Here is a 144,179-nt window from a genome sequence, read left to right on the forward strand (position 1 = left end):
TCAATAGCTCAGGCTTATTACTAACTAGCTCTGATAAGTTAAATTAATCCACTTCTATGTGCTTCCCTGAGGCTCATAGCTTTTACCTCTCCTGCAAGTCCTGCTTCTGGCTGTGACTGCTGGAAGAAGTTTCTATCCCACCAGAACCTCCCAAATAAACACACTGAGGCTTGTATTAATTACAAATACTCAGCCAATAGCTCAGGCTTGGTTTCAGCTAGCTCTTATAACTGAAATTAGCCCATTTCCATTAGTCTGTGTGCTGCCACGTGGCTTATGGCTTGTTACCTCATTTTGTACACATCCTGCTCCCTGTGTGTCTGGCTTGTGACTCCTCTGACTACACCCTTCCTCCTCCCACCATTCTCAGTTTGGCTCTCCCACCTAACTCTATCCTGGTCAGCTATTGGCCAGTCAGCTTCTTTATTAAACCAATCACAGTGACAAATCTTCACAGAGTACCAAAGGATTATTCCTCAGCACATGCCTATGGTCTGCACATACCTGTAAAAATAAAACAACATTAAAAAGAAAGAAATGGAAGAAACTACTATTTCCTTTTGTTTACAAGGGTTAAATAGGAAATAACCACCCACAGACTCACATGTTAATATTTGATTCCCAGAGGCAGATCCCAGTGCAGGGAAGTAAGTCCCGGGAAGCAACACATTTTTTAAGGTTGGAACTGTTCTCAGCCCCTCCCCTTCTGTCTATTTCTTGTCCACCATGAGTTAAACAGCTCCTACTCCACACTTCCCAGCCACCATGATGCTTTACCTCATCACAAGCCCAGAAATGGAGCCAAGTGGTCACGGGCTGAACCTTTGAAACCATGAGTTAAAATAAAAGTGACTCCCTTAAATAGCTTCTGTAAGATCATGGAGACAGGGGTTACCAATCCATAGCAATCAGAAGAGACTGAGGAAAATCCATGAACCATGAAAAAGCCAGATCTTCCCTCCTCTAAAGAAGCAGGATAAAATAAGGGAGCAGGTGAAGAGATGGGCAGTTTGCAGAGCAGCTGAGGAAAGAGCAGGAGAGGGAGGGAGCCAAACTCACTGCTGGTGTCTCAGAGAAACCAGAGCTCACCCTTCCTCATACCCTCAGCACATGCCCATACCCTGTACTACCCATCATCTCTTCCAGAAGATAAGAATCCAAGTTAAATGTGAAGAAATCCTAATGATGGGTCCTAGTTTGGAGTTTACATCTTTGAGAGAAACATTCACATACACCCACCTACAGGTACACAGATGCACACGCATACACCCACCCACAGGCATGCATGCCTGCATGCATTCATATGCACAGGCTCACACACAATTGCACTAACACATATGCATATATGCACATTCCACTTACTTTGAAGGCCCCTACAGGCTGTCATAGTAGGGTAGGATAGAGGTCACAGATTGTTGTCTGGTATTCCCCACCATCTCTCCCCTCTCTACCCTTTGAGACAACGTCACCAAACCTGGAGTTCACCAGTTGGCTAGACTGGCTGTCTAGTGATCCTCCATTATTCTTATGTCTCTGACTCCCAACCCTGGGATTACAGGCACATGTTACCATATTAGGCCCTCTACATGTGTGCTGGATAATCATACTCAGGTCCCTATGCTCACACAGCAAGCACCTTAAACATCCCCCAGCCTTGGTAGTCTATTTTCATGTTCATCATTTCCTCCCTTTCCCCAGTCTACCATGACTGCCAGTTTCCTTGCTCTAGGCACCAAATGAGAAATTTATCCTTTGCTTTGTTTTTTATTAGACAAATAATTCAGATACATTGAAAAATTAGAAAATATAAACAAAAGGAATACTTGAAATCCAGAGAGAGCTACAACTAATATTTGTCATGTATATATGTACAAATATATATATATATATATCTATAGATATAAATAAAGGATCTATGTATTTCCAGTAATAGTGGTTTGAGTCAGTTTTAAAATCAGCTAGGGAAGAGCATGAGGTATAAATTATATGATCCAACAACAGCTACAGGATATCCCTTACTTCAGGAATCTCTGTATAGTGTTAGAAAGCTAAATAGCAGGCATTTCATGGAGGGGGAAATGTATCTCTAGCAATAAAGTGACAGGGGTAGGTCAGACCCTGCACATCACCCCCTGGGGGGGCCGGCATCATGCCAAATGGCTGAAATGTCATTTTTCTTCTGCAGTGAACAGAAGAGGGATACAATTCATGTCCAAGAGTATTTGGTGCCTTCTTGCGGCATGTTCTGAATTTGGAACTGTATTCTCAGGATCAGGTAGCCTTTTATTGAGAAGTAAGGGGACAGATTAACCCACATGAAAGTGAGAACCATGATGCTTTGCACCTTGAAAATTTGGAATCGATCTCCAAACCACAGTCTTAGATAGCAGTGTGAAACAATTGAAAAAGCCAGACACACAGGAACCATGTGCTCCCCATAATGGTTCAAATGAAATTATATAGTCCAGAACATTTCAAACGCAAAAGCTTATTTCAAACAGGGGCACATCCAGACTACCAATGTACACTGTGAAAACTCAATAAAAGAGAACATCTAATGAAAACAGATAAAACGTACAACCGCAATCACAGGTCATGCATGAATTATTAACCTCAGGGAGTTTTCTATCAGTTCTTGGAACTGTGGATCGCATCTCTGCTATATAATTTGGGAGATATTGGTTCTCCATTTCATAAGAGAGAGCTGGAAGCAGGAATGTAGTTATTTCTTCTTTAAATATACACTGTAATTACCAGCTGCCGACGACTAAATGTTTTTCTCCATCTGTTGGCTGCTGGGAACCTGCAGCGAGTAAACCTGAATAGGGCCAGACCATCATCTACAGCATACGTGGCTGTGGCCTGCACATGCCTGTAAAGTGTTAGAAATTTATTACTGAAAATCTTTGCAGACAGAAACCAAGAAATGAATACACCCTTGAACAAGTCTATTAACCACAGATTTGAACCACAGTCATGATAGACTCTAAGGTCTTTGTTTGATGTCTAATACCTGATACGATCTGGTCCGGCTCTTCTCTGCAGCTGGGACATATGCTTCCTGCTATCCTCCTAGCAGTGCTACGGTGAGACTTTTCCCAGAATCTTCAAAAGTCCCAAATCCTTTCCCAGCACAATGACTTTACACATGCTTTCCCCTCTCTGAGCCATTGCTTCCTCTCTGTGAAACATTCTCATTTTTTTTTCAGGTCCTGGTTTAAGCATCACCTAGACAAGGCATCCCCTGAACACATTTTCTTTAGTAGCTTCTGCTTGCTTCACAATCATCTCAGCATCCTGCTAATCTCCCCCAGGGCACTGATTATCATGTAGAGCTGTTTGGTTGTACATCTGCATGCTAGGCTGTGGTGTCTCCCATGGGACAGGATGACAGTGGCTGTCTGCTTTACTTACCAGGGCAGTCTTAGCTATGAAAACACTGCTCCTTGCCCTCTACTGGTTGAATGCATGGATGATTTGTGTTTTCTGTTATTTCTTGGCTGTGGTTTGTGGAAGGCAGGTTTGAATCTGTACTCATTTTGTGGAGATAGATCTCAGTAAGGTTTTTATTTGGGGGGGGGTTGTTTTGTTTGTTCAAAATCCATATTAAATCTTGCATTTTCCTTGCAAAGATCTCAGACTGCCAGGGCAAAAACTCAAGTACCTCCTTTCAGACATTCCTTGTTTTAAGGAACCTTTCTGCTCTCACATTGTCACTCCATTGTGTTCTGTCTCTACCACAGGTTTTGATTTTGATATTTATTTTCCTTTCCTGACAGTTGTTAAGTACTTTGGAATCTCTAAGTCTGGTATAACTCAGAAGTGGGCTGTAATTCTCTGTCCTAAGAGAAGTAGATTGAGTGGACAGAGGCCATGGTGATGAAGCTTAGGCTTGCCTATTGGCTTATGGCTCTATGAATATCATATCTCAAATTCACAGCCTGCTATTGCATCCCTCTGTAGAGACCCCCTGCTGAAGATCAGTCCCTAAAGAGAACACTTGTACAGTCAGCAACACTTTCTGAAACACTTAAAGTCACAAAAGAAATCATATGTCAAACCAAAGAGCAATCAATCCCAGAATGCACCTTTCTGCATTAACTTCTTCTTAACCCCTTCACATTACTTCATTATCATCCATTTTCATGAGTCCCCCTTCTTCTTGTTCCCATCTTTTCTCTGCTCTTTCTGATGATAAAACAACCCTCCTTAGCTCTGATAAGGAAATGTCATCATGGAGAGCAGTTGAAGGACACACTAGAAGTGTCATCCTCTTCCACAGCTTCTTAGCTACACTTTTAAACACTATTTATCCCAGACCTTGACTTTGCATTTCCCCACAGTCCTGCCACAAAGCTTAAAACACAGTTGATGACCAGGAAACATTTTCAAACCATTAGCAAAAGACCTAGTTGGCCTGGAACCCTAGGGGTGTGTTAAATGCTGCAAGCACTTGACAGAGGAAAACCATGCCCCTGATCTTTCTACTGTACCAGAGAACAATATTTTTCTTCAAAACTCTCAGGGTAGAGCTAACCATAGTCAGGAAATGCATAGCTCAAATTAAAATAAGACGGCAATAAAGTGACACACAAATGTGTGGCTGTAAACGCTGAAGGGACTTTACTTAATCAAGCAAAAGGGCACAGCTTTCCTATTGCAGCATAAAGCAAAGGCATTTTATTACTCTGGCAATTGCCCCCCCCAAAAAAAAAAAAGAAAAGAAAAAAGAAAAAGCCACATGACTTTATGTAGTCTTCTTCTAAATTACCTTTATTAATGCATGTAATATTATTGAAAATTATACTATAGAGTAAATGTTCCATTGAGCTACAAGTTGCCCGGAGGAATGTGTTGTAAATATATGTTGGTGAATATGTTACTATCTTTACAACCCACTTTGTACTTACTATAGCCTTCTAAAACCAAACTAGCACTGACCACGAGGAAGGGTGTGGAGATTTTGCAGTGACTGTCCACCATGGGTAAATCCACAGTGCCTGGAGACAGACACATTGTCTTTTAGCAAGATAACCTACTTGGGAATTGTTTCCGGACATTTTCCCAGACTTCTTGGATTTTTCTGATATGTTGGCATTTGCTTTAGAAACATGTTCTGCCTGATTTGAATAAATATGGTCTGGGGCAGTTGACAGGACTCTTCATATTTATTGCAGTTTAATGCTTGGAAACAGAATGACTAATGGCTGAGGCCAGCCAAGGTGATGTGAGCAAAAGCTTCCTCCCCTTCCCTCTTGTCACTCTGTGTGCATCTGTGTCCATGGAAAAATGCATTTTGTTGTGGTTTGAGGATTCTTGAATACTTTCTTCTTACCTCTTGAGTTAGCTCTAAAAAACATGCTCTCACTCTCAATGTCCATTGATCAACTGAATGTAACTTTATAGCCTTGGGTACCACAATAGGTGTTTGAACCCACCTCTCCTTGATCCATCTTCCATCTTCAGCACCTCCTCAGCTATGACCCCAGGCCTCCCCATTCTATCTCACACTCCTCTTGTGTTTGTTTGTTTGTTTTTTGTTTTTGTTTTTGTTTTTGCTGAAGTCTCCAACCACTTTATATGGACTCCCAGTCCCACTAATGGGAGTCATCTTGTCCTAATTTATGAGGCTATTTTACATGTCCTGCTGGCTTTTTTTTTTTTTTTTTTTTTTTTTTTTTTTTTTTTTTTTTTTTAATAGCAGTGCCTACAAATTGTTTGAAAATGGATACAGGAGAATGGGGGTGGGGCAGAAGACAAGAGAAAACAATATGTCAAAGAAGAAGTGAAGCAAACCTAGATGGACCATCTGCTTACTTGCACCGTACCTTAGAACTCCCCCAACTCAGGAGACAAGCATGCAGCTGTGGTACAATGAAGCCACAGCCCAGAAAAACCTACTGACAGATGCTTTCCCTGCCCTCTAAGTCCCCACTGCAGCTAGATTCTGACTGGGAAGACTTCCAAATGCAAAATGCACCATGCAGGTACCTCACCCTACAGTTCTGTTTCGTAATTCACACTCCTCTTCTCTGCTTATTGAATCCCCAGTGCCTCAGTTTTTGATTTTTTTTTTAAAGCCTTACCTTGTATTTTATCTAAGCAATGTGATAGAGTATTATAGGAGAATAGAGGTTGAGTTCCTAAGAAAGGAAGAACGGCATGGCTATACCTGGACAATCTTAGGACTAGATCGAGGTGGCAGGGTTTTCCCTAAATAGCTAGAGAGGAAACCTAGAGTCACCCTCTGCACCAACCACTCCAGACCTTCCACAGTTCTTCCACAAACCTGAATCCCCACAATGTTTAAATTGGTGTAATTTTTAAACTGCACAAAGTGTGCAAATACCGTGTGTGTGTGTGTGTGTGTGTGTGTGTGTGTGTGTGTGTGTGTGTGTAGGGCATGTGTGTACTGAAGAATCCTAATGAGGACTGAGAACTAGCCATTAGATTGGGTAATATAAAAGTCCTTAGTGACTTCCAAACAGAAGAACATAAATGCTATAGAGCTGAGAGGATATACCTTCATTCAAGGCCAGACCTAGAATAGTTCACAAACAGTTCAAAATAAAAAGGAGGTTATATTTCCCAGAAAATATGAGGATAAATAACCCTAATGCCAAGTTACTACTCAGAGCCTCAGTTCACTCACCAGTCATATGCTCAGGCACAATGCTAATTGCTGGAGACACAAGGACACCAGAGATGAATGAACTATATGTGATTGTTAATATTCATTTGGGGATAGGGGTGTGACTAAGTTGATAGGGTGCTAGTTTTAGTATATGTGAAGCCCTAGGTTTGAACTCTAGTACCCTATAAACCAGGCATAGTGGCCTATGGCACTTGTGATTCTAATACTCTGGGGGTTAAGGCAGAGAGATCATAAGTTCGAGATTACCCTTGGCCACCTAGCAAATTCAGAGTCAGTATGGGATACATGAACCCTGGTGTGTGTGTGTGTGTGTGTGTGTGTGTGTGTGAGAGAGAGAGAGAGAGAGAGAGAGAGAGAGAGAGAGAGAAACCCATTACCCATTGTCCACTTGACAGGATTTAAATTGCCCAGAAGGCACACAGCACATACACCTCTGAAGATCTCTCTAGGAGAGTCCCAGAGATACCTAACTCAGAATAGAAACCCCACACTGAATATGGACAACACCGTTCAGGTGCCTCAAACTCTTGCCATCATAGCTCTTGGCCTCATGCCTTCCTCACCTCAAACTACGAGTCAAAAATAAATCCTTCATTATTAAGTTGCTTTTGTCAGGTATTGTATCATGGCAGTAAGAAAAGTAATTAATACAACAAATGCAGTCACCTTCATCCTCCCCTGGCCACCTGGCCTCCTTTAAGAAATAAAGAAAATCACAAGAGTGAGTCTGCCCTTCCCACTAACTAATCTACCTGCCAGCTTGCTTTAACAACTCTAGCGCCTCCCTTTCCTCCATAGACTTGGCTTTTCTTGGGAAGCAGACCCGTTTACCTGAATACTAGGCCCACCCCACCAAGCCTACTCACTCAGGCCCTCAGTCCACTGAATAAAATATCCTATCTACATCTATTTCCCTCTGCTCTGATGTCCCTTATGCCTTCCACACTGCCAAACCCAGGGATCAGTTCTCAGCAGTTCATCCTACTGGATCTGTTTACAGTTGAAGCAAGTAGATTCTCCATCCTCTTTGTGTTGTCATTTACTTGACACTAGGGTCTACTCTCCAGATTCTACTCTCACCTCAGCAGGTGCCTCATCTCAGTCTTCTGTACTGGTTCCTCCTCACCTATCAAATCGCTAAATGCCAGTATGCCAAGGAACTTGCCCTCAATTCTAAAGTAAGCAAAGTAAGCGTAGGCAATGTGCTAACTGCTAGGGAAATGGCAGAGAGGTTACAGTTTTGGAGTTCAGTAGAGGATGTCAGGAAGCATCCTCCGTGTAGGAGGACTGGAGTTTGATGTTGGTCAGGTCCCCTCCATGGCACTGTGGAGGTTGGCTAGGAGGTGTATGGTGTGTACAAGATTCGCCGGAGGTAATCAATTACTTAGTCCAATAAAAGAACCAGAGTGTCCAGGGGCAGTTGTGACCCCACATGTTGTCATCATAAAAGGTGGAGCTTATCTGGGGCCTCTGCTTCTAGAAGGTACCCTGCCTCATACCTGTTGCCTAGAAATAGATTCACCTTACCTTATTAGCGGCCAGAACCTTCTTGGGAAACCAACACGTTGATGGATTTTTGAAAATGTGATCTGGCTACATCCTGAGAGCTTCACATGCTGGTTCCCTGGGACCACACACTGAGACGCTTTGCAAGCAAATTTAACAGAAGACAGATGGCAAATGCCATGGAGCCTCATGCAACTGAAAAGACAAAGGAAAAAAAAAAAAAAACTAAAAAAGCAATCCATTGAGGACCAGAGCTCTTAGAACAGGCAGAGAAGTGGTCACTTCCCCCTGCCCTTTTAGTGGCCTCCTAATGGAACAGCTATGGTCTTGGTGACCCAACAGATGAGCTTGAGGTTTATAGATTAAATTGCCCTACATTTCTTCATTCTGAATATTCTTTGGGCTTATTACATTGGCTCAGAATGAACACTCTAAATTTAGACCCAAACTCTTCTGTGTTTCCAAGGGAACTGTAAATTACTTTGTGAACGTACATACAACACAGCTAGCAAAATCTGTTTGATGAAGCCTTCCCTTACACTCAGTGTCAAAGGCATCTCATAAATTGTTGCCTTGCCTAGACTCCTGGACAGTAGCTGACAGCCCAGACAGATTGCCTTTGCTTCTCTATACACTGTAGGAGACAGACTGGGGCTCTGAGCTGCTACAGTCCACAAGCCCCCAACATCCCACTCTGAGTTGGACATGGAAGAGAGTCAGAAATGCTTCACTGCTTATGATACGCAATCTCACATGGCAGAGCTCAAGCAGCCCTCAAAGTTTCACATTCCCCTTGATAGAAAAGATGGAAAAGTAAATGGAAAAAGTAAGAGGGAATAATGAAGTCTGTGGAGTATTTACAGAAACTGGAAATACCAATGGCCTATACAATATTGAAATTTACTTATTTCTCATGAAAGGGAGTATAGACATATCCAGGCCAGGGTTAATATTGTGATCTCAGGCTCTTCCTATCTCCTTTCCAGTCTTATTAGTGTGTGATTTCCACTTGTAAGTCCTCTGAGAGTCCAAGATGGCTCCTAGCTCCAGACATCATGCTCATGACACCAGTCAACAACAAGAAGGAAAGCAGAAAGGCAAAGTGGATGTAAATCTCAGCTGGTCAGCTTCCTGTATATGCAACTCACATTCTCACATACCGTTATATATCACTGTGCATATCTTGATCACCTGGACACTCTGGATAAGAAATAGTGCATGGAGTGAATAGCCCCAACTATTATGTGGGATGACCACAGGGAAAGATAAGGAGTCTAGCAGCCTTCGCTTCAATTATACTGCAATCAGGTGAGGATCAGAGGACATGAGTGAGGCTCATAATATAACTATATGATATAACATATTATAAAATCTGATGGTAGCAAATACTGTAAATGCGAGGCCTAAAAAGGTAGAAAAGAAACAAAAGCTTAGGAGAAAGTGAAAAGAGAATGAAGACAAGGATAAAAGGATGAAAGGAGAGTAGAAAAAACATGGAATAAGAAACGAGTTGGTGAGTGTTATTAGAAGCTATGTTTGCTTCCTATTTTCTAAGATGAAGAATAATTGTTTCTCTAAGGAAACTATATGAATCTAAACTTCATTGATTTGAAGGAAAAGTATTCTATTTTTTATGGGAATTTGAGGTTTTGAGGGGTATTTTTGTTTGTTTGTTTTGTTTTGTTTTGTTTTGTTTGTCTTGAGATAATCTTGCTGTGAAGCCCAGGCTTCTGTCTCAGTTTCTTGAACAGCAGGACTATTGGTATACAACAACATACCCAGTATAGGGTTTCAAATCTTAATGATGACTTTAAAAAATACTTTTTCCATTCTGTGATCCCATAAGCTTTTACTTCATAAAATAGAAACTTTTTTAGAATACATACTTTTGTCTACTTTTATAGTTAGCTGTTTTCATAGTTAATATCTCTCTTGTTAGTGGCATATATGCTTGATTTCTGTCTTTGAAATACCTTATCAAATTTATGGTTATCTGGCACTGATGGAGCTTTACAAGTTATTTACATTATTCTAAAGTTGTTTCCAGTGTATCAAATTTACTGTTTCAATGGGTTTCATATCAGTTGACCTTACTGTTAGGTTTCTAATTTACCTGTGCTGTATTTTATGTAATTTGTGCCTTTTGCTATTAAGCATGTACTACCTTGATACATATGACCTTTAAATATATTTGATATGATGTCTGTGTAGATACTGTGATGTCAACACAATTATATTAAATCTCTCCCAGTGGAGCTGTGATAGGGGACAAATGGATGGGCAAAGACTAGTTTCAACATAATCATAGTTAATGATTTTTTAAATTCTTTTTAGTTAAGATCACACAACATGTATGGTGTAATTTTTGTACCAAAGAGATGCTTATTCCCATATAAGAGAAATATGTATACTTGAGAATTGCAATTTTAAAATGTATAAGAATAAATGTATTTCAAATTAAGAAAGAAAAAAATGAGTAAATAAGAAAGTTACAGGAAAGAGAGAAAGGAAAGTGTAACTCGGATGTTTTAGAATACCTGAGATGCCAGACACTTCCTTTCTTTATGAGTGATGTTTGCTATCTGGGTAAATTTTTGCTTTCTTTTTGTAGGGCTATTTGTTCTGTTCTGTTCTATTTTTCCATGTGTTTTCCCAGTTGTGGGGATCTGTCCTCCTTACAGATTAAAAGCATTCTAACTCCTCCTATAATGCCCAGAAAATGAGATCCATGTTCCTCTATCTTTGGGCCATCTTGACCATCAGTTTTCACCAGATCAATATTCAGAGACCTTTACCATAAGTAAGGTCAGGTATATCACAAATGTTGACAGTGCTGCCAAGTTAGGTGACTCCTTCCAGACCAGCCTCTTCAATAGTATTCCCTGTGTAATATCTTCTACCTATGACATACAGGACAAACACACATGGGTTGTCACCTCCATCTATATCCTGAAGAAAGAGCAAGAGGGTAGTGGACTCCCCTGCGAGAGCTTGGACTAGCTAGTCACTTCACTAGCTACCTATGGAGTAATCACCTGTAATAGGGGCGAGTATTTGGTTTCCTCAGCTTTGTGTCCCAGAGTTTAGGAAGCAGAAAATCACCACCACAGCCACCACTGGCTTGGAGGACTCTGCCAGACACACTGCATCTTCCTCTTCTGCCTAGGATCTAGCCCTACTACAAGAGAAATTACCACCAGCGGGCACTTCCCTGGCTGTGTGGAAGGAAAGATGTTGTACTGGGTGTTTTTGTCAAGTTGACACAAACCTAGACATATCTTGAAAGAAGAAATCTTAATTGAGAAAATGCCTCAATAAGATCAGCTGTAGGCAAGGCTGTAGGGTATTTTCTTCATTAATGATTAATGTAGGAGGGCCAAATATACTCTTTCTTCCCCAAGTTGCTTCTGTTTATGCTGTTTTATTGCAGTAAAAAGAAACCTAACCAAGACAGGTACCCACTCCATTAAGATGGTTTTTATTCTGGACCTTCCTAGAACCTATACTACTGAGACAATGCTAGTTCAACTCGCCACAGGAGGAAGAGAAGAGGGAATAAAAAGATTGTGCTGTCCACAGTTAGCAGCATGGAATTTAAGCTCATATAGAGCAGACTGTGTTCTCAAATCTGTTTTACATTATCATCAACACCAAATGCATTTCTCTCTACACATGGTAGGCAATTGATAATTCTTGCTAAACACGGAAGAAAATGACTATTATTTCTCAGAACCACACAGTTGAGATACAAACCTAAGTATCATTTAAAACAACATATCTGTGCAAAAAGAAGAGTTTGAAATTCTGATGTTTCTCTTGGTTGTCTTACCCCTCCCTAAAGGTCCATTTGCTATAGTCACTAAATGAAAATCAGTTTGGAGAATTCCCGTGCCAAATGCCATGAAAATGAATATACAGGATGCAGGCCTTATGGGAGCTTCACTTTTGGAATAGATACTCTGACAAGAAAAGGGTAGATGATGAGGTCAAGCACCTCCATCAGCCCAGATATATACCTGCAAAATAAGGATTCTCAAATTGGACCCCAGAGAGACTTCAAAATGCTAAGTAGAATTAAAAAGAAATTCCTCTTCTCTTATAAAATGGTATTCTTTTGTGACAAAATATGAAAGAAACCTTTATTCTGGTATTCATTCTTCTCTAACAGCTTTTCAGTGAGCTCTCTTCACTACAATAGTTACAAATAAACTTTATCCAAAGACAATGAAAAGAATGCAGAGAAGATACTTGAAGGATTTGAGGGATGACAAACACAACATTCTTCAAACACAAAGGGAAAGTACCACCATCCAGCACAGGAAGACAGTTATGTTCTGTGAGAGAGCAAATACGGGGTCATGAGACTGCATTACTCTCAGCTCTTCAACAGTTTCCTCACCTCGTAAAGTAATCCCCACATACTGCTCTCTAATTCCATGATTTGAAGTCTGTGTCCACTGTACAACCCCATCCTTACGTTCATTTAATAGATGAAACTAAGAGAAGTCACCCAACCAGCACCTGCTGTGGTTAGGGTTCCTGGTAATCTAAATCTTGAATTTGCTCACTAAACTATTATGTGATGGCCACCTCCCATTTCTCTGCCTGTATTTATAAAGTGTACCTTCATCTACAATATGCCTTTACATCTTTATCTTGCTGATTCCACAGATCACGTTTGTGTATTAGGGCCCCTGAAAATTTCTATAAAGAATCTATCAAACTCTGCTGAATTATTAGATTCCTAAATTTATTGCATCCAAGGAACATGCTTCAGGTACTTCTTTTACTTTGTTTTCTTAGCTTCGGGTAAGAACCAGTGCTACAGAAGGTTCTAGAGCATCAGAAAAAATAACTTGTGAGGACTCAACTTTGAAAACTGAAGCTTGGGACTCATAAAGCCCAAGTTCAGTTTTCTGTTTTATTTCTACCAGTATAAATAGTAATCACTCAAAAACTAGAAGAAAGTTGCTCACTTTCAGGTACTAAAGTGGCTTTAAAGTAAGTTGGTAAATATGAAAAACAATGCATTCTGTCTTTGGATATCCAATTAGTTGCCTAAATAACTAATGGTGGATAATAGAAGAGTTAAATCAAGAATAAACTAAGAATGCAGTGAGCATTTTCATGTACATGAAATGATAGAAGAAAAGGCTTGAAATTCTGACAGAAGAGACTTGCATTTGAATTAAACGTTAAACAACAGTGTTAAATTTCTCTCCTGTTATATGACCGCATGGTGACTGATAAGTCTTCAAAAACTATTTGCTGATTTAAACCAATGTAGAATCTTGAGCAATTTACTTAACCACCTGGAGCCTTAGTTTCCTCAATATTAAATGAACATGATAGTAACAACGTCAACTTCCAGGGCTGCTCAGAAAATTAAACCAGATGATGTATTTGTAAGCAAGTTTTAATTTTAAAGGCTGGTGTAAATATCAGCTGCTAGTCTTGTCATCATCAACGATAATAATTTTAACAGCATTTGAAACACAGCCACACTAGTCCCATCAATTCTTAGTCATGTCTCTAGTACATATACAGAGAATTGGGGATGTTGGCCAGCATGGGCCTGCAGGAATACATGAGCTACTCCACAATACATATAAAGAGGTCAAAGAAATCCTAATAAGGGAGAGGCAACCCTGACCAAATTAAGCTTCTGGCAGTGAGAAAAAAATGGCCTCAAAAGCCAGTGAGAGGGACCATTGAGTAAAGGCAATTGACACCAAGACTGAAGACCTGAGTTTGATCCCTCCAATCAACATAGTAGGAGAGAACTGACTTCTGCAGCTTGCCCTCTAACATTCACAAGCATACTGTGGCATGAACACCCACACCCCTCCACACACACTCCCACACACAATTTTTTAAAACCTCAGATACCACCTCACTGATTCACTATTAGGACACTGTTAGCAACATTCCTCTAAAATAAGATTTAAGATTGTTAAGTCCAAGAATTACAAAGTTGATTTAGTAGATGACAATTTAAGGACAGAATAAATAGATGGGAATTGAATAATGACATTTAGTTAAGGTAAGACTTGCTCTATGAAACTTTTGTTTCAATTAATAATATATATGTATTTACACACATATAATATTTATATTCCAGGAAGTACAGATGTGTCAGTATATTACAAAGATAGTATATTTTTACAACCAGTAGAGTGAAGGTGTTTGAACATCCTTTTTCTAAATTATCCATGATAGGGCAAGGCTTTCTTACAACAGTATGTTCTCACAGAAACCAAAAGGCTGTGATTTGTGTCTAACGATGGAGATGGAAAGAAAAGCCAGGTTAATGTTGTAGGCTTTCAATTCAGCCCACAGAAAATATGCAGCTTCTCCCGGGGTTGCACTAAATAGCAGCAGAGCTGCTCTTTTCTATCTTTTAATCCCTCTATGAGTCGTAAACGTACAGAGGCCAGCTCAGGAAGCAGCTACAGCACCAGTGCCCAACCTAACCAAGCACCTACTGGAGCCCTGGTTGATTCAGCCAGCCAACACCACAGCCCAGGATCAAGTTGCTCAGCAAGTATCTCACAAGCAAATTATACAGCGGGTTGCTGATTTTATCCCCTGATATGTTGTTCTTCCTTCAGCTCATCCCTGCATGGCAGGAAACATTCCTCTGCAGATTACTCATGATTGTATAGTCCCTTGAGGTAATTATATTAGAAAAATGAGATGGCTGCACCTTTCTGGGGGCTGTCTCTTTATCACTGATCACAACAGGCTCTCGGGGTAGCTTCCTTTGGAGAGTCAAAGGCCCTGTTCCTCATTGACACAAGACCCAGCAGCACTGTGCGGATCCATGATTAAATAACCCCTGCCTTACAGGGGCAGGGACTGAGGCCATCTCAGATAGTTGATGCAACCTTCCCCTGTTGATGCAAGATCAGAAGTCATGGCCGCCTGCATCGTGACAACCTCCTTGCCCTCAACATTGCCTTGGAATATTTAATAGTGGAGCTCTCTTTTCTAGGCATAAGTCTATAATAATGCTGAATAAATGCCAGACTTTTCAAATTTAAGTGTGGAGGCAATAGGCAATGCATCGAGAAAAGGAAGGCAAATGCAACATATTGCTCTACCTGCCATCATTGCCACTAGGGGAAAGTTTTCATAGTTAAAGAACTCTTCTCCAGGACCTGACATTATGGGTTTTGGCCAAAGCCAACTCTGTTCCCATGACCTGAGATGTTTATATTGAGCATGACTGGTAGCAAAAACTCATTTACCTTGAATCTTACAGAGTGCATGAAAGGACCATGCTGGGCTCCAGTTGTTTTAAGAAAGTATATTTTATGGTAGACCCTTTGTTAAATGCTTAATTTCCCCCATATATTAAATGCTTCAAATAACCACACGAGATGAATGCTATGATTACTTCCATGTTGGAGATGAGGAAACTGAGGGTGCAGAAACACATCATTTGTAATAAAAAATAAATTAAAAATATTTAAAAAGAAAAAACAAAGCAATACATCATTTGCACACAACTATGCAGCCACCGTGATTGGAGTAGACTTCGGGCCTGTACAATCCCCAGGCCTCTCAACTATGGCAGTATCCTGTCCCTCACTTCAAGTATTTTTTATAAAAATTTTCAAATATTTTTATTTTAAATTAAAATATAATTACATTTTCCCCCTTCTCTTTCCTCTCCAACTCCTCCCATTTTCCCACAGTCACTCCCCCTCTCAAGTTCATGACTGCTTTTTTCTTTGACTGTTTTTGTTATATATGTGTGTATTTGTGTGTGTGTCTCTTAATATACAAATACAACCTTCTCAATCTGTTTAGTGTTTTTGTACATATACGATTTCTGGGCTGATTATTTGTTGTTGGATAGCCAGTTAGGGGGCTCATCTCTGGGAAAACCATTTCTCCCTCTCTCTGTAGTCATTAGTTGTTTGTAGTTCTTTGGGGCTAGGGCCCTGTAAGGGTTCTCTCTTCCATGTTAGCAGGAGTTGGTTGTAGACATATTTGTGGACAGGCTTCCATTAATCACTTGTTCTCTGCCTTTTGACCAGTTGTGGTTTTCAGTAATGATCTTCCATGATGCAGGGTGAGAACTACAATTGTCTGTGGGTATAATGATAAATATTTATGTATCTAGGTTCTCTTCTAAGATCCACGGGCCATACCCTAACCCTAACCCGGCGTGATTCCCTATCTGTTGAGCAGGCCTTAAGAGTAGTTAGATATTGGCACTATTGCACCTATAGGGTTATTGTAACATTCTGGTTGTTATTGTGGTCCATAGGTATCATAGCTAGGTAATACTATTGGTCGCTTCCCTTCCTTGGCAGTTTGCACAGCACCTTCTGCCACTTTGGAAACTAATCCTCAGAGAGGAGATGTTCAGATTCTAGCTCAGACCCTCCAGGTCCTATGTCCAAAGTGAATTGTTTCTTTAGCAATAGAAGCTTACCTTCAACCTCTGTGAGACAATCACGGGCAACAGCAATAGTCCATATCGTTGGTGAGTCTCTTGGACTCTCTTGAACAATAACTCAAAGTGGGGATTCTCATGCCTGGTGTTAAGTTTTATTAGTCTATCACTCTTATAGGGGAACATTATCAGCCCAAGTGGGATGAGTATTCTTTAAATCAAGCCTTAGAAAATACTTTAATATGCCCAAAATGATGCTGGGGTGTGTTTGTAGCACATAGGGTGAGAAGGCTCTCAGAATTTTTCTAGATCAGAATCCATCCTGTTCTGGACACAGGGAGGCTGGGAGATGGATGCATCACTCCCAGAGTTCTTGGGTTTGACTCCCCCTCCAGGGGTCTATGAAATGGCATTTGTCATTTGGTCTCTAAGTACTTGAATCTGTTTCTGGGCACAACTTGCATCCTAGTGAGCAGTTCATGTCTCCCTTAGACATAGCCATATTTCTTTCTAACTCCCTTCAAACCATATCTTCTCTGTGAAAACTAATGGCCTAGAGCAGATATTGGGAGCCTAAGGACGTTCCTGCTGGTCTCTAGCTGCAGTTGTTTCCATTGCTGCTGAATGTCTCATCTGTAGACCCTGAGGTCAACTGGCCTGATCTCACAGCTGGTGAGATTGATCAAAAAAAGACAGAATCCTAAATAGAAATATACCTTATCTTCTATAAGGCTTTCTCGAACATGCCCAGTGCATCATTTCAATTGGAACACACATATAAATGTATGTATTATGTATATATAATTAATATATTATGTATATATGTATATGTATGTACATACATACATGTATGTATATATATATGTGTGTGTGTGTGTGTATATATATATATATATACACACACACACATATATATATAGTTACATAGCACACCTATGGGTTTGACATAATATTTCATATGTATTTATCTCAATGAAGAGAAATGTAAAATAGCTTATTACTCTACCAATACATGCCAAGCTTTACAACTGGCACAGATGTACATGTGCTACCAAACAGGGAGAATGGAAAAACCAATCACTTTTAGAGATCTGTACAGCTCTCTGCTCTGCCTGTGCAGGCCTAGCATCTGTCTTGTTTGCTGAGCTCTTGGCTCAGCTTGGCTACTGATGTAAACCCAAGCCTGCCTAATCCGAGAGTCACTGGGCAAAGCTTCCCAAAAGATTGCAAGCACCCAAAACTTGCTACTTTAAAGTATCAACTGCCAAAAGGGCACAGCTTCAATTATGGAAATAAACACAGTAAAAAAACAGAAGGAAATACACCAAATTCAATGACTTTGACTGGGCCAAGGTACTAAAAATACAACCTTGTCTATATGCTACTGTTATTCTACAATGAATGTATATTTTTTGTTTTGGTCTTCTTCCTTTTTATTCTTTGTGTATTTTGCATAATGCATCTCCAACCCCAATCATTTCCTTATCCCTTTGTATCTGTCCTCTGCCCTTGCAAACTCTCCTGCCCAAATAAAATAAAATAAAATTTTATGGGAAAAATATCAATCTCATCATGGAAGTTGTAGTGTGACACAGTGAGTCATGCAGGAAACCATGTATCTTTATTTGAGGCCTCTGGTTTCTGCTACACTATCCAGGCTGGGCCCTCACTGAGCCCTCTCTTGAACATCCTGTTGTCCTGTGTGAAGGAGATCCTACAGCTTTGTGTCTGCATGACTGCCCCTTCATGTGCTCCAGAAGCTCATAGATAGGGTGGATGTTGGGGTGGGCCCAATCATAACCCCAGTTCTGGATCTGGGTAGTTGCAGGTTGGTCAGCCCACTAGCTCTCCCCTGCTTTACCACCAGGGTGAGTTCTCTGGCATTGCCCTGGCCAGTTCACCTTTTCAGCAATGAGCAAGGGGTGGGGGCAGTTCTCCTGTTTCCACATCCTCAAAGACGATTTTCCCACATCTACTCTATCAAGGCCAGCTCTACTGTGTTGCCCAGGTGTGGGGATGAGCCACTCTCCCAAGTGCTGCCACTGATGAGGGGCAGGGACAACTCTCCTGCTCTTCTGACCTCAGGGTCATTTCTCCCTCCTGCTTCAGGCTACTGACTGGTGGTGGGGAGGGTGGGGTGAGGAACATCCCTCTGTCACCCAAGCTAACCACATGACAGAAGAGTAATATAGACCGCTCTCCCACGCTCACCCACACCTCTGCCAACAGGGTTCACTCTATTACACTGCCCAGGTGAGGTGTAGAACCTGCTTTCCTGGGTGTGCAGCTGGTGAAGGACACTCCTACTCCTATAACCTCAGGGCCAGCTCTCTCACCTGTCTCAGATGTGGTGGGAAGGGTGGGTATTGTTTTTCTAATCAGATTTTTTTCCTTTAACAATATATGTACACTGATTCTACTTTATGCCATTAGTGCCTTGATCTGACTTCCAGGGCCTACAGTGTTTGCCTGGCATGCACATGCCTTGAACCCCTTGATTTGTGGGGATTCCCACACTGGTTCTCTTGGTTTGCTGCCCCTTCTTTTAGTTCTGGTCCTCCAGGATCTAATCCAGCCCCCTGAATATTAATTGGCTTCACCTTTGATTTGCTACCTTGTTGTCTCATGCCATTTTCTGTTGACATAAAAACATTCAAGATAAGAAATTTATATAGCATAAAAGTTTATTTGGCTAACAGTGATGGTGGCTAGGAAGTCCAAGAGCAGGGATCAGGCATCTGCTGGCCTTTGCTGCAAGTCTCTTACTGCATCATCACATAGGTATTTCGGGAAATAAGTTAGTGTTATCTCTCTTCCTACTCTTAAAAGTCACCGCTGCCATCATGGGAACCCCATCCCCATGAGCCCATCTAATATTAAACCTCCCAAACCCTACTTTCATGCTAATGTGGGGATTGAGTTTTCATATTGTGAACTGTAGGTGATCAAACTATCATCCAGCTCGGGGCAAATTCACAACACTGAACCCTGATGCTTCCCTCTAAGGCCTTACATGCAATAGCTAGAGCTGAGTGAGTAGCTGGAACTCCTGCTACTTCGTGGCTTCCCTCTTCAGGGATCACAGAGCCCAAGAACCAGTACATAATTTAAAGATCCTTGGAACTCCTAAGGGATTGTGGTCTTGATCTATACTCTCATCAGTCCCACTTGGAAAGGAGAGTTGACTGTCCCCTGAGGGTTGTCGATCATCTGAGTGAAACAGCGTTCCTTCACTTGTGGGTCAGGAAGCATCACCACAAGCTCCACCAAGGGATTTGTCACATAAAGTTACCCAAGTATCCTCAGTTCTGCTCAGTGCTATGATTAATTTAGCAGACAGTGATGACTCACTCGTCTCCTTGCACAGTCTCCAATGCTGGTGCTGAGAGGAGGAGGAGGAAAGATGACTCCACAGCTGGATGTCCCAGAATGAACCTCTGATGTGCAGCTCAATGGAGAACATGTGCTCTTTTATTTTTATCTGTTAACAGCAGGTCTCACCTTCTAATCAATGACATGCCACACCATAGTTCATGTAATAAAGTACTTTCCTATGCATTTGACTCCCTGTAGAAGTAATTCCTATTTCACAGGTATGGAAATTGAGATCCAAAGTAGTCACACAACTGACTGCCCAAGCTCATGAGGCCAATGAAGGGGCATGACAGAAGACACAGACACTGAGTCTCCAAAGCCAGAGTGTCCTCCCCACTAGACAATGTGTCTCCAAAACCTCCCCTTGGAGGGAACCATCTGCAACCATCCAGCAGACAACAGCCTCCATCAAATCCAAGAACAAAAACGACAGAGCTCACTCCTTAATTTCTGAGAGGCAGCAAGTCAATCTATGGAAGACTGACAGGGTTGGGTAATCAGAGAAAATAGCCTTTCTGTGAAGATGGACATCTGATGGGTAAAGACAATTACAAGGTGTGGACAGTCTGGTGGTTACCAAGATCAATAATAAGCCACAATGTGGCTGGCAGCAGCAATCAAAACAAAAGTAAAGGAGGAAGACCTGTAATTCCGGAGCTGTCAGTGAGAGAGGCTGGATCAAGGTCTGTAGGACTCATCTTACCCTAAGAGACAACAGTACCAATGGCTATCAGGAGCATCCCCCAACCATACCCACACTTGTGTAGAGAGGAGCATGTTAGAAAGTTTAGAAATAGGAGAGACAAACTGGTGAGATCAGGTAGGATATCCCATTAGGTAAGTCTGACTGAAAATATATCATGTGCATTGTATATGGGGAGGGGTACTACACACCCGACTTCAGTCTATGTGCCAGATGCTAGATAAAAGATACCTTGTTTATAACCTGCCCTCTAGGGAGCTTTTCTTCAGGGGAAACAAACAACTGCAGATAGCTGCCATGATAAGTGTGGTAACAAGTTCCTCCCAAGTCCAGAAAAGGGAATGGTTGTCACAATTACTTTTTTCTTAAAAGACCATGTCCTAGTCCACTAGAGCATCACTAGAGAGAGATTCAAAGATTTTGGAGGAACGTGTCGAAATCTTGGCACCCACATCTGAGGGCTTTGTGATATTTGTAGAGAAATCATTTAACTTCCAGTGCCTCAGTTTTTTCCAGCTGTTAAATTAGGACAGTAAAATGGTTTGTACAATTGCTTTGAGAATTAAATGAGCAAATACATAAACCCTTGAAGACAGCCTGTTACATGCCTAGACTAAGAGTATGTCAATCAAAGAAAGCCCCACCCCACCCCTGCCCCGCATAGCATAGTTCTGGAGGGCCAAATGCACAGGCTTTGAATTCAGCAATTCTGTCTGATAGGTTTTCCTGGAAGGTGAGGATTTTCCCTTTCTAAATCAAATGCAATGCCAGTAACTATTCCGAGGGCTTTGGTCTTCTAGGAGAATCTCAGTGATTTTATTATTTTAGAGAGAAAGCAATAAATATTTATTACTAACTTAATACTGTAGATGTATCTTGCAAATAAAAAGTTTGGATTATTCTAGGTACATTTGTAGATATAAGCAAATGGTGGTATATTCCAGAATAATCTAAGGATGTATCATTGCCTATTTCATAATTATCTTCAAAAAGATCCCTGATAAATGAGGCATGGAAAATTGTCAAAGCCATATTGGGAAACAGCTCACCTACTCCAAGCTTTCCATTTAGTGAATGAAGTGGAAGCCTTGCTCAGCAGAGGGAATACTATTCTAATGATTTCCCAGCAGGAATCCTGTTTGACAATGCAAACAAGGATGGAAAGATAGCTTTCCCCATTGCAAACTCCCAAGAAGGAGCCATGCTTTGAGTTGTTGCTAGGGAAATGTGAAAGCCTCAGGACACAACTCTCCAATCCCAGTCCAGAACAGGAGTGTTGTTGAATACATTCCTGAGAGAGAGAAAAGGCTGCCCTTTGCTCTGACAGATGTGCATGGGCCTAGCCACTGCCCAGCCACTACTGCACTATCAGTTCTGGCATTTAGAGTCCATGTTAATAAGCCTCCTTCCCACTTCTACATGAGCCAGCTGTTCAAGTTCCTTAAGTGTCCTGAAGGTGGAGAAAGCCAGGTCTGAAGTTGTTGTTGTGTGTGTGTGTGTGTGTGTGTGTGTGTGTGTGTGTCTGTCTGTGTGTGTGTGTATGTATGTACATACACACACATACATACACTTTCTTGCGTGTTTGTGTTTACATACACACACATACATATACTTTCTTGCAGAGACAAAAACAAGTAAGATTGTGTTTTTATTTATTTTAATGTCACTATATTTTTCTAGTCTCCCTGGCAGGTAAACAACTTTATAACAGAAATAGTGGAGATTGTCCTCAGAAAACTAGATTTCCTCAGCAGTAATTCTGTGGCTTATCATTCACAGGAATGAGCCTCTCTTACTCTCTGATAAGGAACAGTGCACTCACGCAGCATCCTACACAGAATTGGTAGAAGGGCCAATCACCTTGACATGTATGGAAACATCTTGAGAACCCTAACGAGCTCTACAAATGCCAGGTGTTCTCCTACTCTGATTCATTTTAATGGTTTTCAAAGGGGGGGCAGAAAGATCAGTGTGAGAGAAATGTTGGGACCTTTTACAGCCCATGAATCTTGCTCTGTGTTACAATATGAAGCTACACTGAACCATGTCCACTGTTAGGTTAGTTGAAGGCTGTTGTTAAAATGAAAATGTCATGGTTATTTATGGTTTAAGGCTTACCTGTTTCCAAATAGATTTTCAGAAGGCATTAATTTATTGCCAGTGCTATGTCTGGTATTACTTTGGCATTTGACTAACAGAGAAAGGGGGGAAACATGGAGGAAATGAGTTTTTAGCAGAGCCCAGCTAGTAAAAAGAAACATCTGGATTTAAAAGTCCTTCCCAGCAAGCCATGTCCCTACATGGATGTGCAGAGACGAGCTCTGGACAGCCATGGGATGCTGAGGGCATTGCACATAGGTCTATGGCAGATAGAAGCTAAGCTGTTACCACCTGTAAGCCCACAAAGGGACAAGGGAACTAAGCAAGAAATGAGAGGGATAGTCACATGAAGAAAAGAAAGCACTGTACTCCTCATCTTAGGGGCACAACCAGCACTAGGTACCCTTCCTGAAGAAGGGACAGGGACTTTACCACACTCCTCACTGAGTTCCTGTTGGGCAGGATAGGAAGCTCTGGGGAAAGGAGACAGGATAAAGGTGAAGAGAAGCCATGGATGGGTAATGGATGGGTAATGGCAGATTTCCAGGATTATAGGAAGGAGTTGGGTATAGCAGCAGAGACTGCAGGGATGGAGAATGCTGGGTGAAGATAATTGGGTATCTAATTGTTAATGACTTATTTCAGGTAAAAGCCTGAGTCTACTTGAAGTACTCTGCATTCTTGTAGTGATCAGTGTTTGGACCCTACCCCATCACACGCAAACTCTGAACCTCTGAACATACCTCACTCACCAAGGCCTCAGTGGCCCAGTTACACTCAGACAGAACTCACTCCATGCCATCTGTTTTTAATTTGTCAGCAAGGCACTTCCTCATAGTTAATGGTCAATTCTTGTTTTTGTTTGGATTGAACACATTTAAAATCCCAATATTGTACAATATGTACCCTGGATTTAACTGTTAATAAAAATGGCATTTGAATTCCTCAGGGCCCCCCTTTTAACAGTAATGAACAAAAATGATGTGTTGTCCCTTAATGGAGACCAAAATGCTTTTTATCAGAAAAAGAGTGGGAGAAAGGAATTAAAAGAATTGTGTACCTTGAAAAACCACTCCCTAAAATAATGAGGAAGCCTAATCTGAACCTTACAAATTGAATAACTGCAATTTTAAAAATTCTTGTTCAATTTGGGATTTATCTTTGGGGCCAATTATAAGTACAAATGTTACATGATTTCTTAACCATGTCAGGCTCTAAAAAAATGCTAGTGATTCATCAGGCCCACAGACACAGAGAGAATTCTTTATTTATTACCTATTTTAAATTTAGTTTATTTCTGTTAGCATATATAAGTTACAAAAAGGTGCTTCATCTCATGCATACATTTAACTTTATTATGTCCATCCCATTACTCTTTCTTATCTCCATCACCCCCTTTTCCTTCCCCTTCCATGTTCCCAGTAGTGCCCCCATTGGTGTCAGGCTCTGTTCTCCCATCGGCTAGGAGAGAGCACAATAGTTGTTTTTGAGACTGACTTATTTCACTAAACATGATGATCTCTGCTTCCATCCATTTTCCTACAAATGGCCTAATTTCCTTCTTTTTATGGCTGAGTAAGCCTCCAGGCGATTTTCTGAAGATACCACCCAAGGTGATCATACTTCTTAGTACCTTTCACCTCTGAAAACAGACTCCCCATATACCCCACCACCCCAGCAACCATGACTATTGTGTTCCTCACTCTCTGCCCCTCTCATTTCACCTACCTTTCATTGCCCCCTCCTCTCAAAATCTTCAGTATTCAAGCCTCAGTTCAAAGGTCACCTTTCCCATTGACCTTTCTATAGCTAGTCTTATAGTGAGAAGCTGTCTTCTGCTCAACTCCTAGAAGAATTCCCATGTCTCTTACATGGTACACACCCTTGTCTGCCTTTTATCCTTGCTGTGTGAATACCTTTCTTCCAGGTACACAAGGAGCTGCCTGATGCTTCTCTAGCTGGCCCTTGGCACCTCAGATGGATCCTAGCCCAGTTCCTGGCATGCAATCAGCATGTAACTAAATTTAATTAAGCAAGTTGTGCTCTATATACCACTACTCTCAGAGCTTCTTCAAATTTCAAGTAGAAAATGATTATGTCATTTCATGCACTAGAAGATATACTTCACCTGCTTGCAGTCTCTGAGTCAGGATGGTGCTATTTCATGCTCTAAAAGGCATAATTTACACAATGAAGTCAAATACATCCATAGACCACTACAGCCAAACTTTAATAAGTTGCCACCACCAACATTCAAGTCATCCGAAGAAATTAATAGCTAGCCAAAGTGAGTATAATTATTTGGTTCCTGCTAGAAGCATCAACTCCAATACAGCCATGCTATATAATTGGAAACAGCATGAACTTGATATGTGAGCTTGTCATTAGGTAGCTTTGGAGCAGGCAAATTCCTGTGGTATACGGGTAGATAACATTTTTAAAAGTAACTTCTTCTGGGGATTGTTTTTCTGAAGAGGTTTTGTGGTCTTAAAAAATCAAGCAATAACCTATAGTTATAATTATTAAAAGTTATGGTCCCAGTTTGGCCCCTAAGACGCCTAGTCCATGCACAAGAGGCTTTGGAAACACCTGATAGGTGACACACACAGGATTTTAAACCTTCATGAAGACAGAGCCGGTCCCTTTGGAGGCTGGACTTCTTTACATTGAGTCTTAGGGCTCTAATTATTTCTGCTACACTATCATTTTGTCCCACATACGTTACCTCTCCTACCCACAGCCTTTACATCTACCTGAGATACCACTGTTTCTGAAAGCCTTCTCCCACGCTGATCTCTATTTGCTATGGTATGCTTACTAAACTTAAAATAAGTGATCTTCAGTTTAATACGCTAAAATATAATGCTTAATCTTGTTCTTTAGGCTCATATGTATCTTGTCATCCCAATTAGATTATAAGTTTCATGTGGGCAGAGACCACTTCTTATATTTTAAATCAACTGCTCAATCTGTTTTAAGAGAATTTTTGGGCAGGAAACCCGTACATTTGGACTCCAAGCTGGCTGGCAATGTTTCTTGCAAAAGAAGTTCCTTTACAGTTTATTAAATGGAGAGAAGAGGAAGATGAAAGGTAATGTGAGTCTTCAAGAAGAATAATTGAACAGCAAATGGTGACATGCTGTTCTCCAAGCTGAAGAAGTACAGATGAAAACTAGTCATTAATGATAGAGAAAGGTCAGGCTCCTGAAAGAACTTTTGACCAAAATGGTTAAGATTAATTAGCAATCCATTATTTATGCCCTACCTATTTCTAAGGGATGAGGCAACTAATACCGGGGAGAGGCTGTACCTCTCTTATTAAATTAAGAACCAGAAATATGGCCCAGCACTTCGGTTGGCCCTAACTTACTGTGGGTAACTGTGCTAAGCACCCCCAGACTTTAGCTTCATCTATAAAGCAAGAGCAATCATATCAGGCGCTGTGAGCATCAAATTGAACCATATATAATATAGAATTGTCAGTTGCTTGACAGATACTGAGAATTCTCCAGAGTCTACAAAATTGGATAAATTCCCACCTAAATAGGATCTATGTAGCAAAAATCACAAAAACCCCAAGATCATACATCATAAAATTTTGAAGCTGAAATTACCAGGCAAGATTTTCTGTCTGCCACAGTAGCCAAAAAGAAATGTGTCCCCAGAAATAGCTTTTGCCCAGCTCTGTCATTTGTGTTGTGAAGCAAACCTGGATGACCTTCCCCCTCACTTGTGCTTCCAGTCTAGAGATTTTGATCTCTCTCTTTATCATTCCCTTGAATGCTAGTCAAGACCCCATTTTTCAGATGAATTAGTAGCTCCTCTGGGAGGTCAGGGCAATTAGAGTTCTTCTAGATAGTATAAGGTGGGACCAGAGGACAAGAGCAGCAGCCAGATTCCCCTCCAGTATTCCAGAACCTACTGGACTCTAGACATGTGCCAACGAATGAAGGTGGATTCATTAGGTACTGAACCAAAGACTCTTTCTACAGATGCCCGCGTGGGGACACATCAAAGTGCACATTATTAGGGGCATTGGGCAGCCAGGTCTGGTGGTGGTAACACCCTAGCCAGGTCCAGTATATTGTCTTACCCCACCACTAGTCCTTCTATCAACTCCTGGCCAGCCACAGAGTCTTGTCTGCTGGGAGTTTTCTGCCTTCAGGTTCTTTTCAGAAATCTGACAGGCCCAATAAAGGCCCAGTGCTGATGGAGACAGCCAGTTCTGCCTTTCCCAGCAGCCCAGCACTGCCTCCACTGACACATTGGGGCCGGCTGTAGTCACATTACACCCTCGTCTTTCATAATTACCCTCTTTCTCTGAGTGACAGAGCTTCCCAATGGCAGAGAGGGGACTATTTTTAAACTAATTCTAACTTACAGGGGGAAAAAGAAGCACAGAAGGTGTCATTTTCCCACAGACACACTTCTGATTTATAAATCACCCTTAGGGACTGAGTGGAGGCTAAGGTTAGCTGATGCTAGATAATCTAAGCAGAGCCCTGGCTACCCACCCCAGGGCAATGTTCTAGCCTGGCCCACCCAACAACCTATACACTCATTCTCTCCTGTTTCTATCCTGAGGTCGCTCAGCCTAACCATCACCTATGAGCAAGGAAAAAGAAGGGGGAAGATCAGAGGGAGGCCACATGCCCCCTGGCTGTCACTCTTCCCCTTTGCCTCTCTCTCCATTTTTCCTCCATTCCTGTGACCAGTTCTTTGCTTCCTTCACAGTGTCTGTGAAAGCTGATGACCCATAGGCTATTTTTCTGTAACCTTCAAAGATCTCTTCAGTGTGAAGAAATAAAGTCAGGGAAGGGTGTTGAGGGAGGGGCTGGAAAAGGTAAGCCATATCAGAAGGGCTTTAAGTAGCTGAAGAGGCTTCAACCCAGCTAGGGCAACCTGGCTTCCCCACAGACTTCCCTGGAGACAAGTGAGCACCTCATTAATTCAGCATTAAATCAGCCTTAAGGAAGATCCTGTTATCCACCTCTTACAAATTGCCCACAGACACCTCTGGTACTGGCCATGATAATTATATTGATAAGGAAGCTGGAGCAAAGGAGATGAAATCAATAGAAGCACAGGATTTCTTGAGTATCAATCTATCGACTTACCACAGCTCCTTTGCACTCTGATTTGTAGGGTCATTGGCTATCTATTTTGTTCACAACTGTGAGCATGCCATTGAACCTGGGGTGTATTATCTACCCCTCAGGGTTATGTTTTCTCACCCTACCTGTAGAATTCCTGCCTTTCTCTCTTGCTAACTAGTTGCTTCCTAATTCTTTCTCTGTCTTCCCTTCTGTGCCTTCCCCCGCTGATTTTTTTTTTCCTTCCTTTTCCATTGCTTGAGGCTACTAGGTAGCTGCAGTGAAATAAAATCACAGACTGAGTAGTTTAGAAATAACAGAAATTTATTTCTTACCATACTTGGGGCTAGGGAGCAGAGATCAAGGTATTGACAAATCCTGTATCTAAGGGCCTGGTCTCTGGCTCTTCTGGGGCATCTTCCAGCCATGTTTTTACATCGTGGAAGGACTTAGGGGGTCTCCCTAGAGGGGCTTTCATAAGATCACTGATCCTACTTATGGGGGCTATGCCTCATGACTATGAATGCCATCACTTTGGAAGTAAGGATTTCAAAATTAAATTTGTTGCACAGGGAGGGATATGCAAACATTCAGACCACAGTGCCCCTGACTTCCACCACTAGTCCATATCATTAACAGACCCTCTGGGTTCCGGTGTTTTACTCTTGCAAGTTTGTCTGATATTCAGGAAGAAATAATGAAGACGGGAGCTACCAAGTCACCTTTAGAGAGGTGCATCTGGCTTTGGTGGATGCCACCACTTTACACCAAAGACAGGACATGGTTTTCCAAGCAGGTGAGATGCCTCAAAAGAAGACAAAGATGGCCCATGCACCATTCTCAGGTGTGCTGCAGTAGGCTGGGTCTTCTTGGAAAAATCTGCCAAACTCTGCCCACTGCCATTTTTTAAAAATGTGGACAAAAGCAACTTCTTGCGTAATGGCCAGCATTCTTGGTAACAATGAAGGGTAGGAAACAGAAGTGCAGGGAAGGGGAGCTTTGGGGGACACAGGAAGAAAAGTTACTTTGAAATAATTACTGACATGAGTTTGGCAAAAGCCAAGGACATATTTGGTGAGCAGGGACTTCATACACCTTAGTTTCTGCCCTCTTCTGTTATAGACTTTGCCTAGAAGCCTTTATCTCCCTCCCCCCCTCCTTTCTGCCTCATTCTAGAAAAACAGATTAAGAGGGAATCAGCCCCCACAAGTGGTTTGGTCCATGGTGGCTTGCGACTTGTGAGCTTCAGAGGAAGTTCAGAGTACAGATGGAGCCAAGCAACCAGGGTCTGGGTCTCTGTAATGGCTGTCTGAGCCAGGCTTTCCCTGAGAAGAGGCAGGTCTCAAAGCTGCCTCCCTATCTATCCTTCCCCTAATAGCAAAGTTTACTGGTGGAAATATTTTCCCTGATGCTTGGGACAAAGTGGAAGCTGGGTGCTTATAAATCAAAAGCCAACAGAAAAGCTTTCCCCCAAGGAGGAGAGACTGAAGCAATTTCTAGGGAAACTGCCTAGATTTGTGGAGAAAACATTAAACTAAAAGTCACAGCTGTCAAGAAGCCCTAAATCTGAACCCAGGAGAGGAGAGTGTTGATAAGGTAAGAGCCCCTAATCTTTTCTTTTCATGAGAAACAGTATGTGGCCACTAATTAAGCTGGTTGTAGAACAGCAAAAGACCCAGGCTCTGGTCAGCAAGATCTAGGTCCAGCACCAGCTCTTCTATTCATTAGCCATTCAGTCCTGGTCAAGTTACTTGGCTTTTTCTGATGCTCATTTTGTCCATTTTAAAAAATAGGAATGAAAAGAGGACTTAACATCATAGAAAATCACTAGAGGAGTTCACCTGTCCATAATGAACTAGAGTGATTAATGTCTCATAACTACACATAACCCCATTCTGATTGGTTATTTTCCCAAGTCATACTCATGCCATAAATATCTTGAATATCCTAAATATCACTCTTTTCTAGCTTACATGTGTTATTGCAAAAATAAAGTAGCACAGGGCAAATGCATAGCTTATTCCAATTACTATTGTTATTTGTTGTAGGTTGAGTCTTGTCCTCTTGTTTTGTCTAGGTTGAAGCCCATTAGGCACCTCAGTCCGTACAATGTGGCCCTACTTGGAAGTGAGCCCATTATAGATCTGATTAGTTATGTTAAAATGAGGTCAAGCTGGAATAGGCTGGTGGAGGGGGTAATCTAGCACAGAAGCAAAGGTCTTAGAAGATGGCCATGTGAAGATTCAGATCACAATATGCAGGCAAACAGGTGCCGATATCTACTATGCAAAAAATGCCAAGGCATGCAGCTCATCAGCTAAAGCTTAGGAAGAGGAATGAATAGTGTCCCACAGAACCTAGGGGAAGAGACAACTTTGAAGATAACTTGGTGCTGAAATGTTGCTCCTATTATGGAAACCTAAAGAAACCAGCACAACATGATAGTGGGTATATTCCTAAAATCCCACTATGACCATGAACTTGGAAAATACCAGGGAGATGTTTAGCATTGATGTCACTCCTGTTTTTTCTCCCCTGGTGAATGAAACCCTTCTTCAGCATTCTCACAAAGGAATGTTTTGGCCTGTCCTGGGTACCCCCAGTGGCCAGAAATTCACTATCTGCCATCAGAGGCACTAGTTCACCCCACTAGGAAAATTATCACTTATATATGGAAACTGCCTCTCCAGGCTCTTATGCCATATAAAGGTCTGGTTGGATAGCACCAGGCATCCCTTTAAACACACTCATTGAACAAACCATGTTCTGAATATCAGTTTCAGCAAATGCAGTTCTAGAATGAACAACTTATCTTCTCCCCCACCTCCTCCTTTTCCTTCTAACCTAGAGTATAATCTATTAAGATCCAGGACCATGATATTTATGGCTAGACTAAGTTATGTGAAAAATCAGTCTCAAAGCTGTGCTTCAAAAACCAGAAGATGTGCTGCAATTAGACTAGAATGGCGCAAGGGTCTCTGTTTCGTGCAGTCACTTGGGGACCCAGAGTGACAACAAGAAGGGAAGATCTTCTGAACAACTGGATGCCTCAGCCTGAAGGAGACACTTAGCATGTCAACTCATGATTCACTCAACTGAACTAGAGAGATGGTTTCACAGACCCAAAGGACCCGATATTCTCTGGGTCACTTTGCCTGCCTCAGAACTGTCCTGTAACCTTCTTCTCTGGACATCTGGCATGTTCCTTAGTCATGATCATTACCAAGCATTGGCAGACTTCTGCTTTTCTCCTCTCAGAGATTGGGAGTTTCTTAGGGAGCGGGAGCAGGTGAGATACGAAGCCTCTCTTCGGTGAAACACCAAGTCCTGTCCATGTTTGGCAGGGCCTTCCCACATCTACTCCCTCATCCCATCCCAGATACCCTGTTACTCAGACTTCCCAGAATCCCTGCATTTGCTGTTCCCAGGGGTTGTACATTCCCTCCTTTACCCTACTTTTGTCAAGATCTCAGCTGTGATCTGATCGGACAAACCTTTGAGGATGTTATTCCATAAATATGGCCATGAACCCTCACCTTCTTAACACAAAAAACTCTGTTCATTGATTTTTTTTCCTCCACAACAGCTATCTATCCCTGACTGAAAATAACACAGACCTGTATATCATATGATATCATCACATGACAAATATCAAGTAATTTATTTATATACATAATATTACTATACATAATATTAAGTTTTATATTAATTTACTCTGTTTCTTTATATTCCACGCTTCCAAATCCATACATATGGAAGTAATTTCCATAAACACAGGTCGGGGATCTTAATAGCTACTCAGTAAATATCTGTCAGATGAATTAGTGATAAAATAGCTAAGTGTCTCTTCCTCATGACAAAATTTGAATTCTTTCAACATGCTGGTCACTTAGAAATGATCAATTATTGGTGCTGTAAGGGCAGACGAGCTCCTTGTTGGTTTTTCACTCTGTAGTTCAATTAATAAAGTCTAAGTTTAAAAAAGAATTTGGGCTTACATGGTTGAGTTAGTAATATACGTTTAGTTATTGACTAAAATATTGACCATGCTTCTCATATAAAACTCCCAACTTTCCCTTTCTATACATTTTTTGGTGGTTGTTTTGGACCTACACATAGAATCTAACATCTTTCTCCCTCATAATTTCCCTGCCATTCATCCTCCTTTTTATTTACATTATCATTTATTTTTTATTTATTTTCTATCTACAATTGGTCAAAAAAACTATTAAGTGCCTTAGATTATTATGTAACAATTTCACACTTTCTATGAGAAAATATTATTCAGCAATATCAATATGACCAGATTAATGAAGTTTAGTTTAAGAAAGAAGGCAAGGCCGTGTGTGTGTGTGTGTGTGTGTGTGTGTGTGTGTGTGTGTGTGTGTACTGATCAGAGTCACTGTGAGGTTGTTGTGATCAAAATCCACGAGTGTTACGATTGGAGCAATTCAAAGTGAGAATGCAAGTACAGCCTCAGATGAGAGGAGCATGGAAAGAGCTTGCAGCTATGGGGTCCATTTAGTTTAGACTCGTCAGTACTTCTGTTCCCAAGATGGATTTACCTTATCTAGATGTGGCCAGTGAGCTGTCATCTCCCACAGTGTTTCTGGAACCCCATCATCATTGTTCAAGGATAAACTATGAGCTGGGCTTTCCTGATGCCAACTGGGAAGACATTTTACATGCCTCTGCAAATTCAGGGTAGTCTTTAAATAGAAGAACCAAATGGTCCGAAGACTTCATTCATTCATTCATTCATTCATTCATTCATTCATTTATCTATTTCACTCAATGATAGCACCTTAATAAGTATTATATGGATAATGGTAGACTCATCACTCCAAGCATATAAAGGTGGTACCATTATTTTTCTCCAGTCTACAGATAGCAAAGCTGACAGAGAGGTTAACTGGTCTTCCCACAGATAAACATTTATGGGGACTAAGTTTGATCCCAGGCAGTCTGGCACACTCAGCAGCTCTGGTCTGCCATGCTTCCTCTCAATATTAGAAACAGGGACAGAAAAATAATAAATATATAACATAAGAGCTGAGTATAAAGATATGATTTTTATGCTGGTCACTAATAGCAGTTATTCCTAATTCAATAAAATCTTAGACATTGTCCAGAGCTGAAATTGAAGAGAACAGTAAGCAACTTAGGGTTAATGGAGAGAGATTAAATGAATTGGAGAATGATTCAACCTTTTGCTCACTGAGCATTTAGTCATTAAGTCATCAGCTTATTCATTCTTTCATGTATCTGCCCATCCATTCATTCAACAACAAAATACTGAGTGCTTTCATGTCCTAAACACACAGCCATATGCTGCAGATAAGACATTGTCTGTCTCAAAACAACTTAGGAAGCCAAGTGGAAAAATTCAGGCATAGGGAGCCCATGGTCTAGCATGGTCAGCACTTTAAGAGGGGTGCTCTTAGAAGAATGTGGGTCCAGGCAGTCCAACATGAATTTGGGGAATGTATGTGGGTACAGGAAGGAAATATGAGAGAATGGTTCATGTAAGAAAAAAAAAATCAACCACTCCCAAACAAATTTTCTAACTTTAGTATTCCAGAGAAAGTTCTAAAATGTACAGTCTGCATCAATGAGAAGGAAAAAAAATTGAATATTTTCTTAAAAAAAAATAAAATAAAGCAATAAAACAGAACCTCCTATATTCAAGGCTGATCTTAAGCTTGCTATGTGGGGAAGTCTGGTCATGAACTCCTAATCTTCCAGTCTCTACTTCTCATATACTAGCATTAAAAATGTGTGCTGCCATGCCCAAGTTTGAACCCTTGTTTTTAAAAAAGACCTTGAAGCATAGTTGTTAAGAACACAGGTTTGGGGGCATTCTGGCCAGCTTTCCTATCTCAACCTCTCTACACAGAAATCAATCTGTTGTAAGATGAGTGTTATCTAAGACACTCCTAGGGGTGGGATAAGATCATGTGTGACTGCTCAGCACCATCTGTGCCCAGTGCACAGCCAGTGAGTATTAACTGACATTTGTCACCTTCTTCTCAGGCACAGAGTTACAGCTACTTGGTTCCTTAGTCCTTAATCTTCTTAGTAGCTCTGACTTTACTTGAGAACCGAAGGGTCTAAGTCTCCTTTTTCCTTTACACAGGGAATAAAAAGGAACTATAATTTTTGTAAAACTGTAAAACTGATTTTTATTACTGTGAATTTATTATACTGCATGGTTCTTGGTGACTAGGTAACCAACAGAGGAGCTAATTCATTATTTTAGCTATTTAAACAGGACCTCAGAAGAAAGGCACCCTGTGGTCACAGAGCACGGGGACTATATTAATGAGAAGATTAAAACAAAGCTCGGCTCACATCATCCCAGATAAATCACAAATGTACCCAAGGATAATTAACAATCACAAACTGTCTGAAACTACATTATTTGGCTGGTTGGTTATTGTAAAGTCAACCTCTATTGAATAGGGGAGCTTAAAGAGCTGATGAATAAGTTATTTGACATGCCCAGTGAGGCCCCTTCATAATAAATATCCGAGGCAACATGGGAGTGCCCCTAAATTTCTGTGGTCTGCTTCGTCCCAACTTTCATTTAGAAGTGGAGAGAAGCTTCAAGCTCTCCTTAATGGGAAGAGGCTGTCCATAGAGCTTCCATTATTGGCATATGTTCTAGAAGTTCCTTTTGCACTGTGGTGAATGACTATTGAATTGTGCCTAAATAGAGACATTAGTCTGACATGTCAGTGCTGTAACAAAAAGCCTGAGGGGGGGGACAAACTTGAGGGAAGAGGGACATTTTTTGTCTTGTGATTTCAAAGGTTTCAGTCCATTGTGGCAGTAGAGGAAAGCTGCTTGCCTCATGGTGGCTGGGAAGCAGAGAAGACAAATGGCTGGTGATAAGATGTACCCCTGTCTTAGTCACTGTTTTATTGCTGTGAAGAGACACATTGTCTAAGGAAACTCTTACAAAAGAAAGCATTTAGTTGGCGGCTTGCTTGCAGTTTCAGAGGTTTAGTTTATTATCACCATGGTGGGGAACATGGTGGCATGTAGGCAGGTGCTGTGAGCAGTAGCTGAGAGCTACATCCTGATCCATAGGCAGAGACAGAGAAGAGATTCTGGGCCTGACATAGGCTTTTGAAACCTCAAAGCCTACCCCCAAGGACACTTCCTCCAACAAGGCCACCCTTCCCTAATCCTTTCAAATAGCCCTATTCCCTGGTGACTAAGCATTCAAATATATAAGCCTATGGGGGACATTCTGATTTAAATCACAACAATGCTTCAAGTGTATGCCCATAGTGACCTGCTCCTTTCAGTATGCAATGATGTGAAAATATGAATCCATCAATGGGTTAATCTACTGATGAAGTCAAAACCCCCATAATCCAAACACTTCTCAACCCTTCATCTGTCAACAAGCTTTAAGAGGGGTCATTTGAAATTAAAGCCATAACAGTATCCTTATATAGAAGTGCTATCCGTTATCAAGAATCCAATTTTTGAGAGAACAAAGGCCCAGCTTTCTGACTAAGAACCCATTTTCCCCACAGCCCCAGAGAACTTCTATCTACATATGTTCTAGCTTTACAGAGTGAGAGCTGTGGTGCTCAGGTAAAGGTTTCAGAGGCCATTTGAACCTTTGTCCTTTGTCCCTTCCTTCTCTTGCAGATTCCTGTAACTTCATGCTGGCTACTACAGGGAGCTCTTGAACCGAGCTCTGGCTGGGAGGATGGGGATAGACGGGGAAACAGTGGTCTTGAAAAATATGCTCATTGGTGTAAACCTGATCCTGCTGGGATCCATGCTCAAGCCATCTGAGTGTCGACTGGAAGTAACCACAGAACGGGGCCAGAGACAAACTATGGAAGAGGAAGGAGGGACTTCCAGCTATAACATATCCGGCAAGGAACAGCCTATGGTCTTTAACCATGTGTATAACATCAACGTCCCACTGGAGAATCTCTGCTCCTCAGGGCTGGAGACTTCAACGGAACAGGAAGCAAGCACTGAAGATGATACTCTGGCAGAATACATAGGCCAAACCTCAGATCACGAAAGCCAGGTCACCTTCACCCACAGGATCAACCTCCCCAAAAAAGCCTGCCCATGTGCCAACTCTGCCCAGGTTCTGCAGGAGCTGCTAAGCCGGATCGAGATGCTGGAGAGGGAGGTGTCTTTGCTGCGAGACCAGTGCAACACAAACTGCTGTCAAGAAAGTGCGGCCACAGGTAGAGTCTAATGCGCTTGCGGCCTGGTCCCCAGTGGGAAAGGACAGAGCTGAGTGGAAAGGGAGGTGGGGTGAGAGGAAAGAGAAGCCCAGCATCTCTTTACAGGGTCAAGGAAAAAAGTGCCTAGTATGCAGCTCCCGGTTAATGTGTCATCTGTAAGATCTAAATGTAGCTGTTCCCTGGGGATTCGGTTCAGGGATTCTCAACACTGCTTACCCAGTTTGAAATATATTAACCTGATTTTGGAGGGATGAGTCAGGTAATGGTACATCGGCTCGGCATGGCAACTTTGATGGCAGGTAGGGAATTTGATGTCTGTCTTCATTCATCTTTGGTTTTCACAGGCTGTTGAGTTGATATCCGTTCATGTTAACCTGACTGACTAGAGCGTGTGGTGCTCTGTCCATTCACTCAGGAGCAAATGCAAGTCATTAAGGTCACAGAGAACTCCTCCAGCAAGATGGGAGTTTTATCCTGATCCACTCCATAAATATAGAACTGTGCTTACACACACACACACACACACACACACACACACACATACACACACACACACACCTTATCCTGTTCTCCAAAAGCCTGAATGTTCAGTAGATTTGCTTCTGCTTTGTCCATCTGTTTCTTACTGTAAGATGTGATCAAGACTTCAAAGTTAGACTTTGACTTCAGATCTGCTCTGTCACCTCTGGCTTATGATCTAAGGAAGTCACATAGCCTGTAGCTTTCTTTCCTTGTCTGCAAATTGTGACAGTCTAGAGCAATAAGGGGCTGTTAACTACAAGAGTGTGGCTCCTCGTAAGCATCATATGAGCAATGGCTACCATTAGCTGCCCCCAGTTAGCCTTGTGCCCAGCTTTCTCCACCCAAAGGATCCCCCAGACTCGTGTAGCTCTGGCCTTGGAAGACAAGAAACAAGCATCATATCAATCTTGGGTACAAGTGTTCACCTCTGTAAGATCTGGCAGTTCAAGATTGAAGTGGAAGTTAGTTTTATCACACTTTGGGGCCTACAGCTTCAGAAATGAAACCCATTCTCCCCAAGTCATAGTAAGATGAGGGCCAATCTGGCATTTCCTAAGACTGTTGACAAGCAATATGATAACTAGACAATGAAGTCAAGATGTCCACATTCCTGTTCTTCAGTGAGTCCTGACAGGTTAGTCCATCTTTTTGGTGGAGTTTAAAAACAAGAGAAAACCATAGGTTCCCATGGGTATGGTCTTTCCTGCTCTAGAATCCACTAGCCTGCCACTTAGGTCATTGGCTGATTAGAAAACATCTGTTAGGATGAGCTATGTTAAGCAATGTCAGTGTAGTGTATTTTTCAGGTAATGTGGACCACTACACTGAACTTGAACTTTATTATTTGTAGCCATAAAACTTTATGCCAAAAGGCTGGAACAGATACATGCATGAAATCATGAAGATACTGTATCACACAACAACTGAAAGTGTGTATTAGGAAGCCTTTGAAGAAACCTTGGTGTTGACACACATGCCAGTGACAGGAAAGGAGATGGGTCGTGTTTATAACATATGACTTCCATCTGCATAGTGGCTCTTGGGCTCTGCCTACATCCCCTGCAGTTTCTCTCATACCTACACCTGGACTTCTTTGTCAGAGAAGTGTCCTTAGCCTATCATAACACTTGATGTGCTCAAAGAAGGCCCTAGAACTTGCATGTGCCCAGAGAAGGACCTCAGCTCATGAGAAAGTGTGGCTTGCACTGTTTCTAGAACACTACAGGAATCTGAATTACTCTTCCCTGGACTTTGCATAATCACACTCTGGCTCAACCACATTCCTTCCTGATTTCCCTATCCAACCCATTACAGGAAGCATCTTCTGGGAACACTTATTTTTAATAAGTTCTTATTAGAGTCTAGGGAACCTAACCTAAGATGATCAGAAGGTTATCTGAAAGAGGACAATGGCCCAGATCTTACCCATCTTCACCTTCGGTGAAAACATGTATTAAGTTGAATTTGTACCAAACTATGTTGTAGTTAACTCTCAGCAGCACCAATGTGATCAAGAGACAAGTATATGTCTCTGCTCAACCTTCCCCAGCGAGATTTATGAGAGGCCACTGTTGCCCTTTGACCTTCTCCTTGGTCATTCTAGGACAATTGGACTATGTTCCTCACTGCAGTGGCCATGGCAACTTTAGCTTTGAGTCCTGTGGCTGCATCTGCAATGAAGGCTGGTTTGGCAAGAACTGCTCAGAGCCCTACTGCCCACTGGGCTGCTCCAGTCGGGGTGTGTGTGTCGATGGCCAGTGCATTTGCGACAGTGAATACAGTGGTGATGACTGCTCTGAGCTTCGGTGTCCAACAGACTGCAGTTCCCGAGGGCTCTGTGTGGATGGGGAATGTGTCTGTGAAGAACCCTACACAGGCGAGGACTGCAGGGAGCTGCGGTGCCCCGAGGACTGTTCAGGGAAGGGGCAATGTGCCAATGGTACCTGCCTATGCCAAGAAGGCTATGCTGGTGAGGACTGCAGCCAGCGACGGTGTCTGAATGCCTGCAGTGGGCAAGGACACTGCCAGGAGGGCCTCTGCATCTGCGAGGAGGGCTACCAGGGCCTGGATTGCTCAGCAGGTAGGAAGGGGAACACTCTGGGGCTAGCTCTAGTTGATTGGGGAGGAAGAACAGAGTGGCAGGGACAAAACAATCCCCAGTTTGGTTGTACTCATTTGCTTTCTGTGGCAACTGTTTTTGAGCCCATAACAATTGGGTGAGATAACATTCAGGATGAGATCTGGGCCTCTACTACAACGAGAACAAAGACAACGATAGTAGAGAGGACAATACCTTAGCATCCCTAAGGTAGGAGTGGCTGGTTTATTAGCTCATTCTCTGTTGCCAAATAACAAAAAACAAAAAAACAAAACAAAACAAACAAAAAAAAAAAACAAAAAAACAAAAAAACAATGTGGGTACATTATTAAGAGGTTCATTTGGGATCTCAGTTCTAGAAGTTCAAGATTAAGCAGCTACATCTAGGGATAGCCTTCTTGCTGGTAGAGTAGCAAAACAGCACAAGGAATCACATGACAAGAGATATGGAATATGAGTGTATATCTTCCTGTCTCTGGCCTTATTAAGCTGCTAGGACCTGGCCACAGGGATCCACTGTGATGATCCTGCTAGTTTGAATCACTTCCAATGACTCTATCTCTATATCCCATTGTCAGATTAAGTTTGTACTCTTTTTAATAACTCAGAATGAGGATTAAATTTCAACTCCTGAAGCCTAGAGGATACACACAAATGATATTCAAATCACAGCAAGCCCCAAAAGGTTAGGGAACCATGCTAGGTAAGGCTGGTCTTGAACTCTTGGGAGTTTGAGTTGTACCCTCTCATCCATTACTATATCTCAATATCTTAGATCACTGATTGAGGAAGGGTGGCTCTAGTTCTCTATTTATCTGGTTATCATACCGATTGCAGGATGAGATTACATTTATGAAATTACCAAGGAGCTGACATTTTAGCAATTAGTATAAAATATTAAACAGATATGACTTATTTTGTTGCAGATGACTATAGCACAGACAGGAACCAACTCCATGTGTAGCCTACATTGTAAGAAATGATAGGACAGTCGTGTCCTGCCATGGTGCTCTAAAACCTAAATCCAGCTGTGAGGGAAATGGCAGTATTTCACAGGGTTGGTGATGATTTTCATGTTTTTTTTTTTTTTCATAGATGATATTGTTTTCATCGTTTCTCTATTGTTCATCCTCCTCCGACTAAATCAGGAACTATTGCCGATACATTTGTGCTCTTACAAGTATAGATTGAGTAATTGATCCTTTCTGTTTGAGCTTAGAATGCCTCCTGGGAAATTTTTAAATAACTAAAAACAAACAACATTTTTAAACTTTCTAATTGAGCAATTCTAGTAATTCCTAAAGCACAAATGGTGGGAAGCCAGCTTCCACAGCTTTCTGTTATTCAGCATCTGCATATGTGTCTTCAAACTGAACCCTTCTAAAGGATTAATGGCAACAAAGTAAGGACAATAACTCACTGCTTACATTTTTTCCCTCTTTGTTACATTTCTTCTATATTCAATTACTTCATCTAGCCTTTCAATTCTGTTTACTGAATTGAACTTTCTTTCTAAAAGTCTGGTCATTATACCAATTATTCCAAAGTAAAACTGAAGCAGATATCAGCCCTCAGCACTTATGAATCTGAAGACTAGTACAATTTCTGCAAACCGGAGTTTTGCACCAAGAGTATGAGGCTACTGGACATCCCATCCAGAGGATGCCAAGGGTCAGCCTGAGTCATTGCTGTTTTAATATTATTCTATAGCACACATGCTTCTTAATACAATCAGTGTTTGTGAACCTGCGCATAAGTCGTGATCAATAATACATGCTTTTCTTCAGGGTCAGATCTATTTGAAAACCAAAATAAAAGCAGCAAACCAACTTAATCTGATCTAGTGTTCCAGCTGAACTCGAGGTATGATGCCTCGATCATATCAGGGAAGATTCACCAGCTGTTAATATAGCAACAACTGGGTCAAGTCCAAGCCTGGCATACATACTACTTCTGGCATGTCATGTCTGTGAAGCTTGAGGAAGACTTCTGCAAACCCAGATAAATTTTCTTTACAGGTTCAAAGCCCAAGGACAGTTGCTTAATCTCCATCTGTTTCTATAGCAACCCTGGAGAGCCATCTCTCATTGCAAGAGGTACTCCTCTTGATGCCTGCCTTTAAAACCAAATGCCACAGGTCTCTTCCAGAAAGGATATGTGTCATTATCTAAAGAGCTATTTGAATAGCTCTTTGAGAAGAGGATGCAGGAGTGGGGCCTGCACTGTTTGACATTTTGGCCAGGTGCACACAAGACAGATCCCAGGAGTGTAGTAAGAGAGGACAGAAGAGTCAGAAGGGAGAAAACATGGACAGCCACAAAGTAGTCTTCCTTGTAGGACACCATTTTTTCTTTGGTAGGACATGGAGAATAGCTGCCCACCATATGAATTTCATCGTGAGGCCCCCTATATCCTAGCATCAGTACAATCATACAGTTGACTCCTAGCCTTGACCTTTGCTCATCGTATATCTTTCTTCCTCATGCTCTGCCTGTGTAAAGATAATATAACAAAGCCTTCTGAGTCTGAGCACTTAAATCAAGCCTTAGAAAAAAGCTGCTTTGGGCTTCTCCTACAGATTTGAAAAGCAGCACTCAGAGATGAGTTCTTCCCAGAACCAACAGCTCATTAAGAAGGGAGTAAGAATGGGAACTCTGGTCACCCACCAACTTCTAGCATTCTCTAAACCTCTTTGAGATGTTAAGCCAAGCAGAAAAAAAAAAGAATAAAATCTTTGACATCAAATACACAAGGAGCAGTCTTTTTGACATAAATAAATACTGAGGCTGACAAATATGTTTTGTTTCTAATGAGAAGCGCCTAGGGTCATGTGTGCATATCCATCCCACGATGGTGGTTAGGGCAGGATCTGGTGAATGAGCTGTTGGAAGCTCCTTCAGTGTGAGCAGGACAAGGTTCCCTAGAATTCAGTGAGATGTGTGCAGATCCATCAACATCATTGTTCAGCTGTCCCCACATCTGGCTCCTGGAACTACTTTCTCTATGGAGCAAAACACAGCCTGGAACTGCCTCCCTGTGTGCACACTAAGTTCAAAGGTGATCTGAAAAGTAAATGGCAAGGCTGCTTTGGAAATAAACAGTCCTGGATCCTCCAGCCAGCCTCTTCCTTTCTGGACCCTTGCTTTTCCACGAAACTCAAGATGGAATAGCCAATAGAGTGAGACTGCAAATGCTTTACACCCACCCCATACTCACTGCATGCATCTCTTTTGCAGTTTGCTTTATAGTTCAGTATTGCTTTGTCTAATAGTGAGTGCTGACACCTTCATTGGCCTATATCACTCACCAGATACTTCTACCACTGGAAACAGCAGATGCCATTCTCTCAGGCAGATGTAAAGGCAGTATTAACAAGTCTAAGACGGCAAGATGAAAATGGCCTCTGCATCTTATTTGCTTTAACATTCTAAATACTGAGCTTCGATAACCCACTGCTGTTATCATTGGCTCCATTTTTCTGGAAGAGAGGAGTCAAAAAAGGAATACACTGCCTAGTCCCACAGGCCCCAAGATTTGCCAGTGATGCGAAATTCAGAGTGACCACTTCTACCACTGACAGGAGCAGTCCTGCCCATGAGTCTCGGAGTAAAGGTGTTGATTCACACGAGGCGGCATAAGAAAAACGTTCTGTTGAACAAGCGTAGGTCTTCTGGACTATTTCTTGTAGGGCTTCTACACGCTCCTTGAAGGGCTGCATGTACATGAAAGAAGATATCAGGTACAATGGTAGCCCACTCCACAAAAGATCTGAGTTTGAGTCAGTTCTGCTCTGAGTAAGTTCCCTGAAGTTTGACACATCCCTCCGCTCAGTCCCCTTTTATGATGTTAAGATTACCCAACCTTACTGAACTACCTCCCAGGACTGCTATAAAAGGAATTTTTAACTACTTGAATGGCATGTCTGACATGCTTTATCATTGAAATGTTTTATAACTGTAATGTAGAATTATGTGTTTTCTGACAGCTTCTCTAGAATTATGCCCAGGTGCCTCAGTTTCCTTGAGTATAAATTAGGAGTAATAATAAAACCAATTCTGCTGTGCTAGTAGGAGGTTGACTTGGGATGATAACCTAGGATAAAGTAGCTAGTGTTTTTGCCTGGTTTGTAACAAATTCCCACAAAAACCACCATGACAAATAACAGCAGGCTTTCTATTAATGCACTTCAGTGTTTATAATGTCAGAGCCATAAACTAGACATCTAAGGGTTTAATTAAGTTTTATTTATACTTCTTTTAGTTTTAAAGTTTGTTTGGAGTAAATTTTGAGACATGTATGGGAATAATGGCCCAGAGCTATATAATTCCAGCAATTGGGGAAATGGGATGAGCCAGGAAGATTTTAAGTTCTAGTACATCCTGGGCTACATTGTGAGAACAAAGACAAACCACTTGATTAAATAAGAAGAAAGTATAGACTTTCTGCTTCAGATAATGTTTTCCCTCTTCACTCAGAAGAAAGTTTGTTTTCTCAGCTGTTTGGTTCAGAGAATGGTTAGGGGCAATAGCGAATAGCCAGTAGAACTGTGATATTATTCTTACCCGTGAATCAGAAAAGGGTTCCTAGGAGGCAGGCATGCTCCTCTCACACTCTCATGTTTCTGTGAAAAGCACCTGGCCTGGCTGTGCTTGTTTGTAAAGGGTGAGGTTACCCGGAAGAAAAATTCAAAAACCAACGGGAACCTCTACTACCTACAAACATGAAAGTTAATTATAATCATTTAAATCTTGGCCTGATTTTTGCTGTAATCTATGAGTGGGTCCAATTATAGACACTAGAGTTAGCCTTCTAATTAGCCTTAAAGGTTCAGTGATTTGATGCCCATCCTACAGTGAAGCTTGGCTTCCCAAGGGAGCTATACAGGAAAGGCTATCTCAATATGGTTTAACCTTTGGCAACTCTGCATAGCTTTTGCAAAGCTGGACAAGTGAGGAAAGCAAAGCTCTCAAGAATGTTCCTTGATCGTCATCTGTAAGGTCAAGCCTAATGAAAATTAGTTTGAAACTAGTTCCATTTGCTTCAGAACTTAAATGTTGTTCTTTTAAGGGAGGGGAGACTATAATAAAGGACTTCTGAGCATCTTCATTAGGCCATGAGATGCAGGACATGTTGTTTTGGCTTCTTATAATTTGTAAGAAAAACAGGAATTAGTCTTAATTTCCACTTGCTAAATAAGACCCCAACTGTCAGGACAGTTTGACGACAGTAATTTATTAAACTACCAAACTGTTTAGCTGGACACAGTGTGCTGTGAAAAAAAAAAAAAAAAAAAATCTAACAACTGGCTCTCTGAAGAAAAACAAACTAGTAGCTCTTATTTGTAGCTTTTGCACATTTCCATAGTGTAAACACCTCCATGGCGGGGTTCAAGCTGCTTGTGTGGCACGAATAAGCATGGGGAACAGATATGCAGCTGAACAAAACTATGTAGTATTTCTACCACAGATGCAACACACAAAAATCACCTTAAAGGCACCGTTACTTGTAAAATGCAGTGAAATGGTTTGAAAGTGGCAGATCTTAAATAATTACCTTTTAGATGCAATTTGCTTAATTACCATTTCATAGCATGTTATCTTTAACAATGGCAATACCTGTGAATGGTCAGGCAGAACTCCTGATAATTTAACAGTCAGCCTTCACAAGGCAATAAGAGGCCAGCTCCAGCACCACATTAATTTAAGGCCTTGTAGAGCTTGGCATCTTCCAGTAGAGAACCAAGCCATGGAACCCAACAGAACACCAGAGTTTTAACTAGGGGGTGAGATACGAGAAAGTAAGTTGAGTTCAGGCTGGGAAAGGCAATCCTCTGAGCTCATGCTGTCTGTGTATTGCCTCCTGGTAGTTGCCCCTCCAGAGGACTTGCGAGTGGCTGGTATCAGCGACAGGTCCATTGAGCTGGAATGGGACGGGCCGATGGCAGTGACGGAATATGTGATCTCTTACCAGCCGATGGCCCTGGGGGGCCTCCAGCTCCAGCAGCGGGTGCCTGGAGATTGGAGTGGTGTCACCATCACGGAGCTGGAGCCAGGTCTCACCTACAACATCAGCGTCTATGCTGTCATTAGCAACATCCTCAGCCTTCCCATCACTGCCAAGGTGGCCACTCGTACGTACCATTTCCCCGTCCTACTTCATTTTTATTTTCTCCTACATGAGATCATGGGCATTCATGATAGTAGTGTCTTTTCTTAATTCTTTAGGGATGCCTGCAATAGTTTGCTCTTGGGGGTAAGAGTTTTGGATGTGATCCATTTTCAAAAAAAAGGGTTCACCATTAAACAGGCACTTGTGATTAGGAGAGTTTCCAAATTCAGGCAACATCCATGAATTCTAGAACAGACAATATTTTAATTATTGAGCACTTGATTTGTTATAAACTGGATTCTGATAGAAGATGAGGAGATGTGTGAGATTTATACAGATTTTGAATCTAGTTAGGGATTTAAAACTAGGAGCTATGAAATATAACAAACAAAGGCTAAATGTTACAGGTGGTGAGTGCTAAGCACAGGGAGGGGGAAAAACAACGATAACAGTACTTTAAGTCACAGATGACAACACCTATTTCTATAAGTGGCATTATTTCTTTATGACCTTTTATTTTAGCAAAATTTCTTGCTATTCACTTTAGTAATAATACAAGTTGAGGTTCTGGAAGATAATTTAGAAAGCTACAATGACAAGTGATAGTGAAGATGTAGGAAGAAAGCAAGATGAGCTGAATCCCTGATGTATAATTTCTGGAACGCTTTTATTGTTTCTTTATAAGAAGGAAGACCTCCTTTAAATCCTTATCTATGTTTGGTATGTGCATAGTTCATCATAGCAAAATATAAGTGATAGTTTACAAGTGTTCACATTTAATCTGCCCAAACATAAAGAAAGGAAATGTTGTTTCTTTTCTTTGTATACTTCCCAATCCTTAAATTGTTACAAAGAGTCTGTATCACTTTCAAGTTTCCAAAACTAAGATGAGCAACTCTCCTGAAAGAAATTCCCAGTAGTTGGGCAGCAGCTTACATTCATGCTGCCCAGAAGAATCTAGTCTATAATCTGCATGAACAGATATCTGTAAATCTCCTAGAGACATCAATGAAAAGGGGCTGTGCCTAACCGGATTCTACACAGAGAACATCTGAAGGATGAGGGCTGAAGCAAAAGATTGGAACAAGATGTGTGGCCATGGAAACAGGGACTGTTAGAATTCAGAAAACCCCTTGAGTCTGTAAAGAGAACTTATGGTCAAATAGGGAATAAGAGATTTGAGCCCATTTTATGTAGGTCTCAAATGACAAATGGCATTTGGATAACAAATGCCAGAAAAATTCAAAAAAAGGAAATGTCAAGGTAAAAAGTTGGTTGTGAGGACCTCAAAGAGGTCAAAGACTGAAATTTGAAAGATGCACAGACAGAGACAAAGGCTTAAAAAAGTCACCTCATTTCACTTGTTGGTGACCAAAGTCTTACAATGCTATTGGATTCCTCCACAAATGCTGAGTGTGTTAATCTGCCTACAATTATCTCTGTTTATATTTGACCCTTTAAGTAAAATCTGGTGCCTGAGAACTAGTTTTAAATATCGTCAGTGACTATGTAGAGACAGGTCACCATCTGCTGCTTTTCCCACTGTGCTGGGGGATGAGTCACCCCCTTGAGTGCCTGGTCCATCCAGAAGCCACTCCACCTCTGATCCATACCCATGTCTTGATGTGGTTTCCATCTCTGATGGCATTTATTGTGCCAATTCAGAGCATCCCTCAGGCTCCCTCTTAGGTGACAAAGAGGAGACATGTAAACTGACCTGCCATTCCTTCAAGTTACTTCAGAATTGGCCCCACCTTTCCATCAAGGATCAAAAGATATTTCTCCACAGGAAAAAATAAAATAACTCTGCCCTTTTCCAGTGGGAATAGCCTGAGAAGCAACACTAACATGGGAGCAGGCTTCCTAGAGAACTGTGAAAAGTCACACTGTTGTATCTCAGGGATGGTGACATATTTCCACCTCACTAAACCTGTGTATGTGTGTGTGTTTGGGGTGGGATGGCGAGAAAATGAGATAGATTAAGAGCAGAAGAAAGCTTGATAAATGAGGCAAAGGTGAGCAAGAGAGGGAAGAGCAGGGGGGAATTTAGAGAAGGGGAAATGGGAGCAACACTCTGTATATGCCTATGCTTTCTTTATAAATCTAAAGTGGCAAGTTCAGACCATCTGAGGTTAGGTCCCAATACATTCAATGCACCTCAGATACTCATGGGAAGCACGCAGTTCTATTCTGAAGCTGGCTTGGTCCCATATCTCCAGCCAGCCTCCCCTGTGCGTCCCTTTTCCTGGGTATAAAATAAGAACACTGATACTGGCCACTACTTTGCCTCCCAGGAATCCTGCATGACGTCTACATGAGTCCTCTGAGAAAGGATTTTTATTCAATGCCAGGATCTACCACATGAGTAAGAAAAAGAAAACACAATTTTTAAAACTTTAATGTTAATGTTTTCTATTATATAATAGAAAGCACAGTATTAATTATTACATTTGTTAAGCTTGCTCATGTATTCATGCACACTGAGTACCAGGGCCATATGACAGTGCGCTGACCCTGCCACTGAGACTCTGTCTGCAGCAGGATTGGGATTGCCCACCACACCTCTCCTCACCTAGGACACCAAGGGAGGTCACAAGACAAAGCACCAGGAAGCGATCACTGCCCCTGCCAGGGATGGCCATGACATTGCCACCCACATTGCTGTGTTCCAGATGTCTCCACTCCTCAAGGGCTACAGTTCAAGACGATCACAGAGACCACCGTGGAGGTGCAGTGGGAGCCCTTCTCATTCCCCTTCGATGGGTGGGAGATCAGCTTCATTCCAAAGGTAACACTCAACTCAAAGCTCACTTAAACAAACCTGATTTGGTATATCCCTCTCTTCAAATTAGTACCTTCCTTGCTGCCCCTAAATCTATCTGATGTGATTCCCAAAGCCACTGCAGACACAGAAAGACATGCTGTGAGTGTCTGGGCTATAGGACACTGTCCTCACAAAAGTCAGAGGACTGCTCAACAAGTTACACTTGTGTAACCTGTTGCTCAGCTCCAGGCCTGGGATGATGGGGCCTGTAAAAGCAGGGCCAAGATCCAACTGTTGGCTGAGGGAATGCCAGGATTTGGAGAGTTGTGTTTGTAGTGAGCCTGAAAACCAAGTGTTCAAAGAGTTGAGTCCTCTCTTTTGCACAAAAGAACAGACAAATGGAACCAGTCACAGCCTACAGATGAGTACAGAGAAAAATAAATAAATAAAATGTTAGCTGTGGCTTTCAACCTCTGAAGGTTAGAGATGTAAAATGTGTCTTGGTTTTCCAGAATTAGTCAAAATGAATTTATAATCCATTAAGCAAATTTTGCCTTAAACAAATTCATTATTTTAACTCCTGAGTTAAGTGTCCTGAGAGTCCTCTCTGGTCTTTAAAACAGTGTTTTATTTTATGGGTCCCGGAACTGTCTGTCACCAGCGCTATTCCAGTTTCCAGCATTTGTTGGCTCTGCTCATATTCTCCCTAAGCATCACTCATGGATATGGAGCTCAGCATACTCCTTTCCTCTGTCTCCATCCCTCACCATCAAAAACCATTTTTTGAGTCATTCATCAGACCTAATGACAGCTGACACAGTTTTGGCTAACAAGACTGTTTTTTTTTTTTTCCTGTTCTTTGACTCCAAAATTCTTACAGACATGACTCTTGTAGCTACAAAAGACCTTCAAGCAAATGGAATATGAGCCTTTATTTTACATTTAGTTTTGTTTAGTCTAAGGAGTCCAAGACTCAGATCTTAAGTGACATCATTTGCTAGGTTTAAGCAGAACCTGAATCTCAGGCTCTATTCCAGTACTCTCATACTCTTCTGTGGATATAGTCATGTCACAGTAAGCTTAGTGTACCTAAACAGATGTTCTATACAAATCTGTTAGAATATGTATTGCCTGAATTAAATGGCCAATAAAGAATTGCAGGCAACTGGGTTTATAACAAGGCAGGAAGAATCATGTCATCCTGCTGCTCAGGCAGGAAAAAAAACTGTCAAGAGTTCCTGCTCTACATATAATGTATAAAATGTAGAATGAGAGACGAGCTAGTCAGGGCAAGCCAAGATCAAATACATGGCTGCATGGACTATATGCTATAATATATAGGTTGAAGCCACAGGAAAGGAACATTTATCACATTGATTTATAAGAGCATGGCTATAAATTATATATGGAGCACCCAGGTGACACAAATAGAGACCAAAGAACACATAAGAATGGCAGGGTTACGAAAAGGATCTCTGCCTTCACTATTTCCAAAGCCCACATTGAAAAAAAACAAGTAAGTGACAGAAAATGGTAACTAGAAAGATGGAGATAGGTAGGTAGATAGATACATACATGAATGGATAAATTAAAGTTGATAATAAAGCCTGGACCTAACATCATCAAATTGCTTTTTCACATTTCCTTTTCCACGTATAGTCTCTTCTCTCTCTTCATCCTATTTCTATTTCTTTCTTTGTACTTCACAGTGTAAGTGAAGGGAAAACATGATGGTGACAGATTGGCAACCAGGATGGCACCATAAGAAAGAAAACAGAGTGGGACAATAGCTCCGAGACTTAAAACAATTATACTATCTTTAATTGTAATATTACACACACACACACGCATCTAAGTTCATTATTATAAACAGCAAAGGGCATAGTCATTACAATAGGTGCCAACATTCTTATGGACATTGATCATGAAATCAAACATTACATCTTTGACAAGAGTCAATCTGAATCACTGTATGGTGTGTGTGTGTGTGTGTGTGTGTGTGTGTGTGTGTGTGTGTGTGTGTGTGTGTGTTTGGGAGCAGGGCTAAACTCAGAAAAATAAGGACAGGCCAAAGATATGTTTTTTGAAAACTGGTTATTGAGCTTGTTCAACATGTTCCTGGCCCCAAGTACTCAGCTGCTAGTGTGTGAATAGATGTAGATGTAGTCTCCTTTATAATTTCCAATGTGCACAGTTAGCATCCTACTCTTTTATCTTTCTGTTATTTTATTTCTTTCCTAGTGACCCTTGTGATTTCTCTCTTTTTCCCTACTCTCCAGAACAATGAAGGAGGGGTGATTGCTCAGCTCCCTAGCGATGTTACCTCCTTTAACCAGACAGGACTGAAACCTGGAGAGGAGTACATTGTGAATGTTGTGGCTCTTAAGGAACAAGCTCGGAGCCCCCCTACCTCTGCCAGCGTCTCCACTGGTAAGTGCCAACACTTTCATGGCTGCCCAAAGAACTACAAGGAATGGACAGATAAGGAAGGTGCTAGGATTCATCACAGAGCCGAAATGATGTAGGAACTTGAAAATGGACATACTCTGCCAGGTGCTTAGCAGATCCTATTCCTTGGTGCCCATCTTTGCAAGAACAGAAAACTGGGGAAGTGTTCCACTGAGGAAACTGTCCATAAATGGCTCCAGTATGTTTTACTAATGTCACTCATTAAGAAGCCTCATTCATCAACCTCCTATTGCCATAAACTTTGAAACCAGCAAGAGCCAACTCATTCTCACCTACTTCAGACTTGAGGAAAGTTACCTAAACCTTTCTAAACATCAACATCTTCTCTATTAAGTTGAAGATTAGACTAAATACAGTATACAACACAATTATTGTTATACTGACGATGCTTAGTACTTGGTATACATTCATATACACAAAGCATGCTACAGTAAAGGCAGTAAGGGGCAGACTACTTGAAACTAGTAAGGAGAGTAAGATCACTGATCAAAGTAATGGCTCAAGTTATTATTTTGTGCCCACACTTGATCTCATTCAGAATCATTATATTTTCAAGATAAATTCATTAATCATGTCATATTTTTCTTTATTGTCCTCTTATCTGGAAAAGGATATTTGGCTTGAGTGCTGTAATTTATTCACTATGATGTGCATGTGTGTGACCCCTCAGAGTTGCTCCAAAGTGATAAGTAGCATCTGGTATTCATTTTCAGCTCTCATTTATTGATGGGGAAGCTGAGATATAGACTTTACGCCATTTTCCCTGTTAGCAACAAAAACTGAGCTAGGTGAATATTAATACAGTTTTCCTTTTCATAAACAGAAATCAACATACTAGAAAGCCAGTCTTAAATCCAGTACAAAAAGTTGATTTAGGTAGTAAAGGGAACCATAGCACTATGCAATACAGCAATGTTTATGGATTAATGATTCAAACTTGGATATTCATATCCAAACTAATAGCATCAGGTTCTGAGACTTAAGCTCAGTCTAGAAAAAGGTGTGTGTGTGTGTGTGTGTGTGTATGTTATAACAGCATTAGCTTCTGTTGCATTGGTACATCATGGATCTAGAGCCATGTCTCAAGGTCAGGATGGGGTGTGTGTGATCCACACCTCTAATTACTTCTCTCCCATACTGCCATCTGGGAAAGTCCTGCTTTGTCCTATTTTGTATGCCATGGAGGCATAGCCATGGTTCTCTGGAGAACTCTCCAGAAGGCCAAAAGCACAAATCTGTTCCTCGGGGTTATGTTGGACTCTGAAGACTGGACTTTTGTTAATAGGCACTGATTATTCACTTATAATTTGCACTATCTCCAGCCATTCCTATAAGAAAGCAGTAGCAGGTAAAAGACTGGAAAGGAAAGGCAATTCAGAAGAGCAGAGAGATCATTCTAGTTGAGTAATTTACTTCCAGATTATTGAGGGCACTTAAAGAAGCAATCCAACCCAGCTTTGGTTTTATATCCAAACCAATTTTTAAAATAAAATTTGAAGTACTTTTTGAGAGTTCCTTAAAATTAAAAGTTCCAGATTTAGGAAACCATAGGGAAGCTAGGCAGCTTTCAATTAAGAAAATTCCTACTCAGTGGAGTTGTGTTGTGAACAAAGTTAAAAACTCATGCATTCCACTTTTGGAAAGGACTTGTATTCATTTAGAAATTAGTTCTGAGATTGAAAGCAAGCTGCTACAGCCTTGATTGGAACAGAACATTCAGACCAATAGACTTAAAGAAGGGCAGAATCCAAGGTGCATCAGGAAAGATGCCTGGCTCACATCCTTGTCTGCCTCTTTTATTGATTATTTCCTTCTGCTAAATTCTGACCTACACCCACCCCCTTCCTGGGAAGCTCTAAGTCCTCATCTGCACTCAGACTGGCTTTTTCCAGGCAGGCCACTTTATGAATGCAAATACAAGACCTCCTGCAGCTAACGCCCTCTGTGCTACATAATAATATTCTAATATGGCCAATCCATTATGATTAGGGTTTTTGAATCTAAATAGTTGAAGGACAAAAGCTTTATGTGGTTATCTGATTCTTCTGATGCCATTTTTTTTTTTTTCTTAAAAAGCTCCAGTTCAGTGAAATGGTCTTCCATCCCTGTTCTCATGGATGAAGAGGCTTATCCATCCATCTCATTCACTCAGCACTCATTGAGTGAACTTAAGCCATAGCTAGAAGGGCATTTGGCCTCCCTGTAATTAAATTAAGTAAATAACAAAGATCTGAGTTACCTAAAGTCTGCAGCATGTTACAAAGAAACCATACGGCTGTTTTCTGTTTAAACATATGACTATCTCAAGTATGACAAATTTAAATTCATTTTAAATCCAAACCAGGTAGTACCAAAATAGTCTAGTGATTTTCATTTTAGCTGATATTAGACCAAAGTCCTAAGCTGATTAATAGGAAACAGCAGTGGGCTGGGAGTGGGTGCCTGGCAAATGGCCCAACTTTGAAAAGTTGAGCCTGTGGTAGTCCTGGTGGAGATGCCTATGCTTGAGACAGAATAAAACGTGTCCAGTGTGTACAGATTTAAAAACAAAATCTTAGCCAGATTCCAGAAGAATCTATGGAAAGTTACTTAAACTAACTGAAGCAAAAGAAAATTTACTGGAAGGGACATAAAATGTTTCCTAGAAGCACAGGACCAGAAATATACTTGAGCCACATAAAAGATTTTAACCATAAAATATCAGAAATTGAGTTACTCTTTATGTCTTTTCATAAGCTCACATGGTCACCCATTTCAGCTTATAGATCTATGCCTCTCTCTCCTTGTCAGCTCTCCACTCCTCTCCCGCTACCTCAAATGTTCCCTGTTTCTCCACAAGTGTGGTAGAGACTCACCACATCAGCCCTGGCTCTATACAGACTAATTCGAGAGATAATCCAGTGCCAGAGAACCTAGGGAATCCTTTGTATCCAGTGGCCTCAGGCTCAGCAACATGCAGGCACCTGTTGGGTGGGCAGGGTGTGGCTCGCAAAAATAACTCCAAGATTAGAGCCTTTTGTATTCAGATGGGCATGCCATGTTTCATGTCCACATACGCAAATGCCAGTCTGGTTGGCCAGGCTGAATGAAGCTAGATAGGAATAACTTCTGAATACTCATGATGAGACCTTTTGGCAACCAAGGCTGGGTCTCATTTGCTCTATTAGCTCATCATGCTTTCTTCTCAGCTCAGTGAAGGTAAGAGCTGGGCACCTGCAGAAGCTTCTTCTCTCTTCCCGTGTCAATACCTCTGAAAAAAAAAAAATAGGTCAGTCATCCAAGCTAGTAAGTGTCCTTGCCCTGCCCAGACTGGAAAATGCTAGCACCTGAAACCTACAGTCAATGGATGGAGAAAGAGACCAAGTCCCAGGAGAACTGAATGTCATTGTCCATGGTGTCAGTAAATGTTTGCTCAAGGGGGAGAATTCCTCTTTCTATAGCCCATATTCTCTATATCAGCACAATGGGGAGAGGAAACCCATCCCACCAAGCAAGTGAGTGTAAGAAAGAAAAAGGAAACAGATGCCAAAACATTCTTAATTCTGAAACAACATGTTCTATTTCTCCTGCAGTCATTGATGGGCCCACACAGATCCTGGTTCGAGATGTCTCTGACACTGTGGCCTTTGTGGAGTGGACCCCACCTCGAGCTAAAGTTGACTTCATTCTTTTGAAATATGGCTTAGTGGGTGGGGAAGGCGGGAAGACTACCTTCCGGCTGCAGCCTCCCCTAAGCCAGTACTCAGTGCAAGCACTTAGACCTGGCTCCCGCTACGAGGTCTCTGTCAGCGCAGTCCGGGGAACCAATGAAAGTGACTCCACAAGCACCCAATTTACAACAGGTGAGACTGGGGTGGGAGGCAACATGATGATGTTATCATGCCAGCAGGCATTACAGAAAAATGAAATGATGCATGATAAGCAACCCTGTTCATGCAGAGGCTACAAGAAGCAAGTTAGGATTCTGGCGGTGGATGCTATTGCTAGTCCAGCATTAAGAAAAAAGAGTACCCCCAAGCTGGGTGCACATCCCAGCTCTGCTAGTCTTCAGAAACTGTGAATCAGAGACTCATAGAATTGTTAAGCTTATCGCAAAGGCATTTGAATATCCATATTGTTGGCCTAAATGGAGAATCTGTGAAAGTTCAAAGAAGGTGTCTGTTTCTTAAGGCATATTATTGCCAAATATACTGGAAACTGTAGCAGTTCTCTAAGCCTGAAGTGACTTCATTACCATGAAGACACCTTGTGAAAAGCCCAACCTGCATAGTTATCAGCAAACCTTCCAACTGAGGTTCCTGAGTCACTCTGCCATTTATAACCTCTAGCAACAAGACTAATTGGTAGGAGACAAGCCATAGACATAGCCACGGATGGGAAACTGAGTTAAGCCATAATACTTTTTTTTTGGGGGGGGGGCTTGTAGTGATGCCCACAAGAGAGCTTCCTCAAACTTAACAATAGACAGAAAAGCCAGGTCTCAGGGTAACTCACTTCCTGACTCAGAGCCCAGCAGCCTGACCAGCCAGTGGGTCCCACTCAAAGGTCAGGTTTCCTGACTGGGTTAGCAAGGACCTGTGCTCAGGTTAGAGATACTGAGTTCCTGTGTTCTGATAATAATCAAGAATGTCGGTCTTGACCTCTCTTCCTTGGGGAGGTTGCATGTCAAGGAACGTTTCTGCCAACTCCAAGTTGTCCCAAGGATCAAAGGAAACTAACTGTTAACACCTAGAAGACCTCAGAATCATTGACTTCTGGAAAAAAAAAAAAAACCCACTAATCTACTTGCCCTATCTTGGATTGTAGCTTGAGAGTCTGCTACAAAATGGAGTGAGTCAAGGATTCTAAGAACATGCAGTAACTATCACACCTTATCTCCCTAGGTGTTGAATTATCAATGAACAAAAGTAAGATATATACACCCCCAATATATGTCCCCAATTATAGCAGATGGCATAGTGTTACAGGTAGACAGATACAAGAATAGAGTGGATACAAGAACAGAGTGGTAGGGAAAGATGTGAACTAGACTGCCCATGGGTAAGTTCTAGACTACTTAGGTTAGGATTCAGACTGTGAAGGAACAGGGAGAGATTGAACTCCTATGATAGACTGTCACATGAAAGAAGGACGTGAACTATCAGTGCCCATGCTTTGCTGTACATCTCACCACTTCAGTAAGCACATTTTCCCCAGCCAAAGAGTGCATCCTTAGAGTCCTACATGATGGGCTCCTCCATAGAAGTAAGCAAGCATAGATTCTGGTGAACTTTCCTTTAGTATGGACTCTGGTAAGCTTCAGGAGGTAGGCTAGAGTCTGATGGATACTCTACTTTTTTTGCCTGGGGTAAACCAATGGGCTGTTTCAGTAAACACATCTTGAGATCCCCAACGTCTGAATTTTCTTCTTAGACAATATAATCAACACCCTGTTCCCCAGTCCCCAACCTATCTCCTCCTGAGAAAAACCTGAAATGTGTGATGGGGAGGAGAGTCAGCCAGAGAAGAACATTTTCTGTGACATTAAATAAGGGAGAGACAGCTGGGACTCCCCCACCCATCCCACCTTCCTCCAAACTCTTGATAACCCCCAATTAGTATTTGAGCCTCCTAGTTCCCTTGGCAACGATTTTGGTAACTTCAGGAATAAATGGCAATTCTCATGGGGAAGAAAAAGAAGAAAGAAAATATGTAGGCAAAAATATTTATGTAAGAGCATGAGGAAGGACGGTCCTGCAATATCCACTAATGATATGAAAATTCATGGTCAACTTCCAGTGAACATTGATGTGCGCGCCCACACCTCACAGTCTATTTAACTTGCTCAGACTGGTGGTGTTTGTGCTGGGCCACCTATGTTCTGCATTCTTTTAATTTCAAGATAGTTTATATTTGAACGTGGTTTCTTTGTGCTCTGCTCTGATAAGGAATCTGAAGAGGCAAAAGAGAAGGGGCCTCTCAAACAAGCATGATGAAAAGTGAATTCTTGATGTTCAGGTCGGCAAGATGGAGCAATGTTGGCTGGTGGCCCAGGAAAATTCCAATCAAGACAATTACATCCTGCCTCTTCAGAGAGAGCTCCCTCTGCGCTTCAGTTCATTGTAGCAGGGATCTCAGCTTCAGGTTGCTTGGTGGATTGGCTGCTTCTCCATGCAGCCTTCAGTCCAGCCCATGCCTCAGACCCTTGCCTGATCTCTTGGCTCCTAGATGGGAGGGAGAAGTAGGGGTGGGAAGCGACAAACAGCTTTGCAGGCAGATTCTCCAAGTCCAGACTTGGCAGATGCCAGTTGAATGATGAAAGGGTATGCAGACCCTCACGGTAGGGCCCTCAGCCATTTCAGAATTCCGCTTAAATTCAAATTAAGCAAAGTGTTTTTCCAGGTGATGGCTTCGACACTAGGAGCGCACTAATTGCACAGGCAATTAAAACTGAGATTTGCTTCCTGCATGGTGAGTAGGATGTTAGTCTGGGTCTTAGATCTGCCCTGAAAACAAAAACCCTGGTGGAAGTACACAGAGGCCAGTAATTAGAAGGAAGCAAGACGAGGAAACCTAGAGTCCCTTCCCACCCACTTAAGCAGCCTTGTGGAGACTGAGGGGACAGATTCCCTTACCATGGCAGACTCCATGCTGGGCAGAGTCCTCAGCTCTACCAGTGCCTTTTATCTGAATGATCCACACCCATGCTTAGTGTTTCTATGGATTGAAAGTTGCTAAAGCACTGACCCCTCTGTATGTTTGAATGTGACCTTATTTGGAAATAGGGTCCTTGCTGATGGGCCAATTGAGGTCATTGGGATTGACTGTAATTCAACAACTGTGTCCTTATCAAATAGGAAACCAGGACAGAGAGACATATGCACACAAGAGAATGCCATATCAAAATGAAGGCAGAAATGGGTCAGAGGATATCCACGATGGTGAGAAAATCACAAGATGCTGAGGGGCATGCCACAAACTCCCTACTCCCAGCTCTCAGATGGAAATCACCCTGCCAGTACCTGCATTTCAAGATTCTAGACATTGCTTTCCTATTCAGATCGCAGCTTGGGCTGCTATGTGTGGCAGCTTCAGATAACAAATACACACATCCCACCCAGAGTTTCATTCCTCTCCCTCCTCACTAGTGACTCCATTCTGGGATTCTCCAACAAGTTATTTCAAAATGCAACCTGGAAGCTTATGGTGTCTCAGCAAAGACACTGGTTGTGGACAACAGAGAGACTTCCCGCGTTTGCAAGGCTGGCTGCCTTGTCACAGCTGTACTGTCTCCTGCACCACCTCACTCCAGGCAATCTCAAAGCCCACATTTATTTAACAAGTCATTTCTGAAGGCTTTGAGGGAACAAACAAGATTGAGAAGTGGATGACACATGTTTGGTGACTTACCATGTACCGATCGAACATCTTGTGGGGCCACAAACATTGCTCTAGGCAGAGGCTATAAACAGATAAGAACCCATTTCACATGAAAGGCATCCTAGTGGGAAGAAGTGGTGGCAATGGGAAAAGAAACATAAAAGATCATTTCAATCACCAGTTCTGAGACAGGGAGTAAAATGGGTAAGACAGTAGGAGAACTCCAATGGATTAGGTCCACCCTGCTGAGGAAATGGCATTCTAACTAAGAGCTGTATGACTTGAGTCACACAAGAGCTAGAGAACATTCCAGGCAAACATGGCAGCTGGTTCAAAGATCCTGGAGTACAAATTGATGTGTCCAAAGAATAAAAAAGAGTAGGAATGTTTAAAAAAGGTCTGCTCACTCAGTGCCCAGTTAGACCCCTACTGTTGAAATTAAGGAGCTAATTAGCATGGAGCAATGGAACATTTTAAACAGAAAAAAAAAAACTGGTCTAACTACTATTATCGAGACTGGGCAGGCTAGTACTACAGTTCAGACCCAAGGCCCTCCATAAAAGCTTCATTAGCCATCTGTCTCAGCTGACATGTTTCAAAGACCTGTGACCTGCTCAATCCCCTTCTACATAGATGTCCTCCAGCTATTCCTTCTAGACCCAAAGAGAGTATTGCTTTCGATCTCAACCCAGTTCTGAGACTCGCTGGCCAAGCCCTCATTCTAGCAATGAACTTTTATAATTACTGAGATTGGAAACACCAATTCCTTTCTGATAAAACACTGTCCTCTTCCTCCAGAGTACAGAGCCAAAGGCCATTAAACTGCACTCTCTGCCCACAGAAAATGTATTTTAGAGATTTCCTCTTTTTATAAGTATAGGCATAGGTTCCCATCTTAACCTTGATTAACTGTCTCCACCTCTGCAATGGTTAATACCCATCAACTTGACAGAGTTGAGAACCACCTAGGAGACACTTCTGGGCATGTGTATAAAGGAGTTTCTAGACTGGGCTAACTGGGTAGGATACATTGCTCAGGCTGGTGTTCTGGATGCAACAGAAGGGGAAAACAAGCTTAGTATCTGAGTCCAGCCTTTACCTTTTATACTTCCTGGTTGTGGTTGGATACAAGTGACCAGCAGTCTCATGCTCTGTACCCTGGAACTGTGAGCCACAGCAACCCACCCTTACTTAAGTTGCTTTCATCAGCTCCAACAAAGAGAAAAGTTAAATCTGGTCAGTTCAGGCCACAGACTCTTTATCAGTTCTTTATTCCTGCATGAGATCTACCTCACACGTGTCTACCCCCATGCTCCTCTGTATATCCAACTCCCAGAGAAATAACATACAACACATCAAGAATAACAGTATGATGACACACATTAAATGAAGACCAATGTCTTGGAAAAATAACCTGCAAAGACATCTATCTGCTCAAGACCCCCACCCCCAACTCCAGTTTACAATAGAAAACAAACCCCAGTTTACAATAGAAACCTCCGCTTTCAGATGGATTCAGTATTTCCACAGGGACAAATGGGGTGGGCTACTTGCCTGGTGGTGGCAGATTGACATAATCTACTTAGTACAAGCAACAACCACTCCAGTGTTAAACTCAAGTCCCCAGGACTGGAACTGTCTTGGGCATTTTAAGTGACAGATTTTTAAGACAAACCTATGTAACACTTCAAGCTGTAGTGAGTCTATGGATATGGTCAGGCCTGGGGGGCAGAAGCAGCTCCTACAGATTATGAGAGGAAATGCCATTAGTCATGGGGAACTCTTGAAAACCCAAAAGACTCATGTTGGTGCCATACTGTTGGATTCAGTAAGCTTGTCAGAGATAACAAGAAGCCATCCATCCAGGCTTGGACACATACTTTTGTACCCCATGCCATGCTATGCACTTCATATGCATCATCTAATCTGTATAACTTGTGTTTTTTTCCCTTTTCTAGGAGATAGTTATTCAGTCCTAAGAGCTTGAAAGATTTGTCTGTGGTCCTATTACTGTAGGTGTCAGAACTGGTTCACACTGAGACCTGACTTCAAAGCTCACACTCTTCCCACTCTATCATACCCATTATCCACATTGTAGATTCTCAACTTACATGCCCTGCAGTTCTGAGCAAGTAAACCCATTGGAAGGTATCTCAAAATCAGCCATCTCTGTTTTATTCAGGGATCACATCTGGCCTTCCTCTCCTTCCTCTATTCCATTTTAACCACTTGGGATCATCTCTTGTTTTCAGGTAGTGGATTATCTTTTGCCATGCTTCAAGTTTCTAGAATGCTACTTGAATTCTCAGATGGTATGGAGTAAACATAGAATGCATTGAAGTCTAACTCCAAATCATGTGACCTACCCAAAGACTTGTCAAAGCAGAACCAAAAGGAAAAGCAACATCTCAGACTTCATTCACATATGAGGCAGAGGTTCGAAGGTGTTGACGCTCACCTCAAAGATCGTTAGAGCTCAAGAAATGCCATCAATGTATGGAATTACATGTGATAGTGATGCTATTTGTTTATTTTTAGAGATTGATGCTCCCAAAAATTTGCGAGTGGGTTCTCGCACAGCAACTAGCCTTGACCTTGAGTGGGATAACAGCGAGGCAGAGGCCCAGGAGTACAAAGTTGTGTACAGCACCCTAGCGGGTGAGCAGTACCATGAAGTAATGGTCCCCAAGGGCATTGGTCCAACTACCAGGACTACCCTCACAGGTGAGTAGGACATGTCTCTTAGAATGTGGTTGGATTTGTATACTCACAACTCTCTCCTCAACATACTTAAATCACATCTACTTCACCAACAGTTCCTACTGATTTAACATGTTAAGTATCTACCAAATATATCCCCAACTTTAGAGTATACTGCTATCGATCATTCTAAACTTTGGTCATCTCTTGTTTTAACCATGACAATAATACCCCACAGTATTATCTCACTCCAAGCTATTCTTTATCCCAGCAACATTGAATAATTTTTCAAAGTACATTTTTTTATTATACCATTACATTATGTGTACATTTGAGGCATCTAGCATTGCCTTCAGGATGAACAGTCCATGAGACTGGCATGCTTTTCTCTATTTACCCCCAGGCCCCCTGCTCTTGATACCCTGATGGTATCTGTGCTCCTAACCCATAGGTCTGCTTCCTTCATTTCCTCAAACACATTGGGTCTCCTACCCTAGGGCATTCTCATTGCTTAGCTCATGCCAGAATGTCTTTCAGCACCAGAATTTACATGTTACTTGATGAGGAGCAAGGTTAAAGTTACCAACACTCAAACAGTCACTTCTCTGCACCATTCTGATACATGTTGGCAGCATTATTTGACTTTGACCCTACACTAAAGCTCCATAAAAGTCAGTCCACATTTGTTTTGTTCATTGTTGAATCCATGGTTTAGCACAATGTCTACCATATACTGGATCCTGTATCAATACTTTTTTGATAAATGAATGACTAAGTGAATGAATGAAACTGTAAAAACTTAAAAGTGATTTTATGTCCTATGAAGAGTTTGAGCTATGGTAGAGGAAAGTAAGAAACCACTGAGAGATTGTATGTATTTATGCATCTACTTACTTGTTTTCTGAGACAGGTTGTTACTGTCTGGTCTATTCTAGTCTCCAACTCATAATCTTGCCTCGGCCTCTTGAGTGATAAATTATTTAAGTGAACAGCATTATGCTGGGTAAGGGATTTTAAGCAAGGTATGAGTAGGTATGCACAGACAGGGGTTGGGACTGAGACAGACTAGTAGGAATCTGTTGGTGATGTTGGAGAAGAAATGGTAATGGTGGTGTATGGAATGAGGCAGTAGCCTAGGTCAACACAATGCATGGCTGAGGTTGGGGAGCTGGGGACAGACTTTGGAGGAAATGGGACTCAGTCATGGCTCCTCCTGATCCCACAGCACACCCATGCAAGAAAATATACCTCCTGGACCTCACCAAAAGGTGGGTGCTTGAAGTATGCTATGTGGCTTTCACATGCCAGATGAACTGTACAAAATGCTTCTGGGCCAGGAGCTGCCTGTGAGCCCACAGACTTTATTAACTTAAGTCTTTGCTTGCAAAAGCATTTGTTGTCTTACTAGTCCAGGGATACTCAGCAAGGGTGAGAACAGTAAACAAAAGCAGTGTGATCAAAGCTGTATTCTTCCTGAACTGAAATCCCAGACTTGCTTGCCAAATGAAGTAGATATTAAAGAACACCTTTTCCAAACAGATACACAGCCGGAAACACAACAAGGATATGGGAAATATTCTGATAAAGCAGGTTAACAGGAGGGAATTAGGCATGAAAGAGGGCCTGGCTGAGACCTGGTGACATACTTTTACTTATTTATTTAAATCCCTTAGGCAAAAAAATTTAATGATAAGGGAGGAAGCAGCACATCTCTGCTTACAGATACAGGCTGATTTGGCAAGTAACAGCTTTACAAAAATGATGGCTAGTTGTTTGAGTAGAAGCTACCCTGTAAAATCATAGAGAACCAACCACAGCCTAGTTGTTATTCCACACTATTGGGAGGGAAAAAAGAGAGACGACTTTGTGTTCATTGATACCAGTCTTATACCACATATTTGCAGCTATGAGCATTCCCATTATATGGATGTGAAAACCGAGGCTCAGAGACTCTGGAAGCTTGTACAAGTTCACTTGAGCAAGGGACATGGTGACTCAGAGCAGCTTCTGAATCCCAGTGTGGAGACTTCCCTTCCCTGACTACTACTGCCACTACAGAAGTAAAATGTAAAAGAAGGGTCCAAATTTAAGTGCTGCAGACCCATAGGGTCATGGGAGATTTATTACTGAGTAATGGGTTCAAATAGGTTGATTATTTTGTGTTTGAGTAGTGCTTATATATTGAACACATGTATGTATTCTGTAATTGTCCTAGGTAGTTTACTGCTGGGAGATTTATAAGTGCAAACTATTGCATGATTTAAGGAAGGATTATTGCCATAGAAGAAAACCAAATACAGTACACGTGCCTATACTGAGATCAGTTCTACAGATTGGTGTTCTCTTCCTAAAGTATCTGGGGGAAGAAAGGCCCAGAAGGAGAGAAGGAGGGAGGGGAAATGATTGGTCCCAGTTTTAACCAACTATGTTCTCACTCACTGCCCTACTTGGACCCTGAATAGGAATTTCTCAGTTTCTATGCCCTGTGTGGGCCTCCAGAAAGCTTTTATTTGACTGGGACCCAGACTCATCACTTTCCATATGCTGGGGTCAGCTGACCCTTTCCAAGCCACTACCTTGTTCATTTGTGAGTGACACCACTCACCTCACAGAGCTATCAAAAGAATCATACATTTTATTATTTAAAAAGAGTAAAAACAAATATAACAAAATAAATAAGATAAAAAACTATCATACTAGAGTTGGACAAGACAAACAGAAAGAAAAGAGCCCAAGAGAAGGTACAAGAGACACACTCATTTGCATATTCAGGAATCCCACCCAAAAAAAATGAAAACCGCCCACTAAACTGAAAACTGTAGTACATACACAGAGACCTGGTGCAGACAAGTGCAGGCCCAGCACATGCTGCTTCAGTCTCTGTGAGTTCATATGAGCTTTGATCATGTTGGTTAAGAAGGCCTTGTTTTCCATCCCCTCTGGCTCTCACAGAGAATCATACATTTAATGAGTTTGAGGTAGTTCTGCTAACAGTGGGACTGTAAGTAGATGGTAGTGGGAGAGAAAGGGGTTGCCAAGATCCAATAGCTGATTTAGGATGACCTGTTTTCATCAGCATGGTGCCCTAAATGGATATGGGCACCCGCAACAGAGGAGTTACCACCGAGGAGATGTTAGAGGCTTCTACTGCCCAACCCACTGAGTCATGGTCTATATGTCACAGCCTCAGGAAGCTTGTTGACACACGAACACACATACAGGAAGAAATAAAGAACTCTTTTAGGGCATGGCTTTTGATGTCACCCTACTCAGATTTGAGGTATACAGCTTCGCTACCATGCATCTTTGACTAGGTTTTGTATATTTCTCATGCTTCAGTTTACTGATGTCTACCATAGAGCTGTCAAGGGGATTAAGTAAAACCACGTATGCTATTGTGTAAGTGCTGAATCTGGAACCTGGAACACACTGACTGACATTAGCCATTGGATTTTCACTGTTTGCCTCTCTACAAAGTGCAGCCCTAGACCCTATTGCAGCCTGGTCTTTCTACTGTACACCTTCAGACCTCCTTTATTCTCAAAGGTGATTGCTGCCATAGGAGGCAGTGGTACCTGTGTTTGCTCTTCTTGTCAGAAGCCTTTGTGTCTGAGGCCCCCATTGACCCTTTTGCTGTAAGACCCAGGACCTTCTTGGCCTGGAGGGTGCTAAGTTATTTAAAGGGCCTATAGCAAGTACACAGCTATGTTCATTACAGCACAGAACCTAGGCCCAGGTCTAGAATCCCAGACATTTCCTCATTACTCCTTGTAAGGCAATGCCTGGAGAATTCCCTCTGGGGCACAAATTTGTTTCTGAACAGCAGACTATGTATCTGTAATGACTTTTTGCTTTTCCTTGCTTGGGTAGCTTCTGAATCTTAAATGCTAAGTCATTTCTTTTAGGCTCAGCCTCTGAGTCTCTATGGTGTCTGCTTGGTCAATGTTTTATGCCCAAAGTCTCCACAGAGTCCCAAAGTCTCGCAGATTTACAAGCTCATCAAGGCTCCTCCAAGTTAGAACCTGGCACTATGTAAAGACTGACAGCACAAGTCTGTTCTCTGACACTGAGCCATGTATAGTAGACTCCTGGTGGAGGGAGGAAGGAAAAAAGATTCTGGGTTCTTGGTTGGATGAGGTCAAAAGAATGTCTTCCTACCAGAGACCAATGGTAAATAAGTCGTCGTCATCATCACCATTATCACCATGTCCTCTGATCGTTGTGTCTGAGGAAACTCCTCTGCTATGTTCCCAGAAAGGGCAGAAACGCATTTTCAGTACGAACGAGTAGGCTCTTGGCACCTGTGCATCCTCCCAACCCTCTCTTTTCCCCCTGGACACTGTGACCAGGAGATGAAGTGAAAGGAGCTGATCTCCATGGTTCCTCATGAGCACTTCCTAGCCAGCCTGCTGCTACACTCTACTAGTATTTCCATCTTTGATCAGCAAGCTGACAATCAGAACATCAATCAGTGAAGGAAACTTAGGACCATAAGTTGTAGAAAAAGTTAGAGCCACCCCACCACATAAAAGCATGTCTACTCACATATACTTAAATGCCTACACATGTTCAGGAAAGTGCATATAACCATACATTCACACTCACATTCAGCAGTACTCATACATGCAAATATGCGTACATATACAATCATATTTTCATACTTTCACATGAAGTAACATTCACTCATATACACACATACAAACTTGCATTCTTTTACACAAATACACTAAGTTACACACTAACATGTTTATACATACCATTGTCACACTATATGCACTCACATATTTTCATATACACAAATATGTAGGCCCATACACACACTCATACTGCATACGCACATATCTACACAAATGCTCACACACTTACATTTATACACATGCAAGCACACACACATACAGCAAGTATCTGTAAGCATGCCCCATCAATATGACTAGCCTTCTTCACTGCTTCTTATTGGTGGGGAACATTGGATAGGGCCCACCTACTAAACCCATCACTTTTTCCTGGGGACCCAGATGGAAAAGCTAGCTCTACAGGATATATGTACAGATACACTATTCACAGGGAGATTTCCAATGAAGGAATTTGAGTCATCAAAGGGAGGACAGCTGCCAAATCAACAATGACCAAGGCATTTATGTCTGCTCCACCCTGTCTGTACTCCTCTGCTGTGTTAGTGCAAACACCATCATCAGAGCTAGTCCTTGGGCTCTTCTGACTGGAAGAGGTATGGGTTAAGGGTCTAGGGGCCTGGACAATACTAAGTTCAGACTCCTTTGGACAAGGTCATAGTGACCCCAAGTGGCCACTTTGGTAAGGCACCCTTTAAAAAATGTGGCCTGTCAGGGAACAAGAAGGTATGGAATAAGCTGCAGAGACAGGAGCACATGCCCCCTCATAGAACTGAAGAACCAGGTCTCTTACATGTGCAAGAATTCCAGGGCAAGATAAGCCAGGAGACAAGAGATCAGACTGCACGCTTCTTGGGTGCCCACAACAGGGAACACTTATTTATAGCAAAGAACCCGAAATAGGGTATTCCTAGAAGACAGGGGTGATGAGCCATGCTCCCCATTAATCTCACTAGCAACAAGAAAGTTCCATCTGAGAGAATGTTGTTTAATATTACTTTCTTTTTAAATGTAGTTTTAAAGGCAAGATGGAGTTACTGCCTCTTTTAGAGCTTTAACCTCACCCATCAGCAGAATGATACCCTTGAATGGCTGACTCATTGGAGAAGCCGCCCAAAAGTACCTTCTTATCCAAGATTGGAGGGCAGGGGCATGGAGCTTGGCTTTCCATCTAGTTACTCTAGCTAAAAAGCAGAACGCTGCCCATGAGGTATGAGTTCAGGCTATCTTAGAAGGCCTCTGTCTCTAGGCCCCTCTTCATCTATAACAACTCTGCCTCAAAATTCCACTACCAAGGATTTTTGCTGTGCTGGGACATGACATCTGGTCTTCTTTTCAGAAGTAATCTTGTCAGATATGACTTGACAGATGCTGTCAAAGTTAAGAAAATGACTGCAAGCTCCTTATGGAAAAGGGTCATGATTTGTCCTTCTCTGTGAAAACAACCGGTCAACTAGGACTAACGAAATCCTTATTCCAAGTTTGGTGGCCTTGAGTTTCATAGGCTTGTGGGAAAGAGACTTGGGGACTTAGAGATGGATAAGGTCCTTAGTGACTCATGCCCACTTGAATCCAATCAAGCCTACAGATGCCAGGTGACTTTTTTGCTGGAAAGAGACAGCTCCTTAGGCCTCCTTCACCATCCCCATTGTTCTCCACTAGTCATCGCAAGCATAGGTTTCCTGAGCAGGGGAAAGTGAATTATTCTGCCTTCATCACGGCCATCCTTGCAGTGCAGCTGAGAACAGTGGCTCATGCCCACTGCCTTCCAGGCCTCAGTAACCCACTGGCACTTGCCAGGCCCTAATCTGACCACAGGAAGATTCCACTTCCTTTACCACTACCTTTCTTTGTCTTAACTGGATTCCAAGGCCCTGCCCAAGACCCTTCTCTGGCTGCCACACCCAAACTGAGTCCCTTCTCTGAAGCCACACTTAGTTAACAGCACACAGAATTGTCATCAAGGACTCTCAGATTCCAGTTTGTTCACATCAGTCCCCAAAGGCAACTTGTATGACAATTAGAGAAAGATACAAGTTTTAAATCTTGCATTGTCCTGTACTAGGCTTTGCAGTCATGGGATGAACATCTCTGAGCCCATAATTGTTCATGAGCCAAGTTGCATGGGAGTTAACAAGGGCATACCTGGGTCTCTATAAAAGGTACAGTTGGACTGTCTTCTTCACCATCTGACACTCAAAGCCTTGTTTTAACCTCATCTTTCTTCTTATCCTTTCTTCTTCTTCCAGCTCAGTGTTGGGCATAGCATAGGTACTCAATAAGTAATTAATTTACTTTTCCAGTACAGATGCTTTTTCACCCTCAAAAGGACAAGGTGATATCTTATCAGCTCACTTCATATCCACAGCCCTACGTCTGACACAAAGGGGATCCTCAGTAATACTTGCAGGCTGGATGAGCTGTGTGCTTTAGGGATTCACAGAAGAATGGGCATGTAGCAAAAGAGTTTATGGAAGTGTCAACTCTCAAGCTGAACAAAGGAAGTTCTATAAGGGATGGAGAATTGTGATGTCCTATGGGAAGAATTGTCTGAGCTTTTGTTAAGAAAGGGAACAGAGCCATTTATATGCCCTCACTCGTAAGAGTTGGATGGAAAAATAAAGGAAGCCTTGATGGAGAGCAACGGGGTCTTTAAAGTGAAAAAAAAATCCCTCAGAGTGAGTTCTCTGTGTGCTGAGAGGGAAGTGTACCAGATTATGCCTCAGATACACATTTTCTTCTCCAGCAGAACTGTTCTTTACCTGCTGGCAAAGAGCAACATTTCACTTGCAGTGCAGGAAGAAAGCTGCTCAAAATCAAAGGGAAGCAGCAGGCATAGACCTGGAAGAGAGTCCCGCTTTCCTGTCCCCTAGACAGAAAGCCTGGAAGAGTGCTTTAACATCTGCTGTTTTCTGGGAGAAGGCAATTTTGCTGTAAATTATTGAACATTTCATTTAAGCTTCATAAATAAGAAACTGGGATGAAAACATTACATGCTAGATATGTTTGACAACATATAATTTCTGTCTTACTCTCTTGATCTATCACCCTTTGCCTACGTTAAAAAATTTCTACTTCATCATAGACAATTGAAGGTCTTGATCGGTTGCCTGAGAAAAGCAGTTTGTGCCCCAAAGATAACCTTAGTTCTCCAAGTAGGAGTATTCTGAGGATAGTGAACTGTACTGACAGCAATGAAGATGTGTTTTAAATAGGTCTGTACGCATTGCAATCACCTGCTCAGTCTAGAGACAGGTACCAAGACCAGCCAGGGAGCACTCCTCACTAATAAATACTGTTACTCCATGAGCCATTTATTCATTATTTATCTCTTTGTTTATTTGTTCATTTGCATCAGAGTCAGGGGCCGAGTTTCAGCAAACAACAAAAAGTGGACCTAAAACCAACCTGTGCATTTATGAGCACTTTTTGATAATGATAAAACCACTTACATAAATAGGCTTATAAAAAGATCCTAACATACTTTTCTGTGCTGAGTAATGATAATATTGTTGACAATCATTATGGTCAAGGACCTGTACACAGAAAATTCACTGGCTCCTTATAATGACCCTCTGACATCCAAGCTTATTATTCCCATTCCTCAGAAACTGGAGCCTAAAATGCTAAGTAGTCAAAAGTTGTATGTGTGGAAAGTGGCCAGGCCTGAATATATAAATGCCCACCAGACTCCAAAGTCTGCTATACTTCAAATTTATTACATCTTCTTAGGTTAACAGTCTCAGGAAAGAACCAAGTAAGGGTTAGAGAAGGGACAAGCTGATTTGAGGTGGGAAAATGGTACCTAATTCTAATTCTGCCCAGAGAGGGCCCAACTGAATTCCTTCAAGGGAGACAAATGGGTAGGACACAGTAAAAGTCTGCTATAATCACACAGAGTGTGAACTGAACTAAAGCTAGAAACAGGGTGGAACCTTCTGACTTCCATGCAGCCTTTCTTTTTGTTAAAACAACCATTGTTTAAAGAAAGGCTATTCAACACATTCCCTATAGAAATCATTTGTGTTACCTTAGGACACTCAAAATACCCAAAGGATCAGATACAGCTAGGGTAAGGGAAATAGCCCTGGCCTTGAACTCTGAGACTAGAAGTCTGGGCAGCTTCCCAAACTGGTCACAGATTTCTTCCCATTGCCTCGATTTCTAGATTTTTATAAATCCAGTTTGAATGGTGTTGTCCTTAATATCCATGCCCACTCAGAACCTACAGAAATGACAGTATTTGGAGAAAGGGTCTGTGGCTATGTGATCAGTTTAAAACAGGTTCATCTTAAATTCTAATCCAGTGTCACTGGTGTCCTTTTAAGATTAGCAAACATTAAGAATGTCACAAGACTGAAGAAGTATAGATTGTAATGGTACAGTTGCAAGCCAAGGAAAGAAAGCTAAGCATTGCCACTAGAAGTCAGGAAGAGGCAAGACAGGATCTCTTAAAGCCTTTGGAGGGAGCATGGTCCCTTGTTCTCTGACATCAAAACTCCAAAACTGTGAGAGCATATGTTTCTGTTGCTTTAAGCCAACAGTTTGTAGTAGTTTATGGTAGCAGCCAAAGGTAATCAATAAGGATAGATAGTAGACTTCCCATTCACCTTCATGGGATTATGATGAAGGTCCAAGCACATTCATGCTTGAAAAAAAACAGTGTTGCACAAACACAAGAGTCTGGCAATCCACAGTGCTCAGGAACCCATAATAAGCCTTCTAGAAAGACTTAGCCCAACCCCTGGAGGCCCCCAGGGGTGGTAATTAGATTGCTACATTTTCTATAACCTAAGTCTTATAAGGATCCCCAAAGATATCTACATCCTAATCCCTACCATCTGTGACTATGTCACCTTCTATGGTAAAGAGACTTTACTTGTGCAATTAAGGATCTTTCAATGGGAGAGATTGTCCCGCACTATTCAGACAGGTCCAACTTACTGACCTCAGCCCCTGTAAGTTAGATTCATGGAAGACAGAGTCAAAGTAGATATGATAATGGAATGTAAGCTCAAAGAGAGAGAAAAGGGTTTGATAATGTTAAGCTTTGGGATTTGCAGGTAAATTAAGAAACAAGAGACAAGAAATTCATGCAGCTCCTAGAAGCTGAAAAAGCAAAGCAATGGGTCCTCTCTTGGGACCATCGGAGGGAATGTAACCTTGTTGAGCCATCTCAGACTCCAGGCCTCCTGCATTAAAGGATCATTAATTTGTATTATTGTGAGCTACTAAATCATGGTAATTTGTCACAGTCGCAATAGAAAACTATTACATCAATCAAACCAGTTGATCTGAAAATGAATGTAGAACAGTGGAGAGAAAAGCTCCAGAGAATTCCAGATGCTCCAGGAATCTGTCAGCAATCCTTTGAAATGAACTCCCAAAGGGTTTCCCATGAGGCTTACACCCTTTAATTTTGAATTCCCTTCAAACTCTCATAGTTCACAAGAAACCACTGTAACATGTTCCTGATCCATCCTGGACTGAGTGGCTGACCTTGCTGGGGCATTCACAAGTACTGGGCACATCTATGTTAAAAGCCGGATAGTCTCATGTTCAAAGGAAAAGTGTATACATTATGGCTTTCTAGAAATGACCCCAATATCCCTAGATGGTCTCAGGACCTATTTGTAAAATGTGTAATATAGTCCTCATTTACACAGTCAAGAAACTCATCCAAGACTCATGTCTACACTGTCCCTATTGATTACATTTTCTTCACACCTCACAATTTAAACAAGAGACCTTCACTGTATAGCCAACATATGAAACCCGTGTACACAGGAAAATGTTTTAAACCTGACCACTTTTCCCAAGGACAATAACAGGGCAGCCTCACTGCCATTCTGAGACCCATAACTAGCAGCCACTTGACACTGGCAAGTTCATCCTACTGACTTCATATGGATTTACCAAGTAGCAAAACTGGGATTTCTTAATGGGTAAAATTAGGAGTAAACTGAAGGTGGACTAAACATGAAATCTAAACAGGGATCTATGATCATTTTCTTCTTTCCTTTCAGCCTTCCTCATTACTTACCCCTGTGTGTTCATATATGTGTGCATGTTCGTGCGCACACACACACACACACACACACACAGAGAGAGAGAGAGAGAGAGAGAGAGAGAGAGAGAGAGAGAGAGAGAGCAGACTAATGCCTGTTTCTGCATCTATACACAGATCTGGTACCAGGCACAGAATATGGAGTTGGAATATCTGCGGTCATGAACTCAAAACAAAGCATTCCCGCTACCATGAATGCCAGGACTGGTAAGTAGGAGAATGGTGAAGATTCCTATTGCTGTGGATCCAACAGTTTCCCTTACAAAACTTTGGGAAATTTCGAAGTCACTCCAGTAGGCTTAAATATAAGTATTTCAGGCTGGGCAGAGCTAGGGGTTTGGACCAATCCCTACTATCCCCAAGGTTCAGTCTAGCATAAATAAACTTGCTAGAGGAGCATACTGATAAGAGTCTCCAGAAGCCTTCAGGCCTGTACACCTGTGATTAGGACAACCCAAAATAATCCCCGAATCTGGGAAGGGAAGAGAGAAAATGTAATTACTGTGAACACCTTTCATATGTGGTGCTGGCTCCTCGTCATCCCGTTTGGCTTACCAATGGAGGGTGAGTGAAAACAAGTATAGAGCACTTGGAAATCAGCAACTAGATCTATCCTAGAGGTGAATTGCCCATCTGTTTGCACGTCACTGGCCATCTTGCTGCTTAACAAAATGTGAGAAGACACGCTAGGGCTCATGGTCAGCAGGTCTACTGACAGCCTTGGAGATACACAGGGTAGTCCAATAACCAGTATGAAATAGGTTAATTGCCAAATGAGGTGGTACATGCCTGCAATCTTATACTTGTGAGGCTGAGGCAAGAGGATAAGTTGTTCACAGTCATCCTCTGACATATAATGAGTTTAAGACCTATCTTTTCTACATAAGACCCTGAATGAATGAATGAATGAATGAATCAACAAACAAATAAATAAAACTTATCTTAATCCACAGAACTTGACAGTCCTCGAGACCTTATGGTAACAGCCTCCTCAGAGACCTCTATCTCTCTCATCTGGACTAAGGCCAGTGGTCCTATTGATCACTACCGAATTACTTTTACCCCATCTTCTGGGATCTCCTCAGAAGTCACTGTGCCTAGGGACAGGACTTCATATACGCTGACAGATCTAGAACCTGGAGCTGAGTACATCATTTCCATCACTGCAGAGAGGGGTCGGCAGCAGAGCCTGGAGTCCACTGTGGATGCCTTCACAGGTACCAGGGAGCAGACATCTCAGTGAGGTTCAGGAATAAATAGATCTTAATGTGAGAAGGTCATTCAGATGCCCCAGTCTTCTGAAGGAGAAAACTAAAAGAGATGGGTGGGGGGGAAGAGAGGAAAAACCAATATATACATGAAAAGGAAATATTTGGTGGTAAAGGGAAGGGGTGAGCGAGGACACCACACATCTGAAATTTTATGTCTGACTTTTTATGGCCTAGACACAGTAGCTGATTTGTCCATCTTTCCCTTCCTTTATCAAATAGGTAGGAATGCTAAAGCTCTATGTCTTATTTTTTCCAAGTTAGAAGTTTTTAAATCCTGTGCCAGTATTATGAAGATTTCAGACAAATACTTCTAGTTTTCTTAGAACTGATAGTTCAGTATATGGCTTGGGAAGAATTGACTAGGCTGAACTGGAGCAAGGTGGGTAGGAGAGAGTAGAGCCCTCATTTGCAAAGAAGGAAATCAGAATCTCTTCTGCCCAATGACCTACTGCCACGTCTGCGTTTCAGGATGTGTTTCTCTACTTTGCAGGCTTCCGCCCTATCTCCCATTTGCACTTTTCTCATGTGACCTCCTCCAGTGTCAACATCACCTGGAGTGACCCATCTCCCCCAGCAGACAGACTCATTCTGAACTACAGCCCCAGAGATGACGAGGAAGAGATGATGGAGGTTCTCTTGGATGCCACCAAGAGGCATGCTGTCCTGATGGGGCTGCAGCCAGCCACTGAATATATAGTGAACCTTGTAGCTGTGCATGGGACAGTAACCTCTGAGCCCATTGTGGGTTCCATCACTACAGGTAAGGCTGGAAAGAAGGTGAAAAGGGTGCTCACAGTAGCCTTTGATAGGCCAATGCAATTTAACAAGGGAAACATTCAAGGAATAGCAGATTGAGTCTATGGCTAACAGGCCTCTGTGAGTTATCCTGAAGCAGATACTTCTTCCAGGGCTGCATAAGAGACATATAATGAGAAACTCCCATTTGTAAAGCAGGATAGACTCAATGCTTGAAGAGCTCAAGTCTTAAATATATTGGTCCTATATCTAGCAGCCTAGGAAAAAGCCCCAGGAAAAGCTGGTCTCCAGAGGAATCCTTCTAAGTGAAAAGATGACATTTCTGTTCTGGAGAGCGATCTCTTGACTACCTAACAAGTGATTCTTCCCCAGAAAAAACACAGAGCTAGCATGCAACCATGTAGCAATCTGGCACTCAGAGCCTGGGGTTGATTTGCACATTGTTTGGAAAACAGAACTCTGAGATGAACTGGGTCATTTCCATTTGATCGTTTGCAAATGTAATCCCAAATATGATATGTGTGTACATAAGAACACCTGTGTTTAGGTAGTTCCCTACATACTGATAAGAACTCACAAATTGAAAAATATATTAAACCATCAGCTGATTTAACCCAACAATTTCAGTATGTGCCATAAATAAAATGCAACTTGGGAAAGTATATTTGTTTGGGATTTGTGCTCTGAAACAGCTCTACATTTAATAGGCAGTTTCCCCAAATGGAACCAAAGGTGGCTGCTAAAAAAAATAAGAGATAGTAGCAGCATCTGGTCTTTACAAGAGCAGTTTCCCTCAGAGAAGATAACTATGTAATTCCCTATTTGAAAAAGAATACAGGAACTTAAAAGGAAAGTTCCTACTTGGTCTAAAAAGGTAGTAATGGTTTCACAGAAGCATGGATCTTGCCAACTTAGCTTCCTGTTGTTAGTATGTTCATAACTGCCTTTGGCCATAGCTACAATGTCTCAGGTGTGACATCACACTGATCCTCTTGTTAGGGATGTGATGTTAGTTATGTAGGTCTTGCCTGCCTATGGGACACTATTGGATCAAAACTAGGAGTAGAAATTTCACTTTCAAACTGTGCTTCTTTTTCCCACAACTCCCCAATCTTTGTAGGTATTGATCCCCCCAAAAACATCACAATTAGCAATGTGACGAAGGATTCCGTGATGGTTTCCTGGAGCTCTCCTGTTGCACCTTTTGATTACTACCGGGTGTCGTATCGACCCACACAAGGTAAAAAAAAAAAAAAAAATTAAAAAAAATGGTTTTATTTCTCAAACATAAAAGAGGTTTGAAGCTGAATAATATGGGGGTACTATCACATACACAGGACATCAGCCCCTTTCTGTAGCATGCTCCCTCAAAATGAGAGTGTCAGCAAAGAACTGAGGAACCATGGGTTCACCAACTGTTCACAAAATAGGCTTGATTACATTACCAAGAAAACCAGACACTTCTCCAGTGGAAGCAATCGGACACCGTTAGCTAGGCTGCGCAATGAGAATGAACCCTAAAAGACTGTGCCTGGAGCTGGGGCTACATGTACTCTCCTGAGCATAAAGTCTAAGACTAGAATCCAGGTTATGGATGAAGACCCAACAGAGCCAGACGGAGGCTTGGAGGGAACCACAGTGCTGTGATCTAATTCTGCCATCGTACCCAGTGTGTGAGTCAGAGATGCTGGCTGGGACCCTGCCTGCACACTGCCAATTCTTGCTTCTGTGTGAGGCATTGTTAACAGTGTGGAAGGCATGCCTACTTCCAGCCAGGGGTAGGACAGGTTTCCACACTACCTCTCTCTGGGCTACATGGAACACTTTTTTCCTGCTCTACCCACCACACTGTTTTGATACAGTCATGCCAGAGAAGACCAGTCTGATAGAAACCAACATAGTAAATAATTCATTTATTTTTATTCTAAGAAGCCTATAAAAATAAAGAGTGAGGTCAGCGTATAAGATTTATTTAAATTCCACCATTACCATCTTATGAATTATTGATCTGCCTTCCCTAGTGCATGCTGCGCCCACATCCATCTGTGCCTCATGACCCACTGTCCCAATGCACACTGAGCCATAGACCCACTGAGAGAGCTCCATTGAACTTTTAATGATGGGTTTTGTTCTTTAGTGGGACGGCTGGACAGCTCCGTGGTGCCCAACACTGTGACAGAGTTCACCATCACCAGGCTCTATCCAGCTACTGAATATGAAATAAGCCTCAACAGTGTTCGGGGCAGGGAGGAGAGTGAGCGCATCTGCACCCTGGTGCACACAGGTAAACATGGCTTCCTTGCTGAGTGTCAGGTCAGGACACGCGCAGCAGGCTTGAAACAAGCACAGGAAGCTGGGTGAAATTATTCCAGTTCATGCAGGCCCCAGGGCCTGAGGCGCCATTCCTTGGCCTCCTCTGACTCACTGTGTCCTGCAGGACAACTTGTAATCTCTCTCCCCAGACTGTTTTATCTAATTATAGGAGTTCAGTGAGTCACACTCAAGGAGCCTTTGCTGGTTCAGGTTAGGAATTTTCTTGGAATTTCCACTATGAAGAATGCCCTTTCAAAGATGCAGGGTGGGGGCACATTCCACAGCAGACATTTGTATCATGGGATCTCTTTAAGACTTGATGGGGGTGGGGTGGCAGGAGAATCTCAGGGAAGAGTTTTTATCCAGTTACAGGAAATTGGGGGTGAGATTGTTCATCTTACATAGCCACCCTGCAGTTACTTGCCTTTGCTTCATGTTCCAGGAAAAAGGTTCTAAATCCTTCACCTGTATGAAGGCAGTGGATGTAAGTCTGACCTCACAGCCTTGCCCTCGTATAGGCTGTATAACCAGATCCAAGCTTCCTCTGTGTCCTCAAGCCCATTCACAGGGGAGACACAACAGCTTGTAATAGTAGATAGTAAGGAAGAGACGTTCCCTCTTTCCATGGCTTCTTCGGAAAAGCCCAAGGACAGGGCCCCATTTTGACAGCTCCCCCTAGCCTTTCTTCTCTGGTCCTTAAGAAGTATATTGGTAGAATCAGAAAAGAATCGCCATAGATGTCACTTGAAGGCACGACCTCAGTTTCTATGATCAACATCAGAAACAGACCTTCTAGTTAAAGCATAGTTTCCACTACATGTAGGAAAACATTCAGCCTGCCTCATTAAGTGAACACCTGGATTTCCTGGCACTGCTTAATTTCCCTGGAGATGGTGTTTCCTGAAGGAGGGAAATGTGCCTAAGAATTCCTCACTGCTTTGGAGATACTCTCACAAACACCGAAATAGTGTCTCCTTACACAGTGGCAAAAACATCTTTCAGAAACATAGAGTAGCTGTCTCGGGACAGCATGGGGTGTTCTAACCTTCCCTAGTCTCTCTACTTCCAGGTCTGTGACTATAGATGCACTAGCTATGTTTTGTCCTTCAGTCTGTTCCTACTCTTCTAATTATCCGTGACTCTTAAAGCATCTGGTTAATAAATGTTGACCAAAAGTAATGTCCACTGAGCCAATAAAGCCCCTTTCCTGCCCTCCTGAAAATTTTCATTGAAAATCATATCATGGATTGCTAGAACATCTTGTTCCCAAGAAGGTTGTGACTAGGGCCGAAGGCTAACTCCTGGGATTCTTGGCCGCAGGCAGCAGACACCTCAAAAGCAGAAACTCAGTGGCTCGCAAGGCTACACTGCCCTCCTTCAAGTTAGCAAGAGCTGTTCAGGTACCTTCCCGCACCTGTGCTGTACTCAGAAGTCTTCAGGTAGTCATAAGGATCTTAAAACTTTTAGAAATAAGAACCCCCTTCAGGAGATCATCTACATCTCAGAAATCTCCCAACTATACTCTAGTAAGAGCAGCATTTGACAAAGTTTTTGAAAGCGCAGATTATAGATAAAATTGTGAGGGAATTTTTATTGTTACTTTATGATGAGAAACAAAAACAAAAGGAAAAAACACAAACAACTCAATTAAGAACAGGGGTAGACTAATAGTGGATTTTGGTTCATAAACATAAATTGTATGACTCAGGTTGAACTAACACTTAAATTGTTATAATAATGCCCACTTTATAAGTAAATTCCAACTTTGTGAAAATGACAAACATAAGTAAATCCAAGAGTTACAGCATGGGTGAGTAAAATCATAATGCATTCACAAGCAAATTTTCTTCCCCTGATAGGTAAGCTTGACTTCCCTAAGCTTGTGTGAATCCCCTAGGCTCTCCTGCAACAAAAAGGATAGCCTGAACACAGACCACAGTAAAGCTTGTGAATGGTGGTATAAGAATTTAGGAAGTGCATATGACTCTGACAGAGTTGTGGATACAGGTACCCTGAACTTGCACCACACTTCCTGAAGTTCACAGACTTTCCACAAAGGTCACCCTTGTATGTGTGAGAAAACAACCGGGCCAGAAAGCTGAATTATCCCAGAAACTAAAGAATCACAACTTCTTCAATGTGTTCTTTACATCATTTAGACTGAAATAACTAAAGCACAACAGAGTATTTTGAATTTTCCACTTCCCATCGGACTCGTCAAAGAATTCTGCACAAAATAAGTTAATGAATTAATTCTAAAGAAGGACTTAGGACAATTGGGAGAGAAGTGACTATTTGAAAGGTAGAAGAAAGGGGACAAAGAAAGAAAGAAATGGAGCCAGATAGACAAAGAATGAATCTGCACTCCATTGTTCTATCTAGAAGAGTGACAGATGTGCACCACATGGGAAAAACCCGATGGTTTGTGGTACTTCTATCCTACAGTTGCTCTTTCTTTAACCCAATATTCTCCTGTTTCAGCCATGGATAGCCCTGTGGATCTGATTGCTACCAACATCACCCCAACAGAAGCCCTGCTTCAATGGAAAGCACCCATGGGTGAAGTGGAGAATTATGTCATTGTCCTCACACACTTTGCAAGTGAGTGTCTGCAGGTGAGGGTGGTGGGAACTGGAGCTTCAAGCCAGTATGGGAGTGAAGAAGTAACTCATTTTACCCATCTGAAAGTTATGTCAGAAATTACCTTACATTGGGGGAAAGTATGTAACCCACAAGCTCTATAAAGTCCTCATGATACCCCCCAACTTCTGATAATCACACAGTCAGTCTGAAAGGTTCAAGAAAGGTAAGCAACCAAGAACACAAAATCAGAGCTAACACTAGAAAGACAAAACTCAGATAAGATTTTCACCAAAGGGCTGCAGATAAAGGAGAATTTTCTAGATCAGCAGTTCTCAACCTTTAGATCACAACCTGTTAGGAGATAGAATAACCCCTTCACAATGGTCACCTAAGACCATCCTAAAACAGATATCATCATTATGATAATAGTAGAAAATTACAGTTATGTAGTAGCAATGGAAATAATTTTATAGTTGGAGGTCACTGCAACATGAGGAATTGTATTAAAGACTCACAGCATTAGGGAGGTTGAGAACCACTATTCTGGATGTTTACAGAGCAAGAAAAATAATTAAGTTATAGGGTCAAACTTGGCACAGATTAACATGTTAACAGGCATCTTAGTTAGGGTTCTATTGCTTTGAAGAGAAACCATGACCATGACAACTCTTATAACAGGAAAACATTTAATTGGGTGGTTTACATTTTCAGGGTTTTAGTTCATTATTGTCATGGTGGGAAGCAAGACAGCATACAGGCAGAGCCAGGCACTGGAGAAGAAGCTGAAAGTTACTACATTTTGACTCACAAGGAACAGAAAGTGGTCTGAGACATTAGGTAGTATCTTGAGCATATATGAGACCAGGAAGCCTGCCTCCATAGTGACATTCCCTTTGGGAGCCATTTTCTTTCAAACCACCACAACAGGTGACAATTGATTTAGAACTGCTAAGCAACATTTCTGTTGTACTGGTATTCCCTACCCACATCTGGACCAAAAGTTTGAATCAACACCAAAATTTGAATTATCAGTGCTGCGATCACCATGCTCATTTCCCTTACACTATCTGAGGTCAAATAGACAAGCTCAAAGCAAAACAGAAGCATTTTCCAAGTATCTGGGCTTACGGAATTATTGCTTGGCCAAAATTAAACATTTGATCACAGAATTTTGGTGGGTTATATTCAAGAATCTAGGGGACAGAGATGCCAGGAAACAGAAGGCAGGCAGACAGCATGACTTTCAGAAATGGAAGACAAGGAAGATCTGCAAGCTGCAAAGACTAATTCATCATCAAAGTTGGGAAAAATGAAAACTAACACACAGCTATCAAACAAAATGGAAAAAGCATTAGTTGACATTACTATATATTGTCGGTTCACAAAGCTTTCTTGTTGATTCCAATTTGTTTTGGCTTTGCAACTCTATAAGCACATTTGCATTTCAGCAAGGCATTAGGAAGATGGATACCATTTAGTCTTTAATTAAGATGGAAAAATACATGATAAACCATGATTTTGAGTTGATAGGAACTAGAGCTGATTGCATAATCCTTCTCAAAAGAAGATACTATGGATCATCTCAACCCCTCTATGTTCTTGCACAGCCCCTCCCAACTCCTACTTAAATCAGCATGCCCTTTTAAGCCTTTTCAAGTTTCTATGCATTTGCCCATGTGCCAGGGACTTCCCTCCCCAAGAGTCAACTTAGAAATCCTGTCTTTCAGGTCTTAGCTGCAACCCTATATTTTCTGACAAAGTATCCCCCATTCCTGTAAGGCAGTCAGCATCTGACAAGGTACACAGCTCCATCCCCTCCATTCACATCCATTCATTCAGCACATGCTTTTGATAATCTCCCAAGGGCTATGTACTTACTGAGCCTAGCAAAGTTCAGAAGCAATGCTTGAGTTCTTACCTTTATGGGACCCACTTCTAGTAATGATGCAGGGAAGTAAATATAGCCTGGCCTGAACTAAACTATGAAACACCATAATTTAGAATTTAGGTACTAAGGGGAAGACAGAAACAAGATCTCAGAGAAGGTGAAAATGACAAGGGAATTCTAAGGAAATGTATAGCCTTCCTGTATTTGGAGAGAGATGAGCATTTAAGTATCTGCCACAGTTTAGGACAGTAGAGCATTGAGCGATGCCAGGATATCACAAAGTAGGATAGCAAAAAGATGGTCCTGACGTACATTCTTCCAAAGAATACCTTGCTTCATTTGCCTTTAGATCACAAGAAATTTCAAATATCAGGTCTGACCTAGTTTGGAAATGTGCCTGATAAACTTTGTTAAATGCTGAATGATTCAGAAATATTCTAATTGTCTAACAGAGGGCTTGGCTCTGATCTAAGGAACAGTTTTATTAACAGCTTGAATGAGCCCCTAGAAGACATACTTACAAAATTTGTATATAAAACAAAACTGTGGCTGATTGAATTCACATTAAAGATGTTTTAATAGAGTGAAACTGTGATCCAAAACGCATACAAGGTCAAACATGATAGAAATAAAAGCAAAACTCTGCCCACAGGTCAAAATGATCAACCAAGGCAGTGGTAATAAACAAAGCCATTGATCGTTAATAAATTCAGCATGTAATGGCAATGACTCATGGCTGTCCCTAAGGCCTGGGGTAATACAAGTAACAGGCACAGAATCAGGCTGATCCTGTTTACAGCACTGATTAGTGGCACCAATTCTTGTTCTCAGTTCTCTCCCAAGATTTGCATTCAGCAAAGACCTTGATAAACTTTCTTGTGCAGAGAGAAGCAGTCAGGACTGTGAGAACTCTAGAACTTATGAGAGGTAGGAGTTGAATTTTCTCAGTATAAAAGAGGGAGGAGTTGGTGGGGAAAAGTGGATGGAAGGAAACAGACAAGGCCTCTTCTTACTCTTCAACTGCAGAGGCCACAGTAGAAGGGAGAGATAAAATTCAAATTCCATGTACAGAATACTCTTTCTGAAGAATAAAAAAATAAAAACAGATGAAAGTGATCCTTGTATGAGGCAATATGCTCTGTCACCTGTAGTTTTCCCAGAATTCTTGGGTACTGAGTCCATGTGAAATGCCTTTAGGTGTGGTAGATCTTTCCTTACCTGTATGGATCTGATTGCAGTTGCTGGAGAGACCATTCTGGTTGATGGAGTCAGTGAAGAATTCCAGCTTGTGGACCTGCTTCCTAGCACCCACTATACTGTCACTATGTATGCCACCAGTGGGCCGCTCATGAGTGGCACCATCACCACCAACTTCTCTACCCGTGAGTACAGGCTCCTGCATGGATGATATAATCTCTGGAGGGTTATGTGGAACTGAGAACAGAGTAGATAATAAGCTGTAGGTTTTGGTGATCCAAACATGTTTTGAACAAATGTGGTCCAAGTACTGTATTGCTATTCAATTAGCACTTCTGTTTCTACACCCAGGATCTATGTGACAATAGCAGAGCCACACAAGAAAATCTGGCCATAAGACTGTATCTGGTATAGGAAATGTTGAATATTAGAAAGCTTGGTATGGTAGTGACTGTGAGCTGCTTGGTAAAATCATGATCAGTAGAACATTAGGACAAAAGATGGATACAAATTCAAACAGACAGTGGTTAATGGGGTCAGGGGCCTAAGCATAAAGAGTTGTATTGGAGGATGCTGTGGCTAAGCTCAGAGTTCTTGTGGGGGCGGGAGTAACTTCAAAGGATAATAGCATCCTTCAAGCTCCATCCAAGCCAGAGCTAGAGTCAGCATGGGAGCAGCCCTGTTAGCAAGCTTACCATGCCTGAAATCAAACAAGGAAGAGCTGGAGAAATAGGGACACCCTAGCATTTTCTCTTTTTTTGCAGTCCTGGATCCTCCTGCCAACCTGACAGCCAGTGAAGTCACCAGGCAAAGTGCACTCATCTCCTGGCAGCCACCCAGAGCAGAGATTGAAAACTATGTCTTGACATACAAGTCCACTGACGGTAGCCGCAAGGCAAGTATTAGCTGCAAAGGGGGAAAAACCATTACTCCCATGTGAGGTCATGTGGAAACTGACCACTGGATGACCCATGGAAACTGCATGGGTGGAGAAGGAACCAATTCACAGGCAACCAATGAGGTTCCATATCCTTGGTACACAGCCTGCTATTGAGGAGAGACCAGGTTTACAAGCCAGGAAATACCAAGTTGTGGCTTTGCTATTGCCCTCTACCCACACTGTTAAAGCATTATCTCTCTCTCTCTCTCTCTCTGTGTGTGTGTGTGTGTGTGTGTGTGTGTGTGTGTGTGTGTGTGTGTGTGTCCCTGTCCTCTCTGGATCATCACTAGGTGAGATGGTGCCCTGGACACTATGGTGTAAAACACAACAAACTCCTAATCCTGTGTTACCTCAATGATTTCTTATTCACAGGGCCAAGCAAACATGGGCCAAATGATAAACCCAAGTGGCCTTTATGGCTTGATAAGCATTACAAAAGTACCATCTATATAGGCTACAGAAAGGAGATGATAAATTTCACTTGTGTATCATCACTCTAAATAGTCCATCAGAGCACTACTTGGCTAATTTTCCCTTGTGGTAGGATCCTTAAAAAGTGAAAGTCATATATAGAAGTCATATCTAGAGAACAAGTATAAGTAAAGCAGGTTTGTTTGATGGGGAGACTTAGGGTTCTGCTTCCTCAGCTGCTTCTACTCCACAGCAAGCCCAGTGCAAGCTGAAGTCACTGGTTCAATAACCCAGGTACCTAAATTTATCCCATATGCATTTGTGAGATAGCAGCTAGCCTAAACCTCACATGGGAGCTGCCCTCCCTACCTATTGGCAGTTTTCTCCCTACTGTGGGATGGAGAGGACAGCAGTGCTGACCCAGCTTCCATACTGTCAAATATTGCAAGTTAGCTGCCCCCCCACCCTAGCATCCTTTATTCTGACTCCCTGCAGGAGCTGATTGTGGATGCTGAGGACACCTGGATCCGACTGGAAGGCCTATCAGAGAACACAGACTACACAGTGCTTCTGCAGGCAGCTCAGGATGCCACACGGAGCATCCTTACCTCTACTGTCTTCACCACAGGTGAGGGACTTGGAGTCACTTTGATGCCTTCTTCTCCCTACATGCCTCCTCAGCATCTCTGCTGAGCCTTGGGCTAAAAGGAGCCTATTAAAAACACTCAGTTTCCTCTTTCCTCCTCCCCCTTTCCCAAGGCTCTGCCAGAAAATCCCCACAACTGAGGTTATCACGGAAACACCAGCCTAAATCTGTAGTCCATGTGAACCAACTAAGGACATCAAGTAGACAAGACATCAGCTTGCTTCTTGTTTTCTTGTTCTAATTCCTTCCTGTTTCTCTAGAAAAATTCTTCTCTCTCTCTTTCTCTCTCTCTCTCTCTCTCTCTCTCTCTCTCTCTCTCTCTCTCTCTCTCTCTCTCTTCCTCCTTCCCTCCTTCCCTTGATGCCTTTCCTCAGCAACACTTCTAGTAAATGTTACAGAAGAAATCTTCAGTACTGAACCCTCATAAACCCTCACACCTTCCCAAGCACAGAGTACTTTTGCATATTCAGTATCTCAGTCAATCTTTAAAACCATTGATTGGACCATTTTAAAGGGCAGGAATATGAGCTAGCACAGCGCAGTGAAAGAACATTTGCTTAGCATCTATGAGGTCCTAGGTTCAACCCCCAGTTCCATAAGATAAATAATAAATAAATAAAAAGCCAGGAGTGTGGCTTAATAGAATACTTTTATCTACTATATTCAAGGTCCTAGGTTTGATTCTTGACTCCACAGAAAGAAGAAAAAGAAAAGCTTTTAAAAATCTAAGACTTACATGGCTTTATGATGAGCATTTTCCTAAACACATTACATGCATTATTTAACAGCATTTAATTTCACCTCCACAACATCCTCTGGCCTACAGACTATTACCTCTATCTATTTACTTATTTTTTACAGGCAAGGAAAGTAGGGTACAATAGAGATGAGATTACTCATCTAAGATTCTATGGCTTTTAAGTTAGATAGCTGAGATTTGACTCCAAATAGTCCAGTTGCAGGATCTGAACTGTTAGTATACGAACAAGTCTCTCTGGCACCTCCATGGCATCCCTTTGTAGTTTGTGATGTGTAACTGCCCACCCAGCCCATTTTAGGGATGAGGGCGTGTCCAACAATATCTAATATGAGCATATCCCTCATTCCTAAATTTCAGAGTGTCAGAATGACTGGGTCTTCCTCCATGTCCCAGAGCCTGCCCTTCCGTCTCAAAAGAAGCAAAAGATAGTGCCCCCCATCACTTCCCTTTTCTAAATGTACTCACTCTAGATGAAAAAGCCAAGAGTTGATCAAATACTTCAAAGTCATTATTAGATAGTGAAAATAATGTGAATGAGTCCATTCCCATATATATATATATATATATATATATATATATATATATTTTCAATACTTTCCAGAGTGTCTTCAATGAGTTTGTTAGTCAAAAGCAAATAGTGATTGCACAACCAAGACATGAATCCATGACACATCCTTACCAAGTGGAACTTAGAGAACCCGCAATGTCTGTTCTGATGGAGTTTATTTTGCTGTTTCAAAGATACCTTATTAAGAACTAGGGTGTTCAAACCCAGCCCTGCACATTTATAGGCTAATTAAAGGGTCCTTTATGAAGCCACCACTTAACGGCCCATTGGGAGGAGTTTGTGCTGAATTAAGAATTTTGTCATCATAAAAAGAACATAGCTAACAGATGCACAGAACTCCCAGTTTGCATGTTTATTGGGTTAAAGGAATGATTTTGTCACCCAAATGCTCAGTGTTGAATGAGATTTTCCTTCCCATCCTGCTAATGTCACAGCTGCCAGCCGTGAGCAGTGTGTCAAATGTCAGGAGTTTCTGTGGTCTCTACAGCTGCAGCTGCTTTCCAGATCCCTTTGGACTGAGAAGTACAACCGTTTCCTTGACCATCGCTGCCTTGTTTTAGATGCAATAGTTTGAATGTGGGACTGGAGATCTGGCCAGGGCCTTGGGAGGATTAAATCGGGTAATTGACAACTTACTTGTTAATGTGGAGAAGTTGGCTAATGGCTTGGTTTGATGGGCAGTTTAGGTCTCTGTTGGTGTCTCTTCGATTCATTTGTTGTTCTTACAGGATTCTACTTGAAAATGGGCTCATTAAACAGCCAGAAAACTCAGAAAAAAAAAAAGAAAATTGAAGATCCCAATTTCTATACAATGAATATAGCTACCAGCAGAGTTACTCACTCCAAATAGAGTTTTAGGGTACCAGCAATGGATTCACACTAGCCCCAAATATGTAGCAAAAGAGAATCCCTGTTTAGTTGTGGTTTTAGGAAAACTGAAATTTAAGCCACTGATGCATCCCAAACCCTGCTGGCTTTGTTTTGGAAATTTATCAGAACCCGCTGAGACAAGAAGATGCTGAGTGAAAATTTCTTAGGCAAGAAATACTGTTATGTCCAAGTCCCATGTACAAAGCCTGGTATATACAGACATGATAGATGAAGTGAAGAGTGAAATCTCAGCTTCAGAGTACAAAGTGGAGGCTTAATGATAAAATAAAACTAAAGATGAGAACTAAGATTCATAATATCCTGTGCAGGGATGCTTCGAAGACATGCAGCGTTCAGGGGATGAAGGCCAAAGACCCCCTCTCTAATGTCAGGGTCTGTCTGCCACCACACTACAAATCTTCCCAAGTATATTACTCTGAGCTGTATGACATTGGCCAGTTAATAATTGCTTACTTCGTGTCCAGTCCCTGCACCCTGCCAAGAGGAAACTTTATCAAATTAGAGAATACAAGTGCATTTGCTTCCTAAAGGTGGGGATGGGAAAAGTACCAAAAAGGGGAAGTAACCAAAGTGGAAAGCAGAATATCTTTACCCAACCCAAGATTGAAAAGGCTGCCTGTCTAGACCCCAATGGGCAGGAACTAATCCTGCTGAGCAAGTCTGGGGATCATTGAAAGTCTACATGACAGTACACCAGGGCTGAAGGAGTTAGAGACTAATATCCTTTTCAACTTAACTGAAAGTATCTGCCTTTTCCAGTTAGCAGCGTCCTATTCTGAGGATGCATTTATCATATGAGAGTCTTCTATGCCTTCTCTGATACACAACAGAGTTTAAAGTTTGACTTCAAATAATCCTCCATCACTAACGAACACTTACCTTGTCCTGTGGTGACCAAGATAAAGGAGTCACTCAAACAGGTGCTTATCTAATTATCTGGGAAATAATTTAGATGCTGATAATAAACAATAATGGTATTATTTTTTTTTCTTTTTAATTTTTCCTTTTATTGAAATCAGATCTTTCCCCCTCACATAACATATCCTGATTTTGGTTTTCAGTTCCTCTCTATCACCATTATTATAATATCTGGCCTCACAACCTCCTTTGGTCAAGATGCCTTTTCTTACGTTCATGCTGCACAACATGAGCCCATTCCAATCTTTCCATCATGTTAATAGCTTCCTGTCCTCTTGTCTCTGGTGTTTGCACAAGGCTCCTGGGGGAATTATATACAAGTCATATGGGAGAGAAAAAAATATAGATACATTATTTATAATTTGCTGTCTCCTGAAATTTCATCCAAGGTCTACTTGTCTTTTAGAGACATGAATTTAAATGAGGAAACAAATATATTCCCCACAGAGCCACAGGGACTTGGTGAAATGATCTTCTGAGAGGCAGGTTTCATTGTCTCTTTTAATAATATAAAAGGCAAACAAAACTCATGCTAAGCTCATCCTCAGAGACGGTGAACACTATAAAAGGGTTGTGTTGACCTTAAGGTTAAGTGAAGAGGTAGCTAGAGATGAGTAATGAAGAGGTTGATGTTTCTTCTATTTTCATTTTTTATTGTCTCTACCCCCTGCTATCTTCCTTCCAGGTCAGGCCATTTTGTGACACTCTCCAGGAAATCTCTGCAGTCTCCTCTGACATAAAATTCAGTTTTATTAGATTGTAAAAATGAATGAAAATTGGCACAATCTAGACTTCAATGCGATGAGTAGTGGATTCTAGAAAAACACATGGTTAGCAGACTTTCTGTTTGAAAGAGAAGACTAGTTATCTGTACATCAGGACATCATGTGCCTCTTCATCCATGCAGGAACTGGGAGCATTTCCCTCTACACTACCACTTAGAAACAGTTTGATGCTTCGTTTCCCCGAGTCAAGCAAGCATGGCAGGGGAGCAAGAACGGGGAGGCAGACAGAGACACACACAGAGGGAAGTCTGCCTTCACCTTTCTCTGAGACCTGGCTATGGAGAAGGAAGTAGCACACTAATCATACCAGATGAATACACCATCCCAAGCATGTCCAAATGAATAGCTAAATGTCAGGTCTAAGGTTTGTATTCATCAAACTGCCCACGTTATTATGTGTGAGCAATATCAGCCTCCAACAAGGCCCCTCTTCATATTCGCTCATTTACTTCCTTTTGCCCCAGCTCTTTTTCTGTCTTCCCTATATAGCCATCCCAATATGCCCCATGGGAAGCCTCTTGTTTCTCCCATTGAAAAACATACTACTACAGAATCATTTTGGTTATGAATGATTCAAATGTGTGTAGGGTATTTTGGATTATATAAGTCACTACTAATGTTTGTGTTTGGACACTTAGATTCATCAGTCTTTTCGTTCTAATTATTGTAAACTGTTACTTGATGTGTGCCCATCACGATTGCCTCTCCCCTCTCTCAAATTCCAAATGGTGATGTAGTGTATACCCTCAATGTATCCATCTATGGACCAGTGAGGCATGCAAAAGTTGTATACCCATAAAAAGAATTGCTAGGTAGAGGGTATGTGCTTATATAGTTTAAGTACTTACAGACAGGGTACACAGGAATGTCCCTATTTTCTGGGAATGTATAACATTCCTAATGATGTGACACAGTCCAGCCTGCTCCAGCTTTGGAAATTTTGACAGTCAAATAAGATTGATGTCTCATTGTTCTTGGTAAATCCCATTCAGTAACAATCAGTTTGAATTTAAATATCTTAGGGTTTGCTAGACTTTTTTCTCTTATTGTAAATTACCTGTTCATGTCATTTGCTCATTTTCCATCAGGGTTCCTTATAGTATTTGTCCAGTATTACTTGAGCCTCTAACATCTTTAGTAAAAAAAGGTTTTTTCCTTCCAATAGACCCAGAGCTCTTCTTCAGTATTCTTCTGTTTACTCTGTGATTTATTGTCTTACTTAGTTTATTTCATATGTGGCATTCAGCTGGGATACTGTTTCATTTTTCTTTATAAAGTGGACCAGTTTTACCAGCATCATGCACTAAGGAAGCCATCTGTTCATTGATTTGCAATGCTTTTCTATATATTAAGTTCATACATGCATATAATCTGTCTCTGAACTCTGAATTATCTATTTCATTCCATGCTCTATTCATCTGTTTTTTCCCCAAACTTTATTGTATGTTTATAGAGAAAGTTAATTTTAATACATTTATACATAGTAAGACAAGTTTCCTTGGCTCCCGTTTTTAAGGTCCACTTAACTATTTGATGGCTTTTAATTTTCCATAGGTGTCATGTCATCTGAATTATCCCATTTAGGTATGAAGTCCTCCAAATTAAATTTAGATTAGAACTGCAGTGTACTTGTAAGTTAACTTGAAAAGAACTGACATCTTTATGATAGTAAGTTTTCCCTTCTAAAATGCATAGACTGTATCTTCATTTATTTAAACGATCCTTATGTCTCTCACAATGTTAAATAGTTTCCCCCATAGCATTCCTGTGTTCTTGGTTAATCTCTGGAAGTTTTATTATTTTTATTGCTTTGTGACTTGTCCCTAATTAAAAAAAATATTTTCCAGTTGATTATTGCTGATGCAGAAAAATACTATTGATTTTTATATATTGATCCAGTATCTAGCAATCCTGCTGACTTTCTTACTAATTGTAATTATCAACTTTTTCTATTAATATTTTAGGTAAATATGGAGCTGGGAGATAGCAAAAGTAAAGTGTTGCTTGCTGTGCACGTACAAGAACCTGAGTTCCAATCCCCAGTAACTGAGGCATTGGCAGGGAGTGGAGCCTGTATCCCATCACTAAGGAGACAGAGAAAGAGGATGCCAGGGTTTTCCCCAGCTAGCTAGTCTATCTGAATAGAGGAGTTCCAGGGTCAGTGAAAGACCCTGACAGAGAAACTTAGACAGCAGACACTGACTTTTGGCCTCCACAATCTGTGCATGAGCAAATATTTTAGGTATTTTGTGTCATTTATGGGTACCAGTTTTGTTTCTGTACATTAACCGGAACGTCTAAAGCTGTCCGTGACAGTGAGGTTAGTTAACCGTGACCTGTTCACATTCTTGAACCTTTAACACTTCAGATGCATAATCCTCACTAACTCCTCATCCACTGAACCTCTTTAACACTGTAATTGCTTTCTAAAATAACACAAATATGTAATGGGATTACCATAAATAAAAATAGTACTCACTAAGATTGGTGGCATGAAACACTCATTAAATTATATAGAGTTTTCTTCTACTCAAAGTAGTTTTGCAAAGAATTTTATCAAAATGATAGTTTAATAAGTCATGGTTCTTATACTTCTGCTTACTAATGGGGTGACTTATATTGATGACTTTTTAAAATATGTGTATTTACTATCATTGAAAAATTCACCTGAATGAGTTTTTAATACATTGAGATTTAGTTAACTCTGACATTTTACATCTGCAATCATAAAGTTGGCCTATCCATTTTTACTGTTTATATCTCCATGTTTCACCAACTTCATGAAAAACTGGTCAGCATTCAGTACTGTAGACAGTATTTTCTGTTTTGTGTCCTACCTGATCCCCCATGGCTGCAGGAGCAGGCAGGATAGAACACTCACATCCTCACAGTATTACTATTGTTATCTGAGGCAGGGTCTCACTATGTATCACTGTGTATTCTGACTATCCTGAAACTCACTATGTAGACAAGGCAGACCTCAAACACAGATCTACCTGACTCTGCCTCCCAAATGCTGGGATTAAAGGCATGTACTATCACACTTAGCTCCTACTCTTTCCATTTGTAGTATTACCTTCGAGAAGAACAATGTCAAATGACTTTGTTCTGTAGATGACTGAAGCTTTCTATCTGGTACCTTTTAGAATATTTTTTCTTTGTGTGTGTGTGTGCGCGCGCACACGTGTGTATGTGTGTGTGTGTGTGTGTGTGTGTGTGTGTGTGTGTGTGTGTGTGTGGTGGGAGAGGACATGCGTAATAGTGATCATGTAGATGGACATATACATCTCTGCATGTAGAGGTCAGAAGTCAGCATCAAGTATCATCTTTGATTACTCCCCCACCTTATGATGTGAGACTGCCAGTTTGGCTGGAAAGGCCATGAGCGCCAGGGACCTCACTGGCGCTCCCTCTGGAGTGCTCAGATTGCAGACAGAAAAGCATGGTTGCTAGGTCCCTATGCTGGTGTGGCAAGTACTTGCCCTACTGAGGCATCTCCCCAGCCCCATATTTTTCTGTCTTGTTGACAGTCTAACAGTTCATTCTATCTTAGAGTCCATTTATCTTTTTATCTCCAGTTTGACGTTCAATTAGGCTTTTAAATCAACAGCATTTTATCTGGACTTCTTACACATTTGTCTTTCTTATTCATTTAAGCATTTCCTCCTTTTTTTTTTTTTTTCCAGGGCTTCTGTTAATTAGATGTTAGAATCTTCTAATTTTCTTCCTCTTTATTCTTTCATCTTATCTTCTTAAAGAGGTTCTCAGCCATACATTTCAATTGATTGCTCATACTTTAACTTTATCTAAATCCCTCATCCTTTCAATTGCATTGTTATTTTAAACCTTAATATCCAAGTTTAATATTTCTGATGGGTTTTAATTTCTTAGTTTTTCTTCATGATGTTGGAATTGTTCCTTACCCCTTTAAATACTGTTAACTTATCTAATTAAACTGTTGTTCTAAAAAACTGAACTAGATAATTAATGTCATATCTATTGTGATCTTCCTTCCAGAGTAGTCTTCTTCCTGAAAGTTCATACTCCCTTGGGTTATCAGACCCTCCTTCTGGTAATGTATGTATGTGGTCAAGAAAGACCAAATGCAGAACAAACTGCCCAGCAATGAGTTCTCTTGTGGCAACACAGAGAATAGATTTCAAAACTATCATCCAACCTATGCTATCCCTTTTAGTACTGTTTTGTCTAGCTGTTTATTTTAATAGGAATATTCCTGGCCTTGCTCAGCAAACAGAGAAATTTATTTGATTTTACCTCTTCTGTTTCCTTAAAGGGATTGTATAAAACTGAGGAGAGTTCATTTTCTAATTCTCAGTCTGCTCTCACTAGTAAAGCCACCTCAGCCTGGAGAGTTTTTATAATGTGAGATTTTTTTTTAAATTTATTATTTTACATGTCAATCCCAGTTCCCTCTCCCTCCCTCCTCCCTTCCTCTGTCCATCCCTCCTTCCCTCCTTCCCTTCCTTTTACCCTCTCTGCCCTCTCACATGCACCCTAACCACCCTCCCCTCCCATCCCCCCACCCCAATTCCATATGTAGGGGAATGCCATCCAGTTGGGGTGGAGTTAATAGGCCCCCAGACTGATAGCTGAGCCAGCATGGGACTGACTCAGGCCCCCCTGAATATGGGTCTCAGCCAGAAGGACTGAGCAGTCTAAGGGACCTCAGACGTGGAGCCAGGATGTATCCCTGGTGCACAAAAGGACCTTGCAAACACATCCCCCATGGAGGGATAACTGCCTTAATCTACAGACAGGAAAGAAGCCCTAGTCCCTACTTCACATGACCTGTCAGATCTAATGTGAGATTTTTTAACTACAAAATAAGCTTTGAAGAAGAGTTGTCATATCCTACATATATTATTGTATTTCACTTTGAGGGACCTCTAGGAAATGGTGGTGTTCAAGGAATGGTCCCTTTCATCTAAGTTGCTTAACTTATTTACTTAGAGTTGTTGCACTAGTGAACAGAACAAGGTTATGTGGCCACCCTTTGGGGAGGTAGTGAGTCTTATTGAGAAGTACTACTATTTACCGTAGCTTATAAGAGGACCTCATAAGTGCTCTAGAGAGAGCTTATACATCACCAGTCACAGGATTTGATTTGGCCCATTTTAAATTGTATTATCACAAATGTTTTCAGAAAATCTAATTTTGTGTCCTTTTTCATTATCATAGGGATGGATGTTAGCTCTCACTAGGTAGCCACATGTTGTCAGGCTTTGTGCTAAGGACAAAGTAGAGAATAATATGTCAGATAACTATCCCTATGATTTTTTTAATAATAAAAGGAGATTTAGCTGGGCAATGGTGGCATATGCCTTTACCCCAGCACTTGGTAGGTAGAGGCAAGTGGTTCTTTGTAAGTTGGAGACCAGCCTGATCTACAAGAGCTAGTTCCAGGACAGGCAAAAAAAGAAAAAAATAAAAAAGAAAAAAAGGTATTTGAGAGTTGTTACATTGGCTTCTATGATAATAATCTGGGTAGTTCAGCATTGGCTATATCACAGTAGGGACATTGAGACTTTACAAAATTTTTACTCAAAGGGTGGAGGCATCAGAAAAATACACTCCCACCTCCAAAAGGAAACTTATTAAGTAATGCTACCATCTGCTAAGATAAAGAGTAGGGCATCTCTTGCCTTCAATAGAAGATCCCTCTCCTTACACAGCATGAATCAGTTACTAGTATCACACCCATCCAACCCAGTGCTTATTACATCTGTTAGATAACTCTTCTGTTTTCCAAATGTTCCATGCTTCCCCACATGACTAAAATACCCTTTTCTGCAAGTTTGTGAGTAATCTGTCAGCTCCTAAAGTAAGAAAGCTGTCTGATTAGCACTTGTCAAATTCCACTTCATTCTATTGCATCACTTCTTGGCCCCTGTTCATCAGCCCCCAGTTTCACTGCATACCTGCTATGATGCCCTTCTATCCTCTGTTTGTCTCTGTCTCAGAGCACTGAGAACTTCAGATTACATTTGTTTATTTCTCCCACAAAACCATGAACCAACTGAAAGATGTCTTCTCTCCTCCTGAAATTACCCATCACTTAACCTGGTATTTAGAAATCAAGAGCCACTTTCCACATGTTGGTTAAGTGAATAACAACACAACAAGGCAGTAAATTTTAAGATTATCTGAGAAAGATGAACTGACAGATTAAGATCCTATGAGCTGATTGACAGCTAGTCTCTGTCCATAGACTCAGGCTGGACCCCAGAGTTTTATCAGTTACTTTGCAAATATGAGTTCTTAATGTTAACATGATGGATGATTCAGTGAAAAAACATAGTTTGTTCTGCATTTACTAAAAAACCTGCTGTAGCTACTCTCAGAGGAACACTGTGATGCGACTGCTTTGGTTCTGTTACTGAGTTGATCAGATTGATGCCAGGCGGAGGCTCTCTAGAGCTATTATGCTGAGTCCATCAGAGTAGACAGCAGGCAGAGGCTTTCTAGAGATATTATACTGAGTCCATCAAAGAAGAGAGCAGGCAGAGGCCCTCTAAATCTATTAAATCTGACCATTTTAAAGATTGTGTGTGCCCAAGGACATAAAACAAGTGAGGGCTGGAAATGGATAGAGAAGGCCCTTCTGTTCCAACTGCCCTGTGGGTTGTAAAGATAGCTGCTCTTGATTCCACATGCGGCCTCTGGTGCCCAGCACAAACCAATTTCAGATCAATCCTTCCAGCGAATACCCTGGGCCTGTAGATGTCACGTTCACATCTTGAAGTACTTAAGCAGGAGACATTTCAGTGTACTGATCATCTGGCATTGCTTTCTAACTTGGTAATCATTGTACTCTGTGATTTAAGAAAAATGCCAACTTATTTAACCTGGCTTAAGTTACTGCACCAAAAGGAAGAAGAACCTCTTAGGTTATGCACTTGGTCGGGAAAAGTATTAGGATGATCAATTTCAGCATTAAAGGTAGATCTCTTATTAGATGGCGTCCAGAGAGCTGAGGATGCCTGTGATCAGCCCTGATAATCCTCTAAAACATATGAGGTCCAGCTTGGGCACATAACCCAACAGGTCAATCAGAACATGGGAGAAATTTTGTAATCGTTAGCTGAGCCAAAGTCCAGTACCTCCAAAGCAGCAGGGTGAAATGATAAAGGCCAGGTCACAAGGTTTAAACTCAAGGTGTAATAGCCCCTCTCAACAATACTCAACTTTATATGGAAAAACAAAAGACCCAAGATAGCCAAAACAACCCTGTATAATAAAGGAACTTCAGGGGGCATCACCATCCCTGCCTTCAGGCTCTACTATAGAGCTATAGTCCTGAAAACAGCTTGGTACTGGCACAAAAATAGACAGACCAATGGAATCGAATAGAAAATCCTGGTGCTGGCATAACTGGATGCTGGCATGTAGAAGACTGCAGATAGATTCGTATCTATTGCCATGCAAAAAACTTAAGTCCAAATGGATCAAAGACCTCAATGTAAATCTCTTAGAAAAGAAAGTGGGAGGTACTCTTGAACAAATTGGTGCAGGAGAATACTTCCTGAACATAACACCAGTAGCACAGACACTGAGATCAACAATTAATAAATGGGACCTCCTAAAATTGAAAAGCTTCTGTAAGACAAAGGCCACAGTCAACAAGACAAAATGGCAGCCCACAGAATGGGAAAGATCTTTACCAAGCCCACATCTGACAGAGGGATGATTTCCATACAAAGAACTCAAGAAACTAGCTATCAAAACACCAAATACTCCAATTAAAAAGTGGGGGACAGAACTAAATAGAGAATTATCAATTGAGGAATCTAAAATGGCTGAAAGACACTTAAAAAGTGCTCAACATCCTTAGTCATCAGGGAAATACAAATCAAAACAACTCTGAGATACCATCTTACTACCGTCAGATGGCTAAATTCAAAACCATCAATGACAGTTTATGCTAAAGAGGATGTGGAGAAAGGGGTATACTCCTCCACTGTTGGTGGGAGTGTAAACTCATACAGCCACTTTGGAAATTATTATGGTAGTTCCTCAGGAAAATGGGAATCATCAGTCTACCTCAAGAGCCAGTAATTCCACTCTTAGGCATATACCCAAATGATGCACATTCACACAACAAGGACATCTGTTTAACTATGTTCATAGCAGCATTATCTGTAATAGCCCGATGCTGGAAGCAACCTAAATGCCCCTCAACTGAAGAATGGATGGAGAAAATGTAGTACATTTACACAATGGAGTACTACTCACCGGAAAAAAAACAAAACAAGAGGAGGGGAGAGGTGAGCATGACAGAGCAGGAAAACTGAGTCAGGAGAAGAATAGAGGAGAGTAAGAAAAGAGATACCTTAATAGAGGGAGCCATGATAGGTTTTTAAGAGAAAGCTGGCACTAAGAAAAAATGTCCAGAGATCTACAAGGATGACCCCAACTAACAATCTAAGCAATAGTGGAGAGGCTACCTTAAATGTCATCCTAGTGCCTTCATCCAGTAGCTAATGGAAGCAGAAGCAAACGCCCATAGCTAAACACTGAGCCGTACTCTTGAAATCCAGTTGCAGACAGGGAGGAGTGGTGAGCAAAGGGGTCAAAACCAGGCTGACCTGAACAAAGGGGAAGCTCATGGACTTCACTCTGATAGCTTGGAAACTAGCATAGGACCAACCCAGATTCCCTGAATGTGGGTGTTAGTTGGAAGGACTGAACAGTCTATGGGGCCTCTGGTAGTGGATCAGTATTTATCCCTAGTATAGGAATAGACTTTGGGAGTCCATTCCACATAGATGGATACTCCCTCAGCCTAGACACATGGGAGAGGGCCTAGGCCCTGCTCCAAATGATATGACAGACTTTGAAGACTCCTCATGGGGAGCAAAAAGAGGATGGGGTGGGAGAAATGGGATTGATATGTAAAACAAGCTTGTTTCAAATTTGAATAAAAAATTATTTTAAAAAAACCCTTCACCTTGGTAACAACCCCCCCAAAAAAGGAAAGAAATATCCCCTCTCCTCCCCATCCCACCCAAACTGAAAGTTGGAGTGCACAGGGCATGGTTACCAAGGAAGAAAGAACATCAGAAGAAAAGGGAAAAAGAGAAAGGGGGAGACAGAGAGATGTGTGTGAGAGAGGAGGGAAAGAAAATTAATTCTGAGCTATCCACACAGTCATATGATCTATGCAGGGAGGGCTAGCCTAGAGGCCTCCAAGGCATTGTCTCACTTACCATTTCCACCTTTTGGCTTCTGAGAACAGAAACATGTAAACTACTCACAGCTCAATCGGAACCCTTTGGTAAGACACTGACCTCAGAGCCTACCTGCCTGCCTGACACTGTGATGCAGAGAGCAGGGATGGAACACAGGGATCTGAATGATAATGAAGTCCATGACTTGAAAGCTCAGCAAGCCTCTGCTCTCTCTTATGAGATTAAAGGGACTAGGTTGATCGAGAACTAGTGAATCTGACAAACTTGGAATGCTGTCAAGGCTGGAGCAGGATGGAAAAAGCCTTCGTGTCCCATCTTCTCCTAGTTCCCAGGGAAGGAAAATCCCAGGTTGCTGCTTCTGATCTTCTATAAAAGCGAAATGCTTCTTGATTGCCTTTCCACCAATGCCATACACTAAATTACAGTAAATCGAATCTATTAACAACCAGATGGCCTTGTAATTTGTCAAGAGTAAGGCAAGTGTACTCAATGACTGTGCATCAGCCTCCCACACACATGGACAGTCCCTCCACCTGCCAGCTTTCTATAGGAATTCAGAAGGAGGGGCATATGGTCCTTCCTCTCCCAAGGATCATCTGAGACCTTTATCCCATCCATCTTTGGCACGCCTTAGACACTTACTCTTTCAGCTGATATTATTCTTACCCCTTCCAACTTTAAAAATAAGTGAATGTCTCTTTTATGACAGATACTTAGATATTTAAAATTCCCCTTCCCCAGAGCAAGCCATCCTAATTTATTATGTATGCCTACATTAGGTCTCACTTTAGAAGAATTAAGAATGGATTTGATACCCTTAAAAGTATAACAAATTGTAGTCATTATCAACGAAGGAAAAGGAACTTAACGTAAATTGCTTACTTCTCTAGTATCAAGGTGGGTTTGGTTTTAAATGTGTATTTTAATGAGTTGCTGTGCTAAAGCCTGGGGAATAAATTTTTGTGGGGAACCCATGGAGGACTGAGAAATAGAGCTCTGTCTAAGGAGCTCTTCCTGTGGGAGAAATAGTGCATATAGCAGCAGTGAGCTGGAGCCCAGGAACATTATATGCTGATCAGAGAGGAGAGCCACAAGCAGTGAGGGAGGAGGAGAGGGTAAGTAGACATGCTGGTTGCTCTAGAGACCAGGGTCAAGAATAGCCTAGCTGACTGGAAATAAGGCCAGTGTTCCCAAAGCAATACAGAGAGGGGACAGAAGCCACTCATGGCTGTCCCTTGCAATGAAACTAACCTTCAGGGATAGGTAAGATAGGAGCTGTCAGGAGGTCTAGGACATACTGTAGGTAAAAGTCAATAGCTCTTCTGCAATGACTATAGGAGTCGGTTTAGAAGGGAACACATTTAATTGGGACAGAGTGCTATCTGAGGTAACTATCACCAGGAGTATTTTGTACTTACATATTAAATGCAAAACTCAGTTACATTATACAGATGAAGGTCCTCAACAAACTGGAGCATAGGTTATATTTCTTTTCAAACTGGAGCATAGGTTATATTTCTTCTTTTTAAGGTTTGCTTTTTAAAGATTTCATAGTTTTATTTGTGTGTGTGTGTGTGTGTGTGTGTGTGTGTGTGTGTGTGTAGCACATATGTGCAGGTACCCACAAAGACCAGAAGAGGCTGTCAGATACCCTGGGTCTAGAATTGCAGGCAGTTGTAAGCCATCTGATGTGAGTGCTGGGAACCAAACTTGGGTCCTGCAAAAGAGCAGCAGATGCTCTTAAACACGAAATCATCTTTCCATCCATGGATATATGTCTTGTTTTAATAGATCTTACAGTACACTTGACTTCTGCTCTAAAATTTTGTATCAAGACTCCTGAATAAACCAATCATGTAATCTTTCTGAGCAGTTTTCCTTCTCAGTTAAAATAAGCCTCAGATCTATATCAACCTGCCTTCCTCTAAAGCTTCTCATAAGAATTAAATAGAAATACAAACACACTTTGCAAAGAATGTTTTTATATAAACATATCACCAATCCTTGGTGTGACTATTCTTGAATTGTCTTGTTCCACCAGACCACTTTTGCAAACCTGTGGTAGCAATCTGGAGTATGGTCCTCAGAATTAATATATCTCTGGGTCAGGTGGCTGGATCGAGGCTGGGGGACTTGCATGAAGACCAATAGCTTTTTCCTAATACAGAATGCGTTATACATAACCTGTGATGGGGATTCTCTGCCTAAACAGTCCCCTGTCCTGCCTTTCCAAGTGGTGGGGTGTCAAACCTGTGGTGTGTGAGTAACACCACCAGGAGGCGCTGTGTTAGTCAACACCTGCTGTCTTGCCTCAACCTCTCTGTCTATCTCAGTTCCACACAGAAACATAGAGTTCTATCGTATGACCATATTCTTCATAGACCCAGAAGCCCGCATTTGCAGAGCCCACCAACCACCACTGCTCACATGGCAGCCTGTGCCTTTAACTTGCCCTTTCAACAGAATCCCCCTAGTACTGTTCGCATCTTGCCTGATATGCAAAACTTATCTCAGAGAAAAGTGCTTCAGGATTTCAGCTTCTCTCCCAGCTAATTAGGTATTGTTTTACAGATTGGGCTGTTCCCTCTGAAAGATGAGCTGCAATTTACTTCCCCTGCCCTCTCCTTAAATTTAAACTGAACTGTAAAACATGGCCGTTTGATTGTTTGGTACAATCAAGAGATTGCTTTGTGCAGGGAATAGACATTCATCTCTATGCTGACACTGAGCTTATTGGGACTTCCTTAATGGCTGTCATGTGGATAACAAAGACTTTGTTCAGATGCCTTTTGTCTTTTTGAAAGGTGGTCCCTACAATGATCCATTGGCCCATCTCTACACAAGCGTCAATGGCATTAACTCATTTCCATGCTGCAAGGGGGAAGTCTTTATTACTCCCATTTTACTGATGAGTCAAGCAAAGTGCTAGGCAGAGAATCCAGATCACGAACTCAGCCTTCAGTCCTCAGAGTCAATAAGTTCACCATGAGTTTAGGTTTCATATCCACTCATTGAATCTCACACCCACACATCATGAACTACACTTATGATGAAGCACCAACCACAAGCCTCTTTAGCACATCCTCTCACCCAAAGGTTCTTGTGCATAATGGCAGAAGGAATCATTTCTAAAAATTGCTTTGGGGCTGATAAGATGGCCAGCAAGGAAAAGGCATTTGCTGCTCAAGGTTAGCAAACTGAGGTCCATCCCCTGGACCCAATGGTGGGAACAAACAATTGGCTTGCTGAAGTTGTCCTCTGATTCCAAATAGATGCTGGTGTCTGAATGCATCCATATTGTGTGCATGCATTCTCTCTCTCTCTCTCTCTCTCTCTCTCTCTCTCACACACACACACACACACACACACACACACACTATAAAATTTTTAATTGCTTTTCTTCTGTAGGAGGCCGAGTGTTCTCTCATCCTCAAGACTGTGCTCAGCATTTGATGAATGGAGATACTCTGAGTGGCGTTTACACCATCTTCCTCAATGGCGAGCTAAGCCACAAGTTACAAGTATACTGTGACATGACCACGGATGGGGGCGGCTGGATTGTAAGTACATATTGTAGGCACATGTTCCCAGGCTTCTAATCTACCTGACTGAGTACCTGTGGATTACAACGTCACCATCCTTTGGACTGTCCTTTTATCTAACCCCCCTTCATTTGGATCTTGGTCTCTTCACTGCCTTCAAGGTCCATTCACAAGCAGAGAAAGAACCATATTTTTTAAGTTTCATTTTGTTGCTATGATAAACACATTTTGTTGCTATGACCAAAAGCAACACGGGGAGAAAAGTGTTTGCTTGGCTTACACTTTCAGGTCATAGTCCATCATTGAGGGATGTCAGGGCTGGAAATCAAACAGAAACTAAAACAGAAGGCATGAAGAAATGATACTTACTGGCTCGTTGGCCTATGCTAAACTAGATTTCTTATATATCCCAGTACTATAGTGAGCTGGGTCCTCCCACTTGAGTCAAGACAACTCTTTGTAGATATGGCCACATGCTAATCTGACAGAGACAATTCTTAGTTTGAGGTTTTCTCTTCCAAGATGACTCTGTGTTAGATCAAGTTGACAAGAAAAATCAAGCAGAATACACATGAAGGATGCAATGACCTGGCCTTGCTTTGGGCTCTTTCTGCAAGCACAGTGAATGCAAGGGGTTGCTGGGAGTGAGGCACATGGCTCCTGCTTGCCAAGGGCTGGAGCTAAAATGAACAGGAGATGGCCACCTTTACAAAGCACTTGAGCTTTCCCTGGTGAGGCAGTTAGTTTTGGGTGCAGAATGTGGATGGCCTTCCAGTTACAAGAACTGCTTGTGTCCTCATCATCCTATTCTGAATCCTAAGTTCTTCCCTAGAGCTATCATAGCCTTCAGGGAGCAACAGTGGTTGGGTGAAAGACATTACTTGCTGACACCACCTTCTTTCATACATGATAGGCTAGTACAGAGCAGAAGAAATAGGGCAGCCTGGAGGTGCTAGCCACTGTCCACTTGAGCAAGTACCTGAAGCTGGCCCTAAACTGAGCAGCAGGGGTTGAATCAGTAAGGCTGGAAACAGCCCCGCCCACCCCCTCCTGTACACACCCTTCTTCACACAGCTCAGATACAGCACTGAAGCGTCAATGCTCCAAAACAGGAAGCTTTTGAAGAGTTAAATGTTGACTGCACTCATAATACTCTAGGGAGACATTTTCTTTTCTGTTTCTGACATATTTGTGGTTCCTTCTTAAAGCATAATTGGAAATTGAAGCCAAGGCTGATGTATTGGAGGTTAAATGAAATTAGCACTTAAACAGCTTGGAAAGTGAATGATATGCAATTGCTTTGCCTGCAATAAGATGATGACAGTGACTAGATGATTTGAAGTTGGCCCCAGTCTTTTGGTGAGAAATACTTTCTACTACTCTCTGTGGTGCAAAGAGATTAATTTGAGAATCAAGCCCATTTCCCCTGACTATTTGGAGCTTGATATGTATCCTGAATCTTTTCTATATCACAGGGGTACAAATTAGTGTCGATATCACACCCCCAGCCTATATGTCAGAGGCATCAGCACTTCAAGAAAGGGGCTCTAAGCAACCCTTGCAAAATCTGCCATGAAACTATTAAGCTCACTTCTAAAATGGTCCCAGTGCTAGCCAATACAGAACCCAGTCATATGGAGCATCTTCTCTCTTTCTCTTCACAGGTATTCCAGAGGCGGCAGAATGGCCAAACTGATTTTTTCCGGAAATGGGCTGATTATCGTGTTGGGTTTGGGAATCTGGAGGACGAGTTTTGGCTAGGTAACATCCACTTTGTTTTCCCTGCACAGGCTGCCCAGGGTTTCTGTCCACCTCTCTCCTTTCTGTGTCTGCCTGGGACTGTCAAAAATCTGTGTCCATTGAGAAGTTGACAGCTTGTGAATTGCTTTTGTGCCTCTTGCTCCGTTTGGCTCCGCTATTGATCTGTTTTTATCTGACTGTGGTGTTTTCCTCTTTGCTCTGTCTCTTCCCATCCTCATTAATAGTCTTTTATGCTGATGGATCTTGACATGAGGAAAGTATAAAGGCAGAAATCTGCCTGGTAGGGAACAGGGCAGAGGAAGCAATGGGCAGGCTGGCCCTGTCTCGGAAGGGAAGCAACCAGCTAGCCAGCCTGCAGGTCCAGAGAGAAATGAGACTCTGCTGGGTTCCTGGGAGAGTGTTATTATCTGACTTGGGAGGGAAAGGAGAAAAGCGAGAGTGACATTAGAGGTGATTTCCTGGAGGTCTGACACAGCAGGAAGTTTAGATGGAGGTTTAGGTGGGTACAGGAAGATAAACACACTCAAGCCAGACTGATGGTGCTGATGCTGGCTCTTAAAGCAGTCAGAGTGTGAGTGCCCACATCTCTCTGTGTGATTTTCCTAATGGCTGATAAGGGGAGGCAGAGAGAGAAAGGCAAGTAAATGATAATGTTAGATACTTGTATTCTTTACTCTCCCATTCCTGCCACGTTCTTCTTCAAGCCTCACCATCTTCCCTTGGGTGGCAAAGTTGTCTACATGGCCCTAGAATGAGCTTCCCCATAGCCTGAATCTGAGGTAAAGCCTTACAGTGACTCCCGTCAACACCAGTAAAGGTGCAACACTTCCTACTCTCCTTTTGGCTCCTTCTCTCCACCACCGAGCACCTCACCTGTCTTCCATCCCACTTCCCCAGCACCCACCTTTAAAACTGCACAACCACGGAAGTTTCTTCTGCAAGAAACACACCTTCGATCAATTGTCCCTTCCTCACCTTGGTGTCTTCCTACTTATATCTAAAGGCCAAGTTAAGTACCTCCTCCTCAGTAGAAAGCCATACTGTTTTTTTTTTTTTTTCCCCATTGCCTATGGGATAATTGGCCATGTTTCACTATGGCTTGAATCATGGTATTTCACTTCATCTGTTTAGGCTATATTGAATGCTTCCTGGGGGCTAGGTTCCCACCATTCAGCTTTAAACATCACTACCTAAGAGTTCCTGAGATACATGCCCCTCAAGTGTAGATATCAATTAATGGTAAGAATTTACTGAGTATCTGTTAGATAGCCAAATCTATGTTTGCTAATATAGGAAATAAAAATGTATGAAAAGAACCATATAAATACACCAAGAGAATTCAAACAAGCAGAAAAATGTGCTTTGATTTAAAACATTTTCAAACAGCTTGGGTGAGAGTCAGTAATACACATGAATCAATATAGACATAAGTAGTCAAGACTCATGGCTACAGAAACCTAAGCCACCATGTACCCGCTTCACAGTTTCTATCATTTCTGTGAAACATGTGGACTATTCAGCACTTAAATGTTCTATATATCATTTTCTATTTAATTAAATATATGTTTTAAAGAAGCTTTATCCATTGCCAAAATGGAAAGCTGGCTGTTTGTGTGCCATAAATAAAAGGATGCCTCAAAAGTAAAAGTATCATTTAAAAATGAAAAGCGAAAAGAAAGCAATATTAATATGATTAAATGACAGTTACATGCAGGAACATCAAGTCTATTGCTGCTCCTGTTGAGTAATGATCAGAGAATGTTCCATGTTCAGCCAACCATGAAATACTAGGATAAAACCATGACTGAGAGTTAAGATTAGGGTCAAGGTTTGGGTCTCAATTCCATCTTTTAAGAAAAGCAGAACTGGAATGTGCAACTATCTCTGTTTGGTCAAGGTTATTTAGTCCCTTGTTCCCACATATGTCTCATATCACCAGAGATGCCCTTTTACACTCCAGACTGATGAACTCCTGACAAACAGCCCCAGGTATCAGAGACTGAAAGAACAGGAGAACAGGAAAGAGGAGGGGATGGGAAGAGAGAGAGTAGGAACCCTCTTAAAGCATGCAAACTGGGGACAGAGAAGAAACCCCCCAAGCAGATGAAAAGGAACAAGCCAGAGACGTAAGAAAATGTGATCAAGCAGTATAAGGAGTATGGTTTTTCCTCCCGCCACTTGGTCTTGTCCCGCCGCCATGCCTGGTCCTGCTGCAGCCAGTCCCAATTAACACACCGAGACTCAGGGAGAGGCGGCTGGTGATTTCTGCCTTCTCCAGACTCTCCATCTTGACTCCTCCTTACTACTTCCTCTTTCCTCCTTGTCTCCTAGTCCCTCCTATCTCCTTTTCTATTGGCCAACAGTGCTTTATTCATTAACCAGTATGAGAAACATATTCAGAATGACATCTCCCATCATCTCCTCTTTTCTGTCTAATTAAAAGGAAGGGCTTTAACCTTAACAAAGCAAAATATATAACACAACAGTTATCAAGTAAGAATCACAGTTAACAATATTTAGTCCATTAACATTTAGCAAGATTAAAAGAAACTATTCTAGCATCTATCCTATATTTGTAAGTATAAAGTCCTATATGTAACTTACCTTTAAGCTTAACTAAGGAAAACTATAACCATAACTATCTGTCTTCAACTCCTTCAAAGACCACAGAAGGATAGTATATAAACTCTAGAAATGACAGAGACATCTTGCCTGGTCAGTCACCAGAAGTTCTTGTGTAATCTTCCATCTTCAGCCCATAGGTCATAGTATGTCTGGCAGACTCTTCAGCAAAGTAGGAAAGTTTAAACTGTCTTCTTGTATTGGCAGTTTGTCAGTCATTTTTCTCTGTGTCCTGCAGACTGTCTGGCAGACTCTTCCATGAAGCAGGAACTCTGCAGCAATGTCTGTCTTGAATCAGCAGTCACTTTTCTGTAGGTCCTGCATGTCCAGTTTATACAGCATAAAGTCAAACACTTCAATATGGCTACTCTTGCCATATTGAAAGCAAACTCCATAACACGTTTCTTCAAGGTCCATCATCCTTTCTGAGGCAGGTGGCATTGCCAGGAGCCATTATATCTCACTGTCAAGAAAAACCCTAAGCCATTTTAAATGCCATATTCTGTAGGTCTTTGAAAGGTTTGAAGAATTCCTATCCATCTGAAATACATCTCTATATATCTAGAAAACCTAACTCACATAGCTATAAGTTTTTACTATTATAGGTAACTATCTAAAATCTGTACTAAATTATACATTACATTTTTAAATGAGCTATATAAACACAATACCTAAACAAAAGGAGAATATACACATCACAAAATTGACCTTAAATTGTATCAATAAATGAAAATCCATTCCAAAACAAAGTATTCATTTCTATACCATAATCCCCTTTTTACCTTTAAAAAGAATATTGGTTGTGATCATTAACCATTTATAACCAAGCCCATTTAAATGAAAACAAACATTTATAAACAATATTTGAGAATATTGGCGTCGTTCTTTCCAAACTACTTCCTGCTGATAGGGGGCGCTGTCATGGGGGAATCCTAAGAAGATGAAGAAATCCTGGCTGTAGTCTGCAAGGCTGCTTTGTTCAAGCTGCTTTGAATGTTGGATCACCAGAAATTCTGTTTCAGGGGGTCTGGCTTGATCAAACCATATTAGTCTGGAAGGAATCCACAGCTTTTCATTTTTTGTGGAAACAAAAATAGAAATCCTTTTCCCTAGTAACTTGTCCTTGAACTTAAATTTTGGAGTCAAAGCATTTTAAAAATATATAAATTGAATTAATCCAGCAGTATTTCCTTTAACAGTTGTTTCTTCAGCAGTCAAACAATATAAAGACAATATAATGCCATACAGTATACAGATTCTTTTTGAGCGTTTCATTTTTACATGGCTTTATTATTACTCTTTCTCCTTTTATTTTTTAATTTTTTGAGACAGGGTTTCACTGTGTAACTCTTATCTGTCTTGGAATTCACTCTGCATTCCAGGCTTATTTTGCAAAAACAGATCTGCTTGCCTCTGTCTCCCAAGTGCTGGGATTAAAGGCGTGTGCCACCACACCCATCAGTTCTGTCTTTTTAAAGCCATTTTTTTTCTCCCAAGCCTACGTATATTTTAAAACACACTGTAAACCTTTAGAGAATCTGTCTTTACTGTAAATCTTTATCTTTTTCTGGCCACTAGTCTTTTATCTGGTAAACAACAACATTGCTGAAATGAAAGTCATAGCTGTGTCAGCCGCGGTTTACCAAAGATGGTGGCAACTATTGTACAGCCAGCACTGAGAGCTGTGGTCACTGCCTTGGTCTGCATGCTGCCAGCTTGGAGATGTGGTCACTGCCATTGCCATCTCTCATACACACCAATAAATAGTTAGCAGAGTTATTTAAAAGCCATACAGTTTTTTGCCGCTTATGCTGAGTCGGGAAATTTCCCTTAAAGGAGCAGCACAACCTGCTTGTCTCTTGCAAGAAAAAAAAATGCTGCTACCAAGAAACCTTACTTGTTTCTATTCTTTTGTTTCTAAAACCCTTTAAGCTTTTGTTAAATTTTAAGTGGAAGTTCTTATTAGCCACGTGGGCGCCATTTGTAAGGAGTAGGGTTTTTTCCTCCCACCGCTGGTCTGGTCCCGCCGCCACACCAGCCCCAAATAATGCACAGAGATTCTTTATAGATATATTGCTGTTGGCCAGTTACTTGTTTCTTATTGGCTAGCTCTGTCTTAATTATTAACCCATTTCTATGTATTTCCACGTGGTCTTACTGAGAGCGGAGGAACGACAGTTCTGCTTTGCAGACTGACTGAGAAGCATGTTATAGAACTCAAATACTGGAAAGAGAAATCTTAATATAAGGTAAATGAGGAGTATTAGTTAGTTGTCCCCACTGCTGCAGCAAAGTAACGGGGGGGGGGGGCACTTAAAGAAAGGAGGGTATATTTTGTCTCCTAGGTGGAGGACACAGGCCATCATGGCATCAGGCCTGATGTGGAAACAGGAGGCAGAGGGTCACATTGCATCTGGAATAGAGAGAGATAGACACACAGAGAGAGACAGAGAGGGAGAGACTCCACACTTGAACTCACTGCTCTTTCTCCTTTTCATTCAGTCCAGGCTCCCATCCCAGTTGCTTACGCAGCCCACATTCAGGGTGGGTCTTCCTGCCACAATTATTCTAATCTACATAGTCTAGATAGTCAAACAGATCCAGAGGTTTATGTCTAAACATGCTTCTAAATCCTGTCGAGGTGACTATGAAGATTAACCACTATCTGAGGGTTTGTTAACAGAGACTTGAGGCTATGTAATTAAGCAACAATTCTCTATGGCCAGTAACCCTAAGGCCTCACAGCTTGTATTCAAAGTCAGGTTATCTAGAGCCAGATCCTAAAATAGGGATTTTTGTTCAAGTTATCTACTGGGGTGAGTTCTTATTCAAGTGAGTTATTGAGTTGAATTACCCAAGAAGAGGACTGAAAGAACCAGAAGAGATTCAGGAAAATCCTAACATGGTGCATTGATTGAAGACTTCATTTAGATGGAGTCCAAGAGGTGCTCTGGCTCATGAATTACTCCTCTGAGTTGGTTCCCATTGGGCAAGGAGGCTGCTAGCCTTCTGTATCCTCCACTTCAGATATTGACCAGTCTGCTCCAAGGTATGAGGAGAAGGGAGAAGTAACTCATTTAGTCAGGGGAAATTAACTATCAAAGAGGCAGCTGTGAGTCACCAGCAGCCAACATGTCTAGCAGCTAAGGGTTGGGTTCCCCAGCAGAGAAAGAGCATCCTGGAACATCACCTGCAAACAGCACAACTACACAAGTCAAGGTCAGGCTGTGGGTCAGCAGCTGCACAAACAACATTTGAAAGCTTTCTGCTTGCAATCAAGACAAAGCTTTAAATCATAAGAAGCAGCTAAAGGAACCAAAGACCTGGGCCCATGGTCACTCACTTCACCCTCTGAACTCCCTCCCACAAATGGAGAGAGGTTTAAGTCATCTCTAAATTTCTTTATACCTATACCACTTTTTATTTCTAAGATAGATAGCTGATATCACATCAAATTGAAAGGATACAACTTCACTGGGCACATAGAAATCTGGAAGGCTCAGGGTCCGCAACAACATAAGGTCAATAGTTCAAAGTTTAGGTAGATAGTCAAAATCAGAGAGAATGCATGTGATAAAATATCACCAAGGGCATCTAGGCTCTGCCTGAACTCTGACTTACAGTGTTTTGTACCGTATAAGAGTTTCTTGGCCCAAGGCCTGAGATGCTGAGAGGGCAAGTGAGTGGGAATTTACAAAGAACACTGAAGGGGCAGCCGTACTTAGATAAACCTGTAGCATATGGATGACACAAAAAAGAAATGGATCCAGGATGCAAATAGTAAGAGTGGTGCTCCCCAACTTACATTAGGGAATTATACCCTATTAAGCACATCTTCACTGAAAACAATTGATAAGCTGAAAGGGTGTTTAATACATTAACCTACAAAACAACACAGGCTAGCTACAAGGTGTTCTGCAGAGTGTAGCTGTTTGCCCTTGTGTTCACATGACTGACTGGCAGCTCTGCTCAGAGCTGATGTCCAACCTAAGGAGAGAGTATAGCATAGTCTATCACTAGCCTAGAGAAAGACTCAAATGCAACGTGCAGTTTCTAACAAATGCAGATGCTTTTAATATCATCATAAGATGGAAAATTCTTAAGTTCAATTATCATAAACCCAGGACTCCCCATTTCTCTGACCTGTCTCTGGGGGTGCCCAGGAACCCTGAACAGAAGGGAAGGGAGGCTGCTAGGAAACCTTATTGTGTTTGGGTATCTTGGATTCTCTAACCACAGGCTTCTACTGGTTGCTTGCTACAACTCAAACCAAAAGAGTCACACCTGTTCAAGACTTCTTGAGCTTTTGATACCATAATTTGACATAGAAGATTTTGGGGAACAAAACCAAGAATCTTGGACTTTGGGGCTTGACAGTTACTAGGTCAAGACTAGATGTTGTCTGAGGTTGCACTCCTCAGAAGACCTGGGGTGACTTCCTCATGAGAAGACAGAGTCTTCAGGGTCTCTTTGAAAACAGCCTGAGAAGGACAGAGGGCAGAACAATGTGTATGACCAATGCTTTCTCCATAGCATGTGTTTCCCTCCCATTGCCAAAGTTGCTGGGACAAGACTCAGTACACTGTCCGTTCTTCTCCACAGGGCTAGACAACATCCACAGGATAACAGCCCAGGGCCGCTATGAGCTGCGTGTTGATATGCGGGATGGACAGGAGGCAGCCTTTGCCTACTATGACAAGTTTGCTGTAGAAGACAGCAGAAGCCTATACAAGCTCCGCATAGGAGGCTACAATGGCACTGCAGGTACCTATGGGCCCCTTGCTGACCCCATGGGCAGTGCATGTGTGTTTCAGTTCTAAGTTGCAGAGGAAGTAGAACTCATTAAGTTTGTAAACAATGAAGGAGACAGACAGCTGGTCCGATTCCTCCTACCTGGAATCATTTTTTTGGGACTTTAGTTTTATAATAAAAAAAATAATAGTGATATCTGTCCCACTTTACAGAATAGCCAGAAAAATTACAATGTCTATGAGGTTTACCTGAAAAGAATGTAATATGAGAGCAAAGGATTGCTTGTCTTATCTAGATTAACCCATGTGCTCCCATTTAAAGAGGGCAGAACTATTTTTTCATCTTAGCAGACAGCTCCTTGCATTGGTAGCTACAGAAAATTACCCCTGAACTAATGAAACAATTCAGATTCCCCATTCTTTGAGATGTTCCTGATTTTAGGGTTCCTATTGCTACAATGAAGCACCATGATCAAAGAGGAAGTTGAGAAGGAAAGGGTTTCTTTGGCTTATACTTCTGGATCATTGCCCATCATTGGAGGAAGGCAGAATGGGAAATCAAGCAGGGCTAAGAACCTGAGGGCAGGGGCTAATGCAGAGGCCATGGGGGTGAATTGCATACTGGCTTGCCTCTCCTGGCTGGCTCAGCCTGATTTCTTATAGAACCCAGGACCACCAGCCCAAGAATGGCTCCACCCGTCAGGGGCTTGGCCCTCCCTATTGAGAAAATGCTTTACAGCTGGGTCTCATGGAAGCTCAACTGAGGCTCCTTCCTCTCTGATGACCCTAGCTTGTGTCAAGTTGACACACAAACCAGCCAGTACAGTCCCCCTCACCCAAACATTAGCAGTCATCATAGCACCCCAAGATGAAGCAAGGAGATTGCTTAAATGTCTCTTTGTTCTCCCAAGTGAACTGTATACCATGTTGGGTTTCCAATATTGATTTTTATGACATTTTTTACCAAGCAAAACAACTATCTGTTTCAGTTCTATGTATTCACAGTTCCATGAGAACACATCACCCGAGCTATCCCTTAGCCTTTGCTTAATGTGCTCCATTACAGTACATTTCATGAAGCTGTTGTACCAGGTATGCTACTGTTTGGTACATGGAATTATTGGACATTTCATTTCTCTAATTTTAGAGCTAAATGTTGGTGTTTAATTTTAGCAGCATTTCCTATGACTCTTGGAATTAAAATGAACATCAAGGTGTTAACCTTCCAATTACTGCATCTGCTCCATTATTTCCTTTTCTCAGCCAGGTATTGTTATTCTAAAGTGAAGACACACTTACCTTTGCTATTGTTCACAGCTGAGTCATTCACAGTGGCAATCAGAGAAGCCTGAAGAGCCCCAACAAAAGGCCCAATTTGCCACACTTTGAGCATAAAACAGCCATTGAAATGGACATTGAACAAGATGTCAGACTAAATCATTTCAAAAACTAAATGGATACTACTCACTCCCTAGAATTAGAATTGTGCCTACAGAGAAGCCTTTCATGTTTCTCCTATGGGAAGAGAAACACGCCATCTACCTCAGTCTCCCCTCATCCCTCCTCTTCATCTTTCTCTCTGCAATCCCATATGTTGTCTATCTACCGTGGACCTAGTCCAGGAAACCTCTTTCCCAGCCCAGACACTCTGCTGCACCTCACAGAGGGCAAAACTGTTCAACTGTATACCTCTCTCCTGTGCCAGAGGCCAGTGCTTCCTGAAGCTTGGAAGGTCATTCATAGAAATTCATGATGATTCATCTGTCACCTTATATATCCAGTTTCTAGGCAACTGCACACAGTTCAGATTGGGAGAGAAAACCAGGGCATTTGTAACAGTTCCCAGTTGCTCTGGCTCTTACTTCTTCTGGCCTCACTGGTAACCCCAGGGCCTCCAGTCCAAGTACAGTCCTTCTCCTACTCCCCATTTCTGAAGACCTTCAACCTCCAAGACTATCTAAGCAGAGATTCAAACTGAGACTTCCAAACTGTGTCATCAGTCAGGGCAGAGCAACTCTTACTGTCCTGGTTTGGGGGACTCTGTAAGGTTATCACCTAGTTTAAAACAGCAAACACTGGGAAGTAGCTCTTTGCACAGTAAATGGCACTCTTAGATTTTAAAGATCCTTCGTCTACAATCCAGACACATATCCTTAACCTGTCTATTTGTCTGAAATCACTACCAGAGAACATTTTGTGGGCAAGAACTCACAGAAGGACTAGCTTCTGTGTACAGGGTAAGCTTGATGGGTTACTACCTTGGGCCAGCCATATGGTTAGAAGGATCAAGAATTGAGTGGTGGTAGGGATGCATACCTATAATTACAGCATCTGAAAGACTGAGATGGACAGATTGAGCATTGAGGCTAGCCTGGGCTATATAGTTAGATGAAGTAAGAGAGGGAGGCAATGGGGTTAGAAAAGCGGGAGGAGGGTAAAGGGGAAGACAGATGGAGGGGAAGAAAGAGGCAGAGAGAGGAAAAGAGAAAGATTAACTCTGGAAAGTTTTGACACTGCAGGAGAAATTAGTCTTTACATGGAGAAAGGCCTTGTTATGTTATGGCATAATGAGATTTGGGTTTTAGAACAATCTCTAGGACAGTTTGCCCCAAGCAGGATAAAGTATACCTGAGTGAAGAACAGACAGACCAAGTGGTAGCTGCTGTATTAATCCTGATGGGAGATAACAGGAGTCCTCACTATTGTCTGAGCTATGAGAAAGGCATGAATCTGAACAGTGGCTCCAGAGAAAAAATCAGGACTTAGTTCATGTCTTGAATATATGAGGTAGATGTATGAGGCATAAATGAAGAGGGAGGATGCAAAGACCAAGGGGACCACATCTGAAACAATTAGTTGGCAACATCACAGTAGAAACCAGAGAGAACTGTTAGGAGGATAATGAGGATATATTCTAGTTTGCAGGAGGTGAGATGATAGGAACATGAGCAGACACTACCTAGTCAGTGAATCAATGGTTCAGGAATAAGTTGCTGGAGAGTACAATTGAACCAATCATTTTAAGGTAATTGATATGAGTATGACCTGGGATAAAGGAGGGAAGATGATATTTAGGAAGGGAAAAGAAGACATCTTTCTTGCCTTTTTCAAGCAGGAATAGATAACAAAAAGTGTTTCTGTTGGTGGGATGGACTCTGGATGAGGTGCAACACCTAAATCCTTCAATATTACACATGAGAATAGTTTGTAGCATGTTGCCTTGGGGACTTTCCACTGAGGTGAAGGCTTCCCTTTAAGACTGACTGGCCAGATTCCACAGATGTGGAGAAGGAGGTGTTGAGTGGATAGCAGGAGCATGACTTGAAAGCCATAGAGTCAGAACTTAAAGCAAAGATACCTTGTTTCTTGTAGATTGGAACTCTGGCTGCTATTGTTCCTCTTCATAGGCAGAACCAAGTTCTCAGTGTGGGGTATTGGGCGCAGTTTGATCAGGGCCAGCAAGCACAAAGGAAAACAAGGAGGAACTTACACAGTGAAGATCCTGAATGATCCAAGTCACTGTCGTGGTTCCTTGCTGTCTCCAAAGGACATAATAGGAACATGACTGTTCTGTGTCCCAGAAAAGCCTAGGAGAAATAGACAAAGGTGTTACAGTAGTGCTATGTGGGCAAAGTTCCCAGCAAAATCTCAGCAGTGAAAAAGTGGATTAGTAAGGGAAACATGGACACCCCCCTACCCTACCGCCCCATGAGGTAATGTGGAAGGAAAGTTCAGCACAGCATGTTTCAGCTCAGAAGGAGCAAAAGAGGTAAGCCAGGTTTCCATGTGGAAGCCAGATGTCCACAACAAATGGGACAGCCTCCTGATGCTTTTGTTTGGATTTTCTCTTTTGCAGGAGACTCCCTCAGCTATCACCAGGGACGCCCTTTCTCCACAGAGGACAGAGACAATGATGTTGCAGTCACTAACTGTGCCATGTCATACAAGGGTGCTTGGTGGTATAAGAACTGCCACCGGACCAACCTCAACGGGAAGTACGGGGAGTCCAGGCACAGTCAGGTAAGCCATGTTTCTGGCTGTGGTCAAAGTGGTCCAGAGCAAAGAACCAATTTAAAAAGAAGTACCCTAAGGCTGAGAAAAGACCCTGTAAAACCCTCTTTGTAGAAAGAGCTCATCACTTCATCATAGGCTTCATGGCACTCTGAGAAGGGGTCCCAAAAGAAAGATCAGAATCCTAAGTAATCTGGGCAGGTACCTCCCCAAGAGATTGCTGGTCCATCATCTGGATTAAATGACAAAGAAACAGTAGAATATAGTCATGGAAGCCCCCTTAGTTCTTGGCAAACCCCAGAGACTGTTCACCCCAGGTGGAAACCACCCAAGTCTCTGCATCACAAATGAGCTGTCCATAATTACACTCTCCTAAATGTTTCCAGCCAGCTGGGAGTTTGACACTCAACCCAATCCCCTAGTACAAGAAACTCCTAAGGCAAAAACATAAAACTGGCAATAAGAAATGACCCACAACTTGGCTTCTATATAAGACCCAAGCCTGTGTAAGGGGAAGCTGGAAGGAGACCCAGCTCTTTCTCACATTGGGAACTCTGCCATAAGCTGTTTGTTGACTGAGAAGAGCCAGTCATTCTCCCCTTCTCAAGCGTGGGGAAAGGGGCACCTGACATGTTCATCTTTCTCACACTCAGGGCATCAACTGGTACCACTGGAAAGGCCATGAATTCTCCATCCCCTTTGTAGAAATGAAGATGAGGCCCTACAACCACCGTCTCACAGCCGGAAGGAAACGGCGAGCCTTGAAATTCTGAGCACTGGGCAGCCAACCACCAGCCAGACGATCTTTTCTGTCGCTTGTTTGTATTTTATAATATGAGACAAGGGGGGAGGGATATCAGTAACATGCTTCACAACATATTCAGACTATCTGAAGGAAGAAGGGATCAGTTAGGTACCATCTGCTCATAGTTTCTGCTGCCTTGGAGCCTGACCCTTGGGCTACACGGTCCCCGCTAATCAGTCCTCCCTAATCATCCCCTTTCTCAGAGGAGGAAAACTGGGGGATTTAAAATACAATTCAAAACCAGGCCATGAAGTACAGAGTGTTATGGCAACAGGCACACACACCTACTTTCTATACCCTCTCTTCTGAGACACCTTCCAACTTCTAAGTAATAGTGAACTGGCCACAGCTCATCATGGCCAGCTAACCACACCAGCCAAGAGAAGTGTGGCCAGGCTCCTCTTAAGAGGAAAGATGCCTAGTACACCCTAACACAACAGCCTAAGTTCATTGAAATGAGCTAAAGATCCCCACATTCTGACACTTAACTCTGAGGAGGAGTTAACTCTTTTCCAGCCCCAACACTCTCCTAGTTCTACCCCTGATCCTATACCCTACAAATCCAACCATTGTTTAGAACTCCAGTTTCCAAAAGCTGTCTGCCTCCAGCCCTGGGTTATAAAATAGCTATTCCCCCTGGATGTCATAAGCCAATGTCTTTGGTGGAGAGACTGGAGAGGGTTTTTGTTTTTAGCATGTTTGCATCAGGCACTGAGAAGGGACAGGAGTAGAAATCAGGGCACTATCAAGGAGTCTGTAAGTCCTACTGTAATTCAACTTGCTTAGAGCTGCCTTTTTTTTTTTTTTTTTTTTTTTTTCATTTCTGATCAGATTTACCTTTGATTCCTTCCCTATTTCCCTGTTGTCCAAGTTGAAGGTCTCTAGTTCTGTCCTCAGCCAGGCTATATCCTCAGTGCAAGTCACTTAATAAGAATCAAGGCAGGAAGTTGTATGATCATTAGCCATTCCCCTAATAATAGCCCTGGGAGGGGATGGAATGCTGGTTCTGGTCTTTCGTTTGTTTTGATCTTTCGGTAGGGTCCTTTGAAAGGACCCCTCAATGAGGTGAGATCATCGGAGACATTTTCCATCCCCCTTTATTATTCTGCTTTAAGAAGAAAGATGAAAAGTACCAGAGGAAATTGCATTTAGAACTCCAAAGGTGAGAGGAGTGAACTCTCCACCCCCACATGATTTGATTTTTAAGCCCCGGAGAACTGGAGGCTATAGAAGCCATGACCTTTCAGCTTTTTCTCGAATCAAAAACCAGCCAGTCGTCCCTGCAGCTTCTGGCCAAACTGTGCCAAGTTTCCCAGATGATTTCTTCCTATCCTCATTCCTCCTTGAGGCCCCAGTGTGTCTGCTATAGGACCCATGGTTGCCATCAGGGGCATCTTATACCTTTGCCAACTAGTAACAGGATGAGTAGACATTTTGTAATAGAAACAGCCAGCATGTAACCAAGCTTTGAACTGGAAGCAACAGTTCTCTTGGCTGATAATCATATGCCTAGCATTCTAAAGTTGGAGTCAGCTTGCCATTTTCTGTAGCCTTCTCCATCTCCGTGATGGAGATCCACAGGCCAAAAAATACAAGCGGAGTTTTCATTTCTTAATCCAACATGGACTTCAAATAGCTAAGAAAAGGAGGAATAAAGAGGACCCTATAAGCTATATGAAATTTAACTAGATATAGACCAACCACGCAGAATAGGAGGTAAGCATATTCAATGAGAGACTGAAAGGTTGTGATATACAGCCATCTCTACCACCATGTCACTACAAGGCCTTCATGGGTTTATTCACATCTCTGGGGCTCAGGTTCCTCACCCATTGAACCAGAGCTTAGACCTAAAGAATTTCTAACACCAGCTCAGTTTTAACAGCTAATAATGCTAACCTGTGATAGGAAAAGTTGACCTTGGTGAGCCATCACAATTAAGGAAAAGTCAGAATCCTAGAGAAGGAGATGGAGAAAAGGGAGGAAAAGAGGAGGAGATGGATTAATAATTCTCCCTCTCTCACACACACACACACACACACACACACACACACAGAGAGAGAGAGAGAGAGAGAGAGAGAGAGAGAGAGAGAGAGAGAGAAACAATGGCAAAAGAAGATGAAGTCATTATGTCTGTGCAAGAGAGCCAAGGACCTGGGTGTGCCTGCACAGCCCACCTCATCAAGGGAGCTGAAATGGAACAAGATTGTGTGTCATCAGTTCCAGGGAAAATCAAGAAACATCAATGGAAATCCAAAACTGCCTTTCTTTGGAACTATTTCATCCTGTGGAACATTTTTATAAATAGTATCGGCAGCATCCCCTAGAATCATTTAAAGGAATTTTAAAGTAAGGAAGGGACTTCAAAGATCAGCTCAGCTGACCTTCTGGAAAAGGGTTTATAGACCCCTTTTGTTAAGTAGAGAGCCCCACCCCAAACTCTGTTTTGAAAAGACTGTGCATCCCACTGTCTTCCCAAGACCCGTGGCAAGCTTGACTCAAAGCTTCTGAACATGACTGACTTAACCTCTGCACTGGGCTTTTTAACAGATTCCTTTAATATCTGCTCCTTCCCACACTTAGTTTTGTCCCTGATGAGGCAGGCAACATCACTCAGCACCCATCCCAAGTGCCCAAGTTTCCCATAAGGGACTCAGAATGACTTGAAATGGGCAGACACTTTAGAATACACACTCACAGGAAAACCCAAGCAACAACCAGTCACTAGTGACTGCCACAAATTCACTGCCTAAAGTCGAGACCCAGGCTGCTCTACTCTTCCTCTGTGCATGCCATTTTCAATTGTTCCCCACATATTGAATTCACATTTTCCCAGGGCTTCTTCTGGAAGGTGACTGGCTGTCAGTCTCATCAGGGATCACACACCTGTCCAAAATACTAGCCTTCAGATCGGACGTAATGGGTAAAGGGGACTTGGTAAGGAGAGGAGATGGTGTTCACAGCACCCACTTAACTGTTCATGAACAGTGAGGAATGATGCAGCATGGTTCCTGGTGACCTCAGACCAAACCAGAACCCAGAAGTCATTTATACAGGACATCAATTTGTAGAAGAATAGCAACATGGCAGCAGAGAAATATAAGCAAACTTCTATGGATATTTAAATTTCCCCTTCTCCCAACTACCAACACCCTATCTCTAAAGAGGAGAGATTCATCCCGAATATCCCATTGCCTTCCACTGGGAGCCAATCAGCTCCTCATAGATAGAAAACTCTCATTTCAAAGGAGAACTTAAAGTACCCAGATTGCCTTGCCAGTGATCTGGAGCCTAAACAAACTATCCTTAAATACATTTTTATCTTTAAAATCTAGTGTCAGAGCAGAGCTATAGATTATGGGACAAGAGGCCATTAGAGAATCTTTTCAAAGGGTTTCTTCAGAGCATCAGTTGAGAAAGGTTTGAGTTCCCCTTTGTCCTTTGCTCTGGAGAAAAAAAAAAATATGGGACCCATGAGAACAGTGGATACACCAAGCTGGGGACTTGAAAAAGAGCAGTCAATGATCACATTTGACAATGCTCCTGCACCATAGACTTTTCTTTTTCCTTCACCCAGGATTTCCAGAAGGATGAAGACACTTCCCTAGAATATGTGCTTTTCTAACCCTTGCTCACTTATCACAAAACTCCTATTCAAGCCAATTCCTTGGTTGTGTTTCTTTTCCTCCAAAGAGGAACATCCTTCTGTTCACTCTGAAATGTCCATAACAAGACTCTAAAGGACTCAAATAATCCAATTTCAGTTCTAGAGATGGGATAATGCTAGCGTACCTCTAACTTGCCCAAGCTACAAGAAGGGGTTTGGGAGCCACTGAGACAGGGGTGGATCTTTAAGGTCTATCCTCCCTGGGCTGCCCACTTTCATTCATATAGCAAAGTAATCAAGGTTCTCTCTTCTGGAGAAAAGGGGACAGAGTTGGCTTCTGGCCCATGACTTGTGACTTCTCTTTTTTATATCGCTGGGTCCCCAGAACAAACTTCTGAAGTTCTTTAACTGCTTCCCTAAGCCTTTGTTTCTTCCACAGCCCAACTCTCCTCCCATAGGTGATAGTATCTCTCCTGATAGTAATGCAGTATTTTGGCACCATTAGGCAAAATGGGGACTCACAGAACAAATGAAAACTATTCCAATTAAGTAGGGAAACCAACTCCAGCAGGACAGGTATCACCAGAATGAAAGAGCGTTCCTGTTTACAGAGGATGTGTTGATGCATACTCAGTCCCCTTTGGAAAGAGTGGCTTTGGTTCATCCTAACTAAATCCATACTGGATTTAGATAAAGCCAGTTTTGTGTTCTCCAAGCTCTGAGAAAATAGGAAGAAGAAAATAAAAATGTAAGTTATATAAAAGAAGCCAATAGAGTTTATAAAACAAAAGCAAATCTTAGAGATGGCCCCACAGGGGAAACACAGAAACCAGGAGAGTGGCCACAGTAAAGGCAACGGAATGGCAATGGCTTCTGAGTTCACACCTCCAGACAAAGTTCCCACAGATTCGACCCTTCTCAGGACCTGAAGCCTTACCCTTCAGAAGCAAGAAGCAGCAGAGCTTTCTGTGCTGCTCAACCAATCTTGCCTCAACCTCGTCTCCTTCCCCAGTGAGCACGGCCTGGTTTGTCATCTCAAGCATTTCTGATTTATTTTTCAAGGTCACTCCTTGCCTGGAACATGACTTCATTGCACCTGCAGCACTTCGTTGTCCAAATGTCCTTGGAAACCCTCACAGTTTTTGGACAGTGTTATTTCCAAACAGGAAATCCTCCCTCTTTCCACAGCTTAAGAAGGCTATTGCAGAGTATCCATTTAACACAGCCCTTGTTCCTAAGACCCCCTCTATAAACTTAGTAGAACAGCACCCTATTATTTGAACTGTGAGACTGGGCTATCATTCAATTTCCAATTAAGAAATATTTATCCCTTTCAAAGCCCCTTAATGGGCACTTTCCTAAGTACAGTCCCTGGCTACTTGCTCTTGAGAGAAAGTATAAGAATCTTTGAGGCCATACTGAGGAAGCCTGGGAGGGGTTAGTGTTCAGGACCAGATACATGGATAAGAACTTGCTTCTTCATGTCAATGGTTTCACAGTCCCTAGAGAAACCTACTGCCTTTAAACAATCCTTCACTGAACACTGACACACTCAACCCTGTCTCCTAGGTAAATATTTAAAAAACGATCCTTCAGAGCCAAAAGAAATTCTTGAGGTCACCTAACATGACCCTCTCACTTCATACACAAGTAAAGCAAGGCTGAAATGGACAGGCAGCTTGCCCTAGTTCCCACAGCCAATGAGGCAGAGAACTAGGGGCAGACCTGGTACAGTATTTTTTGTTTCTATTTTGTCTCTCCTTTAACAGAGACTGAGGAAAATGTACTTGTTGTACACCTATTGATCAGATTCTGTGCAAAGGGTTTCACGTCAGTTACTTTAAGAAATTCTCATCACAACCCAAAGGTTATAAATGAGGGAAGTGGAAGTATAGGATTGTTATGTAACATGCCTGACATCACACAGTTTCTGAGGAGAGTCATCATCTCTAATACAAATGTCCTTGACTTTTCCAGTTTGTAAAGCTGCTGACACGGTGAACCATGCAGTCACCATCTTGGATCTTAGTCATTCTCATGGAGGAATTTCTAATCCCATCATTCTCTCTTTTTCCTTTTAACAGATGGGAATTCTTGCTTCTTTCCCCCATGCTACATACTCCAGGGGAGCCTCAACCCCACTGTCAGAAGTAATAAGAAAAGCCTGTTTAAATTTTTGAAGATGGGGTCAGGTTACAAATGTGGTTTCCCACCCAGTCCTGGGACAACACAGTAGCCACCATCTTTTCTAGCATAGACCTCTTTCTCAGCCTAAGGCAAAAGACAGAACCAGGATCAAGGAAGGAGAGACCACGGGATTAACACAGTATAAGATCCTAGGGTGTCAGTTTGACCCTAGAATTTGCAAAGAGTTGTGAGTGTTCAAACAAACTATAAGTAGCAGGAAATGCAAACATTCTATGAATTTCTAGGCTAAAATCAGCAGGGTGCAGGCAAAATTCACACAATACCCTCCCAGACTCCCAGGGTTTCATGAAGGAACACATCAGAGGACATTTGTGAAGGCTGGAGCTACACGAAGACAGGAGAGAAGGTCTGTATTTATTCCCTTACTTCTTTCTCCCACCCCTTATTCCAGTGAATAAGAAGTCTAGGAGAACAAGTGACTACAACCCAGACTAACTTTGCCACCTTAGAGGATGACTTAGAAAGATATCAGAAACTTGGTAGTTTCAACTATCAGGCAAAAACTACAACACTGAACCTTTACTCCTCCTTAAAAGTTCAAGTTTGAAGGACTAGATCTCCCTGATATCCCCAAGAAGGAATTCAGGTCCCCTCAGAGTGGTGACTCCTCGGTGGCACCTCAGACATACCTTATATACACCAAGTCCCAAAGTTCCTACAAAGCTATCCTCCAACACAGAAATCCTGTGCCAGCTCCTTTCTTCACTACCCCCACCTTAAAGGCCTAGGCCACTATGGAGGCTCACAAACTAGGGTCAAAATCTGTGAGTCTAACCCCTCCTGCCTCTCCTTACCATACAAGTTCTTCCCTCCTATATTAATTCTTTCTCTCTCTCTCTCTCTCACACACACACACACACAATCCCAACCCCAAGTACCTTCGAGCCTATTCCCAGGTACCCTAAACAAGTCACTGTGACTCTGAGGGATTATTACTTAGGGCTCCAAGCAGATGAAACTCAAGCTGATGGCTTCTCAGTTGTCATCCTGAGAAATCAAACACCAAATCCTCCAATCCCTCCGAATTTGAATTTGTGGTTTTAACCTTTAGTAGCCTTTTCAGGTAAAAATAACAAAGACCAATTTACTGACTTTGTAGCTACACTGTACTTGAAAAGGCTCTTGCTTAAAATGAAAGGCCAAAGGAAGAAAAAAGAGGAAGAAAGGGGGTATATGAGTATGCTCGTCAGGTAATGCACACTCTGATGAAGTCAAATCAAAAGTTAGAGAGGAAGGAAGAGGAAGATCCAGCTTATCCCATCCTATCATGGCACTGTAGCTCAAAGACTGGAATCTGCTTGTTAACCATTGTTAACTAGTATTTTTAGTCCTGGTTGCTTTTAGCCTCTGTATAGTTCCTTTTTTAAACACATTTTCTATACGTTAATAAAAGATCCTGAAGGAAAGGTATGTGTCCTCTCCATTCTTTGGGGAATTATGGAGGGATGCCTTTTTAACCCTGGTTTCTCTGGGTCCCCTCGCTTCAGCAGTTGCCAGGCTATATCTACCCACATTCCCTCTGCATCACCCTTGGAAGCAAGCTGTCTTTGATCCTAGTGTCCCTGCTCATTTTTTCATGCCCCAGACCCACTCTGTTCCTATTCTGCCATTGCAGCCTTACCATCTCTCTCCTCCCCATCCTTCCACTCCCTTGAGCCTCCTGCCTCCTTTCTTTGCACCTCTCTTCCTTTCTCACCTGCTCTCTCCATCCCTCAGAATTCTTAATCTCACTCTTTATTCTACCATCACAATAGGTCACTAGCAAATGGCAGGCTCTGGTCCTATCTATGGTTTGGTGTCCTGGATCAGTTACCATGGCATTGGTCCAGTCTACTTTCCACCTGGTTCCCTCCTGGCACCTTCAACCCTGTGACAGCCACATCTCCAAATCTCTAGTGCCACCTATGGGTGTTAGCTGAGACTATTTGAGAGTCACAAAGTTCTAAGCCCTCTTACCTTTCCTTAGTCAGAGCCCTGGCCTGGCCTGGTTTCATCACTCCAGCTTGGAACTAGTTCAGCCAGTTTACTACCAGCCATTCTAATGGTGGCTCTGATGGTCACCTTTGCCCCCACTTGGTCACCTATGAAGGCTTTCTCCCTTTACCTTTGTATGATTGCACAGTATAAGATCAACTCTAACCTCCATTTATACTAGGTAAGACACTAGCTGGAGGGTAGTCCCAAGAAGGTGGTGACAAGAGAAACACCCTGTGCAGTTCCCTGAGGTCACAATATCAGAAAGTCTCAGGGTAAACGGAACAGAAGACCACACTAAATGCAGCAAACCAGAAGGGCTCTGCCCCACTGAGAGGAAAGAGAGTTTGTAGGAGCCTGGCTAAGCGAGGGTGAAGCGGCCAGTTCCCATGATAATGCAAATTGTCAAAGTGGGAAAATCGGCAGAGTATAGACACTAAGCCAGAAGGGGTTCGGTATGATCGTTTCCTGACTCCCTGGGACCACATGAGAGAGTATGAAGCCTCAGCTCTCCACAGGCAGCTACCACAGGCCATGCCTTGTGAAATCCCCCAAACCCCCATGGAAGAGCAAACTTTCTTTACATTCCTTGTTAAAATGGAGAAATAGTATTTGAAAGAGGGGACTAAATTACATTTCCAAGAATCAGCCAGGAAAAAGGATTTATTACTTTTTGTTTTTCTGGTGCCAACAGGCTTCTTTGGACATCTGGGCCATCTTCTGATCCCACTGGAGGAGATCTATATGAACAGAAGATGTGGCTGTAAGGGCACTTCCTTAGCCCTCACCCTGTGTCCCATTTCCTATTTCCTCAACACTACACACTTCCACCCCCAATCCCCAGGTTCTGGAATGTCAATCAAGGAAGGCCTTTAAACAGCTACATTTCCTGGCTATGCTTTGAATAAACCACCTGTATACCCAGACCTCAGAATTTTGTATTAGAGGAGTGATTACTATAATACTGAAATGGAAACCTACCATTTGAATCTCATCTCTCTTGCCTTCTGGAAACAGAAGTAGAAACTAAAGGGATCTAGTGGAACCTAAAGGAACTTCAGTAATTAGTATTTATTCTGAGAGGGCTGAATGTTAGCATTATGTTCTAACTTAAATGGGTATAATTCACCCATTGCTTAAGACCTCTGGGTACATTTACAACCATCTGAACACAGATTTAATTATTGCTGTGTTGTGGGAACTGCAAGCTGCCACGGGTAAAATTAAAAGTGGATTATTAAGCAAGAGAAATCTTCACAGCATTAGTAATCAGTGCAATTACCCGGTATCATCGTCTCTCCCATAATACCCTGAGTGGCCCTGGGGACCTGTGCTGCTGCACTTGTCATCCTGCCAGTCAGCTATAAGATATCATCACAAAATGAGATGCATCTCTCCTTCCCTGTAACAAGTTCTCAACCTGTAGGTTGTGACCCCCTCCCATATGTGATATGGGAGAATCACATATCAGATATTTATTTTGGGATTTATAACATAAAAAAATAGTTATGATATAGCAACAAAATAATTGTATGGCTGGGGTCACCACAACATGAGGAACCATATTAAAGCATCACAGAATTAGGAAGGTTGAGAAGCACTGAAGTAGAATGTCCCAAACCGCCTCCGTTTGCAAGAAAATGAATATGCATTTCACTCTGAAACATACACATAAATGTGTATCTTGTTCTTCTTCACTCATCTAACCTCTTCTCTCAGTCAACAAATACCTATTTTATAGCAAACCCAGTGCTGACTCCGTTAAACAAATGGAGACTATGGGCTGGGGAAGCAGCTCAACAGTCACGAGCACTTGCATATTACCTAAGTTATCTAGCACCCATATCAGGCAGCTCACAACTGACGTCTGCACCCTTGAGTGCACAAACCCATACTCACACACATTCACACACATGCACATACATAATTAAAAATAATCCTGTTTTTAAATAATAGAGACTTCCTGGTGAGTTCAAAAGGCCTTCCATCCCTACCCCTTGAAGAGATTTGTGTCTCCTTTTCTGTCTGTTTATCTGTCTCTCTATGTGTGCGTGCATGCCTGCGTGCATGTGAGAGATCTTTCAGTGAAAAGGGATTCCTTTATTTATACCCTCCTTATATACTTATTGAGTCCATATTAAGTACTGGGACTTTGGGTACCAGTGTGTTATAAAATATTCCCCTAAGAAAAACAGGGGGAAAAAAGAAACAGTGCTAGCATGATAAAACATAGTGATGATGATAAAGGTCAGACGGATAGATAAGAATTGTTCTATGTGACCATGGATGTTAACAAGTCTCATGATCTGTCATCTACCAGCTGGAAACCCATGAAAGCCAGTGGTGTAGTTCAGTTCAAACCTGAAGGCCAAAGAATCAGGAAAGCCCATGACGATCCCAGTCCAAGGGCAGGAAAATACCAAGGTCTCAGTTCAGCAGCCAAGCAGGAAGGAACAGGAGGCCAAGTCCTCCTTTCTCTGACTTTCTGTTCTATTCCTATCATCAACTAATGAGATGGTACCCACTCACACTGGGAACTCATTCATCTAATTATCCAACCTGCCAATCCATGCCTGTCTCCTGCAGTAGCACCCTCACACACACACGTGGAAATAACTTTTTATCTGGGCATGGCATCATCAAGCTGACACACAGAATTAACCATCACATTATTGGCTGGTAGCAAACTACATAGGAATGGCTCCTTTCCCATAGATGTTCCTGTCAAGGGGACATCATAATGCCGACTAGAGTTTTAGCAGGCTGGTTTGCAGGTCAAACGCTTACTCTTTTTGCCTCTTCCCTTTCCTGCTCATTTTCCCTGAAATTCCTTCTTTCCGATTCAGATACTTCACATGTATTTAAGTCCCCTTGCTCAAAGCTTGTCAAATAAAATAGAGCAAAATTTCCAAACTTATGTTTATGTGTTCATGAGGAACTGAAAAGAGACACGCAGTATAAGAACTCAACTAATTAGGATAAGCGTTGTCATTTCAATATTGAAATTTCTTTTTTAAAACTCAAGACACATTTCAAACATTTCAAACACTGAGAAAAGTGGCAATTAAGGATCTCCTTGTCTCTGAGAGCCAACAGAACCTTCTCCAAGGACTGATTACACCCATATCCTCCTGATGGGAAAGAGGGGGTGTCCTGAAAGGTGATGACACTGTTAATGTTGATGGCTTTTAAAGCTTCAAATAAAAAATGCTGTCATCAGAGATCACTGCCAAGTGTCCCTTCACAGCTGTGTGAAGTCTGTGGATCTGCTCTTCATGACAAGCAGTTCTTTAGAGGCTTATGGGAAACAGAAATGACCAGAAATGTAGTAGCAATTTTAAAAATTCAATTTGCTAGCTGTACAGGAAAGGTTAAGATTTAAAAAAAAAAGTGTGTGTGGCGGGAGGAGAACTGGGAGAGGCAGTATGAGTATTACATAGATTCAGGCAATACTTTTCTTGACTTGGGGTCTACATGCTCACTTTTCATGACTTAAATAACACTCAGAGTTGCTACCCTGAAAGTCTTGGCAACAGTGAAAATCCAGGTTCTTAAAGGGAGCTCAAAAGGTGGGCCTATTGTCAAGAGGAGTCATTAAGGAAATCCACATAGAGCTACTACTGCCCTCCTAGCCCATTCCCAGATCCCATCACAGCCCATTTAAAATATGAAATACTTGAGAAAATGTATTTGCAACTCATTCACCCTTTAAAAAAGGTTCAAGTAATAACTCAGTTTTAAATGTCCGGGTTCATGAGAGTTGATGTTCACTGAGATAGTGATATGGATATTTCAGTCATTTCTTTCTTTGTCTTACAATACTACCCCACATTGTAAGGTGTTTAGCCACATCCCAGGCATCTACTCATCAAGTTCTGGTCATCCCACTAAGTAGTAACAACAAAATCTGTCATGGCCAAATGTCCCCAGATCACTCTCTACTGAGAGACACTGTTATACAGCATTTTTATGGAAGAAAGAAAACTTCTTTCCAGACCATGTTGCTCTATAAAGCAACATGGTAGGAAGTGGTAGTCAGTCTACTTCAGATCAAAACATGTAAGGTGCCCCCCAGTGGAACATGATTATAGTTTTTCTATTGAGTTTATTTTATATAGTTTATAAATGTTTGAAAAATATGGAGCTGTGTTTTATTTATTTTTACTCCCTTTTGGGGGAATTACTCTGGGTACTTTTGTGTTCCAGTATTAGATTCTGGGTTTGGGGTGGAATTTAGAAGATGGTGCTCATAGAATGTGGGTTTGACTCAGACTCTTTAATTTGCCATGGTTCTCCTGGAGTCACCTGCATTTCAAACTAAGTGTTACTTGTAAATTAGACCTTTGGCTCCGTTGCTTTCTACCTGATGAACAACAAACAATAAATGGTAGAGATTGTTTGAGGGCTCCAACTACTGTTTCTTTAAAAGAAAAAGTTCAGCTCTAAAGTTAGAAGAAAGGATTGCTTTTCTTTTATAAAATCTCAAAATGTTACCTACATCCAAGATTCTGCTCAGCAGAGACAGGAAGGCCAGTGTGTCCCTTGCCTATGGTCCCCAGACAGTACACATCTCAGTAACACACCTAGATAGGGATCCACATCTCAGTAACATTCCTAGAAAGGGCTCAATGATGAGAGGGAAAGTGAAAGGTCATCAAGTGCCACACCACACAGCCTGAGTACCGAGCTTGGCAGAGGGTGTCAGGATTGAAACACTTAACAGACTACTACAAGAAGTGAAGAGGAAGCTGCTGCCATTTATTATAGAAAGTAATGGGCTTATATACCAAAGCCAGGGGATGGGCTAAGCATAGGAGAAAGTCATGTACCACCCACACCTGGGGTCAAGGCATGGGCACTGTGCACCACAAAGTTCTGAGAACAACCTTGTTTGATCAACCTTGAGAGCAATGGAGTTCTGGGTGGGGAGGAAGAGAGCTGTAAGGAACAAGTACTTAAATTTCCCCAACAATCAGGCACCCAGCCTCAGGAAGCCGTTAAATGTGTCCCAAGTATGGAGATGGGTCAAAAGAGTAATAAGATCATTGACCATGTGAAAGATCCACTGCCCCTTAGCATCAGGTAGAGACTCTCCCCACACTAATTCCCCAACTCAGACTCCCAGCAAGTACTGTGGGGCACTGGGAAAAGGCTCACCATTTCCACTTGTAGATTTTTCAAATATTTTCTTTCCTACTGACTCAGCCATACTTCCAAGGCTTCTTGGGTCCAGTGCTGTGTTTTGGAAAACAGTAGTAACCACCACAGCCCTCGTGCCTTTTTTTTTCTTTCTTTCCACCCCCTCTTACTTATGTTTTCACATAAGGTCCCACAAGGCTCAGCCCAGCCTTTACTATGTATACAAGGCTGACCTTGAACTCACAGTCTTCTTGCCTCTACTTCAGCTGGGATTACAGGCTTGCTCTATTGTGCCAAGCTGTGACAGTTCTCCAAGCTGTGATAAGCTAGCTGTGAAGGTTTTATGTAATTGGGAGACAGTTAATATGCCAGCGGGCCTGGAGGCACTGGCCATTTGTTTCTCTTAATCACACAGGAGGACTGGCCCTCAAGAGAACATGATGGTGCCCCCTCCTGCTGTGATGTGTATAGCCACAGAGCTCAAGGCATGGAAAACTGGGGTCCACATCTAACTGCTACAGGAGATATGTATGCTGCTCTCCCCACATTCTGTTGCCATAGGATCTTGGTCTAGATGAATAGTCACTGAAATCAGCTCACTCCTGTTAGGGTCTGGCCGAAGCCCATTCCCAGATCTCCCAGATGGTTTTTCTCTTCTAAGATCAAGCCAGTCTGAAAAGGCAAGACCTCAGGAAATGCTTAGTTGGAGATTCCCGAGCATCAAAAGAAAGATATGGGGTTTAAGGTCAAAGGGTTTCTGGCTAAGCCACTACTGCTGGTAGTATATCCAGGGTGGGTCTTTCTGACTTCTGAAATGCAGTATCCTTCTGTAAAATGAATAAAGATAGCCACTCACATAGACTTTCAGAGATATCAAGCATTATAATATATAGGAAGTACTTTGCAAAGGGCTTTTATTATAACTGGGAATATGATGGTTCAGTAGAAATTAAAAGATATCATAAACCAACCTCATGGCCCAGGGCTGTAGACAATTGGTAAAGTTCTTGCCTAACATGCACAAGGCCCTAGATTCAGTCATAAACCAGCCATGGTGGCATAGATCTGCAGTCCCAGCACTTGAGTGGTAAGGCAGTATGATCAGGTGTTCCAAGTAATTGTAAGTTCAAAGCCAGCATTGGATATGTGAGACCCTGAATCAGAAACAATACCACCCCAAAGACACAAACAACAACAAAAAGCCAAATCATGGCCAGTGGCAAAAGAGCTTGCCACACCAACCTGACAACCTGTGTTCAGGAACCCACAATAAAAAATAAAAGTCAAATATAGGGATACACATCTGTAATACCAGCATTTCTAGTTAAGATGGGGGCAGGGGAAGAAGAACTTCCCAAAAGCTTGTGGACCAGTCACAAATGACAAGAGAGCCAAGTGACTCCTAAAGTTGCTACACACACACACACACACACACACACACACACACGCATGCACACACACACGCACGCATGTCCACGCACAAGCACGCACGCATGCACACACGCACACACAGGATGGTGATTATGATGATGATTATGACATGATCATGAATGGAGAAAATCAGCCTTACATCACAAATACCTTCACATTGTCACAACAGTGTGATGGCCTGAAACTTCGCCCACATAGCTCCTGTGAGCACCTCAACTGCTTAAAGAAAATGCTTGCTATTAGTAGCTAGCTGATAGTTCCTTGAGAACGGGAAGGGGTGAGAATGGAGGAGGTGACAGAGATGAGAAGTAAGCCACTGAGAGAGGTGACTGTGCATTTATGAAAATTCACAGGATGCTCCACGGGATAAAAGGCTTGATAGCTTCCAATATTAGGAACACATTAAAGTGTATGTTTCCACAGCACAACTGAAAACTGTATTAGGCTTTTCATTTTAAACCACCAACCAGCTCCCTAATCATGACATGGAGACTTAGTTTTGAATGCTTGATCTAGCTTAGGCTCGGTTCTAGCTCTTTTAACTTAATGTGCTTCTCTTTACCTTTTGCTTTAGGGATTTTTACCTTCCTTACTTCTGTGTATCTTCCTTTCACTGCTTTTCCTGTCTAGCTGGCTGGTGGCTGCCTGGCTTCTGGGCCTGGGGATTTCCCTCATTCTCTTCTCTTATTCCTCTCTTTCTTTTTGAGCCTAGATTTCTCTTCCTCAGTGTCTCTGCCTGCCAGCCCCACCTATCCTTTCTCTGCCTATTGACCACTCAGCTGTTTATTAGACCAACCAAGTGCCTTAGGCAGGCAAGGTGAAACAAATGTGTCACATCTTTACATAGTTAAACAAATACAGCACAAACAAAAGTTACACATCTTTGCCTAGCTAAAATAATATTCTACAACAGAAAACTTCTAGGCAAGGAGTTCAGGCTGGCTTCTGTGGACCTGTGAGTTTCTGAGACGTTGGGTGGAGTGTTTAGAGTTAACACTGCATTGCTCATGTGGCAGAGAGTACCACTCTGCCCATTCCCCCCAAAAGGAGCTCATAATCTTAGTCCCAATTCTACATAAATGTGAAACAGATATTTTTAAGCATCTTCATTTACAAAGTTATTCTGGATTCTTCTCATGTCTCAGCAGAGTCTTGTCCTCAGTCTGCATAGGAACCTCACATAGGAAAAACATTTATTCCTATACCCCAGAATAGATACAAAACTTCCCACTGGTAGAAGCATAGCCTCTTAATATTCCAACCTTGATCTTATTTCTACCTTTTTGTGAGTGACCTAGGTGCTGGGTACTCACTTTTATCCCTCTCTTTGCTCCAATGCACTAGGCTTAGGAGACAATTAGGAGATGCATATGATGCCAGCCATGAGCCCTCATAATTCTGTCAGGTGCTGTAAAGAGGTCCAAGGTCCAAGCCACAAAAATGCAGAGTATGCATCTTGGTAATAACTGGCACCTACAGACACTCATCTCTGCTAAGTGTTAACTGTAAAAAAAAGAGCAGAACCTATCACATCATCCTCACTCCTCCTTCACCAGGTGGGCACTGATATATTTGAGGCTTACTATATCCACTGTTTTCACTCTGCTGGTCTCCAAGCCACTGTAACAGATGCACAGAGGCATTGAGGCTCTCTGCTACAGTTCTCCCTATTGAGATTTACATACTGAAAGTGAGAGAGTACAGCGGCCTCATGCAGAACATCTGCCAAAGGCAGCTCCAGTAGGGGAAGAAGGAAAACAACATCCTCCAAATGAAGCATCTTGCCTGAGCTAAATTCTCCCACCTGGAAAATTCATTCCTTCCCTCATTTTTCCATGTAGTCGTTTGTTCACTCATCAGAAAAGCGAATGGAAACACTCCCTGTCGCTGGTACTGTGTGGGAAAAGAGGTGGAAAGCCAGTGAAGCAGAAACACTGATGGGTGGGGATGGGTACAAAGATGCCACTGAAAAAGAGTCCAGACACACTCAGATAGAACCCTGTCATCCACACATGAATTTTGATACTTTTCAAAGGAGTAGAGGGCCACAATAGGGTTCTGAGCAGGAGAGTGAGATGACCATGTTACACACAGACATGTTATCTTCAGATATACAAATGATGGGGAGATAAATTTCTGCAGGGAAGTCTCAAGTGATTCAGAATGGCATTAAGGTATCTTGGACTCAAGTGATTTTAGCACCGTTGTCATGTATATTTTAGAAGACAGGTAGAATTTGAGAGGCAATGAAATCTCACAAGAATGGAATATAACATCTGTGGGTAGATTTTAATCACCTGGCCAAGGATAAATCAAAGAACTCATTTTGACGATCAACTGTAGACACCTTTAGATACATAAGCAAGAGAGACGATGGCAGGGTCTGGGAACAGAGTTCATTGGTAGAGTGTTTGCTTGGCATGTAGAAGGGCCTGGGTCCCATCCTCAGCACTGCCAGGAAGAGATAGAGTGGCAGCTGTATATGTAGGAATGGAAATCAAAGGAGAGCCTTGGGCTAGATATACCAGGGCACCACATGTAGGAACAGCTGCTTGAACTTATAATCTTTATCATCACAAAAGGGCCACATGCATAGTAATACTTGGGGTTGGTTCAATATTGTATTAACATTTTCAAATAGGGGGCCTCACATTTCTTTGCTTCTTGCAGCTATAAATTTCCCTCTAAACACAGATTTAGTGGTACCCCTTAAGTTTTGACATGGTGTGCCTTTATTTTCATTGAATTCAAGGTGTTTCCACTTATTTCTTTGAAGTATCTGTTATTTAGGAGTGTTTTAAGCCTCCTGAGTTGGCAAATTCCCAAACTTTACAGTTGTTGATTTACATTGAAAACAGAGAGTGTGTTTTATGACTCAAATGATGTTGCAGGTCACTAAGGTATGTTTGGGGGCTGTAGTGTGCTCTATCCTGGAGAAAGCTGCATATACACTTGAGATAAATGAGGATTTTTCCAATTTGAGGTAGACTGCTCTATAGATGTCTATTAGAGACATGTCACTCTCCCCTTTTGGACTTCTTACTGATTGCTCTGCTCTATTCATTATTGAGTTCTACCATTATAATTGTTGAAGTACTTATTTCCCATTATGGTTGTATTTGCTTGCTTCCCAATGTTTTGGTATCTGTTATTAAATGCATATATGTTTACAATTGTTCTACTTATTTGATCTATTGACATTTTGGTCTTATCTTTGCCTGAAATTTAATATATCAATTCTCATCTTAAAGTCAAATATTGATACCAACTGTCTTCAGTATTCTTTTCATGGTCTAGCTTTGAATGTGAGTCTAAAGCATATTTTGTAAACAGCAAAGTTATGTGATTTTTTTTTCATTTTGAGTGTTTTGTCCCTTTATATTTAATGAAACTACTGATGAGGTAGGAATCACCTAGGATCATTTCTATAAATCTTTTATTTTACATTACTCTTTATTTTTTGTTTTGTTTTGTTTAGAGACAGAGTCTCTCTTTATACCCTTGGCTGGCCTTGAACTCAGAGATCCACCTGCCTCTGCCCCCCCAAGTGCTGGGATTAAAGTCATGCACCACCTGGCTTCTGGCTTCTTTTACATTTCTTGAGTTTCTACCATTACTAATTTCTTTTGTGCCACTTATTTTCTAATGCATCATTTTTATTGGCTTATTGTTTCTGATATTTCACTTTGGGCTCTTTTCTTCCTGGCAACCCTGGGGATTAGAATTAGTGTCTGAGAACTCCAACTTTAAGAGGAGAGGGAAAAAAAAGCATGAAAAGAAGGGGGCAGGAAAGAGAGAGAAAACCCTGGAGAGTGTGAGGCCTGAAAGCCAGCGAAAGGAAACAGGAAGGCAGAGACAGATCAGCTGTGCTGAACACTGCTGGAAGAGGTGAGGTGAGGCAAGGTGCTCACTGAGGGCTACAGAAAGGTCAGTTTGAGGTCTTTAATCCCAGCGCTGGGGCAGGGGAAAGTGGATAAGCCCAAGGCTAGCCTGGTCTACATAGTGAGATCCAAGCCAACTAGGCCTACATGTGAGACCCTGATACAGAAATAGAATGTGTGAACGTCTTAGTGGAATACTTATGGTGTGATGGGAGAATCTATATTCAATAGGACTGAAAAAAAAGTTTAAAAAAATGGAAAAGGCATCTTAAGATATTTGCCTCTTTTTCCTCTAAGATTTTGGATCAAAATGGAAAATATTCCCATATCTAAATAATGGGATGGATTGAAAGGATATTTCCAGCAGTCTGGGTATTCTCTTACTTGTCTAGAAAGCACTGTGCAGACCTCTTTAAATTTTGGGGGGCATTTTGTCTCACAGAACCTAGTATTATAAGAAAATGCAGTGTGAGTATGAAGTTGGCTTGCTACACACATACCTAGCTGGGGAGTCAAGAAGACCAGAGACTACATACTTATTTGGGCAAATCATAATTCTTTAGTGTCTACCCAAGGTAAATTTGTGTAAACTCCTACTTCAGATAATATACTAGTCAGAGGCAATCAACAACATTTGGATACCCTACATATTTCTAATGAAAAGGAAAAAATGATTTTTCTCCTGAGTGGCTCAGAACTAGGGAAATGCACATGTGCAACCTTATATTTGTGTCCTCCGTGTCTTCATGTCTGTTGTCCATTTCCTTTTTTTTTTTTTTTTTTTTTCTGTATTCTCCACTTTTGTTCTGAATTCCACATCTTCCTTTGGAGAAGCATTTAAGCTTTCCTCATTCTTGGCATTATTGACATTCTGAACAAAACAATTCTCTGTGATCATATAGTGGTTGCTGCATGTGCATGCATTATGAACAACAGGACAGGGGGTCCTGTGAACTGTGGGATTTCATATTATCTCTGAATTTCAACATATAGATGCTAGTAGAATGCACTCCTCCAGTTAAAACGAAGACATCCCCTTGAGGAAAGATCATGCCTCCTTTACAAGCATAGCCTAGTGGCACAGTTGCCCAGTCCTAAGCCAATCAGCATGACCCCATTTTGGACAATGGTTACCAATATAGCGATGACCACATGCCTCAATTCAGTCCAGGAATATTACACCAAATGTTTTTGGTTGGCCTCAAGAAATGAAATTCTAACTACCCATGAATTTTGCAGTGTGTGGGTGAAACCCTAAGAACCAAGGGCATACATTTTCTCTCAATGAAAAACAAAAACAAAACAGGCTCAGAAAGAAGCTGACACCACACGAGGATAAACCATGACAGCATAGAAGCTAGGCTCTGACTACAATGTCTCATCTGGATTTTGAATACATCCCTACCTTTTTTTTGTCATTTGCTTGTTAAAACCAATTTCTACAGCATTTTCTGTTACTGAGAATTTTTGAGAGAAGAAGTTCAAATGCATTAAAGTTTAACAGAGTTTGAATAAAGGACGATTCACAAATTAAGCATCTCTCAGAACCAGATGAGGTTCAGAGAACCGTTCTGCAAACATGGGCAGCAGTGTTTATGGACAAAAACCAAAGCCTGCATAGCGCTCAGACACTGCTGTATTTGAACATGGTTTGATGAAGCAACCTCCATGATTGACTAAATCTCCACTGCATGGATTGACTAAAGCTATGCCATCTTCCTGAAGATCCTTCTGAATAAAGCATTTGATTAATTCATATTCTAGATTAAAACACAGTTTGTTATACAAGGACTCAAAGTTCTGAGACATCCTCAGGCCAAACTTAGCTTAAAACACTAAAAGCATCTAAACTATAAAAATATACTAAAAGATATAAAAATAATGCAAAAGAGTAGGCTAATGATATTTTGGCCAGGAAATTTTAAAGGGGATGGAGTAAGGACAAGTTGAAACTTGTCTGTTTTTCCCCCATTTTTGACCTCACTACATTCATCCCTAAAGTCCTGTTTATCATTTTTCAAAAGAGATGTGTTAAGAAAGCTCCAATAAAGGCCCATATTACCCAAGCATGGTGGTGCATGCCTTTAATCCCCTCAACCTTCCTAATGCTTCTACTCTTTAATATAGTTCATCAAGTTGTGGTGACCCTCAACCATAAAATTGTTTTCATTGCTCATTTATAACTGTAATTTTGCTACTGTTTTGAATTGTAAACATCTGTTTCCTGATAGTCTTAGGTGATCCCTGTGAAAGAGTCTTTAGACTCCAAAAAGGTCACAACCTCTTCTTAAGCGTCTGAGGCAAGTGGATTTCTGTGAGTTCCGGGTCAGCCTGATTTACAAAGCAAGTTCTAAACAAGTTTGAAGGAAGACCCTGCCTCCAAAAATAAAAATAAAAAAAAAAATGCCCACATTACCAGATCAGCAAAATAGTTCTGGATCATTCCACTACAGAAAGCTGAACCATAAAACACCTAAATTTCAGGGGCTTTTCTTACCACCATGTTGTGGACGCTGGAGAAATCACCCACCTAGAGCCACAGTTGTCAAGCCCCACAGAGCCACATCTTCCACAAGCCCACAAACTACAAACTGTGTTTATAGTAATTTAAAAGATTATTTCCCTGCTTTAATATTTGCTCTATGGTGGACCAAATAGCAGGACTCTTGAAACAGATCAAGGCAATGACAGCAAACTTAAAATTATCATATTCTTTACTTGAGGGAAATACAAATGTTAGTGTTATTTAAGAATGATCTTGAGCCTGGTATAGTGGTACATGCCTTTGATCCCAGTACTCAGGAAGCAGGGGCAGGCGAATCTCTGGGAGTTCAAGACCAGCCTCATCTTAGTGAGTTCCAGGACAGTTAGAGCTATATAAAACAGAGCCCCTGTCTTGGACAAACGAAGACCTTAATGAAGAAGTAAAACTGTTACATTGTAGCCCAGAGGGCACCTCTTACCTACGGTATGAGCAAATGGGAAGAATGTCAAAGCACTTGTACAGCCCACCCAAGCAGAAAGACCATCTCAGGGAAAAGAACCTGTGCCATTGTCTCAGTCACCAGCTGTGCTAGCTATAGTTTTTGAAAGAAACGCCATTTTCACTTGAAAGGACGACTGACAGGCAAACTATGGTGTTTTAGCTTGAGTATTTGGCAGATATTTCTTCAAAAAACGAGCTGACTGAGCCTGTCACTTCAAGGGGAACAATCACCAGTATTTGATTTTGTCACCAGTGATAAAATTCCGAGCTCTCTGGAGGAAATTAGAATGTTGAAAAACATATCTGCCACAGTGGGCTTGACAGCTTCCTAATACTTAAGAACTTTCTGATGAGATCAGCATGGTGTTAGCAATGTGCCTTCTTGATATTGTATAATAAAATATGTCAAATCAGGAAGATCTGGGTAACTCATTAAGGCATTTTCTACTGTGTTGCTTGTCACTTCCTTGTTGACATGAGTTATTTTTGTTCTTCTGCATAGGAAGCGCTTGTCACGTGTGTATCACAAAGATCTCATTGTGGTTTGTGTTTGCCTCGCTTCCTTCTTTATGGCGTCTTTAATAAAAACACATCCTTGGCTTCGGTGTCATCAAATAGTAATTGTTTGTTGGTCTTGCTTTAAACCTGAGACGTGAATCTGTTCTCCCACTTTCAACAGCTTTGTGGGTTTGCCTGTCACATTTGGAGTTTTTAATCTACCTGGGTATTTCCTTCATTGAGACGCTTATGTGGTATCACCTCTATTTGCCTGTCTTAACCTACAAAAGCATATGAGTCTATATAGTACAATATAATATATGATGCCCAGCTTCATTATGAGTATAGTTTTTTCCCCACTCCTTTTCATGTGCCCAGGACATTATCCCATTATGATTGATTTGAAAATCTGTCCTTACCTGCTGATCTTCAATGTCACCTTTCTCATGTAGCCTTTCTGCCAACCTTGTTTTAATGCCATAAACATTGTAACTATTATGGTTTTAAGATAATTACTGACATCTGCATGACAGGACCTCTCACCTTTTTCTTTTTCTTTATGTAAGTTTGACTGCTTCATGACTGTGCATTTCCAAATTAATTATCTAATCTACCAAAAATCTGTTAGAATTTTTTTTTAATAGACTTGCATTGAATCTACACATCAACTCAAAAGCATGGGCCTCCTCACCATGTTGAGCTCTCCAATCAACAAGGATCTCTCAGCTTAGTCTGTCTTCTTTAATGTCTCCAATGAAGGATTATAGTTTTCTTCTAAGAAATTTTACACATCTTTTATTAGATTAACTGCTGGGTACTTTTAGTGATTGAGATTTGATTTTACACTACTTACAAGTTAATAAGTTTGGCTATTTTTGCTCTATGATGCTGGCAGGAGACATGAGGCTCCTGCAGGGATGAAAGTGCTACTATTCATGCATAGCAAGCAGCCTGCACATTGGCTCTCCTAGGTCTGGCCAGTGGATGCTTGGGTTTACTTTACAGCTGATGAACAACAATCTTGGCAAAACCACTGTTCTACTGCAAGTGATAAACACACTTGAAGCCTTTCCCAAAGGAAGGCATCTCATCTAAGGTTTCATTGTAAAAATGCAACCCAAAGATATGGCCCCTGTGAAGACATCTCAGGGCCTTGAATTCTTGATACATCCACTGAATGACAGACTCAGTAATTCCCACAGCCTTGAAAATTACTCCCTTTCACACAATGCTTCATATCACTATAAATTATTAAAACAGTACTTCACATAATCCCGTGCATACATTTTTTATTTTCTCACTGTTGCTGCCACACAAAAATCTAAAAGAACCTTTTATATTAATTAATTTTCTATTTAAAAACATTGCTCAGCTCACTAATTCTGATAATATATCCTGAAATTATATAGAACTCACTTCAGTGTTAGGGTTTTGGTCCTAACATACATATATACACAAATACATACATATACATTTGACTTTATTTCACTGGCTGAACTCTTTAAGCTTTAGGGTAAAGTTCAAAAAGTGCTAAGAAATAACATTCTTATCTTTTATAGGTTATTTTACTTTCCATTAATTTTGGGGTAAGCATATACATAACGAATTTTATGATGACATGTCAATAAATATGCATCATTATACTTTATTCTCATTCATCCCCACTGCCATTTCCCAGTATATTTTCTTATGTCATTGTTCACTTCGAAGAGGAAGTTTTTGAAGTTTGACTATTATGAGTGTTTTCTCTACTCCTTTCCTTGTTGAGGAGTCTCCTAATTATAGTTTTAGAAGTTCCTTATTAGTTTGTTGCAAAAAGTTTATAGGAAGTAAATAATATTTATTTCTTGAACCCATTGAGATTAATACATAATTTCCCTCCATACATATACTAATGCAAAAATATATTACATTTTCTACATTAGAACACTGTATTCTTGAGATAAAATCACCATAGTATGATGGCACATTTATACTGCTAAGTTTGATTTACCTTTTTCTTTTAATTATGCAAAAAGTTTAGCTACACAGTTCTCACACATTTGGAGTTGTAGAATTTTTGTTGTAATCCAGGCAGATGTTTTCTAATCTCTATAATGCCCTGGATTATGAAGAAGCACCCTCTGATTTTAAATGGCAACCCCTTTGATTATCACTTTCAGCGTTAATGCTAGCTTATCTAACTAGAACTCAGAAGGCTTATTCTGTATTTTTCAACTTTTAAAATTTTGTTATTCAGGCATGGTGGTGCATGCCTTTAATCCCAGCACTCTGGTTATTGTTTGTTTGTTTTGTTTTTGTTTGTTTGTCCAGACAGGGTTTCTCTGTAGTTTTGGAGTTGGTACTGGAACTCACTCTGTAGACCAGGCTGGCCTCGAACTTACAGAGATACTCCTGTCTCTGCTTCCCAAGTGCTGGGATTAAAGGCACAAGCCACCAATAACCAGCTAATCCCAGCACTCTGGAGGGATAGGGAGGTGGATCTCTGTGAGTCAAGGCCAGCCTGGTCTACACAGTGAGTCACTGTTTCAAAAACTAAAAAAAAAAAAAAAAAAAAAAAAAAAAAATAGAAGAGTATCTTTTATAATTTTGTTAAGCCTTACCTTATGACTCTTAACATAACTAGTAAATATTCCATATAATTTAAAAGACTCTATACACTATGCTGGTCAAGATTATACATACATACATACATACATACATACATACACACACAGAGACAGACACACACACACTCAAAAGTTTCCATCATGCTGTCCAAATATCATATACTGCAATGCTGGTTTTATTAGTTTGTTAGTAAATTATAGTGAAGGTAGTTAAATGGCTAACTATGATTGATTTGTGGTCATATCTGTTTCCTCTTGAAGCCCCATTTTCTTGACCATTTAGCAATCCTGCTATTAAGATGTGTATATTTTAATATCTCTCTGTCTCTTACTCATTCTTTCTTCCTCTCTCCTAAACTTGTCATTTTTATAAAGTGAACACCTTCATCTCCAATCAGGATTTTGGCTTTCCTAATCTTAAAATGACTGTACCAGTTTCATTTTGGTTAGATTTTGCCTGATATATCATTTTTCCCTCTTTATTTCATCCTTGCAATATATTACTATATTTTAGGTATTTCTTTTATAGCTAAAATATATTTGGATTTTGTACTTTATTCAAATGTACTACATTTTTTTCTCTTATAACATTTACTTCTTTTGGAAATTATATTAATAGACTTTATTTTAGAAGTGTCAGGTTTAGAGAAAAATTGCAAATACGGTAAAATCCCCACATACCCCATGCCCAGTTTCCCCAATTATTAACATCTTACATGAATTTATTATAATTGTTGAAGCAATGCAGATGTATTCTTGTTATTTATTAAAATCAGGGTTTCTCAGTTTTCACCCAATCTTCCTTTCTTTTCTACAAGAAGATACTAGTCAGGATAGTCATTACATTTACTAACAATGTCTACATCTTTCAACAACAACAACAAAATGCTATTAGTGCAGGTTCGTGTGTGTGTGTGTGTGTGTGTGTGTGTGTGTGTGTGTGTGTGTGTGCGTGTGCCAGAGGATAACTGGTGTGTTCTTCCTTAGGACCCAAAGATGCTTTGTTTTGGGTTTTTGTTTGATTGATTGTTTTGTTTGTTTTTTGTTGTTGTTTGTTTTTTTGAGACAGTGTCTCTCACTTGCCTGGAACTTCCCAAGTTGACTAGTCTATCTGTCCAGTGAGCTGTGAGGATCAGCTATCTCTCTCTCTCTCCTCTGCACAGGCACCACAGCCTGATTCTTGCCTGGCTTTTAGCATGGGGTCAGGGAAGTGAACTCAGGTCTGTGTGCTTCAGAGCAGTACTTTATCTACTGAACCACCTCCCCACTAACCCAAAACGTCTTCTCTGGTTCCTGCTGGCTATGGTGATTCTTTGGTTTCCTTCGGTTTTGATTGTCTTTACAATTTTGAGGATTAAGAGTCATGTATTTTTCAAGATATCTCAGAGTCAGGATTTACCAGCTGCTTTTCTCATAATAAGAATTGGATCAATTGTCTGGGAACAGAAAGCCACAGAGGCAAAATGTTATTTTCATTCATTAATGCTGACCTTACTCAGTTGGATGAAATGTTGTATAACAGGTTTTCCCACTATGCCATTATTTTTTCTTTCCTCTATATCCATACTACAGTATCTGAAAGGAAGCCACTGTGTGCAGACTACATTTAGGCAATAGAGATTTATAACTCACCTCCCTAAAGGAAAAATACCATATAAATTATTTGAAATGTTTCTGCATGAGAAAATTGTCTTCATCTCCAAACTATTTATTCATTCAATAATTTATTTATATGTTTACAGGCTTGTGGGCATTTATTTTTTTTCATTTGGGTTATAAACCAATATTATTTTTAACTTTTTTACTCAAATTGCTCTCTTTGGGTGTTGGGAGTTCTTCCTCACTTCTACACTAGTCTGGTCTGCCTCCGTGGCTGAGGAGTCTTCATTTGTGGGTTTGCTGTTCTATACATTCTGAACACTTTCTGGAATAAGGTGGTGTTCCATACTCATCCTACATATTTCCTACCACCGCTTACAATCAGCCATTTCTTCACGTCATTTGATGGCTACTCTAGGATAATGGTAGTACAAACTAAGATAGGTTCATTGTGACTAGGCTGTCACATCTTCTAGGTGCTTTCAGCTAACAAATAAAGAAATAAATGTATTTGTAGTAAACTCATAAGCAATCATTTTTTAGGCTTCTTTTTTTATTTTTTATGTGTATGCATGTGTGTGTGTGTGTGCGTGTGCATGTCTGTGTGGAGGGATATATGTACACAGAGACCAGAGGCATTGGATCCCCCAGAGCTGAAGTTATGGACAATTGTGAACCACCTACCACTGGTGCTTGGAACTGAGTTTAGGTCTTGTGAAAGAGCAGTGCATGCTATTCAGTGCTGAGACAACTCTCGAGCCCTAGTATGCAATCATTTTTAACTAATTTCAGCCAGGTGTCTGTTTCTTCTAATGTTTCCAAATCCAATCTGTTCCTAATGAATCATCCCATCCTGCTCTCCTTGCTTAAGTGTAAGATTGAACTCCAACACTGAGAGCCCTATCTTTACCATCTACCATTCAATCGCTCCTTCTACTCTTGTATATGAGCATAGTAGCGGCAGACATGATACTCTGTTCTTTCGGGGAAGCATTTTCAACTGCAATATATTGCTTACATTCAATTACTTTTGCCTTTAGCCTTGAGAGCCATTATCATTTTGAAAGCACCAGGCCTTTTCTCCCACCTTCCTCAGTGGTGCCTCTTAGACTACATTTGTGAAGGTTTAGAATATCACTCAGTAAAATATTTGCCTGCCAAGAAAAAAGCACTGTGTTCAATTCCCAATACCAGCAAGAGCCAAAAAGATGTCTTCTTAACATGACATGGCCTATGTGCTCATGAACTCACTACAAAAACTCTGGGGCCCATCAACACTTCATTATGGATGGAGGAGGGGCCCATAAGGCCTCACACTCCCTGAGGAATACTGGCAGTTAATGGTTGTTAGGGGAAGAAGTGTCCCCTTCTTCTGTGGCGTAGCAACTGAGAAGTTTCCCTTGCTCCAGAAAATAACCTTCCTCCCAAGATCTAGCAAGGATCTCTAATCAAACTCAGGAGGTCTCTTTGTCTCTCTGTCTCTCTCTCTCTTATACACGCGCACACACACACACACACACACACACACATGAAAAGAGGAGGAACACAGTGTGATAAAGTGTTCCAGAGTGAGAGAAGGAAACAGCAGATTGAAAGTAGCTAAAATTCCTGTTAGAAATGTATGAAGTTGTCAAATAATTTTTAAAAAATGTAAACCCCTAGCACCACATAAAACCAGATCTGATGGTGCATCCCTGTCACCTCAGCATTTGGAGATGGTGCAGGAACCAAAACAAGGTCAATCTCAGCATCAATTTGAAATTAGCCCAGGATACATGAAATTATATCTTTAAAAAAATGAAAGCAATCCAGTATCAACCCACACATCTTTGAACACCTAAACTCTGACAAAGAAGCTAAAAATATAAAATGGAAAAAAGGAAATATATTCAACAAATGGTGCTGGTATAACTGGCTCTCAACATGTAGAAGAATGCAAATAGATCCGTATCTATTACCATACATAAAACTCAAGTCTAAATGGATCAAAGACATCAATATAAATCAATCCACACCGAATCTCATAGAAGATACAGTGGGAAATATATTTGAACACATAGGCACAGGAGACCACTTCCTAAATACAACACCTGAAACTGAGAAGTTTCTGTAGAACAAAGAACACAGTCAACAAGACAAAATGGCTCCCTACAGAATGGGAAAAAAAACTTCACCACCTCCACATCTGACAGGCGCTAGCTGATCTCCAAAATTTATAAAGAATTCAAGAAACTAGAAAGCAAACTACCAAATAATCCAATTAAAAATGGGGTACAGATCTAAATAGAGAATTCTCAGCAGAACAATCTCAAATGGCATTTGAGGGACAATGTCAAAAGACATTTAAGGGAATGCTTAATGTCCTTAGTCATCAGGGAAATGCAAATTAAAACCACTCTGAGCAGTAAGAAACAATGACATCCTAAAATTCACAGGCAAATAGAAAGAACTAGAAAAAACCATCCTATGTGAGGTAACCCCAAACCAGAAAGATAAATATGCTATGTACTCACTCATATGTGGATACCAGAAATAAAGCAAAGCTATTCCAGCCTACAATCCACAACCCCAGAGAAGCTAGAATCCCCTTCAAGAAACAGATGTAACCAATGGGCTAAGCTCCTGGAGTACAATCAAAGTGAGAGAGGAGCAATATACATATATGTATATACATATATATGTGTATATATATCATGATTGGGGACACCCACAGAATCAGCTGACCCGAGTTAGTGAGAGATCAGGGACTCAGATCTGACAAATGGGGGAATCTGCATAAGACTAGTAAGACTAAACTAGACTCCTTTAGTATAGGTGACAATGGTGTGACTGGGACAATATATGAGGCACTGGCAGTGGGTCCAAGACCTAACACTAATGCACAAAGTGACTTAGTGGAGCCCATTCTATATTCAGAGATATCTTGCTCAACATAGACACAGGGGTATAGGGGTGGGGAGGTGCCTTGGTCCTGCCTCAATGAGATGATGGGACAGACCTTGAAGACTTCTTCTGAGAGATCTTACCCTCTCTGTGAAGCAGATGGGAGGAGGGGGGTAAGTAGAGGGAGAGAACTGGGTGTGAACTGGGACTCTGGACCACCTAGAACAGTGGTTCTCAACCTTTCTAACACTGTGACCCTTTAATACAGTTCCTCACATTGTGGTGACCCCCAACCATAAAATTATTTTCATTGCTAGTTTGTAATGCTAATTTCGCTACTGTTATGAATCATAAGGTAAAGGTAAATATCTATTGTTTTCTGATGGTCTTAGGAGAGACCTGTGAAATTGTTTGACTGTCCCCAAAGGGGTTGTGCCCCACAGGTTGAGAACCATTGGCTTGGATGAAGCCTGGCTAAGCAAGAGCATCTATTGCTCTCTGCTTCCTTACTGGAGATATGATACAATGTGGCCAGCTGCCTCCTGGTCCTTGCTTCTCTTCCTGACTGGGGATACCATGCAATGAGGCCATTTGCCTCCCCCACCATGGTAGGCTGTATCCTCTGGAACTATGAGAAAAAATAGACCCTACCTTCTAGTAATGTCACAGAAATAAGAAAAATAACTAATATATCCTGCCCATTTTCAGTTAGTTAATTTCAAATTTTTTTAGTATTACTCATAATGGATAAACCAAAAGTTCACTTGATACAGTAATTTTTTGATTCTTCTAAATAACTTCAATCTTTTTAATTTAATTAAATTACTGACATAGTTATACATTTATTCATCCATTTATTTTTTAATGATGTATATATATGCATGTCTGTGTGTGTGTGTGTGTGTGTGTGTGTGTGTGTGTGTGTGTATGAGAGGGCAGGTACCCACAAAGGCCAGAAGAGGATGTCAGATCCCCTGAAGCTAGAGATATAGATGGTTGTGAACTGCCCAACGTGAGTGCTGGCAACTGAACTCAGGTCCTTAGCATTAACAGCGCAGTTTCACAATTAATTAACCACTGAGCCATCCACCCCCTATTATTCCATGCTTTCTATTTTTGTTAATTTGTTCTGTTCCTTTTTCTTCCACTGTTTGATCTTGTTGTAATTGAGTGAGGATTTGTTTTTCTTTTAGCCCTATCCTTTCCTCTTCCACTCCTTTGGAAATTTTAACTCTTTCCTATTTCTCCTTTCAATTACTTTTCTGTTAAAACTGCCTTCTGATAAAACACCATTATTGAGGAAACTTGTAGAAGAAAAGAGTTTATTTTGGCTCATGGGCCCTGAGGGATAAGGGTCCCTCATAAGAGGGAGGCATAGCATCGAGTAGTAAGCATAGTGGCTGGTTTAGGAAGCTGGAAACAGGAAGCAAAAACAGTGAACTGGAAGCAGTTTAAGGCTTTAAGCCTCTTAAGGCCCACCTCAATGATGTACTTCCTCCAGCAAGTTCACACTTCCTGTTCATTGCTGCTCTGTTCACAAGAGCTGGGAAATAGAAACGAGCTAAATGCCCTTCAGCTGATGAATGGATAAAACAAATGTGGCCCATTTACAGAATGGAATGTTCTAAGAAAAATAAGATCATGATATTTTGCAGGCAAATGGATAGAACTAGGAAATATTATACTGAATGGGGGTAAGACAGACTCAAGACAAACACATACTGTTCTTTCTTATTTGTGTGTCCCAGCTCTGAGCCTTTAGATGTGAGCCTGTACCCTGAAGTAACTGAAGCTATGAGGAAGGTAAAAGGGGGCCATGGTGACGGGAGAGAGAAGCCGCTCTGCCGAGGGAAATAGCACAGGCAGTACGAAGAGGGAAGCTGAAAAAACGTGGGTGAGACTTACCTGGGCCAAGTGAAGAAAGGGCACCACAAGACCTAAACAATGACAATAC

The 144,179-nt window shown here is 41.6% G+C and overlaps 1 protein-coding gene across 1 annotated transcript; it reads left to right on the forward strand.

The window, feature by feature from the left end:
* The first annotated feature begins 35,507 nt into the window (after window positions 1–35,507).
* Tnr (tenascin R) lies at window positions 35,508–113,819 on the forward strand. The gene is made up of 21 exons (XM_051186064.1): window positions 35,508–36,064; window positions 38,190–38,666; window positions 44,551–44,814; window positions 47,465–47,580; window positions 49,836–49,986; window positions 53,598–53,867; window positions 59,923–60,108; window positions 70,900–70,989; window positions 71,736–71,999; window positions 72,544–72,813; window positions 73,930–74,049; window positions 74,947–75,093; window positions 77,604–77,723; window positions 80,832–80,975; window positions 81,555–81,685; window positions 82,637–82,769; window positions 99,327–99,478; window positions 101,125–101,221; window positions 108,446–108,607; window positions 112,451–112,614; window positions 113,259–113,819. Exons 1-21 carry the CDS (start codon window positions 35,566–35,568, stop codon window positions 113,376–113,378), a joined length of 4,077 nt encoding a protein of 1,358 aa, XP_051042021.1. The 5' UTR covers window positions 35,508–35,565; the 3' UTR covers window positions 113,379–113,819.
* The last annotated feature ends 30,360 nt before the right edge of the window (window positions 113,820–144,179 follow it).

This window comes from Phodopus roborovskii, unplaced genomic scaffold, assembly GCF_943737965.1.
Source record: "Phodopus roborovskii unplaced genomic scaffold, PHOROB, whole genome shotgun sequence".
In the NCBI taxonomy this organism is placed as follows: Eukaryota; Metazoa; Chordata; class Mammalia; order Rodentia; family Cricetidae; genus Phodopus; species Phodopus roborovskii.

Excerpts from the sequence above, each read along its gene's own strand:
- Tnr (XM_051186064.1), top strand. The coding sequence starts at position 35,566 with ATGGGGATAGACGGGGAAACAGTGGTCTTGAAAAATATGCTCATTGGT. Across the intron at positions 77,724-80,831 it reads TGTCCTCACACACTTTGCAA|TTGCTGGAGAGACCATTCTG; the intron begins GTGAGTGTCTGC and ends ATCTGATTGCAG. Across the intron at positions 81,686-82,636 it reads CCACTGACGGTAGCCGCAAG|GAGCTGATTGTGGATGCTGA; the intron begins GCAAGTATTAGC and ends GACTCCCTGCAG.